This window comes from Pelodiscus sinensis, chromosome 1, assembly GCF_049634645.1.
Source record: "Pelodiscus sinensis isolate JC-2024 chromosome 1, ASM4963464v1, whole genome shotgun sequence".
NCBI lineage: Eukaryota > Metazoa > Chordata > Testudines > Trionychidae > Pelodiscus > Pelodiscus sinensis.
Genome location: NC_134711.1, coordinates 48,918,793 through 49,046,106, shown reverse-complemented (window position 1 = coordinate 49,046,106; position 127,314 = coordinate 48,918,793). Strand labels below are relative to the sequence as shown.

The 127,314-nt window shown below is 42.2% G+C and overlaps 2 protein-coding genes across 5 annotated transcripts; both read left to right on the top strand.

Annotated features, from left to right (window-relative positions):
* The first annotated feature begins 59,889 nt into the window (after positions 1–59,889).
* On the top strand, positions 59,890–80,793 carry IFRD1 (interferon related developmental regulator 1). Of its 4 annotated transcripts, none has more exons than XM_006122515.4 (12): positions 59,890–60,561; positions 65,008–65,118; positions 67,050–67,131; positions 67,668–67,792; positions 68,168–68,325; positions 71,647–71,697; positions 71,795–71,973; positions 72,088–72,196; positions 75,471–75,605; positions 77,958–78,086; positions 78,657–78,752; positions 80,032–80,793. In XM_006122515.4, the coding sequence occupies exons 1-12, from the start codon at positions 60,516–60,518 to the stop codon at positions 80,119–80,121; spliced, it is 1,311 nt and encodes a 436-aa protein (XP_006122577.1). In that variant the 5' UTR covers positions 59,890–60,515; the 3' UTR covers positions 80,122–80,793. The 4 variants fall into 4 exon arrangements, with proteins under 4 accessions (XP_006122577.1, XP_006122578.1, XP_006122579.1 ...); XM_006122516.4 differs by having other exon boundaries at positions 59,899–60,561; positions 65,008–65,112; XM_006122517.4 differs by lacking the exon at positions 59,890–60,561 and adding an exon at positions 60,647–61,359.
* A 3,960-nt stretch (positions 80,794–84,753) lies between these two features.
* On the top strand, positions 84,754–110,374 carry LSMEM1 (leucine rich single-pass membrane protein 1). The gene is made up of 4 exons (XM_006122518.4): positions 84,754–85,751; positions 88,980–89,111; positions 94,107–94,241; positions 97,715–110,374. Exons 1-4 carry the CDS (start codon positions 85,742–85,744, stop codon positions 97,933–97,935), a joined length of 498 nt encoding a protein of 165 aa, XP_006122580.1. The 5' UTR covers positions 84,754–85,741; the 3' UTR covers positions 97,936–110,374.
* The last annotated feature ends 16,940 nt before the right edge of the window (positions 110,375–127,314 follow it).

Sequence of the window (127,314 nt, the reverse complement as noted above, 5' to 3'; positions counted from 1 at the left end):
CCGCTTCTCTACTTACGCTACATCGATGACATTTTTATGATCTTGACGCATGGCCAAAAAACACTGGAGATATTCCACAGAGATTTTAACAACCTACACCCCACCATCAACCTCAGCCTGGACCATTCTACACGAAAGGTCCACTTCCTGGACACCACAGTACAAATCAACAATGGAAAATTAGACACCACTCTCTACAGAAAACCCACTGACTCATACAGTTACCTACATGCTTCCAGCTCCCATCCAGAACACACCATACGATCTATCGTCTATAGCCAAGCCCTTCGATACAACCGCATCTGCTCTAATCCCACTGACAGACCAGAAGCTTCAGGATCTCTACCAAGCATTTATAAATCTCAACTACCCACCCAGAGAAATAAAAAAGCAAATTGAAAGAGCCAGACGAATACCTAGAAACCATCTACTTCAAGACAGACCCAATAAAACCAACAATAGAACACCACTTGTCATCACCTACAACCCCCAACTTAAACCTGTCCAACACATTATCAATAAACTACAGCCTATACTGGAACAGGATACCATACTCCAAGAGGCTATGGGAGACAGACCCATAGTCTCCTATAGACAACCACCTAACCTCAAGATGATTCTTACCAACAACCACAGGACATACCATACTAACACCAACCCTGGTACCTTCCCTTGCAACAAACCCCGTTGCTAGCTTTGTCCACATATTCACTCTGCTGATACCATTATTGGACCTAACCAAGTGAGTTATAAGATCAAGAACACATATTCCTGCGCATCCAGAAATATAATTTATGCTATCATGTGCCGAAAGTGTCCGTCTGCTATGTACATTGGACAAACGTCTCAGACACTTCACCAAAGGATTAATGCCCACAAAACAGATATCAGACAAGATCACAAAGAAAAAACTATTTCTTGCCATTTCAACCAGAAAGGACACTGTCTCAACGACTTCACCACCTGCGTTCTTTTACAAAGACCTTTTACATCTGTACTTGAAAGGGAATCCTCTGAACTGTCATTCATGTTAAAATTCGACACTCTCCGGGGGGGGGGGGGCAGATTGAACAAAGACCCCAACTATCTTACCCATTACCAGGATAGCTTCCCCAATTATTGCCTCTAATACCATTAGCTCACAGACATCTAACTTTCCCCACCTCTAATATCATTAACTCACAGACACTTACCTTCCTTCCTTCCCCTCCACCCCGCATCCTCCTTCTGTTCTGAAATGTGATTTGTCCTTTTCATATGCGTTCATTTTTTTTAATTGTATCCTTTGGTATATATGGTTGTGACTATTTTCTTCCACTATTTGATCTGAGGAAGTGGGTCTGGCCCACGAAAGCTCATCATCTTGTTAGTCTTTAAAGTGCTACATAGTCCTGCATTTTGCTTCAGCTACACCAGACTAACACGGCTACATTTCTATTACCATCTTTAAAATGTTTGTCACCAGTGACAGACTACAAATTACCTCACTTTAAGAAGAATCCCTGCTCCAGGGTCTGTGCATCTGGTACTGTCATTTAACACATTGGGAGAAGTATAAAAGAGAGAGGACTGCTTTTACCAAGTAGGGGACCACCGGGTTGCTATGAAAAACAGAACATGATGTTTTCTCAGTAAACATTATTTAGTGGGCAAAAGGACTGAAAGTAGCCTTTTAATATGCCAGATTCAGTAGACAAATGATAAATGGTTGCCTGCTTACACAGAATGGAGAATTATTGTTTCACAAGCAAACGTTCTCCTTTACTTCTTAAATGTGTCCTTCAAAAGGGGAAATAATGGGTTTGTGTCCTTTTAAGTGGGAAAACAAGTTCTGTCTGATATACAGAAGACTATCACTGAAATATAATCATATCTGGGATGAAACATGACAGCTTGTTTAAGAGTGTATAGGATCACTCCAGAACTTTGATGTGAGCAAGCAGGGCCCGATTTGCTTCACTCCGACTGGCAAAGGGAACTAGAAGATCCCACATAATGATAAGAAGTATATCTAGTTGAAACTAGATGAAGACTTTACGTAAGCAAAATGTCTCAGCTATTTCACCTTTTAAAGAGCCAACTTCATCTTGTAGTATTCAGTAATCTTTCAGTGTTTGCAATGCTTGCAAGAGCTCTGCTATGTTCTGTGTCTGTTTCCAGCTGGCTGTGCATAATGACAACAACAAGACCTTTCTGGCCTCCCACTCAGACTGTGTGTCTGGGAAGCTCAGCCCTAAAAGGCACAGCCTCCAATATCACATCTTGCCTTCCAAGCTAAAACTCTCTATCTGCAAGTCACCAGTGATTCTGACATTAGTTTCTAACAGGACAGGCATTTTTGTTTTCGGTTTTCTACTAAACAAAAAAAGGAGTGACAACCCATGTGTCATTACCACTATTCTGTATTTTAACAGTGCTAATACAACTCAGAGTATGACTGCACATCCTTTTTCAGGTGGTGGTTTTATCAACTTGACACCATTTTACAACAACACATTGGATTGGGGATAATGGAGATTAGCAGCTATATGTCTAAACGCATACTTTGCTACAAATTGCTTAAGTCTCTATCCAATGAATTGCAGACAGTTATCTGCCATCACTAGGTCAGGTGCACCATGTCTTGCAAAAATAGATTTGATATGCATAATCACCTATTTAGCTGTAATATATTTTGGTAAGGTTATGTCGGGCAAGTGAAAACAATAGTCTCAAACAAGTACATATTTTTTCCCCTAATCATCATAAACAAATTATGCCTACCTTGCTCGAGGGGAGGGGGGGGGGCTCAGTTTTCCTGGGTTGCTAATAGGCTACTTCAGTTGATGTGTGTTTCTGGAATACGTAACAAGCCTTACCAGCTTCCTCAATGTTTATTTGAAGCCAGTATAAAATAACTCTGGCCTTTTTATCAGATCTTTTACTCATTAAGTGACTTTCATCATTTCATGGGTCCTTCCTTATATTTTTCTGTGATATTTTAGCAATCACTATCCTGGTGCCTTTAACAAAATCCTACTTAGTATTGAGTTCATTCTTACATTGATAGCAGAATGCAGAGAACATACTGGCTGTGTCTACATTGGCATCCCTTTCTGGAAAAGGGATGCTAATGAGACACATTGCAATTGCAAATCCGCGGGGGATTTAAATATCCTTGAAAGTAGGAATAAGAGATCCTCCGGAAAAGGGCTTATTTTCCGGAGAATCACGTCTAGACTGGCGCTTTTCTCCGGCTTATCCCCACGCCGGAAAAAAGCGGCAGCCGTGTAAGTGCAAATGCCGTGGGGGATATTTAAATCCCCTGCGGTTTGCAATTGTGATGTGTCTCATTAGCATCCCTTTTCCGGAAAGGGATGCCAATGTAGACACAGCCACTATGTTGGCCACCCTGTGCTCACAGTAATAATTACTTTATGCACAGTCTCATCCCAAAGAGTAATGCTGGCAATTACAGTACACATTTCATATGACCCTGTGTAGAACTGAAGATGGACACACAAAATCTAGCACTGGATTTTGTTCCACTGCATTTTTGTGAAATGTTCTTGAAGAGTGTGTCTGCAGCTATCACATCTCTCCCAGGTTAGTGTGCAGTTTGCAAACCACACATTTAAAATTGAAAAAAAAATCAGTAGTCAGGTGGGGTTTGCCTGGCTCCTTTTCAGAATAGCAATAGTCAGTTTCATCTGACACAGGCCTCCTATAACCTTTTATACCAAGTACTAAGGCCATAGTTTCCTTCTTTACTTGAGCACTTTGACACCAAGTTTTTGTTAGCATCCATGACATGTAAGATACTAGTCTGTCATTTTCCCCATATTGTGGTAAGAGGACTGTCCTAATACTCTCCTTGGAGATGTTGATGGACACCTTACTTTTGCTTTTACAATCATAGTGCCTCAGGACTACACGCTTTTAACTCCTTCAGTTTTTCAATTCTTTATAAAGATTTGCATCACATCTCCAGTGGACATTTATCCACAGTAACACTCTCAGGTTGCTGGTTCAGGCACAAATTTCCCCACCCTTAGTTCACATATGACTTTGGTGGGGTTAAGTGCACCACTATAAGTCCTCAATTTTACCTGTTTGCCCTCCAATACCTGGGGCCAGGCCCTCTGAGGGGAAGGGATGGGTTCTAGTAGTCTCTCAAGTTATTGTTACAGATGCCATTCACAATCTAGTCTCTTATCAGTGAGTCAGTGAGCCCGCCAAAATTGAAAGATTGGCTCTTCTCCCTCAGACAGTCAACCTCTTCTTTGGTTTCTACTTTCTTTTTGAGTTCTCTGTTTAAAAATCACTCAGGGTATGTCTACACTGCCACCATAGTCCGAACTAGATGGCTAATGTGGGCATTCGAACTTGCAAATGAAGCCTGGGATTTAAATATCCCGGGCTTCATTTGCATGTTCCCAGGTGCCACCATTTTTAAATGCCCCGTAGTTCGAACTACCTGCCCGCGGCTACACATGGCACGGACTAGGTGGTTCGAATTAAAGCTCCTAATTCAAACTACCGTTATTCCTCCTGCAACTTTGTTTGGAAAGCTCAGATCTCAAAGGCACAGTTTCCAATGCCACATATCTGGCTATGCTATGCTTCATTGTACCATGTGCAATGCAGAAAGCAAAGCTTCAGTTACTTATCTGTAGTATTTTGTGCTGTAAACTTTTATAAGGCTACTAATCTGAGTCACAAAGTTATTGAAACCAATTCCTTGAGCCACTTAGTCCAACAATATGAAGTAAAAGTTCAATGGATTATGACTCAGGCACAGACCTGCTTGTCTTTAGTTACCAGTTCAAATCCAGTAACTAAATGTTGCTATCTGATGGCTGCTTTGCACACTATGAGAAATGAGTTTTGGGGTCTCCATCCACCGTACTCATTGACTCCTTTGCTGGTACTCATTAGAGAGGTCATGGGCAAAGTATGAGGCATAGACTCTGAACAATCCTCTCATGAGACAGGTGGTTCTTCAAGTCAGTGTTGAACTACAGTGCCAGGGCACTATTAAGGAACTCCTACTATAGCTGTACATATTCTGTAACAAACATTAACTTCCTATGCCATCAACCCAGCACCTTTTCTAAACATTCCATTCACCTAATTTTATTTTATTTCCTGGAAATTATTTTCTCTTCCCTCCCCCAGCCTTTGATTCCTTTGGAATTCACTAGTTTGGGGTTGGGAGAGAGTCAGTGCCTGTACCGCTACCTTTCCTTGGAGTAGCAGGGACAAGTCAGGCAATCTTTCTCCAACATGCTTGAGTGCAGTACAGTTTAAGGCAGAGTACATGACCTAGGAGAGCAAACAACTATTAAGCAGCCATAGTTTCGCTTCCTTTTATACCACTTACAAGGCTTTTTACGATAACGGATTGAAGGATTCTGTTTCTTTGTGGAAACAGTAGACTCTAAAGCCTGCCTCCCATTATTGATGCTGGCTCTGAACTCTTGACAATAAATAGGCTGGCTTGAGCAGAAGCCATAAATGCAGTCTGTATTAGATAAGATTTCTTGGCTTGGTACCAGTGCACTAATACAATGTGGTAAACCAATGTCATGGCCTTTCCTGGGTGACTTGCAAGGCAAAGCTGAATAGTGTTTCTGGTGCATTATCTTCAAGAGTCAGTGAGACCTTCCTGCCTCCATGTGGCAAGTTTGCAGAGGTGCTTTCTTGAAATGTAGAGCAAGTTTCTTTCAAGGTCTCACACTAAGGCTCTATCAAAAGCCTTTCTAGAAAAGTCCTGTTGTGTGAACAATGTTTGATAGCCTCTCTTAATTCAAGGCTTCTTATTCCATCCTTGTCCTATTTTTTTTTATATATTAAGGGATAAACAAAACAATCACGATAAAAAATAAAATTGCAATGAGAGCACAAAATGTGTCTGTATTTGTATCTCCTCAGCAGACTCTTCAGCATTTAAAAATATAACTATCATAACTGCCAGTCTTGCTTTTCACAGAGGCTAGATCTACACTACACCTTTTTCCGATTTTTTTTTCGGAAGAGGCTTTTCCGAAATTTGGCCAGTCTACACTCAGCCAAATTTCGGAAAATTCTCCTCTTTCAGAAGATCCCTTCTTCCTCAGACAATAAGGAAGACAGGGCTTCCAAAAGAGCGCGTTTGCTCTTCTGCAAAAAAAAGTGGAAGAGCAAATGTATTCCCTGGAAGTGACGGAGTTTTTCCAGGATACCTCCCAGAAAAACTCCACAGTTCTGACATATCCAGAATGAGAAATAGCTTGATTAATGTACAGAATTATTTTGTTTGCTTTCATGCGCAAGTGAGTGTATATGGGAAGAAGTTATAGGGGAAAAAACTTGGTTGAAAAATGGGAGCTAAGTGGTTGGCTCCATGGTCATTAGTTTCACTTGTGGAGTGAGTTCTATAATTTAGTCCTAGCTCATGGGGCATTCTTCCTCTGCATTCCCTTTTGTTTGGCTGTTTCATTATCCCATTGGAACAATAGCTGTTGTGGGAGTTCCTATTTTTAGAGCTTGTTTTCACTATACAGTGGATTGATGCTGCAGTGATCGATCCACCAATGGTCAATTTATCACAGCTTCTTAGATGCGATAAATCAATCTCCGAGTGCTCTCCCATCGACTCTGGCTCTCCACCAGGATGAGAAGAGTAGCCAGAGTCGATGGGAGAACACACCACACAGAAGACACTGTGGTAAGTAAGTTGACTTCAGCTATGTTATTTGCATTGTTGAAATTGCTTAGGTTAGATTGACTGGGGAGCAGGGTGGTAGTGTAGACAAGACCTTCGAGGGAGAGTCACCCAACTCAGCTAAGACACTACCAGAAAGCATTCTGCATATAAAGGCTGTAGTTTCTCAGATTCTATAGATATGGGTATATTAGAAGAACCTAGATAGATGACTTGAGATAAATTGGATGAAATCTTTGTTTGCATTTCATTTTTGTGTACTTTGTCTTGGGAATTAACAGCTATTTTCTCCGTTAGGCAGCTGGCCTGCGTAAGTGAGTCACTATTCTCATTAAAAATATTCTAGGAAGCATCCATATTATATTTGATCATAAATAACCTTTTTAAAAAATGTATTGCTGCCACTTTTGTCTCCCACCCTAGTTGATTTGTTCTTATTTAAGTTCTAAGCTTTCTGGGCAGGACCTTCTATATCTGTGCAGTGCCCAGCACAATAGCTTAAGATCCTATAGTTTGGAGCCTTAGGTGCTATCCTACTACAAATAATGCACAAATAACATTAGCTACCAAATTCCTCCCTGGTGAAACAGTTGATAATGTAAAATATACAAACATCATTCTGAGATGCATTAACAGGAATGTTGTAAGCAAGACAAAAGTAGTAATTCTACTCTGCTCTGCATTTATTAGGCCTCAACTGGAGTATTGTGCCTAATCCTGCACGCCACATAAGAACATAACATAAGAATGGCCATAATGGGTCAGACCAAAGGTCCATTTAGCCCGGTATCCTGTCTGCCGACAGTGGCCAATCCCAGATGCCCCAGAGGGAGTGAACAGAACAGGGAATCATCATGTGATCCCTCTCCTGTCATCCATTTCCAGCCTCTGACAAACAAACTTTAGGGACACCATTCCTACCCCTCCTTGCTAATAGTCACATTTAGGAAAGATGTGAATGAATTGGAGAAAATCTGGAGAAGAGCACCTGAAATGATTAAAGGTCTATAAAACATGACCTATGAGGGACTGTAGTGAGGAAGAATAGCGTCCCTCGAGCTAGAGGAAGAGGGACTACTCTCTGCCCCTAGGGGGTGGAGCCAGGCCAGGCCAGGCCATGCCCTGCCCTCCCCTTGTCCTGAAAACACAGAGGTGGAACAGGAAGTATAAGAGGCAGAGCCTCCATCTCAGGTGGGCCAGAGTCAGGGAAGGAGTTATGCATGTCTGCTTTGCTTCTGGCCCCAGGACTGAGTGGTGCCAACCCCTGCCCATTGAAGAGGACTCTGAGGAGCTGCTGGGACTGCCTGCTGCTGAGTACACCAAAGGGATGAAGGATCCTTGGAATATTGAATTCTATCCCTGGATTGTTGTAAGAAGTAGCCTGGGTTTAGTCTGGGTTTGCTGTCAGAGTGCAGTCAGTGGCTTCGTCTAGACTGGCATGATTTTCCGCAAATGCTTTTAACGGAAAAGTTTTCCGTTAAAAGCATTTTCAGAACAGAGCATCTAGATTGGCATGGACACTTTTCCACAAAAGCACGTTTTGCAGAAAAGCGTCCGTGGCCAATCTAGACGCTTTTTTCCGCAAAAAAGCGCTGATTGCCATTTTCGTGATCGGGGCTTTTTTGCGGAAAACAAATCTGAGCTGTCTACACTGGCCCTTTTGCGCAAAAGTTTTGCGCAAAAGGGACTTTTGCCCGAACGGGAGCAGCATAGTATTTCTGCAAAAAGCACTGATTTCTTACAGTAGGAAGTCAGTGCTTTTGCGGAAATTCAAGCGGCCAGTATAGACAGCTGGCAAGTTTTTCCGGAAAAGAGGCTGATTTTCTGGAAAAACTGGCCAGTCTAGACACAGCCAGTGAGTTTTGGCTATTGACCCAGTGGTGGAACTCTCTGCCACTGTTAAGGCCATAGGCTAGGATCTGGAGGAGTAGGGTGCACCTGAGTCCCCATATTCCCTACTACCAACTCCCCTTCTGGGGCAGCAACCTACTCACCTTAGGTTGAACAGACTGTGTCTGCCATCTGTCCAACCAGAGAGATAGGCTTTAGAGTGTGATTGCCTGGCCCTATGTAAAGGGTGGAGCTTTACTCTGTTTATTTGATGTCTTCCCAGCCCCAAAGCTGTGGATATACTGCTCATTGTTCTGCCCTCCCCAGACAGTCAGAGCCTTTAAACAGCTTACTGTTTTGCACTGCCCAGAGGGCCACAACCCTGAACTAGTGATTGTTGCTAGGTCCTGCCCAAAGGACTAGTGCTTGGCTAATTCCCCTGCTAAATCATTTGACCATTATGACACAGTGAGGCCGAGTAGCTTCTCTCCAAACCTGAGGGGAACGTATGACTGCCCATCACACTGCAGGGAAGATTGAAAAGATTGCGTTGATTTTAGTCTGGAAAAGAGAAGACTGAGAAGGGACATGATAACAGCTTTCAAGTACATAAAAGGTTGTTACAAGGAGAAAGGAGAAAAATTGTTCCTAAACTGTGAGGATAGGGCAAGAAGCAATAGGTTTAAATTGCAGCAACAGAGGTTTAGGTTGGACATTAGGAAAAATTTCCTTACTGCCAAAGTGGTTAAGCACTGGCATAAATTGCGTAGGGAGGTTGTGACATTTTTGTAATAGGAGATTTTAAAGAGCAGGATAGACAAACGCCTGTCTGGGATGATTTAGACCATGGTGGGCAAGAGGTGGCTAGTGGGCTGGATTCGGCCCACCAAACCGTCAGATCCAGGCCATATCTGCCTCGCTGGCACCCTTACTACAAAGCAGCTGCAGCCCCTTTAAACAGCAGGCTGCTAATTGCTATGCAGTCTGGACAGGGAGGAGAAAGCTTCGTGCACTGTTCCTGCCCTGTAGCAAAATTCCTCAGCTCCCATTGGCCAGTTGCCAGCCAATAGGAGCTGAGAAATTTTGCTGAAGGCAGGGACAGCGAATGAAGCACATAGGCAGGGAATCTGTCTCAGGTTCCTGCAGAACTGCTGGCTGGGAGCCGCCTAGGTAAGCACCTCCTAGCCAGAGCCTTCCTCTCTCTTCCCCTAACTATCTGTCCCCGGACACCACCCAAATCCTCAGTATCACCTCTTCCCATCTCTTCCAGGTCACAACTCCCTCCCTGTCCCTGCACCCACCCCTAGACTCCTTCCCCAGGCCAGAATCCTCTCCTGCACCCATAACCACTCCTGAATCCTACACCTCATTCCCCTCCCCCAGATCATAACCCCCTCCTTCACCCAAACTCCCTCTCAGACCCCATAATCCCTCCTGCACCCCAGTCCTCCAAGCTCCCTTCTACACCCCACACGCCATCCCAGACCCCACATCTCCTCCACAGAAGTGTGGCCCTTGATCACTTACCAAAATCTTGGAGTGGCCCTCCATTAAAAATTGCCCATCCCAATCTAGATAATACTTAGTCCTGCTATGAGTGCAGGGGACTGGACTAGATGACCTTTCAAGGTCCCTTCCAGTCCTACAATTCTGTGTTTTTGTATCTCATACCCAAGCATCATCATCATCTACTATATAATTGAGAGAACCCATGTGTCTGCCTGTCCATCCATCTGTGAGTCTGTTTGTTCAAAAATTCCTCCTAAACAGTAAGAGCTAGGACCACCATATTTGGTATGAAGCTTCCTCTTCTCATAACTTAAAGCAAGGCCTGGGTCTGGTTGTACCAGGACAATTGGGATGTGCCTGGAATCCAATTGTTTCTCAACAAACAGAAAAGGAGGGCTCTGATAGCAGAGATATTTATACTCCAAAATGATTACATGGGGGCAGTGAGCACACCATCCTCAAGGCACATCTAGACTGCATGGAAGATTGACACTGCCATGGTCAATCTTCCGGGGTTCGGCAGTATAGACCTGCTAGATCAAACTCAAAGGTCCCCCCATCAGTTCTGGTAATTCTGCTTCTCATGAGGAATAAGGGAAGCGGACGGGGCATTTGCTTCCGTTGGCCTCCCGCTGTGTGAACAGTGCAGAAATGTGATGCAAGATACATCGACTCCAACTAGGATTGTGTATCTTATCTCAACCTTTCCATGTAGTGTAGACCAGGCCCCAGGGAACAGCCTTTGGCCAGGCAACAGAGCATCTGCTATCCCCAGGGAGCCCCCCACACTGCCCAACCCTCTGCATTCATTCATACAGCCCCCACATCTGGTCCTGTCCCACACCTCCCGACTCCATGCCCTGACTCCTGCACTCTCTACATCCTGCTCTGATTCCTGCATTTCTACCCCCTAACCTGAACCCCCCACACCTTCCATCTACCTGTCCTAAATCCTGCATCCCCCACGCTACAGCCCCCTGCCTTGAAGGACACGAGCAACATTGTGTAAATCTTCTAGTCAATTTATAATTAGACTCAGCTACTTTGCTAGCAGAGGCTGCACACATAACCCAGCTGACATATATGGCTTACATGTTATTAATCCCATATGTGCATCTTCTTCCAGATGGAGAAAGAACAAAGTTTGTGGTTTCTGCAATCTGGAGGAAAGAAAACAAGATTACATGCATCCTCTGGGGGCATTAGGCATCGGCCACTGTTGGAAGACAGGATACTGGGCTAGATGGATCTTTGGTTTGACCCATATGGCCATTCTTTTTTAGTATGCATGATAAAAGTGTGCAAATTATATTTCTTTGTAACCCACAGAGGAATGTTAAATCTATACTTCCCAAGATGGATAATTTAAAAAACCAATTGGCTCACTCAAATAATTTACATCTTAATTTCTTCATAAACAATGGGCTCGTCTACACTGACCCCTTTTCCGGAAGGGGCATGTAAATTTCATGAGTCGTAGTAGGGAAATGCGCGGGGGATTTAAATATCCCCTGCGGCATTTAAATAAAAATGTCCGCCGCTTTTTTCCGGCTTTTAAAAAAGCCGGAAAAGAGCGTCTACACTGGCCCCGATCCTCCGGAAAAAGCGCCCTTTTCCGGAGGATCTTATTCCTACTTTGAAGGGCGCTTTTTCCGGAGGATCGGGGCCAGTGTAGACGCTCTTTTCTGGCTTTTTTAAAAGCCGGAAAAAAGCGGTGGACATTTTTATTTAAATGCCGCGGGGGATATTTAAATCCCCCGCGCATTTCCCTACTACGACTCATGAAATTTACATGCCCCTTCCGGAAAAGGGGCCAGTGTAGACGTAGCCTACATGTTTAACTTTGACATGACACCCTGCTGAGTTAGTACACCAATTATTACACATTTACCCTAAAACTGAAATTTTCTGGAACAGGCCCAATTCTGCACCACTGAAATTACTGATGTTCTGGTGGTGACTTCATTGGTGGCAGGTTCCAGGGACTTGACAAAGAATAAAATGATGGTTAAAACACAGGGCTAGAAGATAGGCATCAGGACTCTATGCTTGGTTAAAATTCAGATGTAGAACTGAATTCTCAGAAGGTAGGTTGCCCTTCAGACAGTTTGGAGCTGTCTTTGGATATAATTTAAGTATTCTAAATCATTAATCAGATTAATACCTGATTTCCTCATAGACATGGTGCAAGGGTTAGTTCAGTAGTGTTTGTGCAGCTGTAACAGTCCTAGTTGGCTTGTCCACAGGGAGTGAACCTGGCTTCCCATTATAAGTTCATGGTTTTCACAGTATTTTGCGATCTTTAAATAAAAGGCACTAAAATGCTCAAATATTGAAAGTAAAGAGCTACTTTCTCATTTATAACTAATATTGGACAAATGTCAAGGATATTATGCACCATCAGCTTACAATCTGCTAACAGCCAGTGAAAACTGCTGATATTAATTTAAGTTCTTGGTCAGACCATATGGAATCATTTATTAGCACTACCCATGTGATTACTGCCTGTCATTTTTGCTTGCTCTGTATTTTAGTGAATATTTTTGGATGCCGTATAGTAGTAAGTCTTTTTCCCTCACTAATACACAGTTCTGTGCACTCACATGGGGCCACATTCTGCCAGCCTTACCAACACTGAGGTATATGTTCCTTTGCAGACTAAAGATATTGCTCATCATGAGTAAGGAGATTAATGTGACAGAAACTAAGGAATAAACTTGAAATCATTACTTAGTCCATTTTCAGCATAAGCAAGGGGGTTTCAAATACATCTCATGTATATGCCCCACCACATACCTTTCTTTACGAGAGCTGTGAAAACAGATATATGCCTGCCTGTAATGGGTTTCACTATATCCACCCTTTCTCATGCCCAGAAACTTCTCAGCCTTTCCTGTAATGTACCTCCACATGATATATTTATATTCCCACCACCAAGCTCAATACACGCTTGTGTAGCTAAGTACTTGCAGCAATTTCTTGCCCTTTCCCACAGGGCAGAGACTCCCTCCTCTGGGATCTCTGAGCATACTGAGCTCGGTCAACCCAAGCCTCTCTTCCTTTACGTCTGTCCCGTGTCATCTTTTATAGCCCTTAACCAATGGCTAATTGGATTGTCAGACCCCAGACTGGTCAGCTAATTAGCCACATATTCTCTGCTCAGCCTCCTCCAAGGGAACTAATTGGTGTCTAAGTGATTAGAAGGCTGGCTCACTTGTTAGCCTGCAGCTCTGTGTCACACGGTCACTAGGGTTTTTTAGAGAAGCCAAGCCTTGCCTTTGTTTTGCCCTTGGGTTTTGCTTTGAGTTAATATTTTAGACCATTCAAAGTTGAAACCACTAAATTTCACCAAGCACTGAAGGAGGGCTTTATTCTACTGCAGTGATCATCTAATAAATGCTTAAAGATGCTTAAAGATGATCCCATATTTTGGAAAGAAGCCAGGCTCAGGACAGGTGTGCTTGAATGTATGCAAATTGAGCTACCCTTATTAAAGACTCCTTTTACAGCAGCAGCAGTGTACTAGGACCCCGATCCACCAAGATACTTAGGCACCTAAACCCCAGATTTAAGTCCCTAAATCCCAATTCTGTGTCCATCCAATCCACAGAATTTGCACCAAGCTCCTATCTGAACTCAGCCCCTAAATTTTCAGGGTAAAATTTCTCTCAGCCCTTTAGTTTCTGACTCTTGATATGCACAGTGCTTCCTCCTTCTAGGCATTCAGATGCCTATCTCCTGCCTGAACCCCACAGTGATTCGCTAACAGTGGGAAGGCTGGCATTTGTCTGCCTAAATTGTAGGCAAGGACCAGTGCCCACCTTATAAAGTTTAGCCCATTGGATAGTACACTTGCCTGAGATGTGGGAAACCCAGCTTCAAGCTGCAGATGGGGAGAAAGGACTTGAATGGGCTTCTCCCACATGTCCAGTGGTTAGGTATAGCATGCTCATGAGACATTGTGATGTGGGAGTTTTTTCAGTCTTTCCTGCTAATGGTATTCTACGGGGGATAAATAATGAAACACTGATTAGAGCCAGGGGACTGGATCTAGGCTCTCCCATAAGGGCGTCTTAACTGCTTGTTGACAGTTGATCTCTTATTGTCCCAATGACTAATTTAAGTATTTATCAACAGTGCAATAGTCATTCTTCCCAAGAATGAGAGGCCATGTTTCCACTATGGAGCTAAATTGGTGCTCCTGCAATAGGTGCAGCGGCATCAACTTAGTGGGTCTAGTGAAGATGTGAGAAATTGAAGGGAGGGTTCTTTCCCTTTGATTTCTGTACTCCACCTTCCCAAGGAGAATAAGGTAAGTTGGCAGGATAGCAGTGCAATGCAGATACTATAGTAAGCGGATCTAACTATGTCAACTTCAGTTCCTGCCTTGCATGATGGCTTTTGTGGATTGCACTGTAAGGTGTCTGTTCCCTCCCCTCTGCATTCATTGTACAGAGCTAGGTGTCTAACTCCAGCTTTGTAGATCATAGAGTTGTCCCCATGACTTTCTGTGTGCTTAAAAGTTAGGCGCTGGATGCTGAGCTTTGCAGTGCCCAAGTCCCTTTGTGCATCTAGGCCTATGTGCTTCCTAAATATTTCAGGCAGAGATTAGTGTAAGAGAAACAATAAGATGAGGTTTACGTTTTTTTGAAAATATGGAACTACTCTACAATTGACTTCCGACCTTCACAGTTCCTACTTCTAATTCAAATAAGAACATAAGAATGGCCATACTAGGTCAGACCAAAGGTCCATCTAGCCCAGTAGCCCGTCTGCCAACAGTGGCCAGTGCCAGGGGCCCCAGAAGGGGTGGACCAAAGACAATGATCAAGCGATTTGTCTCGTGCCATCCATCTCCAGCCTCTGACAAACAGAGGCTAGGGACACCATTTCTATCCCCTGGCTAATAACCTTTTATGGACCTAACCTCCAAGAAATTATCTAGCTTCTTTTTAAACTCTGTTATAGTCCTAGCCTTCACAGCCTCCTCTGGCAAGGAGTTCCATAGGTTGACTATGCGCTGTGTGAAAAAGAACTTTCTCTTATTAGTTTTAAACCTGCTACCCATTAATTTCATTTGGTGTCCTCTACTTCTTCTATTATGGGAACTAATAAATAACTTTTCTTTATTCACCCTCTCTACACCACTCATGATTTTATATACCTCTATCATATCACCTCTCAGTCTCCTCTTTTCTAAACTGAAAAATCCCAGTCGCTTTAGCTTCTCTTCATATGGGACCCATTCCAAACCCTTAATCATTTTAGTTGCCCTTTTCTGAACACTTTCCAAGGCCAAAGTATCTTTTTTGAGGTGAGAAGACCACATCTGTACACAGTATTCAAGATGTGGGTGTACCATAATTTTATATAGGGGCAGTAAGATATTCTTCATCTTATTTTCTATCCCTTTCTTAATAATTCCTAGCATCCTATTTGCCTTTTTGACTGCCGCTGCACACTGTGTGGAAGTTTTCAGAGAACTGTCCACGATAACTCCAAGATCTTTTTCCTGATTTGTCATAGCCAAATTAGCCCCCATCATACTGTACTGCAGGGATTTGGCACATATTAGTTTTATTCTCTTACTAATATGTATTCCCTTGTTTTGCAAAGGAGCCATTTTACATTTAAAGTATGATAGAGATTGTTAAAGTACACTTTGGCCAAATTGCTCTTCAAAAAGATGATGTATAATAATCCTAGAGAACTCTTTGCTGCATTTGGAGAAATAATCATTCAGCTAGACATGAAAAACAAACAAACAAACAAACAACAACAACACATCAAAAGCCCAGGGCCACATGCAAAAGCACATGCACAATGACAAACCTCGGTCACTGTGACCTCCTCACAGATTTGGTATTTCCAGTAATCAAGCATATAAGCTAGGTGTGCTGTGCACACTGCTGATTTGCAAATCAGCGTTTAAGAGCCCAGAAGAAATTAAGAGAAAACAGCGGAGGCCGGGGACAGGCTGGATGACTATTTGTTAAGCTGTTCTTTGAAACAGGGCTTTATGCCAGTGTATTTTCTACTGTGTTTTCCTTTCAAGTTTGGCTCTGCTGTCTACCTCTGCTTCTTTTGAAAGGTTTTCTCTTTGAACATTATGTTCTTGTTTCATGGGGAAGCACAGACCTGGGAACAAAGCGGAGAAGCTTTAGCAGCTCCAGCAGCATTCTCAGTTCTGGACTCTTGGTTCAAGTCCCTGGGAGTCCCCAACCAGCTTCAAACTTCCTGCACCAGCAGCTGTTGTGGGCAGCAGTGGATTTACCAGTTACTAACTCCCTCAGAGTATCAGAGACCCTTATGACCTTGCTGTCATAGTAGGTGGGGCAGAGGTGAAAGTAGGCAGGTTCTCCCTGGTGTTCAGCTATGCCAAGAGCTGGCTGAGCTGTGGCAAAAGCCTGCAGGGAGCTATTTATACAGCTGGCAGGAACCTGGGTTGCAGTTGGACAGTACCTGTAAAAAAGTTATTTTCACCGCTGAGAAGAGGATAGTATGGAAATGCCTACAGTAATTGTTTTCTTGAAAAGACAGTTAGGTTTCAGCATTTTTTTTTTTTTGTCACAGCTGGATAATACTTATGAAACCTCTGAAATGCTTCGTAAGACCATTGATACACATGGCACTAAATTAAATTATCAGCAGGCAGCTACAGAAACTTGACTTATGAATATTTATGAAAAAGACTGAAAATTGGGGAAATCTGATGACATTCAATTTGCATGTTTTGTCTTTGCCCAAATATACAAATAGGATCAAAGAACAGAACCTCAGGTAGCTTTTTAAAAAGAGTCAGTTGATAATTAAAGCTGGGAGTCTGCCTCCTATGGCAAGAATTAATTTTTCTTCCAGGTAAGAGAAATTTTCCCAAGTATCCCAAATTTAGCAGTAGATCATGACTTGGGATATCTAACCATATAGTGAAGGAAAAGCCCCTTGAGACAGCTCCCCAGATCTCAGGTGCTAGCAAACAGTAATATTCATGCCCACTGCACACCTGCCATTTTTCATCTCCACTACCCACAGCTGGGTGAGAAGGCATGAACTTAGTCACTACAGCCAAGTCAATACGGGCAGTATCACTTCACTGTTGTTATAGGCCAACAGCAAATTATTAACTAACCCTCACTCTACAGCTCTCAGGAGGATTTTGAACAGGAACTACTGACATTAAGCATTTTTAAATCAGCAGGTCCAGATAACCAGTTTTTTAAAAACACTTGGAAGCAAGTTGAGGGACTCACTGGACCATTAATAAATCTTGCAACACTGGGTGAGTTCCAGAAGACTGGAAGAAATCTGATATTGCACCAATATTTAAAAGGGGTAAATCAGACAATTGTGGTAACTATAGGCCTGTCAGTCTGATGGATAATGGAGCAGCTGATACAAAACTCAATTAATAAAGAATTAAAAGAGGAGAATATAATTAATGCCAATCAACATGGGTTTATGAAAATAGATCTTTTAAAACTAACTTGTGATCTTTTTAAAGAAATTACAGGTTGTTTGATATAGCTGATAGTGATGATACAATAGAGTCAGACTTCGCATGACTTGGTACTGCATGACAAACTAGAAAGATAAAATATGAATGTGGCACGCATTAAATGGATTACATGCTGGCTACCTGAGGGTATGTCTAGCCTGCAATTGGGCACCCGGAGCTGGCCCTTCCACTTGACTCATGCTTGTGGGACTTAAAATCATAGAATCAGAGGGTTGGAAGAGACCTCAGGAGGTCATCAAGTGCAACCCCCTGCTAAAAGCAGGACCAATCCCAACTAAACCATCTGAGCCAGGGCTTTGTAAGCTGGGACTTAAAAATCTCTAGGGATGGCGATTCCATCACTTCCCTAGGTAACCCATTCCAGTGCTTCACCAGTCTCCTATTGAAATAGTTTTTCCTAATATTCATTGCTCCTTGTTCTGTTATCTGTCACCACTGAGAAAAGCTTCTCTCCAGCCTCGTTGGAACTCCCTTTCAGGCCCCTCGTTCTTCTCTTCTGTAGACTAAATAAGCCCAAATCCCTCAGCCTCTCCTCATGGTTTTTCCATCCAGAGAAAACTTACAGATTTCAGAATTGATCCCAGTTTATATTGAAACTAAACTGAGATCTTAAATCAAGACTTTTCACATTGTATGCTATTAGTCAATGAAAGGTCATGGGCTTGATGCAAGAGCCAGTTGGTAAAATCTGCTACAGTAGTTTGGTGGAAGGCAGACATGGCAGTAGCTAGGTGAATGGATTTTTGTTTCCAGAGTGAACTGCCAAAGACTGCTCCCACGTAATCAAGGCAGGCACCTGAGGCTAATTAAGTACTTGCCTGAAGCAGCAGGCTAATTAGCTCTCTTCAGCCAATTAAGACCTGTGGGACTGCTTTAAAAGGCTTCCCTGAGGTAAGGCTGGGAGAAGAAGAAGAGTGATGGACTGAGAAGAGGAAGTGTGTTGCTGAGAGTTGAGAAAGGAAAGATTCACTCAGGTACCACGGTGAAAGCACCAGCTCCATCCTCTTTATTCTGCTCTAGCAGCCATTAGGGTGGCTGGGAGTAAGCTACAATCTCAAAGTGTCACTCCAACTTTTCTCTTGCCAGTCAGCTTCCTCATTTCCAATCTGCAAAGACACCTTCCCCTAAACTCCTCTGTACCCTGGTCCTGGAGCTTTCCCTGGGATGGGATTGGCTTCATATAACCTCAGTCATAAGCCAGTGTCTTACTACCACAATTTAGCCCTCAGTGCTAAGAGAACTGCGTAAGCATTCCAACTTATTTGCACAATGAAAGGGGTAGCACTGGTATGATGTCAGTCTTTGTCCTGCATTACACATATATAGGATGCAGCCCTGGCAGGTCTCTAAAATACAGAGTATGAGCGAATGTAGAATTCCAGAACAGAAGTATCAGATTATTTTGTGTAGGTGGAAGGTCATCAGCAATGTTCCTCCGTTGCTTTGCACGGGACAGATTTGCAGACTTATGCTTATATTGTGACTTGTCAGCCCCTTGGACTCCTGGCTGCAATCCAACTGCAGATTCCTCCTTTTTATTCTCCATCTCCTCATTTTCTCTCAAGCTCACGTACTGAGTCTGGATACATCATACTAATCAACATTTTATTTCCTGGTGGCTCACAAGTCAGTTTGATTCTTCAAAAGCCATGGAGGTGAGTGGTAACTGTGGGTACTCAGAGTACTGGAGGAAGTCAAAAAGGCAAATAGGATGCTAGGAATTATTAGGAAAGGGATAGAAAATAAGACCCAGAATATCTTATTGCCCCTGTATAAAACTATGGTACACCCACATCTTGAATACTGTGTACAGATGTGGTCTCCTCACCTTGAAAAAGATATTTTGGCCTTGGAAAGGGTTCAGAAAAGGGCAACTAAAATGATGAGGGGTTTGGAACGGGTCCCATATGAGGAGAGGTTAAAGCGACTGGGACTTTTCAGTTTAGAAAAGAGGAGACTGAGGGGGGATATGATAGAAGTATATAAAATCATGAGTGGTGTAGAGAGGGCCGATAAAGAAAAGTTATTAGTTCCCTAAATAGAAGAACTAGAGGACACCAAATTAAATTAATGTGTAGCAGGTTAAAACTAATAAAAGAAAGTTCTTCTTTACACAACGTGTAGTCAACATGTTGAACTCCTTGCCAGAGGAGGCTGTGAAGGCTAGGACTATAATAGAGTTTAAAGAGAAGCTAGATAATTTCTAGGAGGTTAAGTCAATAAAAGGCTATTAGCCAGAGGATAAAATGGTGTCCTTGGCCTCTGTTTGTAAGAGGCTGGAGAGGGATGACAGGAGACAAATCGCTTGATCATTGTCTTCGGTCCACCCCCTCTGGGGCCCCTGGCACTGGCCACTGTTGGCAGACAGGATACTGGGCTAGATGGACCTTTGGTCTGACACAGTACGGCTGCTCTTATGTTCTTATGCTCTTATCATGCAGGATCAGATCCAGTGGACCTCCCTAATACTTTATGCTTTGTCAATCCAAAGTAAATGTCTTTGGGAGGTAGGTGCATAGCCATATAGTCTATAGTCGTATCTCCCTTGCTTTTGCCCCAGTGCAATAGTGGTTGTCTCAAGGCTTCTAGCTGGTTTTAGTTTCAATAAAAAGAAAGGATTGCTATTCTGCCATGTCTCTGTTCCTATAAAGTAAGCAATATGCAGTGGCTTTTCTATGTATCTTCATGCACAAAGAGCAAATAAATACTTTGTCAGACTGACTACTGTTAAATTAAAAAAGTAGAACATAGAAGATGTGGGTCTCTTCAACAGTAATTCAAGAACAATCTGCACACAACTGAGTGCTTAGACATTTAGCAGGGCAGTACACAAAATAAGAAGTAACCAGTTCATAGCTATATACACAACACGGTTGTAATGTCTTGCCCCTTTAAATGGTCAGGCGCACAGTGTTCAGGGCAGAACTTCTCCTCAGTGAGTTCCTGTTTGTTGCCAGAACAACAATGCCACCCAAACAGATAACTATGTTTCAATCGGCTCCCCTGTGTCTCTCTCCTTCATTGTCGGATCCAAACAGAATTCTGACAACAGGGATCTTTTGTCCCAGCAATGTCCAGTGCTCTCACTGCCTGAACAATCAGAAGTAACAGTAGGTGAATAATGAACAAGAAAATAAGTTCATCTGGAAACACAAGCTGGGAGTTTACTGTTTTCACTGAAGAAGCAGCATGGGTCAGCCAGCAAGAAAAGAGCAGAACAGGCAAATTAAAAATAAAACAAAGGAGGAGGGGGATGCCATTATTGCCAGAGCTGGTGCAAACAAGGCAGTGAGGGGAAGCAGCCATGTTGACCTTGTCAGCTCCAAAAGCAGAAGGTGCTTGTAGCCTGTAATGAGTCGTCTACAACCAGCTGAAGGAGCCCAAGTGCAGCCAAAGGAGAGATTCTGCAATCTGCAGTGTAAGCACAAAACCAGCAGAGTGTGATCATGTGCCGGCAGTTCACAAGAAAAAAGGTACAATCTGAAGAGAGAAGCTGCAAACCGAGAGAGAGAGAAACTTCCCTGTGGAAGAGAAGTCATCTAGGAGGTATGAAGTTCAATAGGAGAGACGTGAAATGTCAGCTTTTGTGGGCAATGCTGGTGAAGTTGACAAAAATAATGAATCCTGGGTGATGTACCTCAAATAATTTGAGCAATTTGAAGCTTGCAGTTCCATTCCAGATAGACAAGGATTTTCAGTCTTGCTGACTGTGATGGGTCTGAAAACATATAGAATACTGCATGAGCTATTGTTTCCAGCAATCCCAGAAATGCTGCATTTAATGCAGTTACGCAGGAACATTTTTTCTCCTATCCCATAGCTGATAGCAGAATGAGGTTGTTTTCATGTGTAACATCAGGGAAGACAGTAGCACAATTCATTGCTGTTGTAAGGAAGCAGTCAGAACAATGTCAGTTTGGACAAACATTAAGCGATGCTCTCCATTACCAGTTTGTCTCTGGATTATGTAATGACAAAGTCTGGAAGAAATTGTTCACTGTATCAGCACTTATAATTAAGAAGATTGTTGAAGCATCAATTACCAGGGATACCACACAGAAGGATTCTCTGGAATTTAAGGTGAGCCAAAAAGTTCATCTCCAGAACTAGAGACCGAGGACTGCGGGAACATAAAAAATTTGCATATGGTCATTGCAATGAGAATTGCTGGGCATGCCAAGTCTTCTTGAGGGCACATTGCTGTGACCTGTCACACAGCTCAACAGCCAGCAACATAACTATCCATCTAAGCAGATAGCTATGAAGACTGAAAGGATGGAAGTCAGGAATTCATAATGTGGAAAAGACAAGAGCTGTGGGGATCAAGACTTAGCATGTTATCAGAAGCTGAGGTAAGAAATATATATATGATATATGGGTCATACCTTGTCAAGAGTTCCTACAAGAATGGAACTTTGTACTAGAGCTGTTGTCTCATTGATTTCTGTATCTACCTACCACCAGAGTTTGTCACAAGTTCCTCTGGAAGAATCCTCCATGGTTTTGAAGACTTTAATCAGAGAAACGTTTGTCCCAAAATGGATATTCCCAGTGAAAATTCAACTAGATGGACAACCAGTCATTATACCCTTTTAACTGAAGGAAAATATCCACAAACATTTGACAAAACTTGACTTGGGAAGCTCAAGGTGAACTGGATTGAGATTAAGTCAATCACAAAAGCACCCCCATACACATTCATTTTAAAAGTACAGGTTGAATCTTTCTGGTCTGGTCTCTGGTCCAGCAACATCTGTGGTCCTGCAGGATCCGCGAGGCCCCAGACTAGAGAGCCTCGTCTGCGGGAGGGAAGCTGCCAGGGGCTAGGAGCTCAGCTGGTTTGGTGGGCCAACAGCCCCTTAGCCAGTGGCCTGGGGGCAGAGAGCCCAGCTGGCAGCTCATAGGGCAAGGGGGCCAGAAACGGAGCCCCACCAACAGTTCAAGCTGGGCTGATAGCCAGGAGCATTGGAGCCCTGCCAGCAGTCTGAGCAGGGGTGGCAGTTGGGGGCAGCAAAGCCCCACCAGCAGCAGAACCCCACCAGTGGCTGGAGTGGATCTGGCAACCAGGGGGTAGCAGAATCCCGCCAGCCAGAGTACAGCCAGCAACAGAGCTCCTGGCAGCAGGGGGCAGCAGGCACCAGAAGGTGGGATGGGGTTAGGGCGTTGGTCATGGCTGACAGCCAGGCAAGGAGCCTTGGGAGAGCCCAGAGGCATGACCTCCCCTCCAGCAAATTCCCTTCTTTGGGACCGCTCACATCTCCAGGGTGCTGGATCAGGGGGGTCCAATCTGTACTGAAGAGACTCTCCAACATTTTTTAAAAGGAATTTGGATAGATGAGCAACATGTCAATGAAGCTCACTGTTAAGTGTGAGAGCCAGCCAAAATATTGCAATTGCAGAGTGGTGCCTTATGCTCTGAAGCCTCTGCTGGAAGCTGATTTGGACTGTTTTTGTGAACACTGAAATCATGTCATCAGTTTTACGCCATGAGTGCAAAGCATTACTTTTGTATGTTGCCAGAACAATAAAGACATCATAGAAGATAGCCATGTTTAACCAACTCCTCCTATTTCTATCTCCTTCATAGCTGGGTCCAAATATAACTACTATGATCTGCACTGCAACTATTTTTTCCCAAAATATTAAAGGTATTGCATATATTGACTGTTGGCAGCTAGAAACACCCAGCTGCACTATATAAATAATATGAAAGTCTAGTTTCTCCTCCTCCCCCACCCTCTATTGAATAAAATATTTTCAGCTGGCTTCTAAGAGAAGTTTAAAGCCAGATCTACTGAAAGACCAGCTCATATAAATAACAATAGGGCTCTTCAAATGTCACAATGGGTCACATCATAAAATAAGCACATCATAATGTGTTAGGAACAAACTGGCTCACATGCTTGGTTTAGGAGCAATTAAACCAGCTGTATTCTTCTCAGAACTCAGAGGACCTGATTCTGATCTCACTTTGGTGTCATTTAGGGTATGTCTAGATTACATGCCTCTGTCGCCAGAGGCATGTAAATTAGACTACCCAACATAGTCAATGAAGCCGGGATTTAAATATCCCCGGCGTCATTCAAATAAAAATGGCCGCCGCGCTGTGCCGGCTCAGCTGATCGTCGGCACAGTGCGGCAGTCAAGACGCAGATCAGTCGACAGGGAACGCCTTTGTCAACTGCTCCCTTATGTCTCATGAAACAAGGTTTACAGGAGCGGTCGACAAAGTCGTTCCCTGTTGACCGATCCGCATCTTGACTGCTGCGCTGTGCTGACGATCAGCTTAGCCAAGATTAACAATCTGTTCCATGTGGTCTGATTTCCTTAGAGAATTTCCATAAATTAATTATTTTAACCCCATTGTTGTATGCCTACTCAGCATAATTGTCATATCTATGTCATCATTGTTATTATGGAGAGTACTACCACAACAGAATGCATTGAAAGATTAGAATCTCTGACATCCTGCAATTGGAATGGGAATATTACACTGAATGAGGCACACTGCTTGACATCTTTAAAACAAATAAAATAAAATCTTTCATATGAGGTTTTACCAATTGAGTGATTCTTCACAAATAAAAATGTGGATGTGAATCCACAGCAAAATTCAGACCTGGTTTAAGTGAACAAAAACTCAGACCTCACAAACTGCTAAGGTCCAAACTGAGGTACAGCATTACAGTATAACACAAAGGCCAGGTCTACACTAGACCGGGAAGGTTGGCTTAAGGTACATAACTCCCGCTAAGCAAAGACATAGCTGGGGTTGGCTTACCTTAAGCCAAGCCTTGATGGCATCTACACTGCAGGAGGCCAACATGAGCAAATGCTCCCATCGCTTCCCGTATTTACAAAATGAGGAGTACCAAAAGCCAGCGGGAAGTGCCCTCAGCATTCTGTTTAAGGGTCTGTACTAGATCCACTAAATCAAACACCAGAAGATTGACCTTTTCTGTATCCTTTCACTGGGGAAACATCCCGTGGAACTGGGGGTGTTTTCCTTAAAAAGTGGACCCTGGTTCCTGTGAAGCCAGACTGCTCTGCAGCAGACTGACCTTTGTGCGTGAGAGGGAACCTACTTTATTAGATAGGAAGTGTAAACCATAGTTAGCTTTTTGTCATTTTGTTTTATATTTTAACCATTTGTTTGCCTCTCTTGCTCATATTTCTAGTTTAATCTTTATTCTCTCTTAAATCAACCTTCTTTTGTTTTATTAAAAGGGCTTACAAGTGCTGTGTGTCATGCAGGAGCAGTAATTTAAGGTAACACTAGTAAACTTCAGGTACACTGCTCCTTTTGGGGGTGGAAAATCAGGCATTTCTGTGAGTAGCCAGAGGCAGGGGTTGGATACCACAGGGGAATTCTTCAAAGGGACTTGGGATCTGGGGTGATGTTGCTAACCAGCAAGGTGAAGGCAGGACTGGCATAGCCCAGAGGAGAGTGTGTCAGAGGCTGAGAGGCTAGTGGTGTTAGAGAAATAACTCCCTGTTACCATAAGCAAGGCTCCCTCATGCTGGAGACAGGGATAGGATGGTGACCCACAGTCCTAGATGCCCTAAGAATTATCACACCATTTCCCTCAATCAACTCTTTCATCAATGAAGAAGCTTCTGCAAATGACACACACCTGTTGTTGCATTTGCCTCCTTTGGAAACATATAGACATGCCTAACTGCCAAGTGCTGTGTAACTTGTTAAGCGATGTCATTTGCAGAGGTGAATGGGTTTTCTCAGCAAGGACAATGTGATGAGGAGTGAGCAATAGGTTGGGTATTTTTGTTTTTTTGAGCTATAAGAACACATGATGGGTAATTGATTTGTGAGGGTTTCGGTTCTGGCACTCACTTCCTATGTTATGATTTTGGTTCCATCTTTTTACTCCACTCTCCAGTGCTCTCATTTGAACACCTATGTGCATAATGTGATGGACAAACTTTCAGCTGAGGCACCCACTGACAAATTTGTAACTCTTGCTATGAAATAGTTCTGCCCAATTTCCTTAGTCTTAGTTTCCTAATATTTAGGATTTGTTGGTTATTGGCTCCATTACATTGCATGGAGGGGAATGAAGGAGAGGACAAAGGGCAGGAAAGGCCTGAACCTGTGGATGGAGCCTGAACCTGTGGATGAAGCTTCTCCATGGCTTCTGTCTGCCTCCAAAAGTGGGTGGTGCACAACTCTTGAGGCGATGGCAAATAGATCTGAGATATCAGAGAAGAAGAGGAAGCCAGGCTCTCCTTGTGAATGACCCAGAATATGAAGCGTTGGAGTCTAAACTCCATGGGCATCTCCTAGTCCTCCGTTCTGCTGCTACAAACACCTTCACATGGTGTCAAGTTCCCCACAAACGTAAGGGCTCTGAAATTTCAAGTTTTGCTTTCATTGCCAGTGCAATGAATCTCCCTTGCATTTTATCAAGGGAGAGGAACATTGAAAAGAAAAGAGCTATACCTTTTTTATTTTCAATCTCTAGGAATATTTGAGACTTAAAAATAACCACCATTGTTATTTCTCTAAAAACTTAGAATTAACTTAAATTGATCTGCCTGCTAGTAATTCAAAACAAAGGGTGTATTTAAAACATGTCAGAACCAGCCTATGAGCAAGCAAACTGAGGTACAAATTCTTATAGTGGTTCAAGATACATCCCTGCAATTCTCTTTGGCTTTGGTGGTTGTTGCATGTGTGTAGCTGAAAGCAGAGCTGGTTCCGGTGACTTCACTGTATATATGAGGAGAGACAGGAAATGTCCTATGCAGGGGTGTCTGGGTGGCCTAATCCAGGAATTTGTGCTGCATCCCAAGGAAGTCATGCTGTTATCTATGGGGCTGCAGAGGAAGAAATTGTGAATTGCAGTTGAGGCTCTCTACGTCTGTTAACTGAAGCCTCAGATAGTAACCTGCCACGCTTGGTGTGCTCCCCATCCATAGGGGAGGCTAGCCAGAGTCATGAATTCCCCTCTCCACAAAAGGCTTCTGAAGGCTGGGAGCAGGCAGATACTCAAGAGCAAAACTCATCAGTGTCATATCTGCCACAGAACCACAGTGAATCAGCGAGACCAGTGCTCTCCGGCTCTGTGAAAGCATGAATTGGACTATAATGCAGTTGTGTATTCAAATTGCAGTAACCTGTCATGTGATCTGCCACACAGAATTCCGTTTCTCACAGACAGAGCCAACACACGGGCAGTGGATGAAAACCAGATTTCTCAATCCAAAAAATATGCAGCGCAGGGCATTCCCACTGCTTCAGCATATGTCAGCTAGACATATATGGACCTCTTTAATCAAGGGAATTTGGCAGATGAAATCAAGTATAAATTCTAACATCTAGAGGTAATAAAGTGGTTTTGGGAGGAGAATCTACAATAAGTTTCCCATAGAGACAAACAGTTGATTTATATTTGCTTGCATCATGAGGAAGCAAATATAGAATAATGCCTTTCTGATTAACAACCATTCAGTATACTATACCAGGCAGGGTTCCTAGAATTCTGAACACAGAGCTGTGGTTAGATCCACAGCTGGAGTAAATGGGCACAGCCATGGATAGTAGATTAATGTGGGAAGGCTGAGTCTCCCCAAACAGCCTGACGTGGCCCTGTTCACACTCCACTGCCAAGTTCCCTCGCGTGCTTTCAGTTTTCTGCTCTTCTATAGTGGAAAAGCTGCTGCGCAGGCAGCCTGAGGGGGCTGGGGTGGGTGCCGTGCCGTGCAGCCTGCTTGTCAATCTGGCACTGGGACCACACCATCTGCTCGGTGCTGGGTTTAGGGGCTCTCTGGCCTCACCACTCACTTGGTGCTCTGGGAACATTCCTGCTGCACTGCACATCCAGCGCGCTGTGATTGGGGGAACTCCAGGTGTGCCGCTTGCCCATCTACCTGGTGCTGAGGGTGCTGAGACCATGCTGCTTGCCCAGCACTGGGATTGGGGGCTCTCTAGGGTTGAGGCTGGAGGTGTGTGGGGAGGCCATGGAGATGGATGCTCTGGGCTCTGGCATAGTAGGCTGAGGATCAGAAGGGGAGAGGCAGGGACTAGCCTCCCCCAAAGGCTCATTCACCTGCTGCCCTGGGCATAGCTCCATTTACTTCATCAGAGCTAGGCCATTTGACCCCAGCCCAGGATCTTGGTCTGCAGAACACTGAAATGCAAATGACCTATGTGCTGGCAGCTCTTTGTCTGGCATTAGCTGAGGTGGAAGAAGATTGAAGTGGCAAACCGTGAGTGAAATGAGAGTGGTGTGGGGAAAAGAGAGTGCACAATGAGTGGAAGTCTCTTTTGTAAATAAGAGACCTTTCTAACTCCTGCTTAGCAAGTCTATTTCTTTATATGTTATACTAGCTCTTGATAAGAGGTCTCTTTAAATCCACTTTGCAGTCAGCACACAAACATGTTATTGAGGACTGATGGCTGTATGCTGAGGCTGTGTCTAGACTACACCTCTCTGTCGACAGAGAGATGTAGATTAGGAGCGTCAAAATTGCTAATGAGGCAGGGATTTAACTATCCCTTATTAGCATAAACATGTCCACTGCTTTTTTTTTAAACGGAGCTTTTTTGAAAACCCCCCCAGCAGTCTAGACACAGATCTTTCAAAAAATAAACCCTTTTTTGAAAGATCCTGTATTCCTCAAAAAATGAGGTTTACAGGATCTTTTGAAAAAGGGTTTATTTTTCAAAAGATCCGTGTCTAGACTGTCTTTTTTTTAAAAAAAAAAAAATCTCAATTTCCAAAAAAGCGGTGGCCATGTTTATGCTAATGAAGTATGGGATATTTAAATCCCTGCCTCATTAGCAATTTTAACATGCCTAATCTACATCTCTCTGTCGACAGAGAGGTGTAGTCTCGACGTACCCAGAGTCTCCAGTGCTACAAGCACACACTGTGGGTAACTGTTGCTGAAAGGGCTTCATTGGAAAATGTAAAATGGTTGCTTCTTAAAGTATTTGTTTAAAATGGGTTTACATAGTACATTTAATGGGAAAAATGCATTTTATTTGTATGCAGTCCAGAATTGTTTAGATATGGAGGCCCACAGATGCCTGAGAAATATATGATAGAAATGTAGCCGTGTTAGTCTGGGGTAGCTGAAACAAAATGCAGGACAATGTAGCTCTTTAAAGACTAACAAGATGGTTTATTAGATGATGAGTTTTTGTGGGCCACTCTCCCTACTTCTAATATCATGAATGCACAGACACTTACCTTCCTTCCTTCCCCCCCCCCCCCCGCATCCCCCTCCTGTTCTGAAATGTGATTTGTCCTTTTCATATGTGTTCATTTTTTTTAATTGTATCCTTTGGTATATATGGTTGTGACTATTTTCTTCCACTATTTGATCTGAGGAAGTGGGTCTGGCCCACGAAAGCTCATCATCTAATAAACCATCTTGTTAGTCTTTAAAGTGCTACATTGTCCTGCATTTTGCTTGAGAAATATATGTGGAACTAGTGACAGCAAAAATGAAATTCATATTTTGGAATGGAAAATTACCTTTTGCCCATGGAAACTGAATGTGTATGTGCTGGCCATGTCTGGGAGAAGCAAAATACAGTGTAATGCTGCACCCTATTGGTCTACCTCATTAGAGAATCTTAAAGTGCATTACAATACAGTTTAATTATATTGATTCCTTCATATAAACACATCACAAGGTGCTGTGTGGAGACATGCAGGAAAGAGAACAGAAACGTTGTAGACACTCCTGTTCTTATGAAAATAATGTGGCAAATACAGACAGGATGGCTAAAAAACCCTAAAAGCTGAACCTAAAAGGCAGAAAAGCTGCAAATAACTATGCTTACTAGCTAATTACAATGTGTGGGAAGTCAGTGGAAGAATACAATAATGAGTAAGGCAAAATGAACGGGAGTTTTGTGTCAGTCACAGAGTGAAGCAAAAGGAGCAATTTAATTCAAAGGAGTTATTCATTAGCTTGTTTGGGGAGCAGTGGAAGATGAGAGAAAGGGAAGGGGTTTCTTCAAATGAACAAGGCAGGTTGAGCAGGCAAGGGAGTATTTGGCGATGGGCCAGAGAAATGTGATAGGATATATCTATAAAAATCAAAAGGGCAGTTTTGGAACTCATGTCAGAGATGGCTGGGAAGCCAGTGAATGTGGTGAAGGATGAGGCTAATCGGGTCCACTTCTCTCAGGTGATGGTAGCCGACTAAGGATGAGAAGAACCACAAGACTAACGTAAGGTAAATTCCAGAAATAGCTTGAAGATGATGACACACATTAACTGAGCAGGCAGATGGGGAGGCACAAGAGCATGTAGCATCAGGATCACACTGAGATGTTGCTCTTAAGAACAAAGTAAATATCTGAGCTAAGAAGATACATAGCAGTCTTTTTTAAAACCAGGATGGAGACTTAGGGCCAATGCATGGCTCTGTTCATTTCAGTGGAGATCTACTCTTACATCTTAAACCATTCACAGGAATATATGATATATCCAAGAATTGTGTAGAGAATATTTCCTGTTGATATTGGAAGTAATGACTCACTAACCATGAGTGCAATGGGGCATCACTCACCTCTCATCAGTGCCCCCATCTGGCTGAGTGTCTGTATTGCCAAGAGGCAATGGTTCTTCCCTTAAGGGATTCGGAGGCAATAAGCACACAAATTGGGTGAAGGCTTAAAGATTTTACTAAGCAAATATTAGAGTAAAATACAATGAAGCAAATCTTAGAATCAAATGCAATGCTTATTAAGCCTAAGAAGATCTCAGAATAAAATGCAATGCCTATTAAGAAAGTACAATTCTTATTAAGCCAAAGCAAACCTCAGAATAAAATGCAATGCCTACATCCCTTCTGCTGCCGGGAACCCCCCTGAAGAAGGACAGCAGACGGACCCCAGTGGCCAGTGCGTAGCACCTTCTGGTACTTTGGTCTACACCCATGTTCCAATGTTCGGAATATTCCCGGCCTTTATATACTGTTGGATCTACAGTAATCACACCTGTTGTTTTGAGAACCTACCAAGATCGTTAGGTACATTGCATATTTTCCCATATCTAATAATTAGCTTGTTGATACTTTGCATATTTTCCCAGGCCAAATAATTAGCATTATCAGGTGGGAAACATTCAGCATAGATAGCTATGTGATCTTCCCAAGTGCTTCTATACTCCCATACCAGGTGGATGGCCTTGGGACCTGACCCAGAACTTGTTGAAAGTAAGCAGTGCATTCCTTCACTGTACCATCTTAAGCAAATAGCTAGCTCTTTGCGAATAACAAAAGAATAGTAAGAAGCAAAAAGCACAAACTGCTGTCTACAGCATCCAGGCCTGACAGGAGATGCAGGCATAAAAGGAATGATTGTGGTACACCATCTAATTTCTTCAACCTCATAATTGTCTTCCACATTTCCACTATAGTGCATGTGCCTGCACTCTCTTTCTCTAAGGGTATGTCTACACTGCAATGCTATTTTGAGATACTGGAGTATCTCAGAATAGCTATCCTGCATCTTCACAGCAAACCCATTATTTTGGGCTTGCTATTCTGACATCCCTGTAAATCTCATTCTACGAGCAGTAAGGAATGTTTTGGAATAGCGCTTTATTTCAAAATAGCTCAAATTGCTTATCTAATTTTGAGCTACGGTGCTATGTAGATGCACCCTAAAAGCCCTTTGGCAATTCAGTGCCTCTGGCCCAGTCTCACACACTGTGTGAATCATTCAAAACCACTTCCAGGATATACACTTAACAGGAGCCTATCTCAGTGCCCTCTTGTCTAGTGTCTTTGGCTGCATCTAGACTGGCATGATTTTGCGGAAATACTTTTAATGGAAAAGTTTTTCCGTTAAAAGAATTTCCGCAAAAGCGTGTCTAGATTAACACGGATGCTTTTGCGCAAAAAGTGCTTTTGCGCAAAAGCATCCATGGCCAGTCTAGACGCGATTTTGCGTAAGAAAGCCCTGATCACCATTTTAGCCATCAGGGCTTTTTTGCGCTAAACAGTTCTTCCCTGTCTACATTGGCCCTCTTGTGCAAGTAGTATTGCGCAAGAGGGCTTTTTCCCAAGTGGGAGCGTGAAAGTATTTGCGCAAGAAGCACTGATTTTGTACATTACAAAGTCAGTGTTCTTGCGCAAATTCAAGTGGCCAGTGTGGACAGCTGGCAAGTTTTTGTGCAAAAACAACTGCTTTTGCGCAATATCTTGCCAGTCTAGACGCACCCTTTGAGACTGTTCCTTTCTTAATCTGTTCCCCTCTTGGAAAGAGTGGTGACTCCAGGACTTAGCCTTCTGGAGACAGCTTCCTCACCCTTATCTCAAGGCCTTATCATAGTCTCTTCATAGCTCTCCCCCTGGAGCTCTCCATGGGCTAGACTTCTTCAAGTCTCCAGAGACACTTAGCTGACTCTTCTCCTCCAGCAGCTTCTTATAGGCTTTCCTGGCCCCTGATTGTCTGGTTCCTCTTGCAGACACTATAGTGTTCCTGGAAGACTTCTCTATAGCTTTCTGGGACATGGTGTGCCAAGGCCTGAAGCCTCTAGCAGGGGGCTGCAGGGCCTCGTCCACCCTGTCACACTTCTCCTCTTTCCAATAGGCAGGTCAGGCAACTACCCAAAATGATGTTTATCACGCCTCTTCATTAGTATCCTTTCTCCTGGCCTAACTCACCCAGGGTGTTCTAATAGTTCATGTCCCCATTTCCATGGGGTCCTTATCAGGCTCCATAGCCCGCAGAGATCTGCTATAAAGGTCTCTCATCTAAGTGGCTTTGCCCTGGCTTCCCGTGGTTCCCTGCCAGGCTTTTCCACTTTCAGAGATTTGTTATGCTCATAGCCCTTCTACCTTTAAAGTCTTAATCCCAGTTTCCAATGTGTCTGGGATGACACTGTACCCTTCTCAGCTTTTTGTTGAATTCTGCTTTCTGTCTTGGTCCTTCCTATAGCCATCTCAGCTCCTGGATTGCTTCCCCTTTCAGTCTGGATCCCTGCTGTAGCCCTCTGGACTCCTAGATTGGTTCCCTCATTAAGAGTTTGAGTTCCGAAAGTAGCCCCCCCAACTTCTGGATGGGTTCCCCTTTCTTTCTGAGTCTCTGTTGTAGCTCTCTTGGCTTCCAGGGGGGTTCCTCATTTATCTTAAGATGGAGCATCCCTATCCCAGGCTCTCTTTCTGACTGAGTTCCAATCTTCACTACTCCCTCCCTCAAGACAGTCTCAGACCACAGTCAGCTCAGTATCTCAGTAGCTCATTGGCACCTCTCTCTCCTTTTTCTGTGGGTAATGCCATCTTATATGGCTGTTGCAGTGGCAGCAGAAGCACCCCTCACACCTTCTACTGTCCATGGCGCTCGTAGCCTATAGTTTAGGCTTAGCTTCATGGAACCTGCAAGGCCAGCTTGGACCTTACAGGTTCCATGAGGGCACTCTCTCCTTATGTGCCTGGGCTTCCCACAGGCCCAACATATTTGGAGCCCCCTTGTTATCTTCACAGTGGAACACTCTCTCATCCTTTCCAATTGGGTGGAACCACTTTGCCCCATCCTATTAGGGGCACTCCTTTTTAAAGTATCATTTGCACCCACAAGCATAACAGTTTCTCATTTCAGGCATTGGTCTCCCCTGATGTCCATGTACCCACTCTTGCAGGTGCCCGAATAGTCCCCACTGCTACTTGGCAAGGTGAGCTGCATAGGCCCTCCAACAAATGCCCATCTTGGATCTTTTCTCAAGTCCATTAGTCTCTTTCCCAGGGGACCGGTACTCCTGTCTGCAGTATCTGGGTAGACACTGGTGCAGCTGCTGTTGAAGTTCCTCTGACTCATTAGATCCTACTGCCTGCTGCTGGTGGTGGCATAGCAGACCCTGAAGCTCCTCAATGGCCTGTATTCATAGACTGGTCCAAAGCCCCACTTCTGGTACCAAATATGTAACAGGATGGCACTCACCTCTCATGAACACCTCTATCTGGTTGAGTGTATGTGCCTGCACTCTCTTTCTCTAAAAGCCCTTTGGCAACTCAGCCTTCCAGCTGAGATACACACCCTGTATGAATCACTCAAAACCCCCTTCCAGGGTACACATGTAACAAGGGCCATTCCCAGTGCTCTCTTGTCTATTGTTTTTTAGTTTGTTCCCCACTTAGTCAGTTCCCCATTCAGAGAGAGTAGTGCCTTCAGGGCTTCCCCTCCTGGAGACAGCTTCCTCACACTTACCTCAGGACATTATCTCAGGCCCAAAATAGTCTTATCATAGCTCTCCACATGGAGCTCTCCATGGTGCTGCCACTCTCCCAACTAGCCATGGCCTACTCTTCTTCAAGGCTCCAGAGATACTGAGCTGACTCTGGTCCTGCAGCATCTTCTTTAGGCTTTCCTGATTCCTGATTTGCTGGCTCCTCCTATAGCCACTCTAGCATGCCTGGAGGACTTTTCTATAGCTTTCTGGGGTGGAGTGTGGGTAGGCCACAACCCTCTGGTGGAGGACTTCAGGGCCTAGTCTACTCCATCACAAAGAGTTACATGAGGCTTTAACTATGCCTGTATGTATCAGGTTATATTTAAAGCTTCTTCCTAAATCTTGTCCTGATTGATATCTCTGCTCTGTTATCACCTGCCCTTTAGGGATTCACCATCATTCCTGAGATAAACAGATGGGTGAATCTTTGCTGGTTTTGACATGAAGGTATGGAATTCATTCCCCTGATCCTCTGATCCAGTTCACTCCATTCCATATTTAAAAATCTACTGACGATCCTCTTGTTTCAGGGTCTGAGCATACAGCCCTTACTGTCAATAACCTCTAGTTTTTGGTTTGGATTCAGCAAAGAACTGGCACCTTAATGATGATGCTTTGTTATTTGCATTTAAAAAAAATATTTGGTGCCTAGAATGTCTTGTTGACACTGTTTTAATGGGTGCTGATTGTTATGTTTTAACGATACTGTGCCTTAATTGTGTTGGGAAGGGGGAAATGAAGATATTTTCAGCGTAGAAATATGATTTTTGTATTGTAATTTAAACATATATTTCAGCTGAGTGGCTATCAAACAAAGCACTCTCCACTGGAATTTTGATTGAAATCAAAACTGGTGAATGATATAAGATATCTTATATAGGTCTGAACTCACTCAGTTTAACAGTGCTAGAGCACCACCCATGAAAGCTTATGCCCAAAGAAATCTTTTAGTCTTTAAGGTGTCACAGGACACCTTGTTGTTTTCACTCTACTGACTGCTGCACAAGAATTGGTGTGATCTGGCAAAACCGTTAATCTGTGTCTGAGAGCAATTCAGAACCAAATTGCTTTTCTAAGAGAGAGGAATGGGGTTGGGAAAAGAGACTGCAGGTCAGAGTTTCTATGACTACACTGGCGATGCAGCAGATGTGTTAGCTGTCACGAAGCAGCTTTTACAATTGCTAACAAATTCTATAGCAATGATTATTATTTACAGTTTGGTAAATGTTGACAGAGTGCTCAGCAGTGCACAAAAAGGAAGATGCAAGCCCTATTCCAAGAAATTTACAGTCTACACTTTCCATGGGGTACAATGATCCTTTCACATCTCTTATTTTCTCTTGCACATATTTAGCTATAGTTCCCACAGGATGCTGTCTCATCCCATCAACTGTGTGCCACACAGAGAAGCAGAAGGTTGATGTTGCATCTAAAGGAACACAAGGAAGTGAAAATGGCACCCAGCCCCCAGCTCCTTGTTAACCAGCTAGCAAGTGTGAAAAATCAGGACACTGTTTTTGGGTAGGTGTATGGGGAGTAATAGTAGCCTATATAAGACAAAGCCCCTAATGCCAGGACAGTCTTGATAATATTTGGGTTTCTGCTCCCCCTACCACTGGAATGACACCCTTCCAGGTGTAGGCCCTTTTGTGGCTTTTCACAACCTGTGGGCACTAGGGGCATTAAGAATATAATATGTGAAGAAAATGGGCATGTCCATAAGGCAGGGGTGGGGAACCTCAAGCCCAGGGGACGGATGTAGCCCCCAGCTTACCTGGATCCACCCCCCAAGGCTCAGAGCCTCCCCCAGCATTGAGGAGCCCATCCTGGCACTCCACCTCCGCCCCCCCTCACTTCCCCACCACAGGGCTGGAACACACAAAATCTACTAGGCTGGGTTCCTCTAGGCTCTGGTGTATGAGGGGAATGTGGGGAAGTGTCATTCTCCTTCTCAGTTGGGGGCCACATCAGTGAGGGTTTGGTTTGGATTTTTTTGCTTCTCTCTTGTGTGTGGCCCCCTAACTGATTTTTCTGTGAGTCAGTGGCCCCCGACCCAAAAAAGGTTCCTCACACCTGCCCTAAGGGCACAGTTATGCCCTTATCTTCACCCCCTACTACATGTGCTGAGGGGAGGACAAAATCAGTACAAGTTACAACAGCCTCTGGCAGCTTTAACCTAAGCTGGTGGAAAGAGTATGTACCAAAATGCTAAGGAAAATGCATATGCACAAGTGAAAGATGCAGCCCCAGAAACCAAGGGAACAGCAACTGCAAAAATGAGCACTAACAGAAAGCAGCTAGATACCATGGTAATGGCCACTATAGAAACACCCTAGATTGACAGAGAACCAGAGGAATGATGGGCTGAATTTTGTGTTTGAACATTTCAGCATAATTTTCTGCATGTTTCTCTCTGTTGTACACAGTTTTGCATATCTGAGGAGCAGAGAGAGGGCAGGGTTTGCACGTGAGACACACATGCTGTCACAGCTAAGTTTATCTGAAGGGGGAATTCCTGAACAACTCACTTGTGCCCATGATCAGAACTGATGATGACAGCTCCCTCCACCTTTCATTATTTAGAGCCCAAACCAATGTTACTTATTCAGGCACTACAAGCCAGCCCAAGGCAGCCCATCACTCAGCCCTGCATGGGACTTACAGATAGAAGATGACAGGTAACTTTTTCGTCTAGGGGCTTAAGGTTGTCACACTGCAGTATTTGAATTCAAAGTCTATACATTTTGAAACCTGCAATAGGAAACGTAACAGATGCCAGACAGTTAGAGGGCTGAATAGCTAACACTTAGTTCAACCCTCTTCTGTTATCTCTTTCTGTCACCAACATATCACTCACCACTGGCATTTACTGACTTCAGATGAAAGATAGTCATAGCACAATCCAGGGTGCTTAGCCCAGGAAGGGGTTACATAAAGTGAAAAAAATAGAGCTTTCATAAAAGTGCATGTGACGCAAACTCCCCAGCTCCAGCATGCTACCCAGAGCCCCGTTTCTAGTCCTCAGCCTAATTCTCCTTTGTCCATGGAACGTATCATGGGGCAGACCTGGACAATGATGGTGCAGACTGCAAAGGCAACAGCCATTATACATCAAGTAACAAGTTACAAGCAACTTTCAGCACAGGAACCAATAACACTGGGGGTGGGAATGTTAAGGCAGGAGCAAGTTTATCTTCTACACTTTTTTGAAAACCACAGGGATTTTAACTTTCACTTGAATATCTGTCATAGGCAGGCGAGTCTCTTGTCTCTCCTTCAGGACGGTATTTACAATATTAGCTCAGTCTGAGCCTCCGAGAATAGTGTCTATTGTTAGTGTTTCACATTTACTAGTCTTGGTTATATAGTCAGTATTTTGTTTCTTCCTGTGTGAGCTAACAGATCTTCTTGCTCCTCCTGCTGTATCAATTATCTATGCTGGCATTCAGACTCAGCGGATGGAAAAATATAACTACATTAAATTGACACATTACTTTAAAATCTCTCTCTTTTTCCTCAGGCATGGAATATTAAGGCTATATTTCAATCACTCCATCTTGCTCCATTTCACCCTAGAAATGTGATTATCACTTGATGAATACAACTTATCTTGTTTTATTATTTTATGATTAGTATTAACATCAACTCAGTGCAGTCAGACAGATGTGACCTGCCATTAGCATGCATATTTGCAAAGAATTCTGGACTGATCCAAGTAGTTTTAAGAATTTAGGTTTGTCTCACTGCAGCACATTCATATTTTAAAACTCCAGCAGAATTATAAGAATGACTAAACATGACACGCCCAGAATCTGTCGTTACTCAGAGACTATACCATTTGCTTGACAATACAGTTTTATTCATGAACTGGCACTTTTATAGTAGTGAGGGATATGCTCTTTCTTCAACCTAAGCATCAATGTGTCCAGACAAAAAAAAAAACAGCTCTAATTTTGAATATCAGCCTAGCAATTCTTTGTGCCAAAATGCTGCATCGATAATTGGTTTATTATTAGTTAAATAAATAAATGGTTTATTATTGGAGTAGTAAACACAACATGGGAAGTGTTCTGACAGCATCCTCCAGCACCTAAAACCTAATAGGAGTTCATTAGCCCCATCCTCCAACAGCTTCTAAAACTTTTTGTAACAAGCATAGTTTTCTTTAAGGGAAAGAGCATATAGTTCATTCTTCACAACCATCCAGCTCTCAGTTTCTTTGCTGGGACAAACAATAAGGCTGATAATAGCAACATAATCACAGGGAATAATAAGACTAGTAATAGTAGTGGATGTATTTTCTGGTCCATAGGGAACTGAACTGGGACCACAACACAGCCAATAGCTGGTTCAGTCACTAATGATGTGGGCTGGATATAAATGAATAATGTAAAATGGAAGGCTACAGAGTCCATGTTCATGCTGCTGGATCATTTAGGTCTACATCATCAAATAAGATTTCAAAAAGATGGCTACTCTTCTTATCCTGCTATGGAGAGGGATAGGATTCTTTTGAACATGGATTGTTGCTACTTTGTAAATGAACAGCATGGTGATATCTTATTGTATAATTCCTAAGTACTGTACCTCCAAAGAGGAGATCAGGAAGGATTAAAATTGAGGAGGAGCACGTGGAACAAATGTTAAAAAATGGAAAGGACCAAAATGATTGGATATTAGTGTTCTAAGAGCTTTCATTCATGTATTATATTGTTAAATAAGTAAGATCTTAAATGTCACAATAATGAAGATAATATGATAGCACTTAAATAAATCACTGAAGTACCTAGAACCCTACCCTTATATTTCTCTTAAAACATGCTTTCAATTCTAGCCTAGTGTCATGGCATTGTCCCTGAAAAGTTTAGGATTCTATATCCCAAATGCAAGAGATTTTATTTACAACTTAGCTAAATAACACACAATATAGTCCCTGGAACAGCATTCACTTGACTTCTTCTACTTTTCCTGTCATGCACCCTTCTCTGTGGTACCTAACGAACTGCCCTATAACAGCTTCGTTTAATTAAATACCAGTGTGAATGAAAAATGGGTAGGGCAGATTGTGTCCTTTCAGGGTACTCATTGTAATGGTACCAGTCAAGGCAAACAAGTTAAATGGATGACAAGTGAAATATTTTATTTCTTGGATAGCTAAATTTCAGGTTGCTGGGGTTATCTGAACTAGGGGAAATTTTCCTCAATTCCCTGCTACATCTAAAATGACAAAGCAGAGAGATTTGGCTCAGTCCTTTGTAGTACTGATGGCCATACAACTAAATATCATAATCTTTATGGCCTGAGGAACAGCAGTTTTTGAGCCAGCACAAGATGCTTTTTGCTGCTCTGACGTTATGTGGAAGTCATGTGGTGCTCTTGCTTTTTAGCCATTTAGGAGAGCTCCCCTTGAGAAAATCCTTGTTGATCAACAACATATTCTTCATTTATTTATCTTTCCCAAGATGTACAAATACACATTTAACCGCAGCATTTCATTCAGACTGTTCACATCTGCAAATATCTGGCATAGAAATAGTTAACCATCCTTTTTGTGTCTGCTCAAGATAAAGCGAGTTTTCTTACCAAGAGGAAATGTCAGCAGCAGCAGCTAAATGACATGAAAAGACAAAAAGAATCCATAAATATTTTATAACATCTATGCACTCTTCATTCTCCTCTGCTCTAAAAGAAAACTATGATTCTGATCTCCATCACTGTGCCGTGCCTAGAACTGTATTAGACAAGCTGTCTTCCACCACAAGAGTAGCATCATTCATGCATGTTTAGTTACGCTCTATGGTTTACAATGTAGTGCTAGGAGTACTACTGAATAGATCTCATTTACCTCTAGATATCTGTTTTAATGAATAAATTATTATTATTGCACATATTTTAAAGCAGCTTAATCATGTCGCAGATGAATTTAAAATACAATTTACACAAAAACTATGATATATCTTTGCCTAGCACAGGGTTCTCAGGACAAATTTATTGGTGGCCTTATTGGGTGGCCACCAACTCTTGCTGGTAGCCACGCTCACAAGTTCTCCTTAACTACTTATTTAGCTTCAGGAAAAACAAATAACTACGGACATATATCCGTCCAGGTCATTGCAATGTATTTATAATGTAGCTAGCAAGTTTTGTGAAAAGCGATATTAATAAACGCACAAGTATCACTTTTCACAACAGACTTACTTAGCCCTGGCAAACTTGGAGACAAATTAAACTCTGGATAGGGGTCAGGGAGGCAGCAGCAGCCAGGGACAATAGGGTGGTGGGCAGTGGGCCAGAGATGCAGCAGAGGGCTGGAGCCTGAAGCTCCATAGTCAAAGCTTGAATCCCCATGGCCAGGGAAAGGGCCTAGGGATGGAGCCGCATGTGGCTGGAGTCTAGGGCCTGCTGCTATGCAGCATGGAGCCCAAAGTACCAGAGCCAGACCTTGGTGCCCCACCACCCTAGGAATGAAGCCCAAAGCCTGAATCCCACCACCCCTGGGAAGGGGGGGAATTCACTGGCTACCTGTTCTCCAACATTGTGCCCTAGCTGTCTCCCAAGGAGGGCAGAGCCCAGCCTCCCTGCTGGTGGCCTCAGCAACCAATGCCAGGCTACTCTTCTGGACTTTTCAACACCACGGTAGTGAATCTGTAATGCCGACAGGCAGGACCGAATCTCCAATCACTGGAGCTTAGTGCATGAGCTTCTCCAGCTTGAGTTAAAGCCAGGTGCTTCTCAGCTCAGGCTGCAGAGGAAACTCATTCTTTCCCTCTGTAAGTTATCTAAGTGCCTCTACAGCGGGCAGTGAACCACACCCAGTAGGTGTGTGGGTTACACATCCAGGAGCAACAGGAGAGGGATGGGCAGCTTCTTTACTCCTGCCACAGTCCAGGAGGCCCTGGATACAAGAAAAAGCCCCTGGGTGGCTGCACACAGCCAGGGAGGCCCCATTTGGGAAATGCTGGCTTAGCCTATGCGATATAACTGTAATACTTATTACTTCTAAGAAGAGGGCTACATGCTGCTCTGTTATCCTTATGCAGGTCTGTTGGAATCAGCTGAGCTCTACCAGAGAAACTGAGAGCAGATTTGACCAGTTGAGCATTTTCCATCTTGAAAATAGAGCTGGTTGAGAAATGGTTTTCCCATCTCACAAAACTTTTTGACATTTCAAATATTCTCTCGTTCCACATTGGGATAAAACTGAGACCTTTCAAACTTTTTTGAAAAAAAATCAGAGGGAAAAATTTGTTCCTAGAACAATGAACAGCCTGATGGCGAAGTCATTCACTTAGGATGTGGGAAAGCCAGGTTCTAGTGCTATTCTGGGGTGTGCCTCTCTACCACTATCTCATTGGTCCAGAAATTCCATTCTGAATGAGAGAAACTTTCACAATGAAAGTTTTGTCCCAATTGGAAAAGTGGTGTTTGCTTATGCTATACTTTTCAGGGGTTCTGATTTATTTTGGTTTAAAAACTGTATAACGTACAGAACTACGGTCCAGACAGTGTTGTGAACTGCAAAAGCACAATGCCAGGATAACTTTACCTGATCATGTGAAAAACACACTGAACTCTAGAAAATGGGATATCAGATTGGCATGCTGGTAGGTAATACAAATCAAAGATATTCTATCCTTGGGGACAAGGAATGTACATCACTAGCATATGTTTCAAAAATCCCTAACAGAATAAGGAAGTTCCTTAGCCAGGGGAAACTTGTCATTGAATGATTTTGCTAAGGGTCTATGTAGTACAATCACTGATACGGTCACATCTGCAGAGGAAGAATAGAATGCATAGATGAGATGCAGACATATGGCACGGCTGCTTAAACCAGGAAAAATAATTCAGACAACTACCAAGCACTCTGATGAGCATAATAACAGTCGTGGCAGAGATCACAAACCTAAATAGTTCTCCATCATCCTGGATAATAATCATGAGATGAATTGCTAGGAATTGTTGTGACTTGCAGTTACAAGTTAAGTGTCGCTTCAGAAAATGTTGAAGACCACCTTTTTGGATTCTCCACAGCAAAGAATGACAGAACTGCTTCTCCAAATGCCAAACAAAAATGAGCTTGACATTCGCAAAGCTTTCGCGACTAAGTTGATGGTGATGACAAAAATTTGGAATGGAAGAAATGGAAGAAATTTGATATGAAAGTCTGTGTGCCTAAGCAAAATAAAGATAAGAACACTCTTGTGTCCCTGTCACAGTCTGAACTTACTGTAATTGCTATTATTGTTATTTATGGCTGTGTCCAGACTCAGGGATTTTTTCGGGAAAAGTAGCCTGACTCAAGCCGCGTTCTTTCGAAATAATTTCGAAAGAACGCGGCTTTTCTTTCGATGGCGGTAAACCTCGTTTCACGAGGAAGAACACCTTCTTTCGAAAGTTCCTCTTTCGAAAGAAGGCGTTCTTCAATGTAAATAGGGCTTCCTCGAAAGAGAGCATCCAGACTCGCTGGGTGCTCTCTTTCGAAAAAGCGGATTGCTCTTTCGAAAGATCCGCCTGCAGTCTAGACGCGATCTTTCGAAAGAGGCTCTTTCGAAAGATGCTTTCGAAAGAGCCTCTTTCGAAAGAAGCCTGCAGTCTAGACATAGCCTATGTGTTTTATGGTATCACTTAAGCCCCAGATTATGGATCTGGATCCCAATATGTTAGTCACTGTACAAAAACATGGCAAAAAGTGCCTTTTGCTACGAAGAACATAGTACAATATAGATCTCAGTATTGATGATAAATGATTAATAAAATATCATTATATTCGTAGTATTATTATTATTATGCTTAGGAGCTGTAATCATGAACCAGTACCTCAATCTCTTTGACACCACATAATTTTAGTCTAAAACAATTCTGATCTTTCCTTTAGGGTATGTCTACACTACCCCGCTAGTTCGAACTAGCGGGGTAATGTATGCATACCGAACTTGCTAATGAAGCCTGGGATTTGAATTTCCCGGGCTTCATTAGCATAAAGCCGGCGCCGCCATTTTTAAAAGCCGGCTTGTTCGAACCCCGTGCCGCGCGGCTACATGCGGCACGGTCTAGATAGTTCACAGATAGTTCGGAATGGCTAGCTAGTTCGAACTATCTAGCCCGTGCCACGTGTAGCCGCGCGGCACGGGGTTCGAACAAGCCGGCTTTTAAAAATGGCGGTGCCGGCTTTATGCTAATGAAGCCCGGGAAATTCAAATCCCGGACTTCATTAGCAAGTTCGGTATGCATACATTACCCCGCTAGTTCGAACTAGCGGGGTAGTGTAGACATACCCTATCTGAGGTTTAGGAGCTACAGTGGGACAGTCTCTGTTCACAGGGAACTTGGATCCCTCCCCCCCCCGCTTTTCCCGCAGACAGAGGCTACTGCTGCCCTATACTGCTGCTCTTGTCTCAGGGGCAGAAGCAGGGGGTGGCATGAGGGAGCCAGTCTGCGTGGGGAGACTGTTTTAAATACAAAGGCAGCAGCACAAGGTAGCAGGGGGCTCCCTGGGTCTGGGGTCAGGAGCACACTGGATGACGCCCCTCCCCTCCCCTTGGACCATCAAATAATCATGTAACTGCTAAGATTTTGTGTGGTTACATGATTATTAAATTAAATTATATCTACCATCCCTAGTCGAACCCCAGAAGGTTTACCTCAGTAGCGTAGATCTTCAGCACACTGTAGACATGCCCGGGCAGTGCTTCTCCTCTCCACTACATGGCCTTGGGGCTCAACGACTGAGAGCAGCCAGCCAGATACTCTAGCAGGGAGGACCAGAAGCAGCCAAAGCAGAAATCTCTGGATATTCCAGTCAAAGCTGTAATAGTTCTCTGACTTTCTCTGCCCTGTGCTGACTGGCTCTTTGCTTCAACCTTTCCCTTCCCTCAGAATTTTTTCACTTCAGATTCACTTCACACCTGCCTCTCCCCCCCTGCCCAGTCCTCCTCAACCGCTTCTCTTTTCCTCTTTTCCCCTTTGATTTAATTCTACTCTCAAGCCCTCCAGAATCATGGAACTAATATGACTTTTTCCATCAATGCATTAACTTTGTTTTCTGTTATATCCCTTCCCCGCTGTCTCTGGCTTGTCTATTTAGACAGTTTTGTCTCATTGTTTCTTGTACTCACTCATTGGTCTATATCCATTTGCTTTTCTTGTCTCGTATAAATTGTAAGCTCTCTACGGCAGGGACCATCTGTTTATTCTGTGTTTGAACACCACCTTGCACAATAGGGTTTTGGTCCATATCTGGGCTCCAAAGCACCACATAAATACAAATAATAAGAATAATAATAATTATTATTATTTTATTATTATTATTTTATTATTTTATTATTATTAATAATAATAAAATAATAATCCACTGAGAGAAGAAATTGTAAATTGTTTACTGCTTGTTCTTTATTATTTTTCCTTTCCTTTCTCTAATAATAAAATTGTCCTAGTTAATATTTATGATTATTTTGACTTTAATTGTGATGTCCTCTATAGAAGGCATGAACCCAAAGTGTTGAAAACAGTAGGAGTGAGAGCAAGGGCAGAATTTCAGGAGGGTGGGGGAGCAGTAGCCATGTTCCCTGGACACTAAGGGTATGTCTACACTACCACCCTAGTTCGAACTACAGTGGTAATGTAGGCAACCGGAGTTGCAAATGAAGCCCGGGATTTGAATTTCCCCGGCTTCATTTGCATCTTGCTGGGCGCCTCCATTTTTAAATGTCCTCTAGTGTGGACTCCGTGCTTCCTATTCCGAACTACCGTTACTCCTCGTGTAACAAGCCAGTGTAGACAGCTCAGATTTGTTTTCCACAAAAAAGCCCCGATTGCGAAAATGGCAATCGGGGCTTTTTTTGCAGAAAAGCACGTCTGAATTGGCATGGAAAAGCATCCGTGCCAATCTAGATGCTCTTTTCCGAAAAAGCATTTCCGGAAAATCATGCCAGTCTAGATGTAGCCTTAGTGTTCAGCTAAGGCTGTAGAAGAGACTCATTTATTCTCTGTGTAAGTGGTCTAAGTGCCATTATATGAGACAGTGAACCCACATCCTGTAGGCCATAGAAAAGGGAAGAAGAGAAAGGGGAAGGAAACAGAGTTGTCATATGTCAATATCAGTCTGAAGGGTCAGGAATGTAGTTTCAGTTTTGGACATGGGCTCACTTTCCATAAGATTCAGTGTGTGAAACAGCTTCTAAATGAAATCATACCTTCCTCCTTCAAATAGAACACACATGTTCAGACCCAAAAACCCTCTTTATAACCTACACAATTATTTGTAATAGTTTTTAACTACAGTGAGAAGAAATATTCTTGAACATGGGAATGATGAATCACCTACAAATTCCTGGGGTGGGTTGAAATCCCATGGAGATGCACTTCTCATGGATACAATCATCTGTATAGCAGCAGAAAACACAAATGAAAATAGCAACAAAATATGTGCCATATGAACTGAGTCACTAAACACAATAATAGCAACATGTCATTCAGTCAAAATTCTTTCATCTCTGAAATCAACATACCATGGCAGCCAAACTGATGATGGCATCTAACCATGCCTGTTGAAAGTGATGTTAAATGGCCATATCCCAATGCCCTAGAAGGCAATAGCAAAAACCATACTATCCTCAATGAAATCAGTATCAGGAACAAAGAGAATAAAATGATCATGAAAAAAGAAGTAGAGATGCTGTAAAACATGCCTGCTATTAATGTTAGATTGCTGAATTTCTCTAATGAAGATTTTTGTTTTATTTTACATTTGAAGTCCTTTCTGGAGATTTCACTACTATATGTAAAGGCAAATCTCTGTTATCTGAAGGTGGTCAAGAAAACTAACCAATGTCCCAGCCTAGACAATACAAATGAATTTAGACCAAGTGTTCTCTGTCCTTTTCATGGTTTGTTTCATCTTAGCAGAGTCCTAGGCTGAGCTTTTGTGCTGCACATGTGACAGACAGAGCTCAGTACTTACAGTTCAGGCAGAGGGGGAACTAAAATGACATTTAGCAATTTTTACACCTGATTCTGAGTGGCTCTAGGGTCTGGAGATGCCCGAACAGCTGTTTAAATTACAGCAGCTTCCTCTGACTGCTCTTCAGAATCTCCATGCAGCTCTGTAAACTGTAGCAATGCCTCACCATGTCCCTCTCACTCCTTTCCCGGGACTTCTGCCATGCCCCCTACACTCTGATTTATGAGGAGTTCCTCAGAGAATAACCTCCCTCAGTTCCTGCTATGAGGAATTCTCCCCCTTCTGGAACCAACACCCTTTTAATTATCTCCAGAACATTTATCCGGCATATAGTGGCAAGAGTGGGAGTAAGAATCTCTCCATCCGATTAACTTCATTTTAGATATTCATCTGAACAGAAAGATTGTCTCCTGGACTACCTCTCTTTCCATTTTATATTACAAAACATTCCTCAGGCAATTCCAGGAACATATTGAATGCTGGTTTTTTAATGCAATCTGGCAGCTGGAAATAAGAAGAAGTGGTAGGGGCCAGAGTTACATTTCAAACTACTCCAGTCCTAAATAGGATCTTCAGTGTAGTTTGTAATAAGAAAGAGTTGGTACAGGTAATAATATTCTAGTCCTTTGAGAGAGGGCCTTCTGAGCCAGACCAATCATTTGAACAATTAGAGATCCAAAACTCCATTTCCCTGGTGGTAGTATTGCCCTCAGAAAAAGAATACATTAAATTTCTGTGCAGTTCTAGAGGTCAGAGATTGTAGTCTTTGTTTCACTAGATAGCCAGCCTCATGGATGCAATTTTTATATGCCTTATTTTGACTTCTTCTGAATCGTAATTCTTTCAGATCAAGTTACTTTACATCAAGATAATCAGTGACCTAATTTACATAGGCGACATCTCTGGGCAGTAATGAGATTTTCAAATGAAGGAGCACATTACATCTAGATGTAGGGTTGTATTTCTTTCGCTTTTAGAAGATGAAATTGCTTGAAGACATCTGTGGTGCTCATAATGCAGGTTTGGTACATATTGACTTTGACACCATTCTGAAAATATTGTCATTTATAAATCAAGGTGACTTATTAACAGCAGACATTGTTTTCAGATGTTATTAACCATTTCTCCCAAAACATAGAGGCTATGTCTACACTGGCAGGTTCTTGCACCAGAAATATGCAAATGAGGCTAAGCGTGGAATATCACGGAGCCTCATTTGAATATCTAATGAGCCACCATTTTTGCAGAAGAGGCTCTTGCACCAGAAGGAGCGTCTACACTGCCCCTTCTTGCACAAGAAAAACCCTCTTGCGCAATGCTGCTATGCTGATTATTTTCAGGAATAATGGCATTGCGCAAGAGGGTTTTTCTTGCACAAGAAGGGGCAGAGTAGACGCTCCTTCTGGTGCAAGAGCCTCTTCCGCAAATATGGCGGCTCATTAGAAATGCAAATGAGGCTCAGCGATATTCCACGCTTAGCCTCCTTTGCATATTTCTGGTGCAAGAACCCGCCAGTGTAGACATAGCCAAAGGTTGCTGTCCAACTCCAATTCACTGCCATGGACCTGATTAGCTGTAATACCAAAGATTGACACATATTTGGTAAAACAATGAGGATCTTTCTTTATCAATAGCTGCTAAGTAATGTTGGTAATATAGATCTAATGTCCTATGTGAAATATGTATTTAATATTTTTCAATTTAAACAGTCCTTCTATGTAAAGGAACACTTCGCTAGTGCTCCAGATGCTCACTGCCACATTTAAAATACAGTTTTATAAACAGGTTATTCCAGGACCCACTTCTTAGCTGATGACTAACTTAAATTATATCACGTTGACAGGATGCACCACTCACCACTTGTCTGGAGCCTTCTCCCAGTTACTCTGAGGATTACCTCTGTGCTAATGCAGATTCCCCTTCACATGTTGTCATAACGTCTCTCTCACAGGTCTGCTGCTCCTCTCTCATCCCAAGGACTGCAGCATCCTCTTCATGACTCAGCCTTCCAGCTAGGTCATTGGCCACTGTCAGAAGACAGGATGCTGAGCTAGATGGTCCTTTGGTCTGACCCAGCAGGGACATTCTTATGTTCTTATAAGCCCTTGTCCAACAAAGAAATGCAATGATCTGAGTGCTGCTTTATGTCTTCATTCATGTTCTACGGCCACTATTGTCAGTGTGGAATGCATCTGAGGTCCTATCTACTCAGTATTAATTTTCAGACAGAGTGCCTTCCAGTTATGTTGCACTAAGGTGCCTCACATTCAGCCCAACCCAGGTAAAGAGATGGATTGAATTGAAAATGCTGGGAGCAAAGTCATGAGGGATATGCATCAAGACTTCTAAAAACCACTGACTGTCTGGCATTAGGGAAAAAAACCTTCCTCCATAAGCATCTTATTGCATTACAATCCATCATACATGAAGGGGGCAGTGGGGAAGGTTCAACTTTCCTCTAAAGCATCCAGTACTGACTATTTTCAGAGAGATGGGATGTGCAGCTCCTCTCACCCTACATCAGCATGATTCCATGGACTTCTGTGGAGTTACTTCACCACCCCTTATTCCCATGTATATGAGGGGAGAATCAGATAATGGGTATTGTACTAGATATGCCACTAGTTTGGTATGGCAATACCCACACTCCTGTACTAAAAGAGCTCTTGAACCGTGTCTGCTAAAGAACATTATTTCTATGTGCATCAAACAGATGGAAAATGAAATGTCCTCAGATCTCCTGAGTTTCATCTATTTTGGTTGACAATTCAGAAGGATCTCATCCATCATTCTTCTCACTTGCATTATCGTACTGTAAAGATACTGTCACATTCACGCACATGTCACTTTTGAGATCAGAATAGTATGGGCTTGCTCAAAAACAGGCTCACTGTGATTCCAGAAATTGTGGGCCAGCTCTAGGCCTTCAGTATTTATGCTAATCTCTGACTGACTTTTAATGCAGTATGTAACAGCAATAGAAATGTCAGCTCTGGGGTTTAACAGACACATGCTGACTGGGGGGCTATTAAATGTATAACTGAGCCTTTCAGCTCACAGTTTCTGGTTCCGATCCCTTGCAGGTTGGTTGAGAATGGAAGTTTCTACTGTCAAGTTAGTTGTTCTTGTGATGTGAATTGGTCATCTCAATTTAATAGTGATTCCTTGGGTGTTCACATCACTAAAACCAATACCCCTGCTAGTATCTGTGCATAATTTAAACAGGCTGCTGGTGATTGGAACATGGTAGCTGTTCCATCCAATCAGACCTTGAGAGTTAGCAGCTGTTGATGCTTCATATTTTACTAATGCCACTTAGGAAAAGAGAACAAAATAAACAATGGGTCTAATTCTCCCTCCCATATTCCTGCTAAGTAAAATCTTGCAGGAGGAGTAACAGCAGTCTGAATTAGGGGCTTTAGTTCGAACTACCTAGCCCGTGCCTCGTGTAGCCATGGGCAAGGAGTCCGAACTACCGGGCATCTAAAAATGGCAGCGCCCGGGAACATGACAATAAAGCCCAGGATATTTTAATCCCGGGCTTCATTTGCAAGTTCTAATGACTATATTAGCCACCCTAGTTCGAACTAGAGTGGCAGTGTAAACATACCCTGACTGGCTTCTAACTGAGGCTATAGAGGTTTGTGCACTAAGCCTCAGAGCTCTCAGGCTTGGTTCTGCCTCTGGGCATTACACCTGCTCCTCCTTTTTAATCCCTGAAAATTCCCTTCTTAGATGGATTCAATTATCAATAGGGAACTATATGTTTGTTACCTAGACAATTTCTCCAAATTATTATTATTTATGTTCAATATTACACATGTGATGTTCAATGCAATATATTTTGCAATGACTTATTTTGAGGCAGGGAAATGAAAAGCTCTCAAATTTAAATTTTAACTTGAATGATCTACAAAAAACCAGTATAAAAGTATAAAAGTATGACAGTATAAAAGTTAAACAGTATGAGGAGTCCAGTTGCCAGGCAAGACTGGGAAATCTGCACTGTGCTTGTTGTATAGCTTCATCTTGTAGGGGTGCAGATACGGTATTTCTCCATACCAGCAGAAGTCTCTCTGCTCAGTTACTGGGGAATGCTGAGTTCTGAACATGAGTCATTGGTAAATGCCATTAAATAATCACAAGAGTCTAATAAATGTACACAGGCAAGAACATTGTAAGCTTTAAAACCGTCCTTCTATTTCCTTGTTCCATTCAGAGAAACTTTAAGCATCCTAAGGAACAATTATTATCATCACAGTGGTTAACATTAGGAAACCAATAGTTGCAAAAGAGGCTGAAAAACAAAGTGGAGTAAAATACACAGTGACGACATTTCTACAAATTTTGCAACAGCAGCAATATGCTTTATCTACTAAGAAGACACCAAAAGTAATATAAAATCAGAGCTAAGTCCTGAATTTCTTATTCAATTTTTCATTCAAATGTATGCAGTTCTTACACAGGCAAAATCCTATTAACTGCTACAAGGATTTGTTTACCTAATAATGAGGAAGAACCTCAGGATTTGGTGCAGTCTTTCTGATATTAGGGACACTTTTGAATAGTACACATGTAACTGTAAGGTGGAAAGTTTGGGTTTGATCTGCATTGATAGTGGAAATTTAGGTACCTAAAGCCAAATTCTGACATGAAATTTACAATAGTGTATACCCAAAGAGCTAAATCCTGCAGTGATCGCTCATCACTTACCCAAGAAATACTCCCAATGACGTCTAAGTAAGTTTGGCCTGAGTAAGTCATAAATAAAGACTGAAGGATTTGGGGAAATAAATGTGCCAGTGTAAAATGGGTAAAATCTCTTACCCATACAAAATGATTGTGCCATGATCCTAGCTGAACTTCCCTACCTTGGGAAGTTAGGTCTGCAATTGTTAAATAAGTGCAAATGTGGAACAGTGAAAAGCTATGTATCTTATTTATAAAATGCAGAGAAAAACCCCACATGCTGTCTTACATAGTGGACTTCAATAGACATCTTATCTGAATAAAACATTCAACCTTTGATAAAGTACATGCATAAAGCCCTGCAAAAATGCTTCATTTAACTTAGGCAGTAAATTCAGTAGGACAGGGACCATATCTTTCTCTGATGCTGTGTATACAGCAGGGGTGAGGAACCTTTTTTGGGTCAGGGGCCACTGATCAGTCATGGGCCAATCTCAAGTGAGAAGCAAAAACAAATAACTCCCCCCCCCCAAAAAAAAACACCCTGACCTCTCACATGTGGCCCCCAAATGATGAGAAAGATGCTCCCAACATTCCCCTCCCTCACCAGAGCCTAGGGAGGCTGAGGCTAGTAAATGCTGTATGGTCCAGCCCCACCATGGGATAACAGTGGAGGCTGGAGCACCAGCACGGGCTCCCGAAGGTTGGGGGGCCCCTAAGCATCGGGGGCCGGATCCAGGCAAGCCAGGGACTGTATCCAGCCTTTAGTCCTGAGTTTCCCCACTCCTGGTACACAGCAATAAGCCTTGTAAGAGGATGGTATTTTAGACCACTTGTTGGCTGCCAAAGTGATTAGTGTATCTGCCATATCTAAACAGACAGATATATATGTATGTCAGTCTGACTGCATCCATATTGTCACCTGGTATAATTGTGATTGTTTCTCTGTGTGATGCATTTTTCTCCTTCATAGTGGCTTCTACCTGTTGGATGTGCCCTTAGGCATTCCTGAGTTGGGGGACCTTTTGGAAAGCAGTGCCTCTCAGGGCTGCATGTATAGTCTCTCAGCACCAAACGTTCAGAAGCAGGGCTATAAAAGGGATGCACTGCAGCAGACTCAATTACTCAGGATGTCAGGAACTTTTTTCCATGTCTTCTAAGCCTCAAGCAGGTGCTCATTTCAAGGATGCTTTGATGCCATTTTTGGCTGTCCTCAAGTTCAACAGAAAGAAAAGGAGACACGCCAAGGATTTTTCAAAGGCAAGTTTTCAGCAACATCACACCAGAAGAGGAAAATAGATAATCATGACTCAAGGAACCATGCAAGTCCTCTAATTTCTGGTTCCTCTTCTCCTCAAACTGCTTTGCTGCCCTTAACACTGTCATCAGGGCATGTGATTGAGCCTCTGAGTACACATTATCTGGGGATGATTCTGCAAATTGTGGAGATCTACTCTAGAACAGGTACTGATAGAGATTCACTCACAGATGCATTTCTATTAGTCTGTGAAAAGACATTTCTTTATGCTATTGCATTTCAAAGATTCGTTGGTGCTATTTTCATCTGACTCTTACTGTTGAACAAAAATATACGCTAAAGCAGAGCCCAGGTCATACTGCTTGTGGCAGTATAGGCCAGACAGGATTGGCACATTGATCGCTAGATGTGTCTTAAGATCAATGTTCCCTCTCATCTTTTCCATCCATGTGTGAAATTTTTCCATCCATGAGTGGAATAAATGTTTGTGTGCACTGAGGCATGTGTGAATGTGCACCACGAGTAAAAACAAAAAACCCAGCTGTGTGCGCTCTGCTAATCATCTGGTCAGCATTTGATTCTATCCTGAGTGGCTGCACAATCACACAGCTTACAAGGAACACTGCTTGGGAGCCTTTGGCCAGGTCTATAGTATAAGGAAAGGTCAGCTTAAGGTAAGCAATTCCAGCTAGGTATATAACATAGTTGGAGTTGACGTATCTTAAGCCGAACTTTGACACCATTCCAACATCAGGAGGTTGACCGGAGAAATACTCTCGTCTACTTCCCTTACTCCTCACAACAGTGAGAATACCATTACCAACAGGGGCACCCTCAGTGTTTTATTTAGTGGGTCTTTACTAGAACCCCTAAATCGAATGCTGGAAGATTGACTGCCGCAGAGCTGATCTTACTGCAAGTCTAGACATGGCCTCTGTGTCTTCAATCTCCAACAACAGATATAATATCTAAAGGTAACACTCAAATCATGCATCCAAATCCAGTGTTTCACCCCATGGCTTTACTCAACTAACATTGACTATGTCTGACCTGACACGTTCCATGGAACTGCAGGAATCTCTGCAGTAGTCCTGAAATAAATCTATTTTCAGAATGGAAATAGTTTCCTCCATGGGCAGGAGATAACAATCTGTCTCTACATTCTGCATCTATATAGCATATTGTGGCATCTTTATTATTCATTCTGTTTCTTCTATCAAGGTGCACTTGTCATATTGCCTACCACCTGTTAGTGGATAGTTCTACTGTTTTCACTTAGTTCACCATCACGTTACTCCTGAAAGGTCTTGTCAATGCCTTCCTGCTGTGCAAAGAACCTGTTCTTTTATGGGATCTGAATTTGGTGTTGACAAAGTTAAATAATCGTTGAGCCCTTAGGAGACTGCTCTTTCTTCCTTTGTTACTAAAGACATTGGGCTGGATCTCCAGCTGATGTTAATCATCTTAGCGCCTTAGACTCAACAGGACCCATGCAGATTTGCAACAGCTAATGATCTGGCCCAGCATTTTCAATTTCAATTACATATGTGAGAGAAGAGCAAAAGAACTGAAGGCTTCTTCTTTTTCTCATATTTTAGAAGTACAAAGCTGCCCTGCCAAACTTATGCCAAAGTCTGAGTTCCTTCTGAATCACCATACCAATTTGTTGTCTTTCCTAATACCTTTTTAGCTGGCAGAAAATGGACTTTCTATCTTAGATATCAAGAGGTCTTTCAGCTTTTTATTTGGATAAGACTAAGGCATTTAGAAAACAGACATGATTTGTGATAATTATGGGGAGCAGTGGAAAGAGAATGCCATTTCAGTCAATGCCTGTTCAAGTGGATTTAACTGAGAATTTAGACTTGTAATATCTGAGCTATGCAAAGAATACTTAAAGATCTTAGAGCTTAGTCTACCAGATTAAGATGGCCTACCTTTTCCAGATTAAAAATCTACAGGGATAATACATGGAGGTCTGCGGCACATTTATCCAATATTACCCTCATAATACAACACAGGAATCCAACACTCATTTTGAGAGGGTAGTTTTACAATCCTTGAGTAATCGAGCCAGATGTCTGTGTGTGCGCTGCCACCTAGAGTTTCAAGAGTTTCACAAATAAAAATATGCAGAGGTCATCTTCAAAAAGAAGAAATGGTTAGTTTCCATAAAAAGTGATGTTCTTGGACAGTATTGTCTCTATATATTCACACTACATACCCACTTTCCTTTCTTCTGTGTTGCATTCTTACAGGGCTTTAAAATAAACTTTAACGGATGTAGCCACACAACCTGACAGTTCAATTCTGAATCTGCAAGGAGACATTATGTAGTCCCAACAGCCACATCTTTCCAGAAGGCTTCTGGAGCTCAGGATGCTAGGAGGAGGATCTCCTATGTGTGACTATGCAGAGACAACTCTCTCAAAGAACCACACTTACAAAGGCAACCATTTTTTCTAGAAAATGGAAAGAGACAAAATTTAGCAGAAGATGTTCATAGATGTGTTGTAATTATCTGTCTTACTTCACTTTTCAGCACGTTCTGCAATGTTAATTTCCTTATCTCAAACATGCAATACTGGTGCAGTAAATGGGTACTGAGGATGTAAACATTCAAAGCAGGCAGGATTGAAAAATTAAAGTCTTTTTTTGGAAAAAACAGAATAGTTTCTCCTTTCTTGTTGCCCGGGGACCCCACAAAGGGCTACTTTTTCATCTTACACATACTGAATTTTGGTGGCAATTAATATCAGATAAATAGACAAATTTGCATGCTTGAAACACAGCATTTAAATCTAAATGTGCCATGCTAGATCTCCTCTGACTTGCAAGCATGAAATGAAAGGCTCATTTCTTCAGCCTGCAGAGAGATTTGCATAGCCTCGTTTTTAAGATTTAACATTTATGATCTAGATAATCAGAAATAAAATGTGATAAAACCAGGTTTGTGTGGGAGAGAAATTTTGTGTCTAACAAATGCTTATTTACCATCTATTTATGCACAATTAAGTGGCTGAGTAAGGCATTAAGTTTCACCAGAATTTTCCATGAGATGACTATTGTAGATGATTCCATATTTAACCTTATATCTACTACAGAGGCAGATGAAGATTTATTGAGACCCTGGGTACAAAGAACCCTTGTACTCCTCTACCTCATTAAAAACACAAATGTATCAAAATGCATTAATACAAAGACTCCATTCAGTGTTTACACACTGCATTAATAATGAAGCAAATCGTATCCCAGTTCAATATGGCTAAATTAAGTGCTCAATTTTTCCACATAGAAAATGAATATGGCTAAAAATTATCCATATGCCTCACAAAAAGGTGTTCACAGCTAATCTGAACAACACTAGTGTTACATGAATAACGCATTTAGGATACGTCTACACAACAGCATTATTTGAGAATAATGTAAGGTATTTCAAAATAACAAAGAGCAAGTCTACAGTACAAGCCTTTATTAGAAATAATATTGAGCTGGATGACTTCTTACTCCAACTCCTGTAACCCTCTTTTCATGAAGAGTAAGGGAAGTCAAAGGAAGAGCATTCTTCCTTTGAGTTCCTGCTGTGCAGACAGCATCTAAAGCCGAGTTAAGCTATTTCAACTTAAGCTACACAATTGACATAGCTGAAGTTGCATAGCTTAATTTGACTTCAACCCTACTGTGTAGACATACCCTTACAGGTCAATAAACAGTTCTTTCACTTCTTCCAGTTTTCTATCATCTGACCATTATGCATTGGGAGCCCCTCCCGGAGGCTGTGACTTATAGTGGTCACTGAGACACTTTTTTCGAAAATAGTTATTTAACTTTAGAAAAAGCAAATAAGTATGCATATATGCATGTGCAACTCATTATAATTAATTTATGCAGGGTTTTGCAGACTCGGTAATAAATACAATATACCATTGTCTACATTCTTTATTCGACCTAAGCAGAATAGAAACACAAATAAGGCACTTCGCATGTTCTTGGTTTTTTTTGCTTCAGGGGGTAGCTGCCTTAGTCTGTTACAGAAAAAAACAACAAAGTCATCTGAAGAAGTGAGCTGTGCCCATGAAAGCTCATGATACCATCTACATGTTTTGTTTGTCTTTAAAGTGCTACCAGACCATTTGTTGTTTTTTTCTTGGGGTTTTTTTGTTGTTGTTTTTGGTTTTTGTTATTGTTTCTTTGGCTTTTTTAGTTCCTTTTTCCAAGCCTTTCTAGTAGGGATGTAAAATCCTGATTAATCAGTTAACTGCATAAGCAGGATCTGGGTGGGGGACCACTACAGCCTGCTTGAAGCAGCCCCTAGCCTCCAACCCACAGGGTTCCTGCTTGTAACCCTGCACAGGCTGGCTGCCAGCTCCCAGCCCTCATGATGGGGATGGGGCTAGCTGTGGAGGCTTGAGCAGTCCTTCACTGCTCCAGGGGAATCAGTTAACTGTTTACATTCCTATTCTCTAGCTAGTAGGTCTGCTGCTGTGAAAAGTGACACTTATACGTTGCTATCACTTTTCACAGACACCCAGGGGTGTGTCTAGACTACAGGGTTTTGTCAACAAAAGTGGACTTTTGTCGACAAAACTATACCTGCGTCTACACTGCCGCTGACTTCTGTCAACATAACGGTGACAGAACTTAGCAGTTTTGTCAACGGCTGTAAACCTCATCCTCCGAGGAATAACGCCTTTTGTCGACAGAGTTCTGTCGACAGAAGGCGTTATTGCATCTACACTGTCCTTTGTGTCTACACTGTCATGTTGACAAAGCAGCTTGCTTTGTCGACAGAACTGGATGTAGTCTAGATGCTCTTTGTCGACAGTATCTGGCAACGAAACTTCTGTCGACAAAAGCCTGTAGTCTAGACGTACCCCCAGATAGCTACTAAGTCTGCTCTGAAAAATGACTAACAAACAAAATTTCACTTTTCACAGTTAACTTATTCAGACCCAGCAAGCCCAGGGACAAATTAAGTCCTGGATAGGGAGGTGTATAGGGAGGCAGTGGGGGGCCAGGGCAATGGGAGTGGGAATGGACAGGGAGCTGGGGGCAGAAGAGGGACAGGGCTGTCTTTAGGGGAGTGTGGGATCAGGGCAATGCCCCTTCTGCCCCAAGCCTTGCCCCTTCTCTATCCCTGTTCCACCTCATCCCTGCCCCAAGTCCCACCCTCTGATCCCTCATTGTACCCCTACGTGAAGCCCCCTCCCCTGAGTGACATGGCCTGTGTGATTACTGAAGGTCTCGGTGCAGGGTAGCAGCAGGATTTGGGCCCCTGCTTCCCTCATCATGGCAGTGGGAGCCATGAGAAGTGGCACAACCCAGCAGACTGCTCTGCTCTGTCTCCCATCTCCCAGCTGGGGCACACTGCTTCCCCATTGCAGTGGGAAGCAGAGCCCATGTCACTCAGCCCATTGTGCTCTACTCCCCTGAGCCCATGTAACTCAGGGAAGGTGGACTCTGTGGTCTCTGGCCAGACTTAGAGACCCCCAAATTGGCTGGGGCCTCTAGGCACAGGCCCTGTGGGTCCATATATTAGTCTGCCACTGATCTAAAGTTATTTTTTACTAGAAATTAGTTTATGTTAAATTCTACACAGCCAGCTACATCCCTAAATGGCATAACTGTGGTTGACACTACAGTACAGTGATGTGTGGTGTAAGATCCTATAAAGCCTAGAATAGAATAGCCTGGAGATATTTTGATGGAAAAATAAACACAATAATGATGTTTTCCCTGTTTGGTCCAGGAGATCAGTGCCTTTTGATTCTTTTTATGAGCATTTTTTTCTTTTGTAATTTTTATCCATAACAACAATATCCATAATTAACATTTTTTAAATATTCCACTTCCATTGGATAACTGATGTACATTTCATTAAGAACATCAAGTTATGTTTATAATTGCTCTTAAGAAATCCTTGTATGTGTGCAGTATAGTTGAGGCCATGTTTGTTCTTGGATGTGAAAAACAACATGACATAAAGTGAAGTAAAATCTTTTATTGGACTAACTTCCGTTGGTGACAGAGACAAGCTTTGAGTTGCACACAGAGCTCTTCTTCAGATCTGGGAAAGATACTCCCAGCTTCACAACAAAAGGCATGGTGGAATGGTCCTATTGCATATGCATGCCTTTTTTTAGATGCCTCCATCTGCTCCCATTCACAGGTATCTGGATTGCCTTTCCTTCCACTCATGATCACAAATTATCTGTGGTAATCCCATAGCATAACATTAATAGGAAAATATTCAATGTATTTTTAGCTGTCTTTAATGTGACATTGAAGCTGGAAATGAGGAGAGCCAGGCTAGCATCGTATGACCAGCCAACTCATCCCCACCACCCTTCACTATATGTACTATAGTTGGGAATCAGGGGCTGCAAGTTATATGAGCCTGTGGTTCTCAGGTTCTAGGAATAGTCCTGGCCCAGGGGCTTGATTTCAGTAAAGTTCGGGTCCAAGTATCTTCCCCACCCCATCTGCTGCCCCCATGTGTCCCAGGCTTGCCTGCCACCCCTGGGCAATTTTAAAAGGCCGCCAGCAGCAGCCCCTATGCAGGGGAAGTGGTATGCATGCACTGTCACTGCCCTGAGCAACCCTGCAGAGAATGGAAGCTGCAGGGGTAGTGCTAGTGGGCAGCAGCATGCCGAGTCCCTCCACCTAGGAACCATTGCCAGAGGGGGGTGCCCCAAGTAAGCACCACAACCCCATCCCTTCCCAGAGTTGCACCCCCCTGCTCTATACCCCTCCCCCACACCTCCTCCATACCCTAAACTCCCTCCCAGAGCCCCCACCCCGATCCTGAACTCAGCACCCAAACCCCATCCCAGAGCCTGCACCCCAGACACCCTCCCACATATACATTCTCTCCCATAGCCTACCCCCCATCCCCAACCCTTGCCCAGAGTCTGCACCCAGCACCCAAACTCCCTCCAGAGCCTATATCCCAAATCCCCCCTTCTGTAGCCAAACTCCCGCCTAGAGTCTCACTCCTTCTGCAAACTTCTTCCCAGAGCCTACAACCCTTCTGTACCCTAATCCACTGCCCCAGCCAAGAGCCAGCACCCAGCAAACAAACTCCCTCGCATAGCCCGTACTCCACCCCTGCCCAAACTTCGCTGTGGAGCTTTAGCCTGTGGAGGGGCGGGGGGAGGGGGGGCAAGGGAGTTTGAGGAGTGTGGGCTCTGGATGTTTTGGGCACCACCAAAATTTCTAAAACCTGCCACCTTTGTTGGGAACTGGCTAAATTATGACACATATAACACCTAACTGCATACAAAATCTCAGAGGACCCCTAGTGCTCTGCAGGTGGGCCACAGGCTTGAGACTCTCCCTCCCCCAATGTGGAGAGCCCGTGCTGGTGCTTTAGCTCTGTACCCACTCTGTAAGGATAGAGTGCCAGCGCTGGTTCCCCACCGTGGGGGGGGGGGGCAGGGAGGGAGTGCTGAACCTTGCGGGCTAGATGTAGCTTGAGGGGGGGAGGAAGTGACTTCTTGCACTGACAGTCCGCTCCCTCTGGCTGGGGGAACAGCAATGCAGGAAATCGCTAGCCTGGAGGCTCTCCCGACTGCTGCCACTGGCTGGAATCCCAGGCAATGGGAGTAACAGGATGGTGCCTCAGGGTGTGGAGACAGGTAGGTGCGTCCTATACCCCTCCTGCTAGATCCCACACCTTCATCACCCTCAAATACACACTGTCCCACTGAGAGCCCACATTCTCACCCTGCTTCTGCATCCTCCCTTCCGCCCAGATCTCTCCCCCTCAGCCAGTTCCTGCACCCAACCTCCCAGACGGCTCACCCAGAGTCCCCTCCTGAGCCCTCCCTCCCATACCTTGCACCCCAGTGAACCCTTTTTGTCATCGTCGGTGGTTGGCTGGTGGTCTGCAGAAAGATTTACCTTGTGCAGCTTGGATCACGGGCCAAAAAGTTTGAGAAACACTTAGAGACTAACAAATGTGTAAAATCATGAGCTTTCGTGGGTAAAACCGCATAGTACAAGCCATGGGGAGAGGAAGCGCGCTGTGTCCCCCTCTAACTCACTGCTGGGGTCTCCTCCGCTGGATGGGGAGTGGGAGAGGATTTTGCTCCGTGTGTTTCACAAAGAGCCATTTAACCATCTCCACTGTGATCCATGATCCCAGCAGCAGGCTCTGACTCAAGAGCCTGTGTCAGCCCTGCTTCTCGTAACCTCTCCTCTCCCGCCCTGCTTGCGTCCCCGCCCGCTCAGCAGGTCAGACGAGGACACGCGGCTGCAGACGTGCGCTCCATGGCGTTCTACCACAGCACAGAAAAGCTGAGCCTACATTTCCCAGCATGCAATGGTGTCCTGGAATGCCCTTTCACGGTACAGCTCCCCGGCCCTGGATGCTGTCCTTGTGAGCCAGAAAGAAGCAGCGACGCCTTCACGGACTACACGTCCCAACATGCAACGCGCCCCCTGACCGGCATCTCATGTGTATGAGTCACCCGTCCGGTAAACCAGCGATGGCCATTGGTCATATTCGGTTGACGTCCACCAAACGTCACTTCGCCCGCCCCCGTAGCTCGTCTGGCTATAAAAGCGGCGTCGGCGCCGTCTCTTCGCCTTTAGCTCCAGGTGTCTGAGAGGAGAAAGATGCATCGATTCTGTTCACGGGCCTCCACGGGGATTTCTGCCGCCACCTCTGCTTCGTCTTTCGCCTGCCTCCGCCAATCTCCTCCACTGCCTCGGTCCGGGAAGTCAGCCCCGCAGAGACGTTGTAGTAAAAAGCGCTCCTGCTCCTCCATCGGCTGATTGTCGCTGAGACCCGGGCGGGGGGGAACAGAGAGACCAAGACCCAGCGAGGGGAGTCGCGCGCGCCGCCGGTGACCATGCCCAAGTCAAAGAAGCGGGGGAGCAACCACCAGCGCGGAGCAGGTAGGAGCCGTGAGGCACCCTGGGAGTTGTAGTTCTCTCCTGCGGCCTAGCCCAGTCTCTTCTGTTGGGGGCGACCAGAAGAGGAACTACATTTCCCATGATGCGTTGGTGCTCGAGCACGGGGTGGGAGTCTCGGTGGGCTGTAGGGAGCCGGACCTCGACCAGCGGAGCCGCCCTCTCTAGCTGCGCGGCCGCGCTTCACGCTGCGGGGCTCTCCCGGCATGCAGGAACCTGCCCGTCCCCTTCCTGGTGCCCCCGGGGTGAGGGGCCCGGTTACAGCGGGGTTGACAGGAGCTGAGATTGGAAACCGCCACCTCACACAGCCACTCGGCGCATGCGCACAGTCTCCTGCTGCTCCGCCTTTGCTGCGCAGTGCTCGGGAGGGGCCCGGCCGATGGGCAGCGGGCGGCCAGCGGCCTGTGTCCAGCGCGGCGCCGCAGGCAGCGCCCCGGGGCAAATGGGCGCAGCCGGCAGCTCCCCCGCCGTGCGCTGGTGTCCTCTGAGCCGAGCTCGCCGTGACTAGTGTCACGTCTGCGGAGCAGCCCCAGGACTGGCGTCCCTGCTGTGGCCTGGCCCCACCTCGGCCCGCCCTATGGCTGGAGCGTTGCGCGGTCCCTGGCGCCAGGGCTGGGGACGCTCCAGAAAGCGCTGAGAGGGTTTCTCGGGTCCCTTCTGTGCAAATGGGTCATTCCGAGTTAAGTGTCTGCACCTGAGAGGACTCGTTGCCAGGCTTCAGTATCGCCCTGGGAATGTCAGCTCAGTGTTGTGTCCCTCCAAAGCCCTGGGCCTAGCAGTCTGGTAAGGGCCTTGTTATGCCCGCTAAAAAACGAGAGCTCCAAAATGGTCTACTAGCTTGTGTGAGGTGCTGGGGAGAGAGAGAGAGGCATTAGTGATGGAGGGGCCTTGCCTACTGAGGAGTGTGTACTGGCTGTAGTTGTGGAGATGGGTATTGTTTACAAGCTTCCATGGTATGGACAGTACACTTGATTTTTCTGAAATGCGCAAAAGTTAGTTTTAGTGATTCTCAGACTTTCACGTGCTGATCCTCCATTTAGAAATTTCCATGTGATAAGAGGGCCATGTGCCCAATACCTGTTTGTAACTGGCCTGGGACTCTTGAGAATCCATGCCAGGTAGTTTACTTGTGCTGAGGGTATGCTTCCACTTACCTGCTATAGTGGCACAACTGTTGTGCTGCTCTAGTGCTTCATTTTAGATACCATTTATTCTGATGGAAGGGGTTCGCCTGTTGGCATAATCAGTGGTCCCCAATGCAGTGCCTGCTGGGGCATTTATGTGCGCCCGCCTAGTGACCAGGGCTGGCCTGAGCCATTCTTGCACCCAGCGCATGCCGGCCCCAAAAGGTTGGGGACCACTGGCATAAATAATTCCTCTGCTCAATAAATTATAGCTGGATTGATAGAAGTCGTCTTTTGTTGACCTCACGGAGCCTACTTTGAGGACTAGGCCACCATCACTCATGTCTCAAGGGTATAGATTTTTTTATGCATCAGATCTAACTATGCTGATGTAAGTTTGCAATGTAGATCTGAGACACCTTGGAAGTTACTGATTTATGCCTTATGACTAGGTATGTGAATGACTAGTTGACTATCTGATAAGCAAATGCTTATTGGATAGTCGATATGCTAGTTGCTGCCTCCATCAGAAAGACAGCGGGAGGAGGGGGAGAAGATGGGGGGTGCTTCAAAGCGGCGGCACTGTATGGAGCCTCTGGCCAGACACTGTGCTGCACATGGCATATCAAAGCTGCAGTGCCACATGGAGCCTGGGGTCTACAACTTTGAAATGTTGTGTGCAGCCCAGGAATAGTTGGGAAGTTCAGCTGACCCCGGGCTTTATGTGGTGCTGCTGCTTTGAAATGCCATGGGGACCATGAGGCCAGCAGACAACTGCTTGAGTCCTCCGCTGGCCCTGTCCTCCCCACAGCACTCTTGCCTTTGAAGTGTAGCTACAGCTCTGGGACAGAGGCATCCTTATCAAATAGTCGATGCATATTGCATTGACTATTCTATTAGCCAGTTAATCTAAATTTAGCATCCCTAGTTGTGACTACTAAATATTAGTATATGAATTTCATTCTTTGTGCCTAAAATTAAAGGATATGGCATAAATGTTGTTACAGGCTTTGATATTCAGCTAATTATCACAGATTGTGGAATATTGACATCTTGCATAGTCAAAATCAACTGCCTCACTAAAGGAAACTTCCTCTCTGATGTTGGAAGAATAGAACCTTGAGTTCAGAGCACCCAGAAAACGAAACACTGCAAACTATCAGAGAAATGTAAATAATTTATGTATCGGTTTCAGCAGCACTTCAGCATCAGATTAATTAAGGAATAGTTGCTGTTACCTTTTGCACCTAAAAATGACAAATCAGACTGATGGTATGAAAAAAACACAGGGTAAAGATGGACATTTAAAGACAGTTACAGTTTTTATGCTAACGTTTCCTTCACTATAGCTCTGAGCAATTTAAGGAAATACTAATTCTGATTTAATAACACTTTAATATCTGTGGAAAAAACCCAGTGGTGGTTCAACAGCTTTTGGGTTGTTTGTTTTTTGCAATCCTCTCAAGTCTCTTGGTTTCCTGAAGGATGTTTTCAGGAACCTTCCTAGTTATGAATGATTGGAAATCAATTTAAGATTGTCTTTTCAACATTTAGGAGGCTTGGCAGCAACTTGTTATACATACAAGTACTTTGAACAAACATGTATTTTATTCAGGAATTGTAGACACTAAATTTCCAAGAACTAGGGGTTTTGAAGGCACTTGATAAGTAACAGGCTTTCACTGCTATGTTGGAGGAAGTCTGGCTAAGAGCAGGTAATAAAACTGGAACAGGGACAAAACTGAAGAAGAAAAATTAGGAGCTATAGAAACTTTGTTACTAACACCAAATATTAAGGTCTATGTTGAATCCAGACAAAAGAAGGCTTGATGGGCTGTGGAACATCATCCTGCATTGTTCTGTTTTCTCTTAGCATTAAAACAGAATATTTTACTTAGATTACTTAACACTACAGCAGTTTAAAAAAAGGGTGGGGGAAGAAGGAAGACTCATAGGTTGTACAGCCAGCTCTGTTACTGCTCAGATTTATATTCGCTCCACTTAGAATGTTTCAGTGAAATTTAAATATGGTAGGTGCTGAAAAAACAAACTGGAATGAACTACACAATGAGTTGCATTTTGTCATATCTCTTAGGTATCTTCATTGTCTTTTTTCATATAAAGTGTGGATTTGGTTTGGTGAAAATCACAATAACTCCCTTTGGGTCTTCTGCAGTGGTCCCGAACGCGGTGCTCGAGGGCACCATGGCACCTGCCAGGGCATTTAGGTGCGCCTGCCTAGTGACCAGGGCCGGCCTGAGTCATTCTTGCGCCCCTGGGCGCACAGCGCTTGCGCAGCCCCAAAAGGTTGGGGACCACTGGTCTACTGTATAGACACCACATTTTGTGCCCATACCAAAACCACATTTCTGGTTGACTCATTAATCAGTGCTCTTTCAAGAGCAGCAGATTTGGGCTGAATTCAGCTCTTGATTGTCAGTGGTATCCAGACAAGTGTGTGGCAATCTTATCTCAAAGTTCCCTTTCTGTTGAATGCTGTGGCAAAATTTGCCATAGTTAGTGCACTTCATGCTACTCTGTTTGGGTATATAGAAGACTATATTGTGTGTATCAGGGCTTCAAACATGCAACATGTTAATAAGTTACAATAAAAAGAATCTGCATACCAAATTTGGTGATCCTGACTCTGCCTGTCAGTTTAAGAACTCCTCCTAAATAGCAAAAGGCAGAGGGATGAGAAAATAGATGTACACTTCTAAAATAGTCGATTTTCTAGAATGGCATCCTTCTCAGTTATGGAGGTATACAGAAAAGCAGAATCCAGTAATGCTCTTGGTAGTTTAGTGACTAATCCATTGCTTAAAAAGCAAAACTCAGTTGTACTTTTATGTTGATTAAAATGGATTTTTAAAAACAAGGAAATTCCATTATTTGTGGTTACCTGTGAATGGAATACATTCTTTAAACATAGATTGTAGTGCTGTTTGAAAGCCCAATCAGAGGTGTTATTCCTCCATAATTCTAAATTCCACCAGTACACTGAATACTGTGTATCAGAACACTATTCCAGGTGCAAATCTCTGTAAGTAGTTTAAGATTGGGAAAGGTTTCCCTGAAGCCCTCTTAAACCATGAAACCCTAAATAGGGCTAGGAAGAGATGAGAACCCAGGATCTGGAAAGCCTCATGTTTTCCAGAGGGCAAACCTTTTACATGAAAGTCCCTTATTTCTTTCTACTTTCTGCAAGGGGTCAGAGATACTAAGGGTTAGAGCAACAATGTGTGACGCTGCTGCAGTGATTCCCTAATATAGAAGTAGTTACTAATGTGTTTTTTTCCCCCCTCAGGTGGTCAGCACAGAAATGTGCAGCCTTTCAGTGATGAGGATGCATCAATTGAGACTATGAGCCACTGCAGTGGCTTCAGTGATCCTGCTAGCTTCACTGAAGAAGGTACAGGTTAGATTTTAATTGATGCATTTTATGAAATTTCTTTATAAACAAAGGTCATGTTTCTGATGCATTCTTTACTATCTAATATTCAGTCACTAACTGTGCACTAATGTTTAAAATAACCAAAAACTTGGTGGGGGGGAGTGTATGTGGCGGTCCTCTGGCAGTGTTCCTTGTAAGCTGCACATTTGTGTGGCCACTCAGGAGCGATTCAGATGCTACCCAACCAATTTAGCGGACTGCCCACAGCCAGATTTTTTGTTTCTGCTGGTGGTGCACATTTGCACATTGCTCAGCACACATTAAAAATTTATTCTTGGATGGAATGAATGGAAAAAATCTGTACCTGAATGGAGAGAGTTGAGGGAATAGAATTCTCAGGGCAGTGATCACCAACCAGTAGATCCAGTTCTACTGGTAGCTCTTAGAGCCTCTGACAGTGGATCCTGACTACTTTGGCCAAGAGGCTATCAAGTGCTGGCACTACTGCTGCCCCCCTTCCCCTATTGTTGTGCATCTCCTGACCTTTGCCTTGGGAGCTGCCCCTCCCCTAGGCTACGTCTACATTGCATCCCTTTTTTAAGAGGGATAAGGGATCTTTTGGAAAAGGCTTTATTTTCCGAAAGATCCGCGTCTAGACTGGCGCTTTTTTCCGGCAAAGCTCCGTGCCGGAAAAAAGCAGCAGCCATTTTTATGCTAATGAATCAGGGGAGATTTAAATCCCCGCTTCATTAGCAATTTCGATACGTCTAATTTGCATCCTTTTTACGAAAAAGGGATGCAATGTAGACGTAGCCCTAGGGAGCCTCCTGCTTTCTGGGCAGGGCAAAGGAGGGATGCTGATGTTAAGGTGCCCCCTCTCCCACTCAGTATCTTTTCTCCACAGACCAGAGAGGGGGCACAACAGGACTTGGGATGGAGTTTGCTGGCTTTATTAGGGAGTGGTGCAGGGCCAGGAAGCCTCCCTTAGCCCCACTGCACCACCACCCAGGAGTGCCCATCTGGAGTCCACATCCCAAACTCCTCCCTCAGTCAGGAACCCCCTCCTGCACCCCAAGCCCCTGCCCTAGCCCCTAGCACTATTGCATCCAAATACCACCCCAGGGCCTGCACGTAGAACCCTCTCCTACATCCCAACTGCCTGCCTCAAGAGTATCTGAGAGTCCCTCACACTCTAAATCCCTTAATCCAAAACCAGAGCCTGCACTACAGCCTTCTGCCCCAGCCTGATGAAAGTGAGTGAGGATAGGCAAGAGCAGGAGGATGGAGTGAGCAGGGGTGGGGCCTTGGTGAGAAGGGGTGGGAAGGAGGTGTGGCAACAGTATTTATATTTGAGGAAGATCTTGGATTCCATTTAAATTCAGAAAGTGATCTCATGCTCAAAAAGGTTGGAGACCACTGTCTCAGGGCATTACTGACCCCTTTACTGTAATGTGTGCCTCTTTAGGTATGTTAAGTATTTACAGATAAATGTATGTTTCATAAGATTTTTAAAACCTCCTGTGGCTTTTATTTTATAAGTATAGTTTACTAATTTCCAAAACTAAGGTTAGATTTAATCAAATTTATAATGTCTTTATTCAAATGTAATTTTTACCACTTGCGTCAGGGACCACAAGAGAACCTAAGACCTCAAACCCCCCCCTCCCCCTGACTTTGATTGCTGCTTCATTCTAAAATGTACACATGCAAACTATTCAGCAAGAATTAATTGGCTACTAAACCAAATGCTTATCCGTAGTTGCAGTCTGATAGGTTCCTCTCCTGGGTCATTTTACTGCTGTAATATCCTACACTTACTGCTAAAGTTCCTGTTACTTGAAAGAAGGTGGATAGTATATTTAAATGTAGTAGTTAGTGTTTCATACTGTATATTTCAAATGACCTAAATGCAAGTGTTGTGATGTGTTAAGATTAAACTATGTTGTATTCATTAGGACCTGAAGTTGATGAAGAAGCAACTCAAGAAGACTTTGAGTACAAGTTAAAGGGATTCATTGATCTTACCTTGGACAAGAGGTATACTATGTTTGGTGACTACTCTAATACAAACTAATACTATGGTACTGCTCCATAGAAATTTAGCCTATCTTTATTTGTTACATACTTACTAAAATTATAGATTAGTAATGCACACTGGGGGAAAAGGGGGGCAGATTGATTCTCTTGTGAATCAGGAATAGCTCCCCTGGAGTCAGTGATGTTTCTTCTGAACCAATGATGGGTTGAATAGTTTTTCTGGGCTAGTAAACTATTGTGTTGAAGTGCCGAAGAAGGCATATGTCACAGCATCTGACTATAAAGGTTTTACCCTGCTGCATTCTAGCTGAGGAAGGCAGTGGAAAGAGAATAAACTGTGTTGTAATTGGAGCTGGTTTGCCCAGAAGATTTGCTCAGCATCTGTATTAAATGTTTGTACTTAATTCATTGAACTTCCATAAATTGACAGCACCAGTTAGATGTGTAATAAAGACTGCTATAAAAGCGTGCTAAGGCAGAGCCTTCAGCTTTAACTTGCATGAAGACTTATTTGTATCAATCTATTCCTTCAATAGTGCAAAGACAAGACAAGCAGCTCTTGAAGGTCTTAAAAATGCTCTGACTTCTAAAATACTGTATGAATTTATCTTGGAAAGGAGAATGACTTTAACCGATAGCATTGAACGTTGCATAAAGAAAGGTAAGTGCTTGTATACTACTGGAATGTAACTGAACTATAGGATAGGTACTAATTTGTCATACCACTGTAGAGTTAACTACTATGTTGAAACTTCTTAGTATTTTACAGAAATTTTTAGTAGCTACCATATGTTAGCTTAGCTTCTCATGTCCATATTGAGAATTTATTGATTTTTGGCCATTGAGCTACAAAATTGACTAGCTTCCTTTCACTTTTGGCTGGAAGTATGGATATCATATCAGTTCCCATATTCTTTTCTTCATTTGAGTTTTCTTTGTTGCTGGATCTCACTTTAGAAGTCTCTAAATGTGTTAGTGATTCAGTGCAGGAAAAAACCCACAGGTGATCTCTCAATGTATGTTCTTTAATCTATAGGTAAGAGTGATGAACAGTCTGCAGCAGCAGGGCTGGCATGTCTTCTCTGTGTGCAGTTAGGATCAGGAATTGAAAGTGAAGAAGTCCTTAAGACCCTTGGACCAGTTCTGAAGAAGATAATCTGTGATGGAACAGCTAGTATCCAGGCTAGACAGGCTGTAAGTATAAAATGTGCTGGGCAGTCAGAGGTAGTACAGCAGTTCTAAGTGTTACTTTCTTTCTCTGCTGCCACAATACAGACACTTCATTGATGTGTTAATGCAGGGCTATAATTTAATTCATGCTTTAATATAAAGTGGCATTGTGCTGTAAGAAGCTTTCAGCGATGGCATGAAATTTGAGAATTGGTGTTAAGCAAATAAGCTTATGTTGATGTTCACTTAAGCTGAAACTTCAAGTTCTGGTACCAACGCATTTTGTCAATCCTAGAGAGCCATGTTCTATAGAAATTGGGGCACCATGTAAAGTATCTTTGTTCCTTTGAGTTTTAGTGCTTTTTCTATCTCAAAACTTCAGTCACATCTTACAGTGTCCTTCAGTTTGGACTGTTAATAGCTCTGACCTGGAACAACATTAATGTATGACACCTACCATTAACTAGGTATAGTGTATAGTCTAGACTAGACAGTGTATAGTCCTTTCACTTCTAGAATTGCTAGTAAGTATTGTCTGTCTTTTAGGATTATTTTAATTTTCCTGAAACAGTATCCTGAGTCCACAGGTATTTAAGCAATCTTGTTAAGCATAATTATAGTCAAGGGTTTTTTGGTAGTGATACTAGCCTCAAACACAAGCACAAAGAATCCACCAGTTCCTCTGGTCCTGCATCTAGCACAATATTAACTAGGAGCCTCTTCAAAGCAATAGCTGTTTCTGCTGTTGAACTATCACCATTTAATTCTCTTGCATTCGCTCTTGAACAGATGGCTTGCCTGTGTTGTTCTCAAAGACCATCAAAACTAATAGTTCTAGCTTGACTATTATCTCAAAGCACAACTGAAACACTGCTTTAAAAGTAAAGCACCTCTGGTATTTAATGCAGGCATTTAACACTTAAAGGGCAATTCAAGCTCCTCTTAGATGAGGACATCCACAAGAAACTGCAATCCATTTTATTTTGTTGTGAAACTTGTAGTTCATAGTGAGGTTTTACTAGCTCTAGCTAAATTGGAAATCAGATGAAAGGCTGACTGCACTCAGTTTTCTGTAATGCCCTAGTAGAATCAGGCAATATAGCCAGGGGTCAACAAATGATGGAAAACCCTACTTGCCAGACAAAAAAGGGACTCGCCACCCTCCCCCACAAAGTGTTTTTTTAATGGCATAAATTCCTAATAAGAATAAGAACAGTAATTACTAATAAGTTATTAATAAATAGCACCCAAGTTATTAATAAATATCTTATAAACCTCTACCTTTTCCCTCTGCTGCCATGTCTCCTCCCCTTGCTCCATCAGCTCCCCTGGTGCCTGCTGCCCCCCAACCCCTCACCCTCCTCTGCTGTCCTGACTCCTGCCCTTCTCACTGCCCTCAGCCTTCTGAGACCTGCCCCCCTCCATCAGCCCTTCTCTTCCGCCTGTGCCCACTCCTCCAGTAGCCCCACTCTGCTCATGTGAGCTACCCCTCATCCCCGCTCGTAACACCTCCCTGTACACACCTGCCCTGCCTCTCTCCTCTGGTGCTGGTCCCTCCCCTGCAGGTGTCTGCATTTCTGCTTTACCCCCAGAATCCCCAGGCACCTGCACCCTCTTGGTGCCTCCCCCTTCCCTCACTGCCCCTGCCCCTTTGTTCTCTTTTTCCCTGATTCCCACTCCCTCACCACCCTCTACCCCTGTTCCCCTCATGCCCCTGTGCCCTCGTAATGCCTTGCTCCATCCCGGCCTTCCTCATGCCCACCCTTTCTTTCAAGCCTTCTCCCAGCACCTCCCTCTCCCCACTCTAGCCCTCAGTGCCCTTACCCTCTCCTCTCCCAGCATCACCCTGTCCCCTCTCCCACTGACACCTCCCCTCCTGCCCTTTTTTTCATTGTCTGCACTTGGTCCCCTGGCATTTGCCTCTCCTGCACCCCTGTCCTTTGTGCTTTCTCCTTTCTTCTTCTCCTGACCTCCTTGCCTCCTCCCCTCAGCACAAGCCCCTTCCCCATATTTTTCTCCTCCCCTCACCCAAGCCCAGCCCCTTCCCCTCCCCCAGGGCCAGCTCTAGGTTTTTTGCTGCCCCAAGCAAAACATTTTTTGGCCACCACCTCCCGGCTCCTCCTATTTTGTTGTCTTTTTACATGTTTGCATTTTGCAATATGTTTTTTGTTTTTGTTTTTGTCCCGGCATTTTAGCCCTATAAATAGCAGATAGCATTTTCATTCTTTTTTTTCCGATAAAGGCAGAGGCGCTTCAAGTGAACTCCCCCTTTCACTGCTGCTGGGTCACAGCAGCCTTTTCCCTGCCCTGTCCAGCCCCCCCTATGGACAAGCACCCTTTGCTCCTGACCCATGGGGAGCAGGGTGCAGGGACAGCACAGAGCCAGAGGAGTGCAGGGAACAGTGGGGGAGAGGGGACGGTACGGGGGAGGCGCAGAGCCAGAGGGATGCAGGGATCGGGGGGAGCAGGGTGCGGTGGAGGCATGGAGAATGGGATGCAGGGAACGTGAGGGGCAGAGGTATCGGGGTCTAGGGGCAGTGCAGGGAATGGGCAGCACAGAGCTGGGGGGGGGGGGGGGCAGGGATTGGAGGGTGTGGGGTGCAAGGGTGGTGCAGAGCCAGAGGGTTGCAGGGAAGAGGGAGAGCAGGGGGTCCGGGGTGCAGGGGAGCAGGGGTGGCATGGGGAATGGGTGGTGCGGAGACAAAGGGGGAGTGGGGCTGTGGCGGGACTGGAGCGGGTGGGGCCTGGCTGCGCTGTGTGCCGCAGCTAGCTCCCAGGGACATGTGGCCAGAGCCGAGCTGCTGTGGCCCTTTAGAATCAGCAGGGCCAGGTCATGCCAGCGTCCTGGCATCCCGCCCTGCCTCCTCATGCCGGAGCTGCCCGCAGGCAGCCCGGTGGCAAGAATCGCCGCACTTCCTCCTTCCCAGTGGCGTTCTCCTCCTCTGCCAGTCTGCTGATCGGATGCGGCCACGCCGCCTGTAGTGCGGGCTTCGGCCAGCTCGTCACAATGGCCCACCAGGCCAGTCCGCCCCTGCACTCACCAGCTGGTAAAATCTACTTGCTGCGGGCGAGTGTATTTGTTGAGCCCTGAATATACCTAACAAAGTCATGAGCTTCTGATGGGCCAGATACAGCTATGAAGTACAAAAATGAAAAACTGGGAAGGAGGAGTTCATGCTGTTTTTAGGTCCCAAGTGCATTCAACATAGAAATTCAATTTATATGAGCAGTTTGACAGCTGGAGTAACCAAGATCAAAGGTTACAATTTGGGGATGATCTTGAGTCTGGTAGAATCAAGCTGAAGTATGAAATACTGACTTGTTTTATTTCTTTTCCATGTCTAGTGTGCGACCTGCTTAGGAGTTTGCTGTTTCATAGTCACTGATGATATTACTGTAAGGATAAACACTTAATACTTTTTATGAAGCTTCACAGAAATTTAGGTAGCTGAATTTAGTCACTAACACTGCTTTTTTTTTTAAAAAAAAACAGGAACTGTATTCAACTATGGAGTGTTTGGAAAATATCTTCACTAAATCCTATCCAAGGGAGAGAGAAACTAATGGCATCTCTAGCACCCACAATACAGTGCTTCACATCAGAGCACTTTTAGCATGGACTCTGTTGTTGACCATCTGCCCAATGAGTGAAGTGAAGAAAAAACTTGAAATGTATGTTCATTTCCCAGAAGGCAACTTTTACAGTTATTTGCTATTTTACCTTAACATTGCTCTATTATAAAAATCATTCTTCAATGATTAATAAAATGTAGCTAATTTTTCTAGGCATTTACCTAAACTTCCAAACTTGTTATCTTGTGATGATGTCAACATGAGAATTGCTGTTGGAGAAACACTAGCTCTTCTGTTTGAGCTAGCACGAGAAACAGACACTGTAAGTATGATTGATTAGCAGTAGTAGGCTTCTTGCATTGAGATTGTTACACACTGCAATGTTTAGTCTGCGATTCTTTCACATAGACTCCCTAATTCCAAACAGCCACCTTTTACAATCAAGTTGCATCCCTCTGCACGTTTATTGGAAAGTTGCATAGCAAGAGTAATGAAGAAAAATCTATCTAAACAGTGAAATGAAATTTAGGTAGACACTTGAATAGTCGAGTGACCTCATGAATTCTTATCAGTTACTTGACTATTCCATAGTCCCCAGGGATGGGGCTGGCAGCTAGTGCAATTTGGCCCAATTCCCAAGTAGCATCTTGTCAGTCTACACTGCTGCCTCTGATACATGATACAGGGGTGTCGGCAGCCCCTGTTTGAAGAGTGTGTGTTTGAGCTCCTGGGCCTGGTGTGAATCAGGTCTGAGCCAGGGCTGCCTGCTCACCTACCTCCTAATAACACTTAATATTCAGAGGTGTAGTTGGGGTAGGTCCCAGACCTGTCAAGCCAGGACTGAGACAGGCTGCTGGCCAGCCTGCTAAAAAATTTACTGATGGTGAGGGCAGATGTGTGTGTGTGTGTGTGTGTGTGGGGGGGAGAGATACTTAGCTTATAGCATTAACCTATATGCTTTTGCTTATTGGTTAATCAACTACATTATTACATCCCTACACCTTATAACTACCCCAATAAAAACGGCTTACTTGTTAGCTCTCCCATTATTGTCTTCTAACTCCCAAGACTGCTGGAAGGCTAGCATCTAAAAATCTGATACCAACCTCTAAGTAACTATTTTTTTAAAAAAGGAACTACAAAGAAAAAAAAGTAGATTAGCATCACATACCTCAATAAATAATGTTAAAGGGGTGTTCGGCGCAAACTTTGCCCTTTTCAGGTTCCCTAAATCTGTCAGCTGAGTTCTAGAAAGCTTTGTTTGCTATTGCAATGTACTCTTGTATTATATTTAGTAGTATTTTTCTATTTTTTATTTAAAGTCTCAAAGGGGGTATCTAGTGACAAGATTAATAAAAACCAAGTATTAAATGACACTTGCCTGACTCTTGTTTTTAAACGTATTGTTACAAGTGCCAGGAATTTTTTTGTGGCTAGTTGCAACTTTTGAGGAAGGAATTAATTACATGTTTATTTTGTGCTTCTGAGTTTCATTGGTGTATTTTCCCTGTCACTCACCTTTGCACCAATGCTTAGCTATACTAAGTAATTTGTAATTTGTTTTTAATATTGCCTTACAGTAGAGACTTAATGTTTTGTTGTCATTCAGTAATGTGCCTTATTAACTTCTTAACTGTTTTCTTGACAGCACTGAAGAGAATAGTCTCCAATTACCCATGGGCACACCTTGGGAGGGCTGCCAGAGGGCTCCTGGCAAAGCACGTCAGCCTTGATCGAGCTAGAACTGTCTGAGGGGGAAAGGGTAAATGTAAATGAGGCAGGGTATCAAGCATGGTAACTTCCCATAGTAAAATTCTGCTAATTTTTGTGATGCCTCTAAATATGAAAGGGAATTGGCTGCAACATCCTAGCCATGAAAACTTACTTTGAAAGGCCTTATAGTGAAGATGTTAGGCTTGGCAAGATGCAAGTGAAAGCAATTTTGATTTGAATGTAATAGATTTTGATTAAATATCTGCATTCTGTAAGATCTTAAACATTTCCTTTAAGAATAGCACTTCAGTTTCAGAGGGGTAGAAGTGTTAGTCTGTAATTGAAAAAATTTAAAACAATGAATAGTACTGCAGCATCTTTAACAAAAAATGTAGATGGTGATATGAGCTTTCATGGAGAAGTGGGTTGTGCCTCTAAGATTCTGCAGGACTATTTAAGTTACTTCAGTTCATATGGAAATTACCAAATTCAGTGGCTTGTATAACTGGCAGAATTCCACAAGGATTATCCCAGTGGCCTTGCAACACATCTGATGCTAATCTTATATAGACAGTTCTTTCATACTAGATTTTACTATATTCTTAGCCTTTATATAGCATTCAAACTACATGCAATATTAAATTTATCAACTAAATATCAAGATTGGGTGATAATGCTGAGTATATTTGTGTGACAGGGCAGACTGGGAGGATAAGAGATAAAATGAGAAGGAAAACGGAATGACAAGAACAAATAGACAATTGGCAGCTATTAAATATAGTAGTGCCTAGGAGCCTCTGATAAAGTGCAGGGTTCTCTTGTGCTAGAAAATTTCAAGAAATAAGATGGACCATGCCACAAATACCATGCAATCAACATAAAATACTCTCATTGGAAAGAGTACTGCAAACAATGTAAAACTGGTAAAAAGACAATGCACTTTTTTTGGCTAGGAGTTAATCTGGTCTCCATACTCTGTTTAGATTTATTCTTTATAAGGGCAACTTCAGCTCCCTTTCCAAAACTTTAATTCACAGAAATAAATGGCTTTAACCATCTTAACATCCTTAATACTAACAGTTGACTATCAGGTAATTGACTAATTGAATAGTTAATGCATCGATAGGACGCCTCCACCTTTGAAGTGTAGCAACAGCCCTACGGCTATTGCTGCACTTCAAAGATGAAAGCAGCTCGTAGAGTCCAGGATCAGTTGGGGACTCCCCCACTGTCCCCAGGTTCTGTGCAGCACAGCTGCTTTGAAACACCACAAAGAGCCTGGCACCAGCAGAGCCCAGGCTCTATGTGGCGCTGCCACTTTGAAACGCTGTGTTGAGCCTGGGATCTGGCCCCAGGCTTCAAGCAGCGCTGCCACTTTGAAGTACCACATCTTCTTCCCCCTCCCTTGCTTTCCTCTATTTGATAGAGGCAGCAAGGGGGGGAAGCGACTTGTCCTTCACATCCCTTGCTAGTGTGTCTCTGATGCACCCCAAAACATAAATATCTCATGCCGATAATCAACTCCTTGATTCCCAAGTGCCAGAGAACAGAATGATACAGCATGTCTAAAGGGTTAACAAATATAGGCTCTTGCAGGCTAAATGGCGAGGGGGGTGTTTCTATCCAGGGACCTCACAAGATCTTGTTGGGAGACAATTTTCTATTGAGGGAGCTCCACTTTAAATACTACACCTGATGACTGCCAGCAAGTGCGCACAGGTTATATTTGGGTAACCTGGACTCTGATTACTTAATTTTTCCAATACAGTTAATACATTTATTTTTTCTTTACGAACTCCTCATCTAGTCAAAATGACAGACAGTATCATTGGGAAAAGTTGATGTAAGACCAGAAGCTGAAATCTCTCATATTGTCTGGTTAGGATTTCTTTTATGAAGACATGGAACTCTTAACACAGAAACTAAGAGCCCTGGCTACAGATGGAAACAAGCACCGTGCCAAAGTAGACAAAAGAAAGCAGCGATCTGTCTTCAGAGATGTCTTGCGAGCTGTAGAGGTATTCTTCAGTTATTTTGAAATCCTTGATCTGAATTAAAAAGTGGCAAATAATTTATAAAGCAGTTGTATTAATGCTTGTGATATTGCTTTTTCACTGGAAAAACTTTTAAAATTGTAGGTGAATTTGGAGCATAAACACAAAGTAACTTCAATTTTCATTATACAGTAAAAGCTTTTTAACCAGCATTCTAGGGAAATTGTGGTGCTGATCAATTAAAAAGCTAATTAAGGAGAAGTTTGGAATGTGGGGCAGTCAGCTACATGGGGAGGGGCTGTGGGACACAGGCTCAGTGAGATACTTTGGGTCCAGAAGGGGATTTGATGGGAGTGTTTAGAGGGTTGAAAGGAACATAAGAACGGCTGTACTGGGTCAGACCAAAGGTCCTTCTAGCCCATATCCTGTCTGCCGACAGTGGCCAGCACCAGGTGTCCCAGAGAGAGTGGACAGAAGACAATGATCAAGCGATTAGTCTCCTGCCATCTCTCTCCAGCCTCTGACAAACAGAGGCCAAGGACACCATTTTATTCCCTGGCTAATAGCCTTTTGTGGACCTAACCTTCATGAAATTATCTAGCTTCTCTTTAAACTCTATTATAGTCCTAGCCTTCACAGCCTCCTCTGGCAAGGAGTTCCACAGGTTGATTACACGCTGTGTGAAGAAGAACTTTCTTTTATTAGTTTTAAACCTGCTACCCATTAATTTCATTTGGTGTCCTCTAGTTCTTCTATTTAGGGAACTAATAAATAACTTTTCTTTATCGGCCCTCTCCACACCACTCATGATTTTATATACCTCTATCATATCCCCCCTCAGTCTCCTTTTTTCTAAACTGAAAAGTCCCAGTCTCTTTAACCTCTCCTCACATGGGACCCGTTCCAAACCCCTAATCATTTTAGTTGCCCTTTTCTGAACCCTTTCCAAGGCCAAAATATCTTTTTTGAGGTGAGGAGACCACATTTGTACACAGTATTCAAGATGTGGGCGTACCATAGTTTTATACAGGGGCAGTAAAACTAGGGAACTCTGTGCTGACTTGGGGGGTGGAATGCTCTCCTCCAGCAGCTTCCCTTCCTGCTCTTGCTGATGGAACCCTCTCCTGAAGTTCCAAGCAGGCACACTGCCTCCATTTGCAAGTGCTGCCCCCTGCAGCTCCCATTAGCTTTGGTTCCCTGTATTCAGTGTAATGAGTTTGCTGCTGAGATTTGTCTTCTAGCTCCAAATTCTGATTTACTGAATTGTTCTAAAATGTATCAGTTAATTAACAGAATCCTTGCCATACAATATATGCAAGGATCAGCTTGCATTATTTAGCTATTGCATAGATTCAGTTTAACTGCTCTATTCAGTGCCCTCAGAATTTGTCCCTTGCAGCATATCTCAATTATGCATTGTTGTAGAGAGCCTTATATCATACCATTGTTGGAAGCTACTGTTCAGAGCTTTCAGGACCTGAGCAAAGGATTCACAAGTTAGTAAGGCACATCAGTGATTTAATGTAACAAATCATTAGCTTACATTTAGTAAGAAAAGGATATATTGATAAGGCAGATGACATTTGAATCTTTAACGGGGCAAAATCAGGCCAATGCCAACTGAATAAAAAATGTACTTTCAAACAGTCCAAAGTTTTTTAGTAGTGAACATAGCTTTACGAAATTGGTATTTAGGGGGGATGCTTACACTGTCAGGAGTACCTGCCAGTTAAATGCAGAAGAAAATGATTTGGTAATAGCTTCAATTGACATTGGCACTCATTGCTAAGCGGTATACACATTAGTATGGTTTGCTTCAAAACTCAGCATCTTAAAAGGGGTTTAATAAAATTTCCTTTTTAATTAAGTATTAGGAATTTCCATGGGTATTTAAAGATCCACTGAGACTTGACTAATTTATAGATGCAAACCAAGTGCATTGAACCATTTTAGACAAACCCCATACCCCATGTGAAAATTCTTTTGCTCTTCTGTTATGTATTCATACATATAGCAGTGTGACTGTTAAGTGCTTTCTAATGTTACCTATGGCAACATAAATATTAAGTTTCAGTCCTGCTATCACCCTGTGTCTATTAAAAGCAGCAATTGTACTATACAGTGTAGTAGGCTACAAAACATGCATACTGGTTACTTCACAGGATAAATCATTCTTGTCCTTACTTTGTGCAGGATTTCACTCAGTGAAAGGAAAACTACCCTAGTTATGCATAAGCTTTCTATATAACTTTTGCCTGCTTAGGACTTTTCTAAATCAGGGGATGTGGTAATGTAGCTTGCTTTCCTGTTTTGCCTTTGCCTTTGATTTTGATTTTTTTTTTTTTTTTTTTTTTTTTTTTTTTTTTTTTTTGACAGGAGCGAGACTTCCCTACAGAAACTGTCAAGTTTGGACCTGAGCGTATGTATATTGACTGCTGGGTTAAGAAACAAACATATGACACCTTCAAAGAGATTCTGGGATCAGGGATGCAGTATCATTTGCAGGTGAGCTGTTTCCACAAATTTCCTTTCTGGCCCCTCGAAATTATTTATGAAATTATCCTAACTGTTCTCTATTGGAATCTAGCCAATGATTTGTTAATGTTTCCTAACAAATGTCATAGCAGCTATGGTAAACTGGTTGTAAAGTAACTTTACATTTTCATTCAAATTTTGTGAGATGACAACTAAGGGGTATTTTACATTCAGCCTGATTATCCAGTGTGATCTGTTATAAAATGGCTAGCTGACAACTCTGCTTGCAAAAGGGACCTCACATTGGATGTGGCTTACACTAGGCCCCATAGCATAGGACATATAGCAGAGTAGTAGAGTCTTCAATGCTGAGGTCGGCATTGCAAAAATAGGAAGCTGTAACTGCTTCTTTGACAACTCTTTATTTGCATCAGACAGTACTTAGACTTAAGCCTTGACTAATTACAAAAAATGATGGTGGGGGAGAGCATATATTACTTGTTATAGACTCAATATTATGTAGTTTAGATCTCAAATTTAAAGCTACAGCAGTATTCAGAATAAAAGCTTGGTTACTGATGTTTCCATTTTTTCACTCAGTCCAATGAGTTTCTTCGGAATGTGTTTGAACTTGGACCACCAGTAATGCTTGATGCTGCAACTCTTAAGACAATGAAGATATCCCGTTTTGAAAGGGTATGTTATCACACCTTTAACCATATCACCTGCATTTGCCCGCTACTGTTCCCTTTTGGGAATTAAGTAACTTTCAAACCCTTAACAGTTGAACAGCTGTAATTGTATAGTCAATCTGCTACAAATATTTAGTTTAATGAAAAATGGCTGTTCTGGGGTGCTTCATATACATTCTGTCCTAGACCAACTTTTAATCTTCTGACTGAAGAACTAGTATACAGCTCTCATTATACTTTGACTCCTTTCTTTGGGGTACAGCACTTGCTTTTGTCTCTGGAGTGTCCTGAAATATTGCTGAGTGTGACAACTGAAGGCTGTGGAAAAGCATCTTACCTCAGACATGAGTTTAACTCTTTCCCTGTTAAAACGTTATAGTAGAACTCATGGGAACTAGAAGACCTAGTTATTCATGTGTGAGAAATGGTCTTGACAATCATCAAAAATTGATGTAAAATGACATCCAGAGTTCATGTAGTGTGCTGGTATGGCTTTATTGTGATTGAATAACCCTTGTTTTGGAACTATCAGTGTGGTCTATCAGGCAGGAATACTGAGCTACAAAACTTAGACAATACCATGTTATGTATCTGAAACGCTACTATGCTTGGTCAATTCACACTTATTGGAGATGTAATATAAAACCTGAATAAGCAGGTAGGGTTTTCCTGAGTCTGAAGACTGAAGCTGACTTGACAGGAGAATTAACTCTAAAGTTTAAATGACTGACATTTGGAGAATTTGCTGTGCATTAGTCTTAAAATCATTCCTTGGCCATGTTTAGGTTGACCTGTGGACTATAGTTAAATGCAATTTTGTCCTTTTTTCGCAGAATGAGTTTGACACCTGTGTTTGGAGCTGTGAAAGAAATACTCAGATAAGGAGTAAAACTTTCTAAAGTGCCCAAGTCACTTCCAGTGAAATTTGAGGAGTTTACAGTCCTATTCCCTTTCATTGTGATTTAGAAAATATAATAGGCATTCAGGAGCCTATTTTGAGAATTTAGATCTTCCATATAGTGACACTCATGCTTATTAAATAGCAGTTCTCCTTTAATTAGTTTATTAGAATTGTGTTAAAATGTTGGAATCTTTGATCTTCCTGGATGCAAAATTTGTATTTTCCTATCAGAATTTTGAGTAATAAAATTTTAAATCAGAATTTACAGTCTTATTTAGCTGACCTTTATAGCCTAATTATGTAAAGAACATGAACTAGTAAATTATGTTTAGACATAGATATTTCAAATACCTGACTGACTTTTTTATCTTTCACTTTGTAGCATTTGTACAACTCCGCAGCATTCAAGGCACGAACAAAAGCTAGAAGTAAATGTCGTGATAAAAGAACAGATGTGGGTGAATTTTTCTAGATCTTCCATCTGGGATCCAATGTTGAAGACTTTCATAATTTTCTATAAATGTAATTGAAACTTTGAAATCTGAGATTTAACTTATATATCCACATAGCTTAGACTTTATTACACAGGGATATATATCCAATGTATAGTATAGTATCTGTAATTGTGATGAATGTTAGAATTGCTTTAGTTGTGTATAAACCATGTGTGTATATAGCATCAGTTCACCTAAAATTGTGTGGAAATGTACCTTAACACTTGTGCTGGATCAAACTTACTCATGAATTTGAATATACTAACACTTAGTAGTTAGCTGGTGCTGAAAAATGTATATGTTGAACTGCCATAACTGTCTGATATTGCTTATTTTGAATTAATACAATGATGAAATTACATAGAACAAGTAAAGGGACAAACTTGCCTCTGGAACTGCTATTTCTTTGCCCAATTATACCTTGTAATTTTAATACTTTTTTTAGACTGGCTGATGGACTAACAAATTGCACAATATATGACTTTACTATATTAAACCAGTGCTATAAAATCCTGCTGTGGGCACTTGAAGTTGTAAACCGCTCAAGTATACCAGACTACGTTGAAATTTAGAGTGGTGACACATTTTGCATATCTTTGTATAAGACTGTTCCATCATTGGAATAAAAATTTCTCTGAAGTGTTTTCAAATATGGTGGTTAGACAAGGTGTATAAAAGTAAATGAGGTCGGGTTTTTACCACTAAATGATGCATATACTAATGTAGCCAAAATATACATTGTGAAAGTAAGTTTCATGCAAAATTAGCTATTGAAGATTAAGTGCTCAAACTTGGTTATTGTGAAAGCTCAATTATAACTCTTTTTAGTCTTATGCCAAAAATTGTGTAACTTGTCAACTGGAGGATCATGGGGAACATCAGTAATCTCAACTACATGACTAACTTTTTTCTGTAACTTTGGTTCTAATAGTAACAGGACAGACACTTTATGAATTCCTACTCACAACAATACTGTGGAAACATCACTTATGATTATCAGCTTAAGTTTCCCTTATCACTTTCTGCTATAGTGTAACATACCTGTCCAAATGATCATTCAGTTAGATAAAAGCAAGTTTAACTAAATTCTGCCACAATTTTCCTTTTTTCCTTTTCACTAAAAACTCTTACATAGGTCTTAGGGATTTTTTATGCTCCTCTTAAGGTACATCTAGACTACAGGCTTTTGTCAACAGATACTGTTGTCAAAGCTTCTGTTAGTGTGTCTTTCTTGGTTCAGAAAACCAACACATTTGGAAACTTCTACAAAATTGCATTTTTGTGAGAAGGTTGAAATAAAGAATATTTTAAGAAGATGGTAAACTTAAATTGGCTGGAAAAGGATGGCACCTTGCATCCAGAGCCATTCATCAGTGCATGAGAACTTGGTTTTAGTAGGTGTCCACATACAACTTTAGATATTTGCGTCAGATGCAGGGAAGATTTGGGTGAATGAAGTTTTTTTAAAGTGTTTGCCTGCTAACACAAGTTTCCGAAGAATTTCTGAGTAGTCATGGTAGCCAGTCTTTAAAATAAATTGTATGTAGACTTAACTGGTTAAGGCAGGGGCTGGCAGTTTTTGAACAAGGGCCACTTCAGAAAATTGGAGGGGTCACAGGCTGCCTGACAGGGGTAGGGCCTTAAACAGAAGGGGGTGGGTCTTCAGCAGAAGTTTAAAGGGCTCACTCCTGCTCTGTGGCTTCCAGCCATGTTACTAGGGGACGGGAGCTGCAAGCCCTTTCACTTCCTGCTATTTAAAGGGCTTATTGCTCTTGGCCTTGCTGCTAGTATGTTGCCTGGGAAACTGGGATGCTAGAGCCCTTTCAACTGCTTCCATTTAAAGGGCTCGCACCTTCTCCATGCCTATCAGGCAATGCATTGCCCGGTAGCTGTGGGGAAGGCCTAAGCTCTTTAAATAGAAGCTAAGGGCTTGTGTGTCAGGCACCTAGGAAATGTTAGCGGTGGGGCCTGGAACTGCTGGGGGCGGAGGGGGGATGCATCAAAGCCCTAGGCAGGCCAGATCCAGCTCAGAAGCTTTTGCCTACACCTGTCTTAAGTGCTCTAAGTCATTGTCAGTAATGACACTAAATAGTCTATTAAAGCCTTCCTGGCAGTAATCCTGTCTAGCAGCCAATGCTAGATTAATAGAACTTCACTAATTATTTTGTGGTAAATGTAGTACCACCTCCTGATCCACTTATGCCCCAAAACAGGCAAGTGGGTATTCTTAATACTCTTCCTTCCATAACTGCAGCTACTATTTTTGATTATTTAATTTTACTGAGCAATTTGAGTGCTACAGCATAGTTATTCATTATAAATAGTAGCATGGATTTGTCAAGAACAAATTGTTAAATCAGCATAAAAGTAATGTCTGCCATTATCATGAGCTAGAGAAATAAAACCTAAATGGAGGTAGCTAGAGTGGCTTAACTGCTTGCAAAGCCAATCCTAGAGTGGTGTGCAGTCATACAGGGAGAGCGTTGTGAATGGGGTACTCCTAGGCTCAGTTCTGGGCCCAGTTCTGTTCAATATTCTCAATGATTTAGATGAGAGTATCAAACACTTGTGGATGATACAAATCAGGGAGGAGTTAAAAGTGCTTGCAGGACAGGATAAACATTCAAAATGATCTGGATTAAAATTCAGTCAGGATAAATGAAAAGTGCTCCACTTGGGAAGGAACAATCAGTTTCACATATACAACATGGGAAATGACTGTCTAGGAAAGCGTACGGAGGAAATGGGTCTGTGGATCCTAAGCTACACATGAATCAATGGTATACCAATGCAAAAATAAAAGTGGCAAACAATTCTGGGCTGCATTAGCAGGAGTGTTGTAAGCAAGACACACAAACTTACTCTGGGCCGAATAGGCCTGAACTGGAGTATTGTCCAGTTCTGGAAAGATATGGATAAATTAAAGAAAATGTAGAGCACAACAAAAATGAGTAAAGATGTAGAAACATGACTGAGGGAAATTAGAAAAAAATGGGTTTATTTAGTCTGGTGCAGAGTTGAGAGAGGACATAATAGTTTTCAAGTACTTAAAAGGTAGTTATGAGGAGGTGGGAGAAAATTTGTTCTTAGTTTCTGATGATAGGACAAGAAGCAATGAGCTTACATTGCAGCAAGGATGGTTTAGGTGGGACATTAGGAAAAATTTCCTGTCAGAGTGGTTAATCCCTGGAATAAATTTTGTAGGGAGGTTGTGGAATCTGCATAATTGAGGCCATGTCTACACTGCTCCCTCTTGTGCAAAAAAATGCAAAGGAGGTGAAGTGTGGAATATGGCTGTGTCATTTGCATAATTAATGAGGCTACATTTTTGCACAGAAAGGAGTGGTCTACACTGCTCCTTGTGCATAAATTCCTTCTTGCGCAAGAGTCGTTCTTTCACACTTTTTTCAGGAAGAACAGCTCTTGCGCAAGAGGGTGTTTTTGCGCAAAAAGGAGCTGTGTAGATTACTCCTTTTTGTGCAAAAGCGTCTTGTGCAAAAATGGAGCCTTATTAATTATGCAAATGAGGCATGGTGATAGTCCATGCTTCATTTCATTTGCATATTTCTTGCGCCAAACAGGCGCAGTATAGACATAGCCTGAATGTTTTAAGAGCAGGTTAAATAAATATGTCAGAGATGGTCTAGAGCAGGGCTACTCAACACACAGCACAGAGCCCATTTATGGACTGCGGTATGGCTTGGGTTTATGGAGGGCTCAACAGGCAGCCCACGTGTAGGAACCAAAACAAAAAAATAGTCAATATAATGGTCTTCTGTTGATATGTGTTTCAGTAGTTAAATTCCTGGACTGTCATTGCTCATAAAAAGTGATGTCATATATGTGGAAATTGGGTAAATATTGCATTTTATTAATATCAGCAGAACTGACTTAATCTTTGTATTCATACTATCAATGTGAAAGAAGCTATTTGTATATATTTGCGTGTACATTCAACCACACTTGAGCTGTGGCCTTCAGCATGTACTGAGAATATCATTGTGGCCCTTAGGACTTCCAGAGTTGAATAGCCCTGGTCTAGAAAATAGCGTAATTTAAATCAACATAGCTTAGATATGCTTATCCTGGGGTCCACACTACACTATGTCGATGGCAGACTCTCTTATCGACTCCCCTTACTCAACTCTGGTGGAGTACTAGAGTTGATGGGTGCGGTCTGCAGTTGATTTAGTGGGTCTTCACTGGACCCTCTAAACTGATCTCTGATGCACTGATTGCCACAGCATTGATCCCTAGAGTCCTGCACGGATACAAAAATGAGCTGTGGATATAAAGCAGATTTGGAGGTGTCTATTGATCCCCTGTTAGGCTACATCTACACTACGAGTTTTCTCTGCAAAAATATGCTAATGAGGGACTCATTTGCATGAGTCACCATCTCATTTGCATATTTTCTGCCGATCAGTTTTTGCACAAAAACAAGCAGTGTGGACGTTTTCTTTTTGTGTAAAAAACGCTTTTTCTGCAAGATTGGTATGTCTCCTTTTTTGGGGCATAAGGATCTTGTGGAAAAAGGGATTTTTGCGCACAAAGAAAATGTCCACGCTGCTTGTTTTTGCACAAAAATGCCAGTGCAAAAATGGATCGGCAGAAAATATGCAAATGAGATCACGACTCATGCAAATGAGTCCCTCAGCATATTTTTGCCGAGAAAACTCGTAGTGTAGACGTAATCTACGTGTATGTAAGTCCTAAATCCTGCTTGGAGTGTAGGGCACTGCACTACATGACGTCTCGAGGTCCCTTCCACTCTTACAATTCTGTGATTACACACTTGTTTGTTGTCTTTAGTTCCATTTGCCTTGATTGTTAGAGAATGTCTTCTGATTTTTCACATTTGTTATGCTCAGATTCAGCAATTATGTGGTTTTGGCACTTGACATGACCAAAGTTTCACACTGAAGAGGCAGACTATCATGTAATGGTATAGAAATCTGGGACTGTTCCATAGATAACTATGTGAGCATATTTTCGTTTTGTATTAGCAGCGGTTAAATAAACCGCTTGTGTGGCAGCGGTTAAATAAACACGATCAGTAATATTAATTGGATAAATGGAAATTTGTATTGTAGGTATTTACACATATTCTTAATAACAGAAACATCTGTTAGAATTGTTTTTACGGAGTACTCCATTTATCTTCATAATAAAGTGATTTTAAAGGGATGGAATTTGTGTATTTTAAGATGTCTAAATATTTCATTAACTAAAATATTGTTTTGATTTGTTTATCGAGCCTGAGTTTTAAAGTCACACAATGCAAAAGATTAGTAAAATGATACATGTAAAAAACATATGCTAAAACTCGCCATATTAACAGTAAATATTAAAATTTTATAGTGACTCTAGTCTAATAAGTGAACTGTGTGTGTGTTTTAAATAGGTTAGTATTTGGAAACCAGACTACTTGGCCAAAATGAATGCTAAATATAGACTGAAAGAGTCAGTTTCATAGCAGTGTTTATGGATCCTGTGGGAGTTTACAGGGTCTAAAAGTGAGGGGAGAGGGAATTACAAAGCATGTTTTCTTCTCATACTTGATACTAGATGACTTCTATCCTGAATTTTTAACTGAATATGTTAAATTGTAAGTAATTCATACTTCAGTCTAATGTTTTGCTAATCCATTTAGACTTGATTTTATTCTTTAAGAATTTGTAGGCACTTGTTTTACAAAGTGGTAACATCACCAAAAGTCACTTATCACAACTTAATTCTTTTAAAGTTATTGTAATGTTCATAAGGTGGTGGCCTTTAAGCAGTATTAAAATATAAATTAGAATGACTAATTTAAAAGCTATGAGGGTTAGCATAGCCCGGTTGTGAAATTAATTAATAGGAAGCCAGTGACGCTGATATCTGTGTTCATGTTTGTTTCAAGGTGCTGATGTAGAAATAAACTATACAAGAATTCACAGGATGCTGTTTTTAATCATTGAGAAATGTGTACATTGGGGAAATTGGTTCTAAATATTTAATTACAAAAATCTACAACTTGTGAATTTAACACGTCTAAAACTATCAAATCAGTTACTTACATTAGAGCTCAAGTGTTTAGAAGAGTCTTCCTTAAAGTTGTTGCAAGAAAGTGTTAACCAAAATGGAAAATGTTCAGGAGAAACAACTGTCCTTCTGAAGCTAAAAATAGCAGGAGGTCTTGTGTGTTAGAGATGGCTAATCTGTGGAAAGCTGCATAACTACGTCCCGTAAGAAGTATGACTGCCATGAATGTGGTCATGGAGATTCCCAAGACAGTAATGATAGAACCACTAGAATTTGTTAAATTATACATTCTAGTGGATAGAACCTATCTATCCTGAAATTACTGCTGCATATATAAAAATCTACTGAACGGTTGCAATTCTAGTTTTCCCACCTTATTTTTGTATTTTTTCAGCAACACCTCAGAATGAAAAAATAAAAAGGGGTTGTACTCATTTTCATATCATTTACCCTAAATTGAATAAAGACCGTATTCTTTCTTTGGCTGTCTTATTTTCCCTTATTAATTCTAGTCCCCTTTTCAAAAGCACCTTAGCAAAGTAGGAGTCTCACTGAATAGTTATTAGGCTGTGTCACCAAGTTTGGGAGAAACATTGAGCAGCAGCATGATTTGGCATGATGCTATGAGTACCTGCTGCTGCATGTGCCTGACAGGAAACAGCCCCTAGTTTCCAAAGGCACTTATTAAAGTGTTGGTACAGAGGAAACCTGCTTTTCATGATGTAATACTATAGAAAGGGTGAATAAAAAAACATGCCAGTTGAGTTTGGTAACAGCTCACCAGAGAAGCTATTCAGGCAGCTAAATCCTTTCTAGTTCTTTCTTAATGGTGAGGGAAATAAGAGTATGTCTACGCTGCATTGTTTTTTTGGAAAAATTGCCATTTTTCTGAAAAAACCTTCACTTACGTCCACACTGCAGTCACGTTTTTTCAAAAAAAATTGAAAGTAGAGAGGGGATTTTCTGACATTAGTAAACCTCTTTCTACAAGGAAAAAGTCTTTTTCCAAAAGAGCTCTTTTGGAAAAAGGTGCATTGTGGACGGGGAAGAAGGAGTTCTTTCGAAAAAAGAGGAAAAAGCACAGGTGATCTGTTGGCCACTTTGTCCATAGTAATCACAGCTTAATGCGAGATAGCATCCATTCAGTGTGGATGCTATCTTTTGAAAAAGCAGATCGCTTTTTTGCTGTGCTTTTGCTGTGCAGACGCTGTCTTTCAGAAGAAGTTTTTTAGGAAGATCTCTTCCAGAAAAGCTTCTTCTGAAGGAACCCTGCAGTCTAGAAATAGCCTAAGAGGTTTTTATTCTCTATAATGACTTCAGAAGGGGCTAACATAGCAGCCTCTTTGGGGCTCTGATAGCAGCAGTTTCAAATTCCCTATTAACAGAGAGAGAGCTGGAGCTTCACACCGCTGAGTGTTTCAAAACTGGTAAGTAATCCACTCACCTTTGGAATGGTACAGATATATGCAACTTTTTCAAATTAGATCCTGTGTGTCAACCAAAACTATAGTAAGGAAAGAAGGGCTATTACAGCAAGCTACACCTTTTTGCTGACAACCCTGCCCCAACCACAGTCACTTGTTTATCCAAGAAAAAACAAGCCTCAGTGGTACATCAATATTTATAAGCAAATTAATGAGTATCATTGTAATTCTCTCCATTCCCCTACCTCTGTTATGTCATATCATATCCTAGTACTTAGATTGTTAGATACTCAAGGGAGAGACTAGGGGTATGTCTACACTGTAGAGCTATTTCGGGATACCAGAGGCTATTTCGGGATACACAAGCTGCCCATTATTTCAAAATATTTTTTGAAATAATGGGCATGCTATTTTGCCATCTCAGTAAACCTCATTGCACGAGGGATAAGGGATGGCTCAAAATAGCGTGTTATTTCAAAAATTGGTGCTGTGTAGATGTGCCAAATTTCGAAATAGCCTATTTCGAAATAAGATACATAATTTGTGTAGCACAAATCCTGTATCTTATTTTGAGTTTAGGGTGCTAAATCTATATCAGGGGTCTCCAACCTTTTTAAGCATAAGATCACTTTTTGAATTTAAGTCAATCCAGGATCTACCTCAAACCCAAATACCCCTGCCCCACCTCTTTGCCAAGGCCCCACCCTCCTCTGTGAAGATAGGTTACAGGGAAGGGGGACAGAGTGACATTAACATCCCCAGCCTCAGTCTCCTGCACTCTGTACAACAAGCAGAAGGTTCCCAGGAGTCAGCTCAGAGGCTCTGGGTAGGAGCAGCAGGGCAGTGGAGGGGTTGGGGGGGGAGGGGCGGGGGCAGGGGCAGCTGAAGTGCAAGCACTTGAGACTCACAGTCAAACCAGTCAGGATCACCTTTCAGAGACTCCAAGATCTGCCGGTAGATACCAATCTACTGGTTGATGACCACTGCCCTGGATGTATTATCCTGCCATCACTGAAGTCAATCACACTTTTGCCATTGGCTTCAATAGTTGCAGGATTTCACCCTGTTTTACTGGTCTGTAAAGTACCTTCCAGGCTTTGGATGTTGTACAAATAAGTAATAATTTACACCTGAATCAATGCAGGAGCTAGAAAGATGGAAGTTTACTGCAAGATTCAGATGTGGCAATGAACTTTCAAATGTGGAGATCTTGAATAATAAAGTAGAAAGGTTAGCTAGTGAGTTGCTCGCAGCTCATTTTGGTCCAATCCTGAAAGGTGCTGAGTGTCTCTATAAAATGTCTCCTATCATTCTCAACTCCCTCTTACTTTAATGAGAGATAAGGGAACTGAGCACTTCCCAGGATCAATTTCCACGTTTTCTTTTAGGTACAATGGAGAGTTCTTCTCTGGAAATTGACTTACTGGATACCAGTGAAGAAGGAAAACTTTATGTCGTTGATTCTTTAAATAATCTAAACAAACTGCATCTGTGTTCTGATGGATCTCAACACCTGTTAAGTATGTATGCCAGATAATGCTTGTCAACTATTCTCAATGTACTCTAGGTCAAAAGAAAAAAAAGAAAGAGAAAAGAAACTAACATACAGATGTATTTGACAATTTAAACTAATGTGTATCATTCTGGGATTTATTTTCCATAGAAATACATGTGCTACTTTTTAAAGAAAATGAGCCATATTTGCAGCTGGTGTAATTCCAAATAGTGTATTTCCACTGATGTCAACAGTACAATGTCAATTTACAACCTCTAAGGATCTGGCCCAATAAGTGCACTTCAACTCAGGCTTTAAAAGGAAATTGAATTCTGATAACAGAGAGCTATAACAAAAACACCCAATTCAGCTAGAATCTTACACAGAACACATCAGATCAGTGATCTTAATACTCGGGTAACCTCTCTACAACAATTGCTAGTATGAGATTCTTCTTGGTGGCATCTGTAGCATAGCTAAGGATTCTCTGTGGAAACTGAACTATCCTTTCATGCCTATTTGGGCCATTCACATCTTATCTGAGGTACATTGTAGGAAGCCTGTGCCATCATTCCCAATATGTATCCATTCTGGGAATAAAAATGACCTTTCTTCTGTCTGGCACTTTTCACAATTACTAAAATACACATAAAAGCTTAAAAGAAAAAAAAAACCAAGAGGCAACTAAAATTATTTTGATCCTGTATTTGTTTTTATGGAATCCTCTGATGATCCGAGACAGTTTCCTAAGGTATTCGATTAACCTTCCTTTGATCCTAATTCAGGGAATTTACTTCAAACAGATTCAGAATTGTACTATCCTCCTGATTTTACTGTTTTTATGCATTTTATCTTTGTCTCACACGTGACAGCAAGATTATTTTTAGCTAGCGATATTTGAAATGTTTTTGACTCTTGTGATCTGAAAGAAATTTAGAAGCAGCAGTTTCTTGGCAGAATTCCACATTATGGTATTTAAGTAGGTACAATATTCTATAGTTTTTCTCCTTAGTTTAGCAGCACAATTTGTACTTTTAAAATTTAGCTGAAGAATATTCGTACAGTAAGAGTCATAATCAAAGAGGCTTCAAATAGAACAAAAATGCAGTGACCCACTCCACCATCGCCTTTACTGATTTTATACATGTATAGATAATGCTGAAAGAAATGTCATTGGCGACACTGGTTCTTAGATGCAAGACAAATTAGAAAGATATCAATATCTTAGCTCAGGGGTGGGGAACCTTGTTTGGGTCATGAGCCACTGACCCACAATAAAATCAGTTGGGTGCCGCACACAAGTGAGAAGCAAAAAAAACCCAAGACAAACCCTCACTGATGTGGCCCCAGCTGAGAAGGAGAATGACACATCCCCACATTCCCCTCATACACCAGACCCTACAGGGACTTAGACTAGTAGATTGTTTGCCCCAGCCCTGTGGTGGAGTTTTGGGGGGGGGGCAGGAGTGCCAGGATGGGCTCCTCAATGATGTGGGAGGCCTGGAGCCTTGGGGGCTGGATCCAGGTAAGCTGGGGGCTGCATTCAGGCCCTGGGCCTTAAGTTCCCCACTTGTCTTAGCCCATGGTTGTGGGGAGCGGGAGTGCCAGGATGGGCTCCTCAGTGATGTGGGAGGCCCGGAGCTGCATCTTTCAGCTGACTCTGTTTCTGAGTCCTCTAATTTTTCTGATGCTAATGACTATAGAGGTGCAGCTGCCAGACACAACAAAGATCCCATATTGAAAATGATAGAAATCTGCCATATTATTGTCTTATGTAGGCCACTTGTCATTTGAACAAGAACAATGAATGCATCAGTGCTACTGTCAGATCATTTCTGTTTTGCCTACTTAGATTCTCCCTATAATTTTAATGGGTGTTATTCTTCATTTCTGGACTCCAGGTGCTTGTAAACAATTACCTACAGGTTCTAGCATTTCAGCAGAAAATGACAGCAGAGCTATGTGTAGTTCATAAAGCAATTTGGCTCTTTCTCTATAATATTTTTAGATGTTTCTTTAATGTTTGGAGTTTTATGAAAGTATCTTGCCCTCACACCAGTATAATATATTCAAAGAGACTGCACTATTTAGCATCTTCAGCTGCTGTACCAAGAAACATGTTACATTCTGGATCTCTTTGTTACAGAACTATTAAGATAATAGAATCATAGGATGGGAAGGAACCTTCACATCTAGTCCTGTCCCCTGTACTGAGGCAGGACTTAATATTATCTAGGCCATCCCTGACAGGTATTTATCTAACCAGTTCTTAAAAATCTCCAATGATGGAGATTCCATAACCTTCTCAGGTAATTTGTTCTACTACCCTTACAATCAGGATTTCCCCCCTAAAGTCATCCTAAATCTCCTTTGCTGCAGTTTAAGCCCATTACTCCTTGTCCTGCCCTTAATGGTTAAAGAGAATAATTCATCCTCCTCCTTTTTATAACAACCTTTTACACACTTGGAGTGTTGTCATGTTCTCCTCTTCTTTTTTACGGACTAAACTAACCCAGTTTTTTCAATCTTTCCTCTGAAGTCATGTTTTCTAGGCCTTGAATCCCTTTTGTTACCCTCTTTTGAACTTTCTCCATTTTTCCTTATCTTGTGCACTCACCATGTAGTAGCTTTATCTAGCTATATTTCCCTGGTTTATTTATGAACAGGTCATGTGAGATGGTATCAAAAGCCTTATGCAAGTCAAGCTATACCATATCCGCTGCTTCCACCTTTATCCCTGGATTGTGTGAGCATTTTCCATCCTCTGGTAATCATTAAAAATGCATGGGACAATGCTACCATTTTCTATGGAAAATACCAGATCTGAGTTTAAAAAAAAAAAGATGTTTCAACATTGCTTGTGATGCAGTATGCATGACTTTTCTTTAGCTCAGTGGCTTAATATGACCTGACATCACCAAATCCAAGGCAACACATTAGCCATAATTTTAAAGCAGTTTTCTAAAATAAAAGGCTTCTAATTTTGGTAGGTGCACCATACCAATTACTTTTTGCTTCACAACATAAAATGTCCTCATTGTTTTCAGCTTGGCAGGAATCCTTGTTCACTGGTTGCTTACAATAGCGTAAGTTGGCACATTTGGCCAGTTGGTTAGTATGAAGCATTCATTAGACAGAACAGACAAGTGGCATTTATGAGAACTCTATTGATAGCTTGCAATGCATGAGAGACCATGAAAGCAGCTCTCCTGTCATTATTATTCTGGCTAGCAAGCAGTATCTGTGGCAGTGGCATTTAGTACAAATTTGATTTTTTACGAAGGCTGAGGGCATGATAATAACCCCCCCCCCCACCCAAATATTAAAAAGCTGCAGGCTTTACCTTATCCACAGGCAGGAACACATTAAATGTAATAAAGGACAGCAAAAATACTCCCCGGGATCTCTGACTAGTTCAGTGAACTCCTGAACCCCATGTCTACTCATTATTAAAGTGCTGTTACAGCACACACAATTCTTTCCCTTCTTTATCATCATCAGCTTAACTGCAAAGCCCCACGAGTCTTACAACTTCAACACCACACTGATAGAAACCTGGGAAGACATTTTTCATAGCAGATTGTCATATGCAGCTGTGATTTCTGTCCCAGTTTTAGGGTAACCCCATTTTAACCTCTCCTCTGTGGACTGCCCATGCTAGTCTCAAGCCTCTAGTCTTTCCCTCTCTATGAGCAGAGACCAACATCCATCCTCTTTCCAACCTGGGATTTTAGACAGTGGACCATAGATTCCCAGGCCAGAGAGAGTCATTGTGATCACCTAATTTGACCTGTATAGCATAGGCTACAGAATTTCCCCAAAAGGTTTCCTAGGGCAAATGCTGCTCAAATGTGAAACTGAGGTACACTCAAAACTCTCAGTTGTGCTCAAGAACTCTAAAAAGGATTCAGATCCTGTTCCCACTATCTTCCCTACTCCTTCACCATATCCACCCCACACTTAACTGTTTTGTTTTTCAAGAGAGACCTGTCCTGTCACCCACTAAAGTTCCTAAATAGCAACAAGCTGGCTTGCCTCACAAATTTCAGTGAAGGAATACCTAACTGGTTGTCCTTTAGTGCCCAGTCTTGCACCTTGAGGAGGGGCGGAAAGTGGTTATACCTCTCACCCGCTGCCAAAAGTACTTAGTTGTATATACTAAATCTGGCTGGAGAAGGACCATTCCATTTCATGATAACTTTTCAGGCCTCAGATATTGTTTTCAATTTGCATAGGAACAAACCAAAACATTCCAAATGTTTTCACAAAAGAGAGTTGTGTGGGCTATTTGTGGATCAAATGGCTATTTGCGGATCCAAAAATGTTAGCTTTTTATTTGGGTCTCCCATTCTCTGTTTTCCTGGAAGTGCCAGGAAAGTCTTGGCTGACAAAAACTTCACCAAACTCCATACATCTTCATTTTAGTGAAACAGTATATTTAAAGAAAATGTCCCAACAAGCTCTAATATAGTCTAATGTCCAGTTCTGCCCATTCAGGGAAAGTAAAACGGGGGTTTTCCCTTCTCGTGCCATATTGTAAGAGATAAGGGTTCTGCAGGCCAAATTAGATTCTCAGCCTGTGCAGGCCCATTGATATCAGCAGAGTTGCAGAGCTGGTCAGGTGATGATTCCCAATTTGGAAAGGAGTGTTGTTCATTCTCCCTTAGCTGTATGGCTCTGTCGGTATCAGAGTGAAAGCAGCAAAATATTTTTGTCACTAAAGTGAGCTGTTATAACCCTGCCTGCATAAAGGGAGTGAATCTGTTAAGCAAGCATTGCCCTTTTTGGAACAGGACTGCAATTTAACTGGAAACAGTTCACAGTTTTAATAACATGGTGCCTGTCTCCAGCTTAGAAACAGAAATGGACCCAAGTCATAAAGGTTGGACTTGGCTCTGAATGTTCCCAAAGTTTGGGTGTATTCTGGCTTCTCTTTACTTAGCACTAGAGGCTTTTTGTTAATTGTTTTCCTAATAATCTCCAATCAATTTCTTAGCAGAATATTATTTTCATTCCATAGGAACGCAGGAGGAAGAGAACACTGGCAGTTTGATGACATGGAGTAGCATGAGAAGCCAACATTTGTTCTTCGTCATACTGATAATTATTTTGATTGTCAGTTTGGTGCTTGTTTCATTTGTAATATTCTTAATAAGTAAGTATAACACACCATGCTTCTTATAAATAACTTGGTCAGTCAAAGGAAGGAAGTGTTGGAATAGCTATGGGGGGGTTCCATTGTAACATGCTATCGTAACACCTGGATTGATAATTGGCATTAGGCATTGAATCTGGGGAACTTCTGGATCTAAAAGCATGAGCTTCTAGTTCAGTGGTTCTCAACCTATTTAACATTGTTGGCTGTATATGCATCCCGTACCACCTGTATGGCCCTAAGAATGTCACATGAGCACAACTCTGCTGATTCAGCCACAATGGCTTGTGGGATGCAGGTTGAGACCGCTGTTCTAATCCTTGAGCTAAGGAGACCAGAAGCTACATCTGAGATTTCAGACTTACAAGCCTCTCTGCTCCAACTACTGGCGTGGGACAGAAAGCCACACTATGTGAACAGGAGCTACACTACTGTATTGGATCATTTAAATATGTTGCAGTTAAAATGGCTCTGCAAACAAAAACATGGATAGCTGGTGTCCCAAGATGGGAGAGTTAGATACCTCCTGAAATGTGAAGTGACAGATGTTCACTGGAACATGTCTTAGATTTGACACCCAGGCCAGAGAATTATTCAGACCTGCTTTCTTACCCCCAAAACAAGAACACGGGTAGCTCTCTCCATAGCACTGCACCACTGTGATCCTAGAACGCATTCTCTCAGGACAAGGGGTAGAAGTTAATTAAGCTAAAAATGTCTTGTAGAGGGGCTGCTGCTGTGTGCCAACTTAAGCAAAGCTGGCAGGGCAACCTTTAAAAAGTTTGCTTTTCATGCTACTTCATCAGCCAAGCCCAGCAGCAGACTATCAGTGTGGCCCAGACCTTAAAGGAGGATTTTAAACAACCTGCGTTTAATCTTGAAGTGATAAGAACAGTTATTTGAAATATACCTCAGCAATGCTGTGTTGTAGTTCAGGAGTGGGGAACCTAAGGCCCAGGGGCCAGATGCAGTGCCCAGCTTGCCTGAATCTGGCTGCCAGGCTCCTCCCTCCCTCCCACAGTGGGGAGCTTATGCTGGCACTCCAGCCAGCGTGACTGATTTTCCTGTGGGTCAGAGGCCCCTGAGCCAAAAAAGGTTCCTCGCCCCTGCCATAGTGCCTGGAAATGTTTGTAACGCAGAATGCTTTGTTTTCAAGATGATTGTACTGCTGGGACATGTTTTGAAAACATCTTTTTTCTTTTCTTCTCCAGAATTTTTTTCCTTGTGTAAGGCTGATGGAGTAACATGTAGGGTGAATTTAGCTCAGTTGCCATGGAGATAGTTTAGTCTGAGGGCTTCAGGTTCCAGAGCTAAGAGGAAATAATCTGGTGCAAAGAATTCCCCAAACAAAAAGAGCCTGAAAAAAAAATCAGATGTGATCTCAGAATTGACTAACAGCAACACCTCGGTAAAGATAATTATCTGTTTGTAAGGTCAGTAATGCTGCCTAGCCAACAGCCACAGGCTACCCTTGAATCATTGCTCATGCTGGTGTTAGATAAGAATGGGTGGTTCTGCTAATGTTGCTCAGGATACTGGGGGAATGAGCCCTTGGGGCCTTTTGCCAGGAGGATGTTTCCCCTAAGTTGTGGCTCTAGCTAGATAGAGCATGTTACATGTTCCTCACTCTCTTTTTAACCAGAAACTTTCATCCATTCTTTCCTGAGCTGTCTACACTAATGCCATTTCTGGACTCATAACAGAGCCTGTTGGCAAAGCAGTCTTGGATTGTTAGGCTGCATCTACACGGCACCCTTAGCTTGAAATAAGCTACATGATTTGTGTTATCCAAATTGTGTAACTTATTTCAATGCTATTTTGAAATAGCTTATTTCATAATTTGGCGCTATCTACACAGCACTAAATTTTGAAATGACTCACTATTCTGAAATTCCCCATAACCCTCACGGAATGAGGCGTACCAGAATGTTGGAATAAGAAGCCTATTATTTCAAAATCTATTTTGAAATAGAGGGTTGCTTCAATAGATGCGGAATAGCTATTTTGGGATACTTCTGGTATCTTGAAATAGCTCCAGAGTGTGGATGTACCCTTAGGGAAGTAAAGGCTGCACAGGGGATCTTCGTACCTGAGAAGCCCTTATTAAATTGCTTTACAATGACCCCAAATTTGCTTAACAGGAAGTGTCACTGTTGCAAGTTTTGGCTTTATATTATGTATAACTGAATGAATAATATTGCTGTGTAGTGATTAGGTAGCAAAGAGGGTAAGGGATCCACTAATATAATTAATTATGGGCAGTCTATTTGAACCCAAAGTGGGTAGCAGCCTGCGTTTTGGGAGCTGAAGTGCCACGGTTTTTCTCCCAGTCATGAGTTCAATCTAGTGTTATGTCTGCAATCTCCAGACATAGGTTCATCAAGGATTGGCAGCTTGCTGTTGAATTAAAGCTCCTATCAAACTCAGAACCTTGGGGAAAGTTTTGTCTAATTAGAGAAGGCCCAAGTACATAATGTATTGGCTTGACTGGAGTTATATCTAACTATAAATGAAGTGGATGTAAATCTGTGCAGTGTTAAGCGCTGAAAGATTTATCCCTAGGTCTGGTCATAAAACATTCATAAACCCTTTCAGGCACAATCACTAAATAAATCACAGAGATTTAGGACTAGAACCAGAACCCTTCATTTCCCCAAACATAGTTCTCTACCATCTGAGTTAAAAGAGAACTCCTGTATCTCTCCATCTAGATATCTAGAAAAAGTGAAGCCAGTACTTTATATCTTTGGGACATCTTTAGGTAGACAAAACTTTCTACAAGGTTTTGAGTGTGTGTGTGTGTGTGTGTGTGTATATATATTAATCCTAAGAGTAATAGGAGTTCTCTTTTAACTCAGATGGTAGAGACCTATATTTGGGGAAATGAAAGGTTCTGGTTCCAGTCCTAAGTCTCTGTGATTTATTTAGTGATTGTGCCCGAAGGGGCAAATGAATGTTTTGTGACTAGACGTAGGGATAAATCTTTCAGCGCTCAAATAAGAACATTTTCTATGGATGGAAAGGAGAAGATTGCCCATCTTAAAGAGTATATGTGCAGCTTCTTAACCAGTATATTTTCTGCATTATACTCAGAGGTGAAAGTAAGAGATTGTGCCCTGGTGCGTAGCTCCAGCGAGAGCTGGCTGAGTGTGGCAAAAGCCAGCAGGGAGCTATTTAAAGAGCTGGCAGGGACCCAGATTGCAATAGAACAGAACCTGTACAAAATTTTAAGTTACTTTCACCGCTGATTGTACTATACTAGATTGAAAAACAAAAATCAGTTGTGAAAGAATTCAGTCAGATCATGACTGCTCAGCACACAACCTTTTCCAACTAGGTTTCTGAACCTGTCATCTTGTTATGTCTTTGAGCAGAATACATTCCATTCCATTTCCCACAAGAATGCACCAAGTCACAATGCTCCAATTGGTTTATATGTTTCCAGTTTAACATAAAGTACTTTTCTTTTAAAGTTCACACTGGCAACAAGATGAATGAAGTGTCGAGCCAACTAGCATTTGGAAGGAAGAATACAGAAGATCTTAAGAATATAAACAACATGCTATTAAATCATCTAAACCAATCAGGAATTTTGGAGAAGGAAGGAAATCGCTTCACAGGTCAAATGCCATCGTCTCCTTATCTTCGTAACTATTTATTTACCCATTCAAAACTGGAAGCAACAGCACATTAGATCTGTGCAATGAAAACTACTCTCAGTATATTCATTTGCTTTCAACTGTACTCCCATGTAACCAGGTGACTTATTTAACTATTCAGATTTAGCAGGTGCCATAACAACCATTGAAAAGCAACCTGAAGAAAATGGAGCTATTAACACTGCACAGATTTACATCCTCTATATTTTCTGTTTTGTTCAAGCTTGCATATATGAATGAAACATGTTTAGCTCTGGCCATTTGACTCTGAGATGCTTCACTAAGGCCCCACTCTTGCAAATAGCTCCACGTGAGCAAAGTGTCTTGCAGGATCTGGGCCTAAATTTCTAATAACTTCTAAATTAAAAATGGAAACTAGTACCTGAACTTGTTTATATGAGTAAAGTTTTGCAGGTTAGACTTGGCTCCTGGGATTTATAATGAATTGGGTGTATTGTTAATCGTTTTCCACATGGTCTAAAGGTCAGAGTCCCTAGGTTTTACTACCCACAGAAGAAAATAGCTATTTTTCTATTTCAGGTTGAACCTCTGTAATCCAGATTTCCTTGGTCCGGCAGTGTTGGCAACTGCATGTATACTACAGGGCTGGAGAACTTACAGGGTAAAATAGGTTGGCTGGGGCCAAGAGTGTTGCTGTGCTAGGGAAGAACAGAGCCTGAGGGCCAGCAGCTGGGAATAGAGCCCTGCTGCTCTGGTGCACCAGGGGGTGGAGGCCAGGAGCAAAGTCCTAGAGCCTCAGGGCCAGTTGCTGAAAGTGGAGCCCTACTGGCTGGCTGCTGGGAGGAGAAGGGCCAGCACTGACCCCCCTTGGTCTGGCAAATTTCCTGGTTTGAGCCTGGTCAGGTCCCAAGGGTGCCAGGCCACGGGAGGTTCCACATGTAGAGAACAGTGCAGTTTTCAGTGAGAAGCGTTTCAATGCATATCCTGATCAGTGAGTATTTTTACCATGAACAAGTTCTACATTTGCTTGTATATTGTTTGTATTAAGAAGATGACACGACTTCTAAATATACCTGGTTCTGCCTTGTTGTCTGATGGTTTACTCTTGCATCAATAGAAATATCAATGTGCTGCTTAGTTTAAAATAACAAAATTTTATATTAAAAAAAGTAACTTCTGTAATATGACAAATCCAGGCCAGGCTGGTAATGACCGAAAGTGGCTGTCAGTTGTCAAATGTTTGTGGCTTTATGTGTTAGATGATGTTACTCGGAAATCTGGATCCAAGGCACTTCAATAAGTGCCTGCCTATAACTGTAAACCAATTGTCAATTTGGCTGACTTCAGTGGGTAACCAGACATGGCTTATGATTGAGGAATTGTCTCTGACAATCACTGGACTCTACAGAATGAACCAATTCTGTTAACCTGTGACAGAACGTGGATATGGTCTTCTGTTCAAAGGATTGGCACTCAAGCAGTAATTCTTTGAACACAAATATTTATTTTAAAGGAAATAATTTTAATAATCAAGAAAGAATACATTGTGATACATGATACATAGCATAACACAAATTAGCATAGCATTTAGAAGTCTTGTACTAAGGCAATGCAATAGATTACCCAAAACATATAGCAATACAATGTTGCATGGTATGGTACACATTGATCCCCCCCTTATATATGTTTCAAGCCCCAAATACAATGCTATAATATTGCTTAAATAATATAATAGATATTATGTATAAATATATATTATATATAAATAGTAAATATAACAATGCTATAATATTAAACCTATTACAATGTAACACAGAGAAACTGTACATGTGAAAATCAATATTACACCTTTGGGAACATTACTAAATAATAGCATTCAATGAGTAAAAACAATGAGAATTTCTGTGGCACCTTAGGGTATGTCTACACAGCAAAGTTATTTCAAAATAACAGCCATTATTTTGAAACAACTTTACTAGAGTCTACACAGCCAAACCACTATTTCTAAATTAATTCAAAATAGCAGAGCGCTTATTTTGAATTTGGTAAACCTCATTCCATGAGGAATAATGCCAAATTTGAAATAGCTATTTCGAAATAAGTGCTGTGTAGATGCTTATATCAAAATAGGGGGACTCCAGCCTTCCCAGGGTGCCCTGGTGGCCACTCCAGCCTCAACAAAGAACACTCCTCTACCTCCCCCCTTCCTGGAGCCCTTAAAGGGGTTGACTCTGGCCACAGTGCCTGTTCCAGCTCCAAGCCTGCCAGCCCAGAGTCACGAGTCACTGCCCCTGACCCAGTGGCCCCAAAACATGAGCCAGCAAGCCACTGGCAGCCAGCCCTCCACCACTCCCCAGGAGCAGTCTGCCAGCTCCCAGGAGCCTGCCAGGGCCTGGAGAAGGCGGGCGCCTTCTTGGTCCGGGGTGGAGATCATGGACCTTATTCAGGTTTGGGGGGGATGCGCCCAACGTCCATGATCTCCTCACTAGATGGAGGAACGCAGCCATATATGACAGGATAGCTGCCAGCTTGGCCACCAAAGGCCACATGCAAACCCAGGAGCAGGTTCACATGAAAATCAAATTGGTCCAGCAAGACCCCCAACCCTGAGCCCTGAGCTTCCCCTCCGCTTTCTTCCCCCTTCCAGCTCCCTCCTCCCAAGTTTTCCCCTACCCTCTTCCACCCTCCCTTCTCCCCCTCCTGCCTCTTTTCCCCAGTCTCACCAGAGTTTCATTCCCCCCTCCCAGTTTTGTTAAATAAAGAGAGTTTATGTTCATGAAAATACGTGTATTTAATTTGCTATCAGGAAGGAGGGTTATGGAGGGGTAAATGGAAGGAGGTGAGGGAGGAATGAGGCACAAGCCCCCAGTGGGGCAGACAAGGGAGGCTCTTAGTGCTCCTCAGGGTGGACACTCTCCCGCAGGGCCTCCTGGATACTGACGCCCCTGATGGACCTCCCAGATGGCAGACTGCAGAGAGTGCAGCCAGGCTCACAGCAATGCATCCACAAGAAGCACCAGAGTGCCCAGGAATGATATTCTCCTTCTAAAATCCCTCTGTACCATCTATGGTCCTTCTGCTCTGTTTCTCTCCAGTTCTGACGCTGCTCTTCCATTCTCTGCTCACTGCTTTTCTTCTGTGCTTCTCTTGCTTCTTCTACTCCATTCTACTTACACACCCACCCCCCAAGCCTGTCATCTCTTTCTTATCTACGATTATTTTTGGCTTCTCTGGCTGCATTCTCAGTTCCAGCTATTAGCTTAGATACTTTCAGTGGGGCAATACCTGCTTAGCCAGTTAGCTTTACCTGTCATTTGAGCTGAAAGTAGTTGAGATCCTTCTCTTGACCTTTCCCTTCAGGTGTTTTGGAGTGAACTCAGTCTAACCCTGCTGAGCTTTATTTCACCCCAGTCCGCTGTCTGCTGTTGGTCAAGTCAGTCTGAGTCCTCCATTTTGATTTTTCTAAAGTAAAATTATTACAGTTACCATTTTAGACTTGTAGATATACCCACACTAATCTGTTGCTATTAATTATGTACCAAAAGCCTTAAGTCTTTAACTAACTACATTTTGATGCATGTTTAAGTATTATGATCGCTTCACCACCTTCATTATGATAATTGGGGTAAGGTGAATTTTATGATGTTTTCTGGCCCTTCCAGCAACATGGTTGGGTGCCTTTCTTGGTACTACTGAGTAAGCCTCCTGTATCAATAAGTGAGGGGAGCTTAGTCAGGTTCCTAGGAGACTGTTGGCCACTGCCCAAAGGACATTGTTTTACTGGTATTTGTTACAATTTTAGCAGCAAGACCACGTATTATTGACTGGTTTTATGAGGTGATCTCAAATCAGGGTACATCTACACTACAGAGAAGATCAAAACTGCTGCTGTCTATTCTCCGGGGTTCGAATAAAAGGGTCTAGTTAAGACAGTTAATTCAAACTGAGAGGGACACTCTGGTTTATGCTGGAGTCCTGCTCCTGTGAGGAGTAAGGGAAGTTGAAGAGAGTGTTTTCTCCCTTTGAATTCCTGCAGTGTGGACAGCTCCAATAGTCGAGATAAGGTACTTCGACTTCAGGCACACAATTAACATAACTGAAGCTGTGTATCTTAATTCGACCATGTCCTGTAGTGTAGACATATCCCAAGTGTGCAGCACTTCACAGGATGAACCTGGAGCCTGACGTTCCCTCTTATCCCAAATGTGGTCTCTGCAGTTTAAAATTGATGTCCATGGAATGGCAGAAAGGATGAAAGGAGAGAACTTGCACTGTGGCTACCTTTGTCATATTTGCTCTGTGACTAAATAGTAGATTTCAGCCCACAGGATTTTCAAAATGGCACCTTTCAGATCTTAAGTTTTTAAAAGTTGCATGATATACTTGAAGTGCACAAATAAAAGGCAAGAGAGTATGTTCTGTTGAAGACTTGTTATTGAACGGAACTGGTCACAAAGACCTGCAATTGCATCATAGAAAATGGAAATATCTTAGGCACAAAACTACTTCTATACTTATGTATAATCGCTGTGTATATACATAATAACCTTCACCTGGAGTCAGAGGGGAAGAAAGCCAATACCTTTAACACTAGAAACATAGCCCTACACTACTTGAGCTTTAAGAGTAATTTTTTCTACTAGTTGTGGTAGCGGGCCCTTATCTGCTATGTGGTCTGGCCTCTAGAAGGGGACATCACACAATGTGTCTATGTATGCCATAAACTTTTCTTTATCTCCTATTTCAGTTTTTTTCATTTTAGTTACTTAGTTGAGAACATTCACATGAAAACCTTTATTCTAAAGAGTTCATCAGCTCCTGCTACTAATTCCCCAGCTGGAATCATAATTGTCTCTTTTGGGATACTACAGTGAGTTGCTGTGATTATTTATAATGTCAACAACAAATGATTATAATAGCAAGTGACAAATAAACTGAGAGACAAAATGAATCCTAAAACAATAATCTTCTGTTTCTGTAAATGTCTTTAGCGATAAAAGATTTAAGAGAAACTTTCCCCATGTACTGAAAACATGACATTCACAAAGAGTTGTTTCAAATCTGCCCCAGAGCTGTTGCTTTTCAATGACAACATGAAGTTCTCACGCAATCTCTCCCACTCATATTCTTGTTACCATAACTGTGTTCTGGTTCTTTCTGACACACATCCATTCTTGTAAGCCAGTGGGAAAAATTCTAGTATTTGGCATTCCCGAACATGTAGATTTGTGAAACCCCTATGAGTGCTGCAGTTATCAGAACAGCCTGTGGTTTCACATGAAACTAACACTTCTAACCTATAGATTTTTCTGGCAGGAGAGAACATAAATCACATCTGTTTTATCAACAAGAATCCCCAAGGAAATAAACACTTCATTATCTCTGTGATCTAGGTCTCAGATACTGCTCATTTGGTAACTAAATCATAGTCCAGAATACAACCACCTACTACAGCCTTTCAGAGGTAGATTAAATATGTTGCTGTTTTCTCTATCTTGCAAAATATTGAACAACTGCAACTTCTATTGACTTATCTCTCAACACTATTTAGGATTTAGCCCTAAATCACTCCTTTTGTAGAAATGAAGGCTGGTAGGGATTTTGAGAGGTAATCTAGTTCAGCCCACTGTGCTGAGACAGGACCAAATATACCTAGACCAGTCTTAACAGGTGTTTGTTTAATCTGTTCTTAAAAGTCAAAAGATAAGGATTCTACAACCTCTCTTTGAAGCCTATTTTAGCTTTTAACTACCCTTATAATTAGAAAGATTTTCTGAATATCTTACCTGACTCTCCTCTTCTGCATACTGAGACAATTATTTCTTGTCCTACCTATAGTGGACATGGGCTATGTCTAGACTGCAAGCCTCTTTCGAAAGAGGCTCTTTCGAAAGATACTTTCAAAAGAGCTTCTTTCGAAAGAGAGCGTCTAGACTGCACGCGGAACTTTCGAAAGAGCAAGCCGCTTTTTCGAAAGAAAGCACCCAGTGAGTCTGGATGCTCTCTTTCGAAGAAGCCCTATTTACATTCAAGAACGCCTTCTTTCGAAAGAAGCACTTTCGAAAGAAGGCGTTCTTCCTTGTGAAATGAGGTTTACCGCCATCGAAAGAAAAGCCGCGTTCTTTCGATTTAATTTCGAAAGAACGCGGCTGCAGTCTAGACGCAGGTGAAGTTTTTTCGGAAAAAGGCTACTTTTCCCGAAAAAAACCCTGAGTCTGGACACAGCCATGGAGAACAATTTTGTGTTTTGCCATATTAGCTTTCTAGCGGATGTCTTGGTAGTTAAACTCCCCAATACTACCAGGTCTTGTGTTTTGGATATTCTGTTCTTTGTTCTAAAAATATCTCCTCCACTGCCTCCTCCTGATTTGGTGTCCTTTTAACATAAGAATGGTCATACTGAGTCAGACCAAAGGTCCATCCAGCCCAGTACCCTGTCTGCCGACAATGGCCAAAGCCAGGTGTTCCAGAGGGAGTGAACCGAACAGGCAATGATCAAACGATCTCTCTCCTGCCATCCATCTCCACCCTCTGACAAACAGAGGCTAGGGACACCATTCCTTACCCATACTGGCTAATAGCCATTTATGGGCCTAACCTCCATGAATTTATCTAGTTCTCTTTTGTACCCTGTTATAGTCCTAGACTTCACAAGCTCCTAAGACAAGGAGTTCCACAGATTGGCTATGCCCTGTGTGAAGAAGAATTTCCTTTTATTTGTTTTAAACCTGCTACCCATTAGTTTCATTTGGTGGCCCCTAGTTCTTCTATTATGGGAACAAGTAAATAACTTTTCCTTATTTATTTTCTCTACACCGCTCATGATTTTAAATACCTTTATCATATCCCCCCTTAGTCTCCTCTTTTCCAAGCTGAAAAGTCCCAGTCTCTTTAATCTCTCCTCATATGGGACCCGTTCCAAACCCCTAAATATTTTAGTTGCCCTTCTCGGAACCTTTCCTAATGCCAGTATATCTTTTTTGAGATGAGGAGACCACATCTGTATGCAGTATTAAAGATGTGGGCGTACCATGGATTTATATATTTATCCCTTTTTTAATGATTCCTAACATCCTGTTTGCTTTTTTGACTGCCGCTGCACACTGCGTGGACGTCTTCAGAGAACTATCCATGATGACTCCAAGATCTCTTTCCTGATTAGTTGTAGCTAAATTAGCCCCCATCATATTATATGTATAGTTGGGGTTATTTTTTCCAATGTGCATTACTTTACATTATCCACATTACATTTCATTTGCCATTTTGTTGCCTAGTTACTTAGTTTGTTGAGATCTTTTTTAAGTTCTTCACAGTCTGATTTGGTCTTAACTACCTTGAGCAGTTTAGTATTGTCTGCAAACTTTGCCACCTCACTGTTTACCCCTTTCTCCAGATCATTTATGAATATGTTGAATAGGATTGGTCCTAGGACTGACCCTTGGGGAACACCACTAGTCACCCCTCTCCATTCTGAAAATTTACCATTTATTCCTACCCTTTGTTTCCTGTCTTTTAACCAGTTCTCGGTCCATGAAATAATCTTCCCTCTTATCCCATGACAACTTAATTTACGTAAGAGCCTTTGATGAGGGATCTTGTCAAAGGTTTTCTGGAAATCTAAGTATGCTATATCTACTGGATCCCCCTTGTCCACATGTTTGTTGACCCTTTCAGAGAACTCTTAGGGTATGTCTACACTAGCCCCCCAGTTCGAACTAGGAATGAGGTGTAACAGTTAACTCGAACTAAGGACTTAGTTCGAGTTAACGTTTGACTGCTGTGTGTAGCCGTGGGCAGTTAGTTCGGACTAGGGGGATTTAAAAATGGTGCCCGGATGGCAGGGTGCAAATAAAGCCCAGGATTTTTAAATCCTGGGCTTCATTTGCAACTTTGAATGCCTACATCAGCCTCCATAGTTCAAACTAGGGGGCTAGTGTAGACATACCCTAATAGATTAGTAATACATGATTTCCCTTTACAGAAACAGGGTTGACTTTTGCCCAACAAATTTTGTTCTTCTACATGTCTGACAATTTTATTCTTTACTATTGTTTCAACTAATTTGCCCAGTACTGACGTTAGACTTACCAGTCTATAATTGCCTCTAGAGCCCTCTTTAAATATTGGTGTTACGTTAGCTATCTTCCAGTCATTGGGTACAGAAGCTGATTTAAAGGATAGGTTACAAACCATAGTTAACAGTTCTATCAATTTCACATTTTAGTTCTTTCAGAACTCTTGGGTGAATGCCATCTGGTCCCGGTGACTTGTTACTGTTAAGTTTATCAATTAATTCCAAAACTTCCTCTAATGACATTTCAATCTGTGACAAGTCCTCAGGTTTGTCACCTACAAAGGACGGGTCAGGTTTGGGAATCTCTCTAACATCCTCAGCCATGAAGACTGAAGCAAATAATTCATTTAGTTTCTCCACAATGACTTTATCATCTTTAAGTGCTCCTTTTGTATCTCGATCATCCAGGGGCCCCACTGGTTGTTTAGCAGGCTTTCTGCTTTTGATTCACTTAAACATTTTGTTATTACCTTTTGAGTTTTTGGTTAGCTGTTCTTCAAATTCCTTTTTGGCTTTTCTTATTACATTTTTACACTTAATTTGGCAGTGTTTATGCTCCTTTCTATTTACCTCACTAGGATTTGACTTCCACTTTTTAAAAGATGTCTTTTTATCTCCCACTGATTCTTTTACATGGTTGTAAAGCCATAGTGGCTCTTTTTTTAAGCTCTTCTACTATGTTTTTTAATTTGGGGTATACATTATTTAAGTTGGGCCTCTATTATGGTGTCTTAGAAAAGTGTCCAGCAGCTTGCAGGAATTTTACTTTAGTCACTGTACCTTTTAATTTTTGGTTAACTAACCTCCTCATTTTTGTATAGTTCCCCTTTTTGAAATTAAAAGCCACAGTGTTGGGCTGCTGAGGTATTCTTCCCACCACAGGAATGTTAAATGTTATTATATTATGGTCACTATTTTCAAGTGGTCCTGTTATAGTTACCTCTTGGATCAGATCCTGCGCTCCAGTCAGGATTAGATTGAGAATTGCCTCTCCCCTTGTGGGTTCTTATACTAGCTGCTCCAAGAAGCAGTCGTTTAAGGTATCAAGAAATTTTGTCTCTTCATCTTGTCCTGAGATGACATGTACCCAGTCAATATGGGGATAGTTGAAATCCCCCACTATTATTGAGTTCTTTATTTTGATAGCCTCTCTAATCTTCCTTAGCATATCATAGTCACTGGTCAGGTGGTCGATAATAGATCCCTACTGTCACATTCTTATTGGAGCAGGGAATTACTATCCATAGCAATTCTATGGAACATGTTGATTCATTTAAGATTTTTACTTCATTTGATTCTAAATTCTCTTTCACATATAGAGCCACTCCCCCATCCGCACGACCTGTTCTGTCCTTCCGATATATTTTGTACCCCGGAATGATTGTGTGCCATTGATTGTCCTCACTCCACAAGGTTTCTGTGATGCCTATTATATCAGTATCCTCCTTTAACACGAGGCACTCTAGTTCACCCATCTTATTTTTTAGACTTCTAGCATTTGGGTACAAGCACTTTAAAAACTTGTCACTGTTTGTCTGCCCTTTTCTGATCTGTCACTTTTTTATGTTAATGTTTTTCGTCTGATCTGGCCCATATTTTATCCTCTTCCATCCTCTCCTCCTGACTAAAACCTAGAGAATCTCTATCAATAGACTCTCCTCTAAGAGACGTCTCTTTCTGATCCATGTGCTCCTCTGCACCAATCAGCTTTCTCCCATCTCTTAGTTTAAAAACTGCTCTGTGACCTTTTTAATGTTAAGTGCCAGCAGTCTGGATCCATTATGGTTTAGGTGGAGCCCATCCTTCCTGTATAGGCTCCCCCATCCCAAAAGTTTCCCCAGTTCTTTATAAAGCTAAACCCCTCCTCCCCACACCATCATGTCATCCATGAATTGAGACTCTGAAGCTCTTCCTGCCTACCTGGCCCTGTGCGTAGAATTGGAAGGATTTCTGAGAATGCAACCATAGAGGTCCTGGATTTCGGTCTCTTTCCTAGCAGCCTAAATTTGGCTTTCAGGATGTCTCTGCTACCCTTCCCTATGTCATTGGTACCTACATGTACCATGGCCACCGGGCTCCTCCCCAGCACTACACATAAGTCTATCTAGATGCCTCGAGAGATCCGCAACCTTCGAACCAGGCAGGCAAGTCACCATATGGTTCTCCTGGTCATTGCAAACCCAGCTATCTACATTTCTAATGATCAGCTCTCCCATTACTAACAACTGCCTTTTCCTACTGACTGGAGTTCCCTCCCCTGGAGAGGTAACCTCAGTGCAAGAGGATACACTAACATCTGGAAGGAGGGTCCCAACTATGGGAAGGTTTCCCTCTGCTCCCGTTGACTGCTTTCCTTCCCTGAGCCTTTCATCCTCCTTGACAGCACAGGGTCTGTCTGACTGGAGGTGGGACAATTCTACAGTGTCCCAGAAAGCCTCATCTATGCACCTCTCTGCCTCCCTCAGCTCCTCCAGTTCAGCCACACTGGCCTCCAAAGTCCATACACGGTCTCTGAGGCCAGGAGCTCCTTGCACCGAGTGAATAGGTATGCCACCCGCCCACAGGGCAGGTAGTCATACATGCTACACTGAGCACAATAAACAGGATAGCCCCCAGTCTGCTGCTGGGCTTCTGCCTGCATTCTCTCCTACAGCTACCTAGGTTATTGATAAGGTTTTTAGTTAAATCAGGAAGTTTTGATTAAAACCTTTAACTAAAGACTGGCAAGTGCACCCAGGCTGCTTCCCACTCCCTTTCCAAACTCCCTCTCAAAACTCCAAGTTTGTTGCTCCTGTTCACAAAGCTCCCTGGTCACTTACTCACTGCTTTATAAAACCTGGGCCTTCCTGATAGCCTTGCCCCCTAACTAAGGCTCAGCCAATTAACAGAGGCTTCTAGATTTCAAACCTTTAGAAGCTCACAGCTTCCAACTGCCAGCCACAGCACACTCTTCTTCAAACAAACAAAACAAACAGACAAACACAAGCTCAGCATACAGCAAGTAACCCCTACACACTACAGACAGCTACAGACAGCTACAAACACACACTACAGACAGCTACTTACCTGAAGGGTCCTGTATTTGCTCCTCCTTTACCTGAAAAACTCCCTCTCAAACTCCCTGTTTGCAATGAGACCCTTACTGTGATGCCCACCCTTTTATTTCCCTTTTTCCTTCACACAGAGACTTTCAGTTGGTCTGCTTCTCACTTTCTGTACATCAGCACAAGGGTATCTATTTTCAAGCAGCAGAATTGGTTCCACTAGTGTGGGGAACTTTCCTGGTTTATACACTACCCTGGTGAAACGGCTACTGAAAGGATCTGAGCTCTCATTCCCACTTCCTTTACCCAGAGATCTGCCTGACCTCAAGGGCTCCCCTTCCACTCTCCTGTATGGCAGAATCCTCATAATCCCAACAAGGTTTCATGAGCCCAGGATTCATGAGGGGCTCGAACTCCCTCCCAACTTTGTCATGGTCACTTAAGGAAGTGACATCTCAAGCTGCATCTCTGGAAAGTAAGGGGAATTCACAGTCTGTTCCACACACATCCCAGGTCTCCTTCTCAGGCCCTGGCTGTGTTGCTGTGAGTTGGACTGTTTGCTTTGATGGTGGCCACAAACCTTCAGGCTCTGGATGGTAGAGTTCTTTTCCCCAGCATCAGCCCCTACCCCATGGGTTATGATCCCCCTCCCACTCTAGCCTGCAAGGCCTCTTGGTTGGTGCCATCTCCCTGCACTGGGCTCTCTACCTAGTGTGCCTCCCTTCCCCCGTTAACCTAAGTTGGTCACCACCCTGCTCTAGTCCTAGCTCCAGCTCCACTTTGCCTCAGCATTGATGCTGCTCTGACTCTAATCCCTTGGGTTCTTTTTTCTGGCCCTCTGGTCCTCGTTGTTGCAGCTCTCCTCCCCGCACAGGATCTGCTCTCTGGCCTGCTTCTGTGGCTCTCTCTGGCTGACATGGCTCCTGCCTCCCAACTCAGCTGGGGCCCCTTCTCTCTCCTCAGCTCAGCCCCCTGAGTCTGACACAGGCAAATCCAGCTCAAATGGAGGATGGGATCACCTCCTGATTGCCTCATTGGCCTGCCTGCCTGGTCAATCAGGCTGACCTGGACCATTGGTCGCTCCCCATTGCTCCTGGGAACTATCAATCTCAGGATCCTGATTTCTCATTGACTCTTCCTCTTTCTTTTAGCACTGTCCACTAAGCATGACCGCACTTGTCCCTGCCCCTGACAAACAAACTCTTTGCATTTGTGTACAGACATCTAAGATGTTGACTAAATTACTTCACTGTTTCCCCCCTTGTTGCTGCTATGACCCTACTATAATTTTCCATTCCTTCTCCTGAGTCCCACCCCCATCATCTATTAAGTTCACCCTTTTTATTCTTAGTATCTCATGATTAATCTGTCAATATGGACATATTTAGATCAGATTAACTCTTCATCTGAGATAACCTGAGATACACTTCCTGAGATATGTACTTCCTGGCAGATAAAAGTCAATGAAGAATATGACCACTACTCATAGAAATAGTCAATACCTTCTTCACAGAAGCCCCTCTGTGAAACCCCTTGCAAAATGCAATAGTTCACCTATGGTGAAATGGAGGTAGGAGGGCGTAACAACATTTCTCTGGACATGCCAGCCACTCAGTTAGTGAAAATATTTTCTTGGTAGTTGTTAACTCTTTAGATCTAACTCTAATTGACTTCCTTGTAAGATATTAAAGCCATAGACAATGAGTCCTAGAGAAACCCCAGGAAGAGCGGAAAGCAGTAACTGAGTTGGAAGAGGTGAAAAGAGCCAATGAAAACGGAGCATGGGCTTTTGAATTGGAAGCAGCCGCCCTACCTGAGGAAGGGCTGAAGAAGAACTCCTGGAAGGACCTAGAAGAAGCCAGGAAGCAAAGCCTGGAAAATCCAGTGACATCCATACCTAGGGAAAGACTTAAAACCACAGATATGTGAGTAAAATAGGGAATGTTTAGTCAGATATGATCAGGTTTATTCTTTATTTCTGGGTTTGTTGGACTTTTATGTCCTGAGCATTTCTAACTTCCCCATTATACTTTCACGTTCCACACTGAATACCAAGGAAAATATTATCTATATTTTTAATCTTATCAGTTGTTTTGTAATACCTAGCAACAAAGCAATGTTTTACCAAATGTGCTTTCTTTTTTAAAATAAAAACCACACTTTTATGTACACATTCTGATTCCTGGGTCCTAAAAAGAAGTAGGTTCTGTGTGCACCCATGTAAGACTGTACAGCCAAGCTACTAAGAGAAATTAAAATTCCATTTTCAGCTGTTCTCAACAGCTGGGTTTTCAGTTTCTTTCCAGAGGAGGGATAAAAGAAATGGAGGGCACCTCATTCCCAAGTGCACTTTGCTGGGTTCTCAAAAGAGGTTTTGCAGTTGGGTTTGGCTTAGGCTACCATGAGCCTAAGGAATTAGGCTACTATGAGCACATTAGGCCCATGCTCATGTCCTTCTTCCTCCTCCTACTCAGCCTTCAGTGCCAATTTAAGGTCTTGGTCCTAAATTTTGAAGCAATTAATGGATCATGCCCCCCTTAAATAAAATACCGAATTGTGATCTATGAGTCACCAGAATAGTTGTACTCCTCTAGGGCTGCACGGATGTCAAAGTCCAGGGTGAGCATGTGAGAGCTGGGAACAAAGCAGTCTGTCCTGGAGAGCCGGCTGTGGAACACTCTTCCAGAGGAGATCAGGTGAATCCAGTCTGAACATCTTTAGGAAAGATTGGAAGGCCTTCCCCTTTGAGAAGGCCTTTCTACTATAAGAGACACTAACTATTCAAATACCCCTCTCATTCCTAAACCTGTCCATCCTCCCTCCACAAAATAAAAAAGTATAACTGTTCAGAGAGTGACAACACTATTCTGTTTTTGCTACAGTTTTCAAGGCTTTGGATTTTGCTTTTGTTTCATATTGGAATGAAAAACAAAACTTTTCTAATGTTGCTATGAAATGGAATTGTTCCAGTCTGTTTTTGAGTCAACAATTTCAGTTGTTTGAGCTCCCTTTGTGTCTGTCTCTCTTTGTTTTCCTTCCCAGCTATCCTCCCACTGAGGAGAACTACAGAAACCTTCCTCTCTGTACCTCATAAACCTTCCATCGATACTTTATAGAAATCCGTACACATATGTGAAATGTTTCCACTTTGACAAAAAGCATATTTTGACAAAAAAGGTCTATTGAAAATATTCAGATCAGCTCTTATTAGAACTAGGCATTGTCTGGACAGCAATATCTAAAACAAAAAACTATACAGCATAAACCAAAAATGGAATCAAGCCGAATCAAGCTATTTCAACTTCAGCTCCACAATTGACATAGCTGAAGTTGCATATCTTAATTTGACTTTTGCCCTGCAGTGTAGATGTGCCCTTTATGTTTACATCCCTAAGGTACGTCTACACAGCAGGGTTAAAGCCACAATAAGCTACGCAACTTGAGCTATGTCAATTGCGTAGCTTAAGTCAAAATAGCTTATTTTGGCTTTTGGTGCTATCTACACAGCAGGAAGTCCGAGAAAGAGCATACTTCCTCTGACTTCTCTTAGTCCTCTTAAAATGAGTGTTACAAGACTTGGAATAAGAAGTCCTCCACCTCAACATTATTTTGACATTATGTCAAAATAACTGTTTGTAGTGTACACGCAGACTATGTCATTTCAGAATAACATCAGTTATTCCGAAATAACATTACTGTGTAGATGTACCCCTAGACTGCAGCCTGGCCTTGCAGTGAACTTTTCTGGTCAAATAAACAGTGTGATGTTTAACTCATTACATCCCACAGTCTTTATTTTTCTGACTGATTAACAGGAATACTGGGATACAGAGTTAAGGACAGAGGGGCTGGATCTGCCATCACTTACACTGGTGTAAATCAGGAATAATGGCCCTGAAGTCAGTGGGATGATACTGCTTTGATATCAGAATCATTTCCAGAGTCTTGAATTTAGGGAAAGAATTTTATAGACTATTTATTTCACATCCTGTTTCTGATTTCTGAGCCTCATTTTAGTAGTTGAAATGCACTTCAGGACTCACTGATGAGCCAGCAAAAAAGCTCTAAATGGTAATGAGCCCATTCCAGTAGCAATACTTTCTGCACTCTGTTGCTGCTAATTGACAATTTTGAAGCAAACAGTCATAGTCATAGTAGAAGGACAATTTAAAATCCTATTAATAATTATGGTTTTGTTTTTTCAAATTCAATACTGCTCATTTCATCTGAATAACTTTTTCATTACTATGACTGAAAAATAGCTGCAGGAGGACATGCTGTTGTAGTAGGCTCAGAGAAGTACTTCAAGTTCTTTGTTACTCAGTAAAAGTTTGTGATTAATTCTTTAATTGCCAAAAAGGTAGCTAAAGTTTGGTTCTGGTCTGAACAGTGACTGTAAAAATGTTACCTAGAAGATCTTGTTGTGTGTAGTCAAAGTTATAGCTACAGACATATATGACAAAAATATGTGTTTCCTGCTTATTACTTTGAGGATACAACTACACAGCAGGGCAAAAGTTGAATTAAGCTACGTAATTTGAGCTACGTCAATTGCATAGCTTAAGTCAAAATAGCTTGTTTTGGCTTTTGGCACCATCTACGTTTCTAATATATATAGGTAGATTTACATTGTTTGCGTTATGTGAAGTGCCCAGAGGAAGCAATCCAGAGATATCTGGTCAAATGTCAGCTGTATGAATGTGTATCCTGCCTTCTCACCAACTTCTCACATGCAGACTAGATGTTGCACACGAGCCACTGGAAATAGGCAGATGATGCGGCAATTGAGTTGCTGCCCACAAGTGAGTCAGTTTGTAAAAAGGTTTGGAGGGTGAATAAAGGCTAGTGAAATGACTCAACAAAATTAAAATATACAGTAACAGCCAATTAGGCTTTTCCCTCAAGGGATAATCAGAATAAATAGACAGGCAAAAAAATAATCAGAAAGCCCTACAACCTGGGTTTCAAAGCACTCTTATATGTGTTTCCCTATATTCCCATATGTATTCTCTTTCCTCCATCTTCCAAGCAGCCAATATAGAGTATTTACTTTAAGCAACTATGAAAAAGAAAGGGGAAATTCTTATTAGTTCATGGAGCTCTCCCATACTATTTTGGCCTGCTCAGCATATTTCTCTCTTGTGCTTATCAACGCACAGTGCAAGAACAGGCCCTCAGAGTCCTAGGCAGTTTTTTATTAATAAACATTTTAAAAATTCCTCTTATCAAAGTCTTGCAAATATCCTGTTAGCATATGAGTGTTGTAGTCATGAAAAGGGTGTTAAGAGGGCTCAGTGAAAAGGAAATTAGAATGTATATTTTATTATTCCCTAGCTATGTTATGCACCATTTGAAAGCCTTTTAGGAGTGTCTTTCAGAAACAGTGTGAAATTGATAACAGATTTCCTGTGGCTTTATAAGGGTTAGTAATATGTTGATAACACAGGCTTATAAGAAGATACACATGAGCTGTGGCTGGAGTGACAGCCACCCTGTTCCCATAGAATCCCTGCACTGGCAGATTGAGTCAGCTGAATCAGCCTTTGCCTCATGGGTGAGTCCTACAAAGGATAAGCTACAGATAGGATATTGATGGTGGACGTGATTGTGAAGTGTCAGGAAAAAGGAGAGGAACAAAAGAACACAGTCATAATTGCAAAATTGTATTGAAGAAATAGGCATCAGCCAATCTCTATGGGCCTATGGCACTTGCTGCTTAGAAGGGAATGCAAGAAAGCCTATATGTGAAAAATACGATAGGGAGTCAAAGTGCATGTTCCCACAAGGCCCACAAGAAAAGTGACAGATCCACAGTATTTAAAGGAATAATTCTGTCGTTTTATAGTGTGCTGTTTATTCAGGACTTCTTTGTTTCCCTGTTAAGAAGTGCTCTGTTGTGATGTGGGAGGGAGTGAGGAAAATTATCAACTGGCCACGGCCCCTTCTAGTCATTAGTGTAAAAGGCTAAATCCATGCTCTTCACTATTAAGTGAAGAGGGACACCTGGTGGTAGACCTAGTAATTTGTCATCAGGGAGTCATGGACTGATTTTCCTCTGACTGCTTCAATGTAGCTACATTGATTGGTAGAATTACTCCTGACATATATGTAAGGGAGAACCAGAGCCATGCTTTATAGATTTGGACTGAAGGGAGTGTGGGAGTAGCTGGAAAGAAAAAGGAAGAGGGCAAAGAAGGATCAAGTGAAAAGAACTGGATAGAATTCGTGAGTGAGGGACTGGGAAAGCAATAGAAGTGATGAGATAGTAAGGAAATGATGAAGTATGTGGGTGAGAAAGAAAGGAGCAGCTGAATCAATGAAAAGGGTGTAAAGAAAATAAAGGAGAGAGGAAAGTGTCTTTTTTAAACAATATGAAAACTCCTGGTCCTCTAATTCCTAACTATTGGAAAACAGAGAACCCCAGAAACCAGAATGTATTGTGGCATTTTCACAATGAGCTACAATTAGGAAAACTTAAAAGCAGCACTGTGGCTAATGCAGGGGTCTGGACGGGGGAGACCCATGTTCAATTCCCTTTTCTACCACAGATTTCCTCTTTCCATGAGTGAGTTGCCTAACTTGTGCATCCCATCTCTAAAGTAGATGCTGCTGCTTTCCTATCTCACTGGGGTCCTGGAGAGCAAATGGGCCCTTCAGGGGATGATGCCCCAATGACCAAGTCAGGATAAAATGAAAATGTGTGTCCATCCTAATCTACAAGATGGAATTTTCCCCACAGACTGGCAGCAGTTGCATAAGCATGATCAAAATACACCATGAAAAAGTGTGTATAAAATAAAGTGTGCTTATGAGCCTAGAATAATTTTAAAAAACCTTAAAATCTGACACTACAATTCAGGGGTTGGTTTTGATTGTTTTCTTTTAAGTCTGTTTTCCAGCAATACCAATGGAGGCCCAGTTTGGTTTTAGATCTATTTTGGTATCTTTATGGCAGATTGTCAAGTCCTCTAGGTCCCTGAGTTTACATAGAACATCCATATTCAGAGTTATCAAAACTTCATCTTATAATAAGGTTTATTATTTAAAAATGAAGTATTTTTAAAAATGTGACTATAGTGTTTGTCACCGTAGGCTCATGAACCAGAATGGGATACCCCCAGAGTGTAGGTTCATAGCCAGCATTCATGCTGAGTGACAGCTAACAAAGAATGGAACATAAATCATCTTTAAAGACCCTTAGTTTCACCTTTTGCACATTGGCTGATCCCAGGAACCTGTTATATTTTGCTGGAGTAGGGATGGTGGAAAGATCCACTGGTGGTATGGATCTGCTGCCAGATAGACCTTACAGTCCTTCCTCCATCGTGGGCAGTTAGTAGTGTTTAGTCTACATCATGGAGCCCCTCTCAAGCTGAATTTTCCCTGAAGTGATAGTTAGCAAGCACTGTTCACAATTCTTGCACATTGCTTTTAGCTTACCCTTTTTCCTTCCAGTGCTGATATACAATGACATTTTCCCAATCATCAGAGCAGTTGCTCGTAGTGATGGAAAGCTGCACAACTGAACTGATTAGGCAATCACTGACACAGACATACGTACTTAAACCATTAATCTGAGTTAGGCATAGCCTTTGATTTGGGGGGGATGTAAGACCACTTGAAATTGATTAGAATGTACAGGGCAATTTCACATCAGAGCCCATCCACCCCTTCACAATGCAAGCATTTCTTAAGTCTCCCTGAGAACACTTTGAGCTACTCTGTAGGGTTAGTAAAGATCTGTCTAATTTATTCAATAAAAAGGTTTAAAGAAACTATAAATAGGAGTATTATGTTTTACAAATCAACATTTCCCATTTAGTAAGGCCTGTAAGGCTTGGGTCAGTATTGCCCTAATGTAGTATCTATGGTAGCATTTCCCAATAGAGGGTTCCCTTTGGAAGATGTCACCCCAAAAGTATCCAATATAAGCAGAGTTCTCTTGTCCATGCCAAGAACACACCAATATCCCAGACTAATCTGATTCCATTGAGGATGAGGCTGGTAAGTTCTGCTTCTCCATCCTCACACTGGGGATATTTTGGCATTGTTTTGATAGTCTCAAGTCAACTGCTACCTGCTTTAGATGCAGTATCCTGGAAGTTCCTGACCTGGTATGGTTCCTCCCATCACTTTTTGGCTTGTCTCCTTAATGCTGCCTTTTGGTATGCAAGTCAGATTCCAGCACATCATCTGCCTTGCTCTTCATTGCAAGCAGAGTGTCAGATTCTTTATTTCTAGTGACTTAGTAAATCAGCTGGCTCCTGTGTGAAGGAGCATGGACTCCATCTCCTTGCTGTCCATTGAAATTGCATGGGGAAAGGAAAGTCTTCCTATGGGTATCACTTTTCCCTGCTTTGGCCCAGGCTCAGAGGTAGAAGGTGACTCATGACTCTGGGGAGGTAAACATTCTCCTTCCTCAACCCTGGATGAGTAAGGTTGGTGAAGATGCTCCCCAGATCTCAAGAGGGTTAAGACCCTGGTGGTAGTGATGAGAGGGAGAGAAAATGGTGTGATTGTGTGAACTGAGTGAGAAGAGGGCAGACAAAGCTTTCAGCAGCAGATGCCTCACTCTCTTTAATCCACTCCCATCTAACCATCCTTACCTTCTCCATAACTCCAGTTGGCAGCTCCATTCTTTACCTCAACCCAGCTCCACCCCTCACAACAGCTACCATTTCCCCACACCAGCCAGAAAAATCACCATGCAGCTTGACATGGTTTGTGCTCAGGAGAGAGCCAGGACTCAGAATAGCAGCTATGCTGCAGCTCAGCAATAAAATACTTTGGGGCTATGTCTACACTACACAGTTTTTGTGCAAAAACTCATGGAGCATTCACACCTAAAGCACGTTTTTGTGCAAGAAAATTTACAGTGAATCGACAGCACAGAGGCATTTTTGTGGTTTAGGTATTCCTCTTTCTACGAGGAATAACTCCTTTTTGTGCAAGAGCTCTTGTGAAAAAAGGTGTTTGTGGACCAGAAACAGGTCCACACACACAAAACAGCCTATTGAAAGAAGCACAGATGCCCTGCTGGCCATTCTGTTAATGGCCATCAGAGCTTTCTTGCGAGAAAGCATTCATGCAGTGTGGACACTCTCTTGTGCAAAAGCGCATTGCTTTTCTGATGCACTCTTGTAGTGTGGACACGGTCTTGTGTAGTGTAGATGTAGCCTGGAAGAGCTGTGTGGGGAAGCTTGCTCACGCCCCTACCCACACAGTGCTTTTAGCCTTCATTATTTGGCTCTTAATTTCCAAATCACTGAATTCAAGAGAAAATGGACACACAATTCCTCTGATTCCAACATACATGGTCTATTTGGCAGGTAATACGTTGACCTATTCAGAGTCAGTTTTATATACATATTTTTTGTAAACAGAAATGTGCTTGAAAAAAGAACATTTCTTACTTGACTTCAGTGCTGGAAGGGGAGCCTGAATGCTGTTAGGATGGGGAAGTCTAAAGCAGACCCCAGAAAGGGTGAAATACAGCACAAGGATTTTTCAGTAGAAAATATAGAATTTTTCCACTAGGTGGTGGAAATCTGCCATTAACTGTAGCTTTGACAAAACAGAAAAATTCACTTAATTATGAAGGGCAGGCTGAATTAACATAGAAAATAGCTGTAATAACAGCTTACTATGTATCGATTAAAATGAGTTCTCTGCCTGTAGAAGAGACAATCATAGAAAATTATTCTTAATACTATCCCTGACACAGAGGCAAAAATGTCAGTTAGGGAGGTTTTCAGATGTTTTAGAAAAGGAAATGAAGGGCTAATTTCATCTAAATGAATTTTCTCAGCCTCTACAGAGGGACTGTCATCTGTAATTTCAGACCATAGCCATTCAGGAAACAAATCTCTCATGCACTTATTTTTCTTCCACAGACAACATATATATTTTAAATTGGTAGAGTTTTTAATTATTGTGTTGTTTCATAGATCTCCTATAACCCAAGACCTGCAGGGATGCAAGTGTTGCTTCCAGAGGCATATGGATGGTGGCAGCAAGACTGTAAATTATTTAACATTCCCAACCACACATTTATATAAATTGCATAACTTTTTGGTGTCATCGGAATTGTGTACCCACAACTGCCACTAGAACAGCAAGAACAAATCACACACTGAGGCAGTAATATAAGAGAGGGAGCAGGAGCCCAATATGCCACCTGCTTGTCCAAGGTCAGTAGGTGCCAGTCCCACACTTATGCACAAGCTAAGTAAGATACAGTTTAGGGCCTCAGATTATGAGGGCCCTCTAAATAAAAAAAAATACTAGATTTTTGTTGCATCCTTGCCTATGTACTGATATATATGCAAATACGAAACTTTATTTATTTCTATTTGCATTGTCCTTTCTATTTTTTGGTAATGATATGGGGCTTAAGAAACTTGACATAGTTTAGGACCTCAATGTGTCTTAATATGACCATGCATGATGCCCTCTCTCCAGTACTTTTTCTCCATACCTTATCTGTGAGTCATATGCTATATATGGTTCATGCTGATGAAAGTGAAAACCATGTAAAATGTGGACCTTTCAGATGTGCTCCCATCACCAACATTCGGTGTTGTGGACATTCAGCACCTCCGAAAATCAAGCCCTGCAAAACTTGGGCATTCTGACTGCATGAATGCTCAGTTCACCCTGCACTAGCAGCAATTGAAAGTCATTCCATATCACAGGAAAGGCAATTTCCCCTTGAACTTCAATAAGGTATTGCACTTGGCTGTACCTCAGATGTCCTAATCCATATACATGCAGAGATATGTTTTTCTTTTTAGAATGGGCAATATTGCTAATATTTTAAAGATAACTCATAAAAACAAAGACTTAGTAGATCTCTCATCATTTCTAAAATGTTATGTACATTCCCTGAATGTCTACAATCCCTCTTCCTGATTCATGTAAAAGAAAACAGTGCTATCTGCATTATCATCCTCTTTGATAGCTTCCTGGACATGGGATTTTTCCTTTTTTCTCAATCTTAGTTCCTCTCATTCCTCTACAGGTATATCATGTTTGTTTTAAACTTACTTTCAGTGTTGCTATTGACAATAAGTAAATCAATTTAGAATATTATAATGAACAAGCTACTCTGTATACTTCTGCCCTCTGAAAGATGAAATCAGAACTACTCAGCTGTGTGCCATAATCCCTACACAGTTAAGAACTAATGGTGATTCATCACAGCTCTAGTGGTGCTTTTGGAACAGGATGATCTGAATTCTGTCCCCACTGTGACCATGAAATGCCAAATGGCCTTGTTGCACAGCACTCTTACAGCAGTGTTGTCTACAGATTTTTTTATATATTGAACAAATGCTTATAACGAGGCTTCTTTAAAACACATGTTCTATGTTCTCCTCCTCCGTTGCCTTGGTGCTGCTCAGTGGGTGGAGAGACAACTGTATTTAGAGGTTAATCTGGTTTGTATCCTAAGTGGAATTATTTAAAACTGAGATACAGCTGGGTTAAAAATCCAACACATTTAGAGCCCTGCTAAGGACTGGTCTTGAGCTCAGTTCCACTGAACATCATTAGCTGCAACCTCAGAAGCTGATGCCTGCTGAGAGTTTGTTAAGCCCCTTCAAACTTACACTTATAGTCAAATCAAGGCATCTGGATAGAACTCAGTTGTCTCCTGCTGGTTGCCAGCATGGCACCTAATATATAGTATTTTGTTTATTCTGAAACTAGCATGAAATTCCTCCTGCAAGACATTTCCATGGGTGAATGTATTTGGACAAGGGTACCTTTGTGGCCACTTGAACTGATGTAGTGCTAATTATAATCATTCCATTTTTATTTAGCCCACTATGTATATTTAACTGATCACAAATGTATGTTATAGCAACTAATTCAGATCAGACTTTACATTCTCTGGTGACAGGTGCGATAAAAAACCCTAAGCTAAGTATATAGCAATACACAGAGACAGATAAAGAGATAATGAGTTTATTTTTCTTCAATTAATTAACAGCCTTACATGCACTTTAGCCTTTTTTTGTTCTTTCCTCTGGCAGTTCCAGGGTTTAAACTACAGCAAATGGCGCAATACTACCCATGCTAATAAAGGAGGCATTTGATTTGTGAAGTGTTGTTCAAAACGTTAAGGTACTTTGAAGAACTGAAGACAGCTTAGCTTTTTTGTTCTGGCTGCATACAACAAGGAGAAACTCTGCATTCCACAGGCACTATCCAAAACCTTCCAGCTATCCATTATTCATTCAGCATTACACCTAATTTTAGGTCTCTCATTTTACAATGTTATGCTTCATCCTCAGAGTCACCTACACAAAGGTTATTTTAGTGGTTCCTAATTACACACAGTTGTACTCACAACCCAGACCATTTCCTTTCTGTACACAGAGCTCCAACCAGCACAGTGTTATTAAAATTCAGAAGTCACTTTGTTTTCTTTCAACCTTTTTACCCAGCAATATTCCTGGTGAGATATCTTCTTTCCAAATGTTTCTTGTCATGAAGATGGAGTATAACAACACTAAAACATCCCCTTTAGTTAACTGGTTAATTCTCATCAGGTCTCACACACCCAAAGGAGGCTTGGGTTTGGTCAGTCTTTGGAGGGAAGATTTGCAAGGAAAACCCCAGGCATTGTAGAAGATGATAAGAGTGTTACGCAGGTGACACACTTTCCTTTGATGATTTGGCTACATGGAGAGTTATTCCAAAATAGCTATACCAAACTCCCTATGGCCTGGTCTACACTAGACCAGGCTGATCGGCTTACGGTACTCCATCCAGCTATGCAAAATGTGTAGCTGGATTTGGCTTAGCTTAAGCCAAGCCACCACAGCATCTACACTGTGAGAGGCCTACTGAAGCACATGCTCCTGTCAGCTTCCCTTACTCCACATAGAATGAGGAGTACACAACGCCAGTAGGGGCTGCCCTCAGCGTTCAATTTGAGGATCTACACTAGACCCACTACATTGAATGTTAGAAGATTGATCTCCAGAGGGTCGATCTTCTCTGTAGTGTAAACAAGCCCTGTGTGGGCATATTTAGTCCGGAATAATAGTGCCTGATTCTGAATTAATGTAATCCATTTCCAAATGGATTACATTTTGGAATATGAGGGGAAGATGAATGAGGTCACATCTTTTATCAGCCAATTCTTGTTGGTGTGAGAGACACGTTATCTACCCCATAAAAGACACTGTCTCCCCTACCTAGTCTATCTAATATCCTGGGATCAACATGGCTATAACAACACTACATAGAGTAATTATTAATAAGGTTATCCTCTTATTCCAGGATAAAAGCATTCATAAAAAGGGCAGGTCTATGCTATAGAAACAAGTCAATCTAAACTACATAATTTGAGTTACATTAGTATCATAACTCAAATCGACTTGGATCTATTTCTAACAGAGTCCACACCATGCTGGGTCCCCTTACGCATCTCATTCTAGTGGATTATTGGAGTTGATAGAAGTGTGATCGGTGGTCAATTTAGTGAATCTTCACTAGCCCCACTAAATTGATCTCTGCTAGCTTCATTGCCACAGCATCAATCCACCTCATAGTGGAGACTTACCCACAGAGAGTTAATCAGGATTTAAATTCTGCTTCAAAATCACATCCTACCTTAATCTGAATTAAACAAACTCTTATTTGGAAATAGTTTAATCCAGTCTGGAAGTGGATTAACATAGAAAAATGAGAATGGTCATGCTGGATCAGAACAATGGGCTATTGAACACATTACCCTACTTTCTGACAGTGGCTGGTGACATATGATTCAGAGGAATTTACAGATTGGGCAATTATTGAGTGAGCCATCCCCTGTCATCTAGTACCAACCTCTGACAGTCAGAGTTTTAGGGACAGGAACTTATATAATCATTTTTTGAAACTAGTAATAATTTTAGCGTGCACAACATCCTTGGAAAAGAGTTGTTCCACAGGCTGAGTGTTTGTGTGAAGAAATACATCCTTAAATTGATTTAAAACCGACTGCCTATTAATTTCATTGGGTGACACCTGGTTCTTGTGTTATGTGAAGAGTTAAATACCACACCATTCATGATTTTACAGATGTTTATCATAGCCTCTCTTATTCTCCTCTTTTTATAAACTGAACTGTCTCAATCTTTTTAATCTCTCCAGCTGTTCCACATCTTTAAGCCCTTTTGCTACCATTCTCTACACCTTTTTCAATTCTAATATATCTTTTTTGAGATGGAGTGACTAGAACTACACAAATAATTCAAAGTGTGGGTGTACCTGCAATTTATATAGTGGTACAGTAGTACGACATTTTCTATTTTATTATCTACCACTTTGCTAATAATGCCTAAAGTTTGTTAGCTTTTTTTACTATCACTGCACATTAAGCAAATGTTTTCACAATGACCCCAAGATCTTGTTCTTGACTGGGTAACAGCCAGTTTAGAACTCATCACATTATAGTTGGGCTTTTTTTTCCTTTTTGAGTGTGCATTGCTTTGCAACATCACCATTGCATTTCACCTATATTTTGTTATTCCATCACCCAGTTTTGTGAGATCCAGTTGTAACTCTTCACATTCAGCTTTGGACTTATTTTTGGACTTATCTTGAGTAATATTGCCTCCTAGCTGTTTACCTCCTTTTCTAGATCATTTGTGAATATATTGAACTGCATAGATCCTTGGAGACCCCACCATTTACTTCCTTTCATTGTGAAAACTGACCATATACTCTTACCCTTTGTTTTCTTTTAATCAACTACTGATTCATGAGAGGACCATCCCTTTTATTCCATGACTGCTTACTTTGCTTAAGAGCCTTTGGTGTCCAAAGCTATGTGAAAGTCCAAGTACATTATATCCACTGGATTACCCTTGTCCACATGCTTGTTGATGCTTCGAATAATTCTAATGTGGAATAAATAGCTTTGATTCTGGAATATAATATATAACATAGGCTATGTCTAGACCACATGGCTCCGTTGATGGAGCCATGTAAAACAGTTTATTTGGCATAGGCAAAGAAGCGGGGATTTAAATAATCCCCACTTCATTAAATTAAACATGGCCGCCGTGCTGTGCCGACGATCAGCTGATCCAGCACAGCGGCGCAGTCTGGACGCGCCATGGTAGACAAGGGAAACCTTTGTCGACTGCCCCGGTAAACCTCATTTAGATATAGCCATAGAGTTAACCAGAAATAGTTAATCTGCTTTAAATTCACACCCTTCTTTATTCCATATTAACACTCATGAACAGACAAGCCTTAAGATTGTGTTGAGCCACTGTATGAGCACAGTATTAACAGAAGCACAGTATTCATGGAGATAGTGTTAAAGCATTCAAGTAAGATATAAAACTAAAGTTCTGACAATTTAGAGTCCATGGCAGAGTTTGGCATCATTGGATTTTGACCTGAACACTGAGGCTTAAAATCCTATCTGAGTAATTACACATTGCTTAGCAAATCTCCTTCCATATTTTCTGTTAAAAGAGTGAGAATTTTTGCATACATGTAAATAGTTAATAAAGTGCCAGTGGATGGTGCTCATTAATATGTCATGTACAGGCAGTCCCCGGGTTACATGAATCCGACTTACATCGGATCCCTACTTACAAACGGGGTGAGGCAACCCCGCACTAGCTGCTTCCCCCCAGCAGACCAGGGAGACGCGAAGCTAGCGCCCCCCCCCCCCCCCCCAACAGACCAGGGAGACACAGAGAGGCTTTTCTCAGCAGACACCTCAGTTTGAGAATAAAGGACTGAGGGAAGTGAGGTGTGGGAGAATAAAACTGAGCTCTGGAGAAATATTTGGCTAGAGTTTCCCCTACAATATGTACCAGTTCCGACTTACATACAAATTCAACTTAAGAACAAACCTACAGTCCCTATCTTGTACGTAACCCGGGGACTGCCTGTACTTCCAGAATTTTGTAAGACAAAACTCAATGTGCATTGCAAATGGCTTCCTCTGTCATGTTCACTTATTGCCCTACACTGCTGTCTAGTGTTGCTGTGCACTGTTAGCCCTGATCTACACTAGGGAGTTCTTTTGAAATAACCCCCGTTATTATGAAATAAGAAGCAGAGCTCCCACATTACCAAGCCTGCTGTTTTGAAATAATGGGCTGGTTATTTCAAAATAACAACTCCTGCTTTCCATGAAGAATAACACTTATTGCAAAATTGTTATTTTGAAATAGTGTGAGTGTAGACGCTCAGCTGCTGCTATTTTGAAATAATTGGCCTCCAGAGGCCTCTCACAGCTGCACTTGTGGCCGCTTTGGCCATATCTGATATCTCCACTCCTCCCCTTTTCCTGCAGAACCTTTAAAGAAACAGGCTGCAGAAAAAGGGCTTGTGGCACATGCAGTTCTCTACCACACTGCAGCAGCACAGGAGCCATAGTTATTTCGATGCTGCTTTGTAGAGTGGACACATTATTTCAATTTTGTTATTTGGGGAGCTATTATTTCAATTTTTACTTATTTTGAAATTATTTCCTAGTGTAGACAAGTCCTTAGATTGCTACTGAGTTCCATTACAAATGTGCCTGCGTTTCAATGGTGAGCAGATACCCAATTAATAGGGGATCAGTTGTGAGGGTGAAGGGCATGCAGAGTTGCAATTTCAATCAAGAGCGAGTGGAAAATGTCTGGAAAGTATTTTTATAGCCATAAACATAGCCTCTTAGCATTAGGTGTTCTGCACTATTTACTCTCACCAGGTGCAAATACCACAAATTTATCACAGTGTCTGATATTCAAGCCCTTAAATTTTTGGGAGTTGTCTCTCATGTAAGAAGGCCACATATGTAATATGGTAAGTGGAACTGGAGAAAAGAGTCAGATTTCAGGAAAGTTCTAGTCTGATATAGCACCAAAGACTCAGGTATGTAAGATGGAGCACAAGATATTTTGCTCAAAATCTTGGGCCCTGGTATATAACACTTGAGGCCACCCAGCATGCTTAATAAAGATCTTTCATACAATTCATCCTGCCTGCCAGCTGCATCATTAATTGTTAATGTAACAACACTGGCTCCCTTTTAAAAAGCCTGATTAAGCCATTTTTCCTGTTTGATGGACTTATTAATTCCCACCTCTGCCACAAAGCAGGTTTAAATGGATTGCCTTCAAGCTGATCCACCAGAGAGATAAAGTGCTGTTGTTCAGTAAACCTACAGTCTTTGTGGGAAGGATTGAAAATATCTATGTTGTCAGCTCTGTGAAGACTCAAAAATCTAAGCTCTGTATATATATATAGTGAGAAAATATCTCACTACCAGGCAACAGAGGTAACTCTCTCTTCCTTGGCCATAGCACTGGAGATGTCATGGAGGAGATGGTCCTACGAACCTGGAGGCGAAGGAACTTGCCCAACAGGATCTTTCGAAAAAGCGCCCCGTTTTTGAAAGAACTGCGTCTAGACTGCGGTTTTACTTTCAAAATGGCACTTTTTCAAAAGAGCACCACTACGTGATTATGCAAATGAAGCAATGAAGCAAATGAAGTAACTAGAGAGTTACTATAGAGAACTTCTTCCTGGGTGTCTGGCTGGTGAGTCTTGCCCACATGCTCAGGGTTCAACTGATCGCCATATTTGGGGTCGGGAAGGAATTTTCCTGCAAGGTAGATTGGCTGAGGCCCTGGAGGTTTTTCGCCTTCCTCTGTAGCACGGGGCACGGATCACTTGCTCAAGGAGTCTCTGCATCTTGGGGTCTTTAAACCATCATTTGAGGACTTCAGTATCTGAGATATAGGTGAGAGCATTATTCCAGGAGTGGGTGGGTGAGATTCTGCAGCCTGCATTATGCAGGGGGTCAGACTAGATGATCATAATGGTCCCTTCTGACCTTAAAGTCTATGGGTATGTCTACACTACAAAGTTAATTCGAACTAACAGACGTTAGTTCGAATTAACTTTGATAGGCGCTACACATACAAACCGCTAGTTCGAACTTAATTCGAACTAGCGGAGCGCTTAATTCGAACTAGGTAAACCTCATTCTATAAGGACTAACGCCTAGTTCGAATGAAGTAGTTCGAATTAAGGGCTGTGTAGCCACTTAATTCGAAATAGTGGGAGGCTAGCCCTCCCCAGCTTTCCCTGGTGGCCACTCTGGGCACCACCAGAAAAGCCTGCCAGCACCCAGCCAGCAGACCCTACAACTGGCACGGCTCGAGCTGGCCACCCGCTGCCACCCAGCCCTCCGCCTCTTCCCGGGACCAGGCTGGTGGCTCCCGGGAGCCTGCCCGGGGCCGCAAGAGGAGGGCGCCCGCCTGGTCTAGTGCGGACATCATGGACCTCGTCCATGACCTCCGCACTAGGCACAGGAAAGTGGCTAT

Bases quoted from the DNA above. Each gene is read 5' to 3' on its own strand.
- LSMEM1 (XM_006122518.4), top strand. The intron at 89,112-94,106 runs GTATGTATGCCA...TTCATTCCATAG, and splicing joins TGGATCTCAACACCTGTTAA to GAACGCAGGAGGAAGAGAAC. The intron at 94,242-97,714 runs GTAAGTATAACA...TTTCTTTTAAAG, and splicing joins ATTTGTAATATTCTTAATAA to TTCACACTGGCAACAAGATG.
- IFRD1 (XM_006122515.4), top strand. From the start codon at position 60,516: ATGCCCAAGTCAAAGAAGCGGGGGAGCAACCACCAGCGCGGAGCAG. The intron at 65,119-67,049 runs GTTAGATTTTAA...TGTATTCATTAG, and splicing joins CTTCACTGAAGAAGGTACAG to GACCTGAAGTTGATGAAGAA. The intron at 72,197-75,470 runs GTAAGTATGATT...TTGTCTGGTTAG, and splicing joins TAGCACGAGAAACAGACACT to GATTTCTTTTATGAAGACAT.